The following is a 144,179-nucleotide window of genomic DNA, read 5'->3' as shown; positions in this document are numbered from 1 at the left end:
GTCAAAAGAATAAACAAACAACTGAAAGTTTGGAGAAAAATTCAATTTGATAGAAGCCAAGTGAAGAGATTTAGACTCTATAATCCCATTTCTTCTATTATGATATATCATACACATATGTATTTGTGTGTATATACACACATGTGACAAATAGGATAATGTAGTCACACTGAAGTAAGGGATTTATTCCCCCTAAACTTGGTTCTTTATCAGAGAATGACAGTTATATTATTGTTCTCATAGGTTTGCTGGGAAAAAAAATTCAAACTAATTTTAAATGCAGTATACAAATATTATTGTTGTTTTCTTTTTGCTGTGGAGAAAATATCTTTATATAAAAGTAAGACTTTAACCAAAACATTTTTGTTCATGGTGAAAGAGCCAAAAAGATTTTCTATTGATTAGATGACTGGGTGAGAGGCGGCAATTCACCACTTAAAAGCCACCTATAAACTAACTTCAGAGATTCAGGGAAGATGGTTTCACTTATATTACTTAAGATAATTGTCTTCATTTTCCTTTTTTGTCTGGGGTATTTGGTCTTCAACTTGAAATTGGACTACTTGTCCAACTTTTCAAAAGCCATTTGGTATTTCCTGCAAAGGATCAATGCTCATTGTGAGCTCCCAGGTCTGTATTTCAGGTATTCTGCCTGGGTAACTTGTCAATTTTGTAATCTCTCTGGGTCTCCTATGGGTTTCCTAGGTTTTAACAAGTTCAGTTTGTATAGTACTCTCCCACTGACATACTCTTTCCTATGTGGAAGGAGAGATGAACTACAATATGACTGAAAGTTCCAACTTTATTTTCGCTTTTATTTAAGCAGACAGTTTTCCCTGAAAGATGTTAATCTCAGGCTCTTGTCATTTCCAATAAGTTATGATCCTAGGGGTGAGGAGGGGACTTTTAAATCAATGACTATTTTTGTGAGAATGCCTGCATGTACATTCAATTGTTTGTAAGTCCTGTACTGTCTTCAATTTACAACCCAGGCTATAGAAAGCAATGTGAATTCCTCTTTCAGTGCTGTCACCCTTAATTATAATCTTTCCAGCCTTTAGAGATAATGGCTCCCATATCGTTGATGCTAAATTGTGGAGTACAAGAATGCCCTGCTTGCTTTCACAAGTCCGAACAAATAGAGGTTTTTAGGAGCTCCTGAAGGCTTTGTCATCATAGATGAAAATGTACTTAAAGGAGACACTAATCACTGATACCTCCATTGTTCCATGGACTTCAGATTGGTAGCTGAGGGAGAGGAAATCATGAGATGACATGTTGTCCTTTATCTACTCTTCTCTCCCTCCCTCCCTCCCTCTTTTCTCTTCTCTTCTCTTCTCTTCTCTTCTCTTCTCTTCTCTTCTCTTCTCTTCTCTTCTCTTCTCTTCTCTTCTCTTCTCTTCTTTCTCTCTCTCTCTCTCTCTCTCTCTCTCTCTCTCTCTCTCTCTCTCTCTCTCATGCATTCTTTTTTTCCACTTGTATTCTCAGTGTCATTCCTCCGTTGTGAATGTTAAGACAAAGGAAAGGGAGAATCAGTACCAAATGAGAAGTTAGAGAAAGGTACATTTTAGCTAATAATAAACATATACTTTTCAACCGTTGGCCTAAAATGGAAGAAACTACTTCTTAAGGTAGTGAATTCCTAATATGTTGAAAATGGATTTTTGCATCAGGTAGGATTTGATCTACTTAGCATAACTAGAGATTCTATAGTTCTAGGCTCAAACAAATCATAGTCATTCTTGAAGGAAACTTTTGAGAATTATTATCCATCCCCTTCCCCCCATCTCTCCAAATTTTTTTTCTGGGAATATTAATGAACATAGCTCAGGTCAACTATTAGGTAGAATTTGAGGCAATAAGGTAAATATTAGCTGTAAGAAAATCTTTATTTCTTCCTGCGACTCTTAGATTAGAACACCTACTGAACATCACACAGCTAAATGGAAATAGGCAGAATTCGAATTGCAAATGAGTTGATCAGGAGATTCTCACATAAAACCCCAAAACTCACAATAATAAATTAAAAATCAGTATCCTTTTGTTGTTGTTTCTAGAGTTATAAAATCTCAATGTCAGTGTCACATCTTGGTTAAGACTTCCTTCAGAAGAGAATTGAATGTTCTATACCAGAGAATCTAAAAAAGCTTAGAAACTTCATTAGCTAATTAGGAGACTAAGAGTTCAGAAACATCATTTTTTTTCTAAAACCCCCTGTTCAATTCTCTCCTTAACCTCAGTTGCCTTAGATCCAGGACTATCTCCAGTACTCCTGATTCTTATTTAGCCACTGGATCCATTTTTGTTTTGTTTGTTTGTTTGTTTTTGAATAAATAGTATTCTTTATCATGAATCAATCAGAGAAATTGTCAATATTTTCCCCATTTTTGCTATTATTAACTATATTTTGTTCCATCCTATTTCTCCCCACCCCATTTATTCTATTCTTTTCTTCTTTCTTCCTGTCTGTCCTCAAAAATGTCTTCAATCTGATTACTCTTTCCCATGATTTTCCCTCTCTTCTGTCACCTCATTTCCCCTGTTCCCTTTCTCCCATCCATTTCCTTTCCTATTTTCCTCTAGGGTAAGATAGATTTCTATACCCAATAATGGGGAGTGAATGTTATTTCCTCTCTGAAGCACTTCTGATAATAGTGAATGTTCACTCATTACCCCTCACTCTACCCCCTTCCACTCCATTAAAAAAGCTTTTTATTGCCTCTTTTGTATGAAATATCTTAACCCATTCTCCTAGTACATTCCTTTCTTGTCCATTAACTCCCTCTTTATAATATATTATATCTTTATATTCAGCTCCCTCCTATGCCTTCTCTCTCTCTCTCTCTCTCTCTCTCTCTCTCTCTCTCTCTCTCTCTCTCTTTCCATATATATATATATATATATATATATATATATATATATATATATACACTCTCCTTTTAACAGCCCTAATAAATGAGATACATATAAATTAATAGTATTGTCTTCCCATATAGGAATACAAGTAGTTAAACATCATTAAATCCCTCATAATTTGCCCTTTGCATTCATCCTCTCTATGCTTCATTTAAGACCTGTACTCGAAGATCAAATTTTCTGTTTAGCCCTGGGCATTCAACAGGAAAGTTTGAAAGTCCCCCATTTCATTGATTTTCCACCTTTTCCTCTGAAAGAAGATGTTCAGTTTTTCTAGGTAGTTGATTCTCAGTTGTAATCCAAATTCTTTTGCCTTCTGGAATATCATATTCTAAGAGACCTTAATAAAGAAGCTGTGTTCTCCTGTCTATAGGTCTACAATCTCTTAATTGTTTCTTTTTTTTACTGCTTATAATATTTTCTCTTTGACTTGGGAGTTCTAGAATTTGACTATAATATTCCTGGGAGTTCTAATTTTGTGATCTCTTTCAGGAGGTAATCTTTCAATTTTTTATTTTACCCTCTGTTTCTAGGATATCAGGGGAATTTTCCCGGATTATGTCTTGAAAAATGAAGTCTAGGCACTTTTCCTGGATATGACTTTCAGTTAGCCCAATAATTTTCAAATTATCTCTTCTGGATCTGTTTTCCAGGTCAGTTATTTTTTTCCAATTATATATTTCACATTTTCTTCTAGTTTTTCATTCTTTTGGATTTGTTTTATTATTTCTCAATTTCTCACAAAGTTATCAGCTTCCCTTATCTCCATTCTACATTTGAAGGAATTATTTTCTTCAGAGAATTTTTGTATCTCCTTTTCATCTGGTCATTTCTGTTTTTTTAAGGCAGTCTTTTCCTCGGCCTTTTATACTACTCTTTCCGTTTGAGCTAAATTGTTTTTTAAGATATTATTTTCTTCAGTAGTTTTATTGTAATTCCTTCACCATGCTACTGACTTGGTTTTCATGATCATCCTGCATCATTCTCATTTCTCTTTCCAATTTTTTCTCTATCTTCCTTACTTGATTTTCACAGTCTATTTGGACTTCTTCCATAGCCTGAGATCAATTCATATTTTTCTTTGGGGCCTTGGCTACAAAAGTTTTGACTTTGTTATCCTCTGAGTATGTATTTTGACCTTCCAGGTGATCAAAGTAATTGTCTATGGTCAGATTTTTTTCTGTTGTTTGCTCATTTCCCCAGGCTATGACTTGATTTTAATTTTTTGTTAAGGTGGAACTCTGCTTCCAAAGTGATGGATGCCCTGACCCAAACTTTTGAGGTATTTTGCAGTTGTTTTCAGGGATACCCCCCCCCCGGAATTTAAATTCCATTAAGATCTTATGAGATTCTCTGACTGCTTTCCTGGCCTGTACTCTGGTCTTCCAGTGACTACAAGCACTCCCCTCTGTCTTCCTCCTGAAACTGGGGTCTAGACTGTCACCTATATCTGAGTATGGACAAAACAATAGATTTCTGCCTCAGAGAGAGCAAAGAGATCGCTACATCTCCCCTGACCTCCTCATTATCAGCTGAGCACTCTGGAAGTAACTGCTTAGTGGCTTCCTGCTGGGTAACTGTCCAGATCTGCTCCTGGTTCCCTGGTCTGGGTCTGTGCTGAGGTCTGCACTAGACTGGGTTTTGCAGCACTGTTTTCCTGCTAACCTTCCAAGTTGTCCATGGCAATCTCTGGGCTTTGAAGTCTGGAAACCATGCCTGCCACTATGGACCCAGGTTCCCCAGGGACCCAGGTACCCAGCAGGCTGTTCCTTACTCTGGTGGCTGGTGCAGCCCATGCTGTGCTGTGGGCCCTTTCTAACACCAGTGTAACAGACCTTTCCCTCAGATCTTCCTAGCTGTCTTATGCTGGAAAAGTATTTCACTTCCTCTTTCTGAGGATTCTATCACTCTAGAATTTGGTTAGAGTTGTTATTTAGTGGTATTTGGAGTGGTCGAGGAAAGAGCTGCTGGGATTTTCTGTCTTCTCTCTGCCATCTTGGCTCCATCCCCTGGATCCACTTTTTACCACAGAAAGTGAGGCTGGTAGCTTAACACAGTAGCTCCTCACTCAGATCCAATTCATTTGCTTGTCATGGCATCACCTTCCTGATGTTGTAGTCTTCTTCCAGAAAGAATAACAAACATCATCCAAGATATTTGTGTATTGTAAGCTACATTTTCAAATCAGTCTCCTCTCCCTCCTCCCACATTGAGCCTCCATTGTAGTACTTAATCTGAAAACCAAATGCCAAGATTGTTTGCATCTACATTTGATATTAGATAGATTGCATGGTAGACATTGCTAGGACTGGATTCAAAGAGACTCATCTTCTTGAGTTCAAATCTTTCCTTAGATACTTAGCATCTGTGAGATCCTGGACAAATCATCTAACCTTTTTGCCTCAGTTTCCTCACCTGTAAAATAACCTGGAGAAGATAATAGTAAACTTTTACCAAAAAAACCTTCAGATATGCAGTAAAGAGTGGGACACAACTAAAATGACTCAAGAGTTTGGTATATTTATATAAATACTTTGTACACAAGTGCTTAAATGTTTACTAAATCATAGACATTCTGTTTCATGCTGTGACTATAGAATTGTAATAATCCCTTCTTGAAGAAGAAATTATCATCATTATCATCTTCATCATCCTTACCTTCATAATAACAATATTAATGAACAACCTACCTCTTGTCTTAGTTCTGTCTACAAAAATATTATTATATCATATATGTAATGTTTATTATAGGTGGATGAAAATATTGTTTATATTTAAATATATGGTTATATATATCTAAATGTATATATTATATGATAAATATTTAAAGAAACAAATGAAAACATGATATATGATAACTATATTGTATTATTATATTTGTATAATGAGCATTTATAATTATTATATGACAGTATGTCTTCTACTCTGTCCTCATATTAGATTCATAGAAAACATTTCAAGGGCAAACCTTCATATCACTGTGCTAATCCATTATTAGTGGTTTGTTTTCTTTTATGTTCCAGTTTACTCAGCAGGATAGAATATGATCTTTATAAAGTCAATACATAAACTCAAATCCCTTATGGTCCACTTCACTTAGTTGCACTTCTATTATTTAATCAAAGACTCAGGAATGGATGCTGTTGTTTCAATTGGGGGGGGGGGTTGCAAGACAATGGAACTATCCAAAGGCACATAACTAGCAAGTATTAAATATCTAAGGCCAAATTTGAACTCAGGTCCTCCTGACTCCAGGGTCAATGCTGTATACACTAGGCTTTTGTTCCTAAAATGATTATATCAACTCAAACTGATGGTGTGTGCTGAGAGAACTGATAACATGAATTATAATAATTTTTAAAATAAGAAATTAGACAATATGTATAGATTCCTCCTCTGAAAAAGCTTCAAAATATAAAGTTCTGTTAAAAATAACTACAAATTTAGTTAACATTTATATTGCTCCTCAAGGTTTGCAAAGTCATATTCACACATGTATACACATACATATGTGTTGTATGAATACTCCTCTAAAGAACCCTAGGTGGTAAATGATTTTAAGGTTTAAAAAGCTTTGTCCTGCCCTTAACAGTTCTGTAAAGTAAATAATTCAAGTACTATTACCTCTATTTTTAATATAAGAGAGTTATGGGTCAAAGATTTTGAATGATATACAACCATACACCAAATGTTGTCAGATGACCACCTGGTTGTGATTTATTTAGAAAACATCTCTGATCATATATAATGTTTACCTTGTGACTACTGAGATTCTCTCTAATGTTGAAAATTCAATTCAATCAATTCTCAGAGTTGTCATTAGGTAGAATCATCTGAAATTTTCATCCAAGTTGACACAACTTAGAAGATATTGATAATAGTTGTTCTCCATTCCTTCAGAACTGAATTCAGCACCTAAATGGGTGCTATTTTCAAAATATAGAGAATTACTTAAATTAGAAAATGACCTTCTTCCTCCTCTTCATTGCCATACCCCAGATGTGGTTCTATCACTTTAATTTTGTCTAACTCTCTGTTACCCCGATTTGGGTTCTCTTGGCAAAGATACTGTAATGGTTTGCCATTTTTTTCCAGTTTATTTGACTTTTTCATGCCTAAGATCATATAGCTAGTTAAGCATATTAGACCAGATTAGAACTCAGGAAGATGAATCTTCTAGGTTACCAGACGAGTGCTCTATACTGTAATTCCTAGCTACTCTAAAACATATAAGCTTCTCTTTTATCCAGTTCTATCCTATTTTCTTATTCAGAATACACTTCTTCTGAATCAGCTTCATAATGTTCTAAAATTCTCCTCACTCTACCTTGAACCTCAAGACTTCTTCTCATCCCTCTATTTGAATGACTTTTTGTCAGATATTGAAATGGTGTTAGTTCCTAGTATCTTTTATAGTTTTTGTTCCAGGTACCAGAGAAAATATTGATTATTCTATTATTTGGTGGTAGAAGCAAACCTAAAATCCAGATTATTCCACTTTCTCACTGAATTATACAACAGTCTTTGTTACTTTTTTACTTTGTTATAGGTTAGTCATGTTCCTTAACTTCGGGAAATTGACTCTACAAAATAGAAGGCAGGATAGTGATACTGAGTATAGTCCTTGATTCCACCTAAAGTCTTTGAATTCTACTTTTTAGAGTTAATAGGAAGCAAGGATAGATAGAATTATCTGGGAAACTAAAAGTCTCCTTATGGAAAATATGGGCTTGAGTTGGGACTTAAAAGAATTGCCAGGAAAAAAAAATTGCAAGGACTTGCTTGTACTTTTGGATAGTAGTCTATCATCAAAAAAGTATTTGTGGTGAGTATCCTATCATACTTATCAATGAATCTTGTGTTTGATTCATAAAATTTTAAATTCTGAAGGTGAAGATGTCTTTGGAATTAATAAAATATAAGTGCAAACTTGAATAAAGTCCCATCAGTCATTAGAGCCTGGTGCTGCCTCTTTAATACCGATCATATCATCCATTTTTGATTAGCTGAGTTGTTACCTGTCAACTTAGGCAAATGTCGCCTTAATGCAGTTATCAACTCACCAGGTGTTAAGTCAATGTCTTCTGGAGATTTGCATGTCTTCCTCATTTTTCCTCCAGGTTTGATTTTTTTTTTCCTCTTTAGAAATCTGTTCATCATTCTTGCTCTAAGACTATTTCAGAGACAGTGTATCTTTGAATCAGGTGGATAGAAATTGGTATTGTATTTTTGGAACAACCAAATTAATTTCATTTTAATATTTTTCTTTATTATTTTTCAAATAAATATTGTGATCATGGGAATGGGGTTAAAGAAAACCAAAAATAATCATGGAACAGGAATTTGAAAGATACTCTCTAAAAATGTGGAAACAGAAAAACATCTATAGGCCAAGGAGTTTTGTCTTTATCTTGACTCTCCAGTTTGCTTCCTATGTGCATCTTGGTTTCTTCATTTGTAAAATAGAATTGGATTAAATTATCACTAAATCAATGATATCAAACACAGCAAACTCCCACAGACTATACCTAATACTCTCAAGTGGGAATGGAATCAGCTTAAAATATAATTGGAAATATTAAGAAAATAAATAAAAATACAATAAAATATAAATGATGTAAATTTGTGGTTTTGTATGTCCAGAAGGGATCCAGTTTGAGTGTGATACCACAATTCTAAATTTTCTTTTAGTTCTAAAATTCCAAAATGTTTTGATGTATCTTAAGAAATATTTAATAAGCACATACCAGGTGGCAGTGACTGTATAAGTCGCTGGAATTATAAAGATGAAAAATTGATATCTGTCCTTAAGAATATGGAGAATAACAACACAGAGCAGCAAAAAATAAAACACAAAGTGATTTTACAGGAAGCACAAATAATTGGATGGATGTTGGGTAGAGGAGAAAGGAATTCAGTTAAGACATTGGATGAAAGTGGAATATGAGCTGAGTCCTTTTTATTACTTTATTTTAGGTTTTTTCTAATTTCATGCAAAGATAGTTTTCAATATTCATCCTTTTGCAAAATTTTAAGTTTCACATTTTCTACCACCCTCCCTTCTACCTCTCCCTCTCCATGACAGTGACCAATCTGATAAAAGTTGTACATGAACAGTCATGTTATCTTCATATTGTCATGTTGTAATAGAAGAATTAGAACTAAGAGGGAAAAAAAAACATGAGGAAGAAAGAAAAAAGCATAAAAGAAGTTTTAAAAGTGAATATGCTATTCTTTACTCTACATTCAGACTCCATGTTTTTTTCTCTGAATGTGGATGACATTGTACATAGCAGATCTCTCATGACTATCCTTGATCACTGACCTGCTGAGAGCAGCTGTGCCCCTTAGTTGATCAAGTCACAGTGTTGCTGTTATTGTATAATGTTTTCCTGGTTCTGCTTACTTCGCTTAGATGCAGTTCATGTAAGTCTTTCTACACTTTTTTAAAGTCTGACTCCTTATGATTTCTTATAGAACAATAGGACTCCATCACATTCATATATCATAACTTGTTCTTCCATTCCCTAATTGATGGGAATCCTCTCAATTTCCAATTCTTTGTTGCTGCAAATAAAACAACCTTGCTATAAATATTTTTGTGCATGTAGGTCTTTCTCCCTTTTTAAATTATCTCTTTAGGATAGAGATTTAGTAGTGATATTGCTAAATCAAAAGATCAGCACGCTTTTATAGATCATTGTTCTCTAAAATAGTTGGATCAGTCCACAACTTTACTAAGAGTGCACATTAGTGGGGTGGCTAGGTTGCACAATGGATAGAGCACCGGCCCTGGAGTCAGAAGGACCTGAGTTCAAATTTGACCTCAGACACTTGATAATTACCTAGCTATGTGGCCTTGGGCAAGCCACTTAACCCCATTCATTCCCTTGCAAAAAAAAAAAAAACTTTTAAAAAGTACATCAGTGTCACAGTTTTCCCACTTCCTCTCCAACATTGAACATTTTCCTTTTTAGTCATATTGAACAATCTGAGAGATGTGAGGTAGTACCTCAGAGTTGTTGTAATTTGTATTTCTCTAATCAATAATGATTTGGAACATTTTTCCACATGACTTCAGATGGCAGAATTTCTTCATCTGAAACTGCCTGCTCATATCCTTTTATTGTTTTTTTTAATATTTTATTTATTTTTCCAATTACATGCAATGGTAGTTTTTATCAATTTTTTGCAAGGTTTTGAATTTTGCATTTTTCTCCTTCCCTCCCTTCCCTAAACCCTCTCCCTGACAGAAAACAATCTGGTTCAAACTCTACATTTAAAACCGGCTAAGCATAGATCCACATTAAGCAATTTGTGAGAGAAGAATCAAATTCAAATGGAAGAAAGAAAGCATTAGAGAGAAAAAATGATAAATACATAAGATAAACCTTAGAAATTGAAGATAATAAGTTTTGGTCTTCATTTAAACTGCACAATTCCTTCTCTGGATATGGATGATATTCTCCATCACAAGTCTTTTAAAATTGTCTTTGATTATTGTACTGCTGAAATGAACAAGTTCATCATAGTTGATTATCATCCATATTGTTGTTAGTGAGTATAGTATTCATCTGGTTCTGCTCATTTCACTCCTTATCAATTCATGCAAATCTTTCTAGGCTTTTCTCAAATTCTGTCTCTCATGATTTCTTATGGAACAATAGTTTTCCACCACAAACATATACCATAATTTGTTCAGTCATTCCCCATTGATGAGTATCCCCTCAAGTTCTAGTTCTTTACACTACAAAAGGAACTACTATGAATGTTTTTTGTACATTTTTACCCTTCTTCATGATCTCTTCAGGATACAATTCCAGTAGTGGCATTGCTGTATCAAAGGATATGCACATTTTATTGCTCTTTGGGTATAATTCTAAATTGCTCTCCAGAATGGCTGGATCAATTCTCAACTCCACCAACAATGCATTATTGTCCCAATTTTCCTACTTCCCCTCCAATATCTATCATTTTTCCTTTTTTTAGTCACTTTGGCCAATCTGATAGGTGGGAGGTGGTATGTCACAGATGTTTTAATTTGTATTTCACTAATCAATAATGGTTTAAAGCAATTTTTCACATGATTATATATAACTTTGATTTCTTCATCTGAGAATTACCTTTCCATATCCTTTGACCATTTATCAATTTGGGAGTTATTTTTTTAGAAATACTAACTAGTTATAAACTAGTTATAAAAACAGTTGTAAAACTAGTTATAAACTATAATGAATATCTTATAAAAATTGTTTCCCTACTTACTACATCTTTTTAATCTTTGTTGCAGTGGTTTTGTTTGTGCAAAACCTTTTTATTTTAATGTACTCAAAATCACCCAGTTTGTTTTTTATAATGTTCTCTATATCGTCTTTGGTCATAAACTGCTCCCCTTTCCATAGATCTGACAGATAACTATTCCTTTTTCTTCTAATTGGCTTATAATATTACCTGCACCCATTTCAACCTTACCCTGGCATAAGTTGTGAGATGTTGGTCTAAGCCTTATTTCTGCCACACTATCTTCTAGTTTTTCCAGCAGTTTTTATTGGAATGAGTTTTTATTCCAGAAGTAGGAATATTTGGCTTTATCAGAGTACTAAAATCATTTACTGCTGTTTCTTTTGCATCATATCTATTACATTGATCCACCACTCTATTTCTTAGCCAGTACCAAATACTTTTGATACATTGATCCACCACTCTGTTTCTTAACCACTAACAAACATTTTTGATGACTGATGCTTTATAATAAAATTTTAGATGTAGTATGACTAGGTTGCCTTCTTTTGCATTTTTCATTAATTCTCTTGATATTCTTGACATTTGTTCCTCCGTATGAATTTAGATATTTTTTCTAGTTTAGTAAAGTAATATTTTGGAAGTTTGATTGGTATAGCATTGAATGAGTAATTTAATATAGGTAGAATCATCATTTTAATTATATTAGTTTAGCCCAACCATGAGGAATTGACATCAGTCTAGTTATTAAGATCTGATTTTATTTTTGTGAAAAGTTGTTTTCATATAGCTTCTGACTCCCAAGTATTTTATGTTTTTGAAGTTATTTTAAATGGGATTTCTGTTTCTATCTCTTGCTGCTGTAGTTTGTTAGTGTTTTATAGAAATGTTGAGGATTTATGTGTTTATTTTATTTCCTGTGACTGTTAAACTAGGGTTCTCTAAGTATCCATCATATCATTTGCAATGACTGAGAGTTTTGTTTCTTCATTACTGATTCTAATTATTTCAATTTATTTTTCTTCTCTTAATGCTAAAACTAACATTTCTTAACAATATTGAATAATAGTGATGGTAGCAGGCATCTTTGTTTGACCCCTGATGCTACTGGAAGTGCTTCTAGCATATCCCCATTACATATAATGCCTGTTGATGATTTTAGATAGATGCTGCTCATTGATTTAAGGAACATTTCATTTATTCTTATGTTCTATAGTCTTTTTATTGATATAAGTATTTATTTATTTTTTTAAGTTCATCTACCTTGTTTTTTTAAACATTTATCCATATGCATATGTATATTTTTAAAGTTACAAAATTTCCTTCTACCCTTCCTTCCCAACCCCCTCCTATCAGAGGTTAATAGTAAGGTTAACATTATATGTAAATATTTTTGATAAACATATCTACAGATTAATCATTTTTGGTATGAGGAATTGATATTAAGGGAAAGAGATCTATAAGAGATCATTTTTATAAAGTATTTTTCAGAATCTAAAAAGATTTTTTTTTGTTTTGTGTTGTTTTGTTTTTCTTCCTCTGGATGGTGATAACATTGCCCATAGATGTTCTAATATGGTTGCCATAGTTCTCTGAACTGCTGAGAGGAACTGCTTCCATCAAGTCATCTCACAATGTTGTTGTTAATGTGTACATTAACAGATCCTATAACTCATTCCAAGCTTCTCCAGAGTCTTACCATTTATGGTTTCTTATACAACAATAATATTCCATAATTTTCATACACCATAACTTGGTTACCCATTCCCCAATTGATGGACATTCTTTAATAACTTTTTAATAAAATGGGTGCTGTATTTTGTTAAATTTTTAATTTGTTAAATTTTTTAATAAACATGGATACCATATTTGTTAAAAGCTTTTTCAACATCTATTGAGATAAACATATGATTTCTGTTAAGTTTCATATTACTATGGTCAATTATGATGATAGTTTTCTTAATATTGAACCAACTCTGGTATAAATCCTGCTTGGTTGTAATGCATTATGCTAGTGATAACTTGCTGTAATCACTTTGCTAATATTTTATTTAAAATTTTTGTATCCATATTCATTAGGGAAATTTATCTATAATTGTCTTTCTTTTGACTAGGCATCAAGGATCATACTGATGTCATAGAAGGAATTTGACAAAATTCCTTCATCTATTTTTTCAAATAGTTTATATAGAACTGGAACTGGTTGGTTCATGTCCATTATTGAAAATAAAATTGGCATCACTATGTTTGAGGCAAATTACATGGCTGATCAGACTAATATGAGCTTAGAATGCTCTACCACAGATGGGGCACAAAAATAATCCTTGTGAACACCTGGGTGGGTACTCTAAACTTATGTCTGTCTCTTTTCCTTTGAGCTGCTTCAATTCTGCCCTTCTCATAGATTGCAGGCACCCTTACAGATGAGGGCATATTATGTTGGGTGTTATATCTCAGTATCCCTTTTTTCTGATTCCCTTGTGAGCACTTGTCCTGTGTGAGTTTTCCATAAAACAGTTTTTTTTTATTAAGCATACATCTTACATTCTAAAAACATTCACAGCCCATTATTATTGCACTCTATGCAGAAATGTTGAAATACTAGGCAGTTTAAGTTGAGAGAGGACCTCAGTGTCTGATGTCTTCTGTCAGGTGATCTTCACAATCTTCCTAAGGCAATGGGATTAAGTGACTTGCCCAAGGTTGCATAGCTAGGTAATTATTAACTGTCTGGCACTAGATTTGAACTCAGGTCTTCTTGATTCCTGGGTTGGTGCCATATCCATTACATCACCTTGCTGCCCCCTAGTCCTAAGATTCTTAAATTGTCTCTCTTGGATCTATTTCGCATGTCACTTATTTCACCAATGAATTATTTTACATTTTCTTCCATTTTTATCACTTTTTGAAAATTTTGTTTAACTGATTTTTGGTGTTTCACGAAGTCTTTAGTTTCCACAGATCCCATTCTATTTTTCAGAGAGGAATTTTATCCATTTAGCTTTTGTATATACTTTTCCATTTGTTTAGTTCTATTTTTAAAGGAGTTATCTTTATTCATTTCTCCAATTGTGTTTTTGAGGGAATTTTTTATTGCATTTTTCCAATTGTATTTCTAAAGGATTTGGGTTTTTTCCTGTCATTTTTTTGTTGCTATATGCTAATTTTCTCTTTCATGATCATAATGTTAATTTTCTCTTGCATTTCTTTTCCCAGTTTTTCCATTTGATTTTTAAACTCCTTTCTGATCTCTTCTAAGAAGTCATTCTGGGCTGGAGACCAATGCAAATTCTCCTCTGAAACATCACATATTGTGTCCCTTCTGTCCTCTTTTTCTGAGCTAGTGTCCTTATCTCCAGGGTTACATTCAATCGACTCTATTTTGCACTTTGAGATTTGCTGTCTTTCTCTAGTGATTTGTGTTGAAGGGAGGAACTTGCTCACAGACCTTTGGTGTTGAGAAACCTAGAGGCTTGCTTTCTAGTCTGGGGCTGTAGATGCTAGGAACTCCAGGGGGTTACTCAGTGGACTAACCAGTAAGAAATACCAGAAGCTCTATCTGGTTTATGTGTGTAGGGGATGAGACTTACCCACTCCTTATGACAGGGATGTCTTCATGGCAACCAAAGGTTCTCTCTACATATTCAGTTTGGGGAAAGTCCACAGTCAACACCCAGACTTTTAAGATAGATGGGAATGGGGCAGCTAGGTGGCTCAGTGGATATAGCACTGGCACTGGCCCTGGAGTAAGGAGTACCTGAGTTCAAATTTGGCCTCAGACACTTAATAATTACCTAGCTGTGTGGCCTTGGGCAAGCCACTTAACCCTACTGCCTAGAAAAACAAAAACAAAAAGATAGATGGGAATACCTGAGGGGTATTTCTAGGTTTGTATGTGGAGTGGCAGGCCTTTCTGCATGATAACTGGGGTCCTCTCAGAGAATGCCTGGTGCTTGTAGTTAAGCAGTCCAGAATGGTCTCTCTGGCTGAATGGATGTCCTAAGCAGCCAGGCTGAAGCTCTCCCAGTATCATCACACACACCACAGCAGCTTTCACTCCCTATGTACCCCCATGCTCCCCTGTGACAGACCTTGATGGAAAATGTTCCTATATATATTTTTTGTGAGTTATGTCACTTCAAAATCTGTTAAGATGCATGATTCATGTTGGTTCTGAGGGGAAGTTAGGAACGCTTTAAACAGTGCCTATTCTCTCTGCCATCTTGACAGAAAGTTCTCTATATCCTTTTGTTCTCATAAATTTGAGTCAGTTTTCTATATAATTTAGAAAAGAACTCTATATCAGAAAAATTATATGTGAAAATTTTTCCCCAATTTTCTGTATTCCTTCTAATATTGATTGAAATTGTCTTATTTGTGCAAACCATTTTCAATTTAATGTAGTCAAAAGTTTGAAATTTATAATATTTCTATGTCTTATTTGGTCATAAACTTTTTTCCCCTTCTCTAAAGATCAGATGGATGGCTTATTCTCCTAATTTCTTATAACACTTTATGTCTAAATCCTGTACCATAGGGGAAGAGGTGTTGGTCTGTGCCTAGTTATTGCAAATATATTTTCCAATTTTTCCAAATTTTTGTCAAATAGTGAGTCCTGTGGGGATTTTTTTCATTTTTTGCAAGGCAATGGGATTAAATGACTTGGTCAAGGTCACACAGCTAAGTAATTATTAAGTGTCTGAGACTGAATTTAAGCTTAGGTCCTCCTGACTCCAGGGCTAGTGATCTATTTACTACACCACCTAGTTGCCTCCAAATAGTGAGTTCTTAGAGCAGAAACTGGAGTTCTTGATTTTATCAAAATGTAGATTACTATAGTCATTTACTCCTTTTTTTGTACCTAATCTATTCTACTGATTCATTTCCCGAGTTTAACCAATAACAGATAGTTTTTAAATTGTCACTTTATAATATAGTTTTAGATCTCATACAGCTAGGTCACCTTCCTTTGCTTTTTTATTCATTTAATACCCTTGATATTTGTGACTGTTTTTTTTCCTCAGTTGAATTTTATTACTATTTTTCTAACTGTAAAATAATTTTTTAGTAGTTTGATTGGTATGGCACTGAATAAGCAACTTAATTTAGATGGAATTGTCATTTTTATTGTATTAGCCTGACCTATCTATGAGCACTTGATATTTGTCCAGTTGTTTAGATCTGACTTTATTTGTGTGAAAAGTGTGTCTATTTGTGTTCATACAATTTCTGGGTTTGTCTTTGCAGGTAGATTCTCAAAATAACATCTAGTTACTTTGAATGGAATTTCCCTTTCTATTTCAAAATGCTGGACTTTGTTGGTAATATGTAGAAATGCTGATGACTGATTGAGGATTTTATATCATGCCAAAGTTGTTAATTATTTCAAGAAACTTTTTTGTTGGTTTTCTAGGATTCTCTAAATATACCATCACATTATCTTCAAAGAGTGAGAGTTTTATTTTCTTATTGCCTGTTCTAATTCCTTCAGTTTCTTTTTCTACTCTTATTGTTAAAGCTAATTTTCTTATATTGAAAAATAGTGATATAATGGGCATCTTTGTTTCATCACTGATCATTTTGAGAATGCTTCTAGCTTGTACTCAATGCATATAATTCTTTCTGATGCTTTTAGTTTGATACAACTTAACATTTTAAGGAAAATCCATTTATTTATTTATTTATATGTATGCTTATTATTTTAATAGGAAAAAATATGCTGTATTTTGTCAGTCTATTTCTGCATCTAATGAAATAATCATGATTTTTGTTAATTTTTTTATTTAAACAGACAATTGTGCTGATTGTTTTTTCTAATATTGACCCATCTCTGCATACCTAGTTTAAATCCTACATAACCAGTGTTATTATTCTAGTGACAACTTGCTGAAATTTCTTTGCTAAAATTTCATCTAAAAGTTTTTCATCAATATCATTAGTGAGATTGATCTATAATTTTCTTTTTCTGTTTTGGCTGTTCCTGCTTAGATATCAATTCATAGTATCATAGTATCATAAAAGGACTTTGACAAAACTTATCCTATTTTTTCAAATAGTTTATAGAGAATATTTAATTGCTCTTTAAATGTTTGATAGAATTCACATGCAAAACAATCTGACCCTGGAGATTTTTTCTTGGGAAGTTTAGTGATGTCTTGTCTCATTTCTTTTTCTGAAATGGGGTTGTTTACATATTTCATTTCCTCTTCTCTTAATTTGAGCAGTTTACATTTTTGTAAATATCCATCCATTTCACTTATTTTGTCAGATTTATTGGCATACATTGGGGAAAAACAACTCCAAATTTTCACATTAATTTCCTCCTCTTGGTGGTGAGTTCACTTTTTTCATTTTTAATACTGGTTCATTAGCTTTCTTTCTTTTTTTAATCAGATTAACCTGAGGTTTATCTATTTCATTGGTTTTTTTTCATAAAGTCATTTTTTAATGTTTGTTTTACTCAGTAGTTCAATAATTTTCTTTCTTTCAATTTTCTTACTTTCTCCTATGATTTTTAGAATTTCTAATCTAGTATTTAGTTGGGATTTTTAAAATATGCTTCTTTAGTTTTCTTTTTTTAGTTCATTGCCCAATACATTGATCTCTTCTTTCTCCATTTTATTTTTCTAAGCACTTAGAAATATAAAAATTTACCCAAATACCTGCTTTGGCTGCTTCCCACAAATTTTGGATGATGTCTTATCTTTTTCACTTTTTTGGATGGAATTGTTGATTATTTCTGATATGTTGCATGATCACTTATTCTTTAAAATTAGGTTAATTTCTAATTATGTTTTAGTTTATCTTTCTGTTGTCTTTTATTATATTTAATTTTTATTGCATTATAATCTAAAAGGAGGTATCTAAAAATTCTGTTTTTCTGCATTCGATTGTGAGGTCTTTAAGACCAAATACGTGGTCAAATTTTGTGTAGGTGCCTTGTACTGAAGGAAAAAGTGTATATTCCTTTCTTTCCCCATTTGGTTTTCTCTTGGTTTAGCATGTCAAACATTTCTAAAATTCTATTCACCTTCTTTACTTCCTGTTTATTTTTGTTTGATTTATATAATTCTGGGAGAAAGAGGTTGAGGTCTCCCACTAAAATAGTTTTGTTTTCTATGTCTTCCTGTAACTCATTTAATTTCTCCCAAAGAATTTGGATGCTTTAACACTTGGTGTATATATGTTTGGTATTGATATAACTTCATTACCATGGTGTCTTTTAGAAATTTCCTTCCTTATCCTTTTTAATAAGATCTATTTTTCTTTTGCTTTGTCTGAGTTAAGGACTGCTACACCTGGTTTGTTTTGCTTTTTTTTTTTTCATTTTAACTGAAGCATAACATATTCTTTTCCGGCATTTTTACCTGTATGTATCTCTTTGCTTCAAATGTGTTTCTTGTAAACAACAAATTGAAGAATTATGGTTTTTAATCTACTTTATCATCCACTTCTATTTTATGGGAACGTTTCTGATTCACATTCAGAATTACGATTATTAACTCTTTATTTCGCTCTATCCTATCTTTCTTTATTTGTGATTTTCTTCCTTCCCCTTATCCCTCTTTACAAATTTTTTACTTCTGAGTGTTCCCTCGCTCAATCTATCCTCCCTTCTATCATCAAACTTCCCTTATCTTCTCTCTTTCCCCTTTTACTTATTTTACCTTTACTTTTATTTTCGATGAGCCTATCTTTCCTCGGGATAAATTTCTAAACTAAATTGGTAATATTATTCCCTCTATGATAAAAACATTTACTCAGTACGCACACCCTCTCTCCTTTCTCTCTACTATAATACATCCCTTGAGCCTTTTCATGTGGAGTTATTTATCCTCTAATGCCTCTGTCTTTTCATCACAGTATAATCCTTTTTTTGTCATATTTGCTTTACACTTGTCTTGTACCCACATCTTCTATCAAAATATACTCTTTGCAACTGCTCTGATAGAAATACAATTCTCAAGACTTATAAGAATTATTACATCATAATCATACCATGCCCATGCCCTACATCTAAGTATACTCCCACCAACTGCCTCAATAAAACTACAGCCCTCAGAGCTAAAGTATCATCACATCATTATCAACTTATATCCACACTCTCTAAGTATGCTCTTTTTAACTGTTCTAGGAAAATGTAATTCTTAAGAATTAGAAGTATTATCTTCCCATGTAGAGTCATAGACAATTTAGCCTTATTGATTACCATTTTGTTTCTTTCTATTTACCTTTTTCACATATCTTTGAGTCTTATATTTGAAGATCAAATTTTCTGTTTGGTTCTGGTCTTTTTATCATGTAAATTTGAAAATCCTCTATTTGGTATAAATTATATCTTTTCCCCTAAAGGAATATGCTGAATTTTTCAGGTTAGCTGATTCTCAGGTGTAATCCAGGTTCTTTTGTCCTTTATATTATCATATTCCAGGTCCTCCAATCCTTTAATGTTGATGTTGATAAGTACTGCATAATCTCTGACTGTGCCTCACTGATATTTTAGGTACTTAATTTTGTCCATTTGCAATTTTTTTCCTAATTCTGAAATTTGGCTACAGTTTCCATGGAATTTTTTTAAATTATTATTTTGAAGTCTCTTTCTGGGGGGTGTGATTGAAGGATTCTTTAATGTTTTCTTCTTATTCTAATATATTAGGGTAGTTTTCCTTGGCAATTTCCTAAAAGATACTATACAGACTCTTTTTTTCAAATAGACCAAGAATTCAAAAATTATCTCTCCTGGATCTAGTTCCCAGGTTGTTCCTTTTTTAAAGAGATACTTTACATTTTCTTCTAATTTTTTAAGCCTTTAGGTTTTGTTTGATTGAATTTTCTTGTCTCATGGAATCATTTGTTCAATTCTATTTTTTAGGGTTTTATTTTCTTCAGTTATCTTTTCTGTTTCCTTTTTCAGTTGACCAATTTTACTCTTAGAATTCTTTTCTTTTTCTATTCAGCCGACTTTGTATTTAAAGTATTATTTTTTTAATTCAATGTTTTATAATACTCCTACATGACTCTCATCTCTTTTCTCCATTTTTCTTCTTCCTCTCTTCTTTGGTTTTAAAATCCTTTTTGAGCTCTTCTAAGAAGTCTTTAAGAATTTAGATCAATTCATAAAGCCCTTTGAGACTTCACATGTAGGCATTTTATCACTTCTTTCCTCTCCTGAGATAGAATTTTTATCACTCCTATCAGAATAGTAGTTTTCCATAGTTAATGTTCTTTTTCTTCTTTTTTAATTATAATTTAATTTTTAATTTTGAGTTTTTCTCCTGGGAACATGAGGTATCATTCTAAACTTTTTGTGCTGGAGGTCAAGGGTTTTGTCCCTGACTTTCCATTCTAGCATCTCAGGTACTTGCAGGTCCCCCCGACCCTGCATTAGGGTAGTTCAACTCAGTCTACCTATTGCACCAGTATTCCTAGACTCAAACTTTGCCTTCTGAGTGGTAGTTGGGATCCTCACTGCTTCCCAGTTGTATCACTGGCCTACTGAGCCATGTCCAGAGCTTCACAGTGACAGTCAACCCCTGGTTTTCCAGCTCTCCCATCCAAGCACAGTTATACTCCTCTTTTATCCATGTGAGATAGACCTTTTCTGATGTTCCTCCAAGATATCTTGAATTGAAAAGTTGTTTCAAGCTGTGTTTTTGTGGGTTCTGTTGCTTTAGTGTCTGTTTAGAACTTTTGTTCCATGTTGTTTTAGGGAAAAGCTCTGGGACCTTCCTAGCTTAGTACCACCATCTTGGTTTTGCCCAAGGAATCTTTGGGTTGAGTCTTTTTTTTTTCTTGAGTTGAGTCTTAAAGGAAAAATGTAAGTGAAGATGAAAACCATTGTACCAATAGATAAATGCAATGAGATGATTGAATGTTAAGACCAAGAAACAATAAATAGGTCACTTTGGTTAGAATATAGAGTATAAAAGAGAGAATAATAATAATAATAATAATAATTCATTTTAGTATGATAGATGAAATAATATTATAAAGGGCTTTAACTGTGAAATAGGAAAAATTTATGGATTGAACATTTAAGTCATAGTGAGAAAGTACATTTTTAAAATGGCATGTGACTGTTTCCTCAGATACTTCAAAGAAGTAAGGAACTAAGAGAGAAAACTTTTAAAAACAATTGTTTAAAAACCCAGTTATTTCTTTACCATTTGTTTCATTATTTTCAATAAACTATGTTTTAACAGGATAGTTGGGAAGACCTATTAGTTATCTAATCTGATAAGGATTAGAAGCTATGTAGAGCCAGTTTGGAAAAGAGATTAATTATCTTTGAGTGATGAAACCATAAAAAATGGGGTTATATGGATGATATCTCCAGTCACAAATTAAATATCATGATTTAGCAATAAAAATTTTAATAAGAAAATTTCTGATTTAAAAAAATTAAATATTCTCTTCTTGAGACATATTATACATATCATTATCAACATTTTATCCAAGAAAAAAAAAGAAAGGAAGAAAGGAATAAAAGAAATAAGCAATTTTTGTCTACTGTGCCAAAAGGGTACTAAGAACTTTACAAATATAACTTCATTTGTTTCAATGAAGTGAGTGCTATCATAATCTCAATTTTATGGTGGACAAAAGTGAGGCAAACAAAGCTTAAGTGACTTATCCAGGATAACATATCTGTAAGTGTCTGAGACTAAATTTGATTCCTCTATCCACTGCATCTTACTTAACTGGTGTATATCTCCGTTTCCTCATCTATAGAATGGAGATGATAATTATATCTACTTCTTCAAATTGTGAGGACAAAAATAAGATGATATTTGTATTTTTCAAACCCCAAAGCACTATGTAAATACGAGGTATTATTATTAATCATCCTGCCCAGAATTATCATTGAAAAGTTTCATTTCTAGACTACAAACCAAGATTTCTTGAAGCCCAGTACTCTTTCTAAAACAACACATTTACTTGCAATGAGTCAGAGTGTGATAAGATTATAAGATGTTGGCCTTAAATTTAGCTTTAAAGTAGCACAAATTTAGGAAATTTAGAACTACTAGGTGAGAACAGAACATTTTATTAGTGCATATATACACCACCACCATTACTCCTGTTACATCTCCATCTGTGTGTTGTTAATTACCTCTACCTGGTCTCCCTATAATGTGATGATAAGGGTAGAGTACTGAGAAGAACTAGTTGTTAGCGTGAAATAATCCACCAAGTTGGAAACAGTTTTTATGAGGGACAGAATACTAGGAAGCTGTATGCTTCCTTAAGGCCTTTAAAATAGGAATGGAAAAAACTGGCTTATGAATCATATCAATGCAGAGGAAACTGAATTATCCTGGACCAGGAATGTGGTTTTATTTCTCTGAAAGCAATATAATTATGATTAGACCCCAAAAGTAAAGAGTTTCTTTTTTTTTTCATTCTCGTCATACTAAGTAGAATTTTCCCCCTCCTAATAAAAGAAGTGACCACAGCTCATTAAAGGTAAGAAGAGCAAGAAAAGAAATAGAGTAATTCATTTAATTTTGTAGTCATAGATTATAGGAAATAAATCAATGTGCAATGAGCAACTACAATAGGAAAAGCCCTTGGTTGTTGATTCAAAGAGTTAGGTGATCTCTCTTTCATCCCAAATTCATAGCACACTTTTTAAAATTTCCTTCTTCTCTACATTCTGACATACTGAAATTATTTGCATTTTACTTCTTCTAGTGAATTAGAAACTCCTTAAAGACAAAGGGGATGATTTACTTCATCTTTGTAACTCCATCACTGAGCTTGGGGGCCTTAACCAGAATAGTCACTTAATATTCATCAATTAAATGAATATCCATTTAAATGAATGAATGAAAAGAGATACAAACTTAGGTATTAACCTTAAGGGGAGATAGGATGAAGTTTTTAATGGGTAGAAAAATAGCTTAGAATTAATGGCAGTATTGAAAGCTTAATACAGAATGAGAAGTTAAGAGAAGAAATTTCCTAGAATACTTTTCTAATGTATTTTTCTAATGATTTTTCTTCTCAGATTTCACTTATTTGGTTAGTTCTATATTTCTCTACAGGCATTACTAAATAATATTTTGTAATTTAGTACTATTTTCTTTTTCTTATTTTTTGCAAGACAATGGAGCTAAGTGACTTGCCCAAGGTCAAACAGGTAGGTAATTATTAAATGCCTGAAGCCAGTTATTAAGTGTCTGAGGTTGATACTATTTTCTTTTGTTATATATCTCCACTCAATTGTAAGTTTCCTAAGTGAAGGAGTTATACTTAAATTTTTTTTCCCTCTCCCAGAGTCACCCAAAGTGGCTTGCACATGGTAGGTCTTTCTTAAGGTAATTTGAATGAAGAAATGCATGAATGAACAAGTTAGTAAGTGCTAGATTAGCTCTGAATTTTGAAGGGTCTTAAAGTTCAGCTATAATACATTTCAAAGAACAATCCACTATAAAATTCTTGAATATATCAAAAAACAAAAAAAAGTAAATAAAATAAATGAAGAGTAAAAGAGGAGTAAGTCAGTCAGAAGGGGCCAATGGGACAACGGATATACTTCCTGTCAGGGAAGGAATTAAGAGGATTTTTTAATGGCATGGAAGGAAAAAAGTCCTACAAAGAAGTCAGTAGTAAAGTCTAGAGAAGGATGGAAATATAGTTGGTCCTGTCCTTTTTTATTATTTTTATATTTCTCAATATTTTATTTTTTAATAATTACACATAAAACCCCTTTAATGTACTTTTTTTTTTAGATTTTTGAGTTTCAAATTATTTCTCTCCCTCCCCTCTCCCCCTTGGAGAAGACAAACCATTTGACATCAATTATACCTGTATAATCATGCAAAACACATTTTCATGTAAATAATACTGTGAAAGAAAACAGACAAAATATCAAGAAAAATAAAGAAAACAAAGAAAAAAGCATTTTCACTCTGCATTCAGGTTTCAGCAGTTCTTTCTCTGAAGATGGGCAAAACATTTCAATATAAGTTCTTCAGAATTTTCTTGGATCATTGCATAGCTAAACTATTTACAGCAAGGGCAGAATGGTGCAGTAGATAGAGCATTGACCTTGGATTCAAGAAGATGGCAGTTCAAATCCGACCTCAGACACTTAATTTTAATCATCTGTGTGACCTTGGGCAAGTCACTTAACCCTGATTGCCTCACATCCAGGGTACTCTCTAGCCATCCTGATTCATATCTGGCCACTGGACCCAGATGACTCTGGAGGAGAAAGTGAGACTGGTGACTTAGCACAGCACCTCCTTACTCATATCTAATTCATGTGCTTGTCATTGTATCACTTCCCTAGTGTCATAGTCTTCTTCAAAAATGACAGATAAATATAATTATTAGTATTATTTATAGCAATTTTATATATATAGCTATTATTTATATATAGTTTACATATTACATATATAGCTATTACTGTATACCATAGTCTTCTGGTCCTGTTTGTTTCATTTTGCATCAATGCAACTAAATACAAGTTTTTCTGAGAGCATCCTTTTCTGAGAACCTTTTTTATGCCACAATAGCATTCTATCATTTTAAACAACAGATAGAGAAAAAATTTTTTTCCTAGAGAAAAGAGCCATTGAAACTTCTTGATCAAAGTAAGGAAAATGCCAGGCTCATGCTTTATGATTAATTTCACCAGTTGTATGGTGAGATGAATTAGCCAGAGACCAATTAATTAGGTAATTACAATCATCCAGGTAAGAAGTGAAGAAAGGGTGATGACTCTGTGAGTGGAAAGAAGGGAAAATAATGTAGAAAGATTCTGTGGAAGTAAGACTTGAAAATTAATTGAATATCAGGGTTGGTGTGAATTTGACAATAAATGATAAAACCTAGGTTGACCAGGATGACAGAGGGATGATGTTGCCTCTGACAAATGTAAGGAAGCTTAGAAGTGTTTTTTGGTTGTTTGTTTTTTAGGGGGATGAATTCTATTTTGAATTATTGAGTTTGAGATGACTTGGGGATATACAAGTAGATATGATTAAGAGACTGTCAATCAGAATATATTAGAGCTCAAGTAAAAGATTTGGAATGGGTTTGTAGACTTGAGCCCCCCCCCCAACAAAAGATGCTAATTAATTCGCCATATTAGGATAAGAGGTGATTATTGCCTGAAGAAGTTACAAGTAAACTCAAATCCTAGTGTGTAGCCTTAGGTATTAACTTCAGGTTATGAAAATTTTAAACCAAAAGGATTTCAAATGTGTTATTGGAATTCCCCTTAAGAAGAGAAACGATGCCTAAAGCAGTACAATTATGAAACAAAATGAATAGAGAATGGTGAGATATAAAATAAATAAGCAAAACAAGACAAAAGCATTTTGCTCTCAGAGCTATAAGTATTTTATGCTGGGAATGAGACCAGGAGTAGAGCTGAAATGGCACTCACCACTTCACATATCCTTCCCTTTGGGGAAGTATTTTGAATTTGACCTTTATAGCTGATAGTAGAGGCTGTGTCTGCACATTGCCAACATATTGATTTTTTCAACTTATGTGATATATTGTTATAACCCCTCCTCACTTGAACCAGTATCTCAGAATTGAAATCAATCAATTAGCTAACATTTGTTAAGTACCCACTATATTTTTCTAGGTACTGAAAAAAATGTTGGAAATACAGGTCAAAAGTAAAGGCCTTCCTGTCATAAAAAAATAAAAATGAAAGTCCTTCAGAGAGTTTTCAGTATTATTACTACCTGACTAAAAATATCCAATTATCACATCACTAACCAGTGATGATTCAAACTTGTTAAAAAATTTTCTAGTGATGGGGAACTTACTTCTTTCTGATGTAACTAATTATTCTTTTGGACATTATTAATTTCTCTGATTCTCTCACTACTTGTCTTGGGTTCCAATTGATTTGCTATTATGTCTAACCATCATCTCACGATTTGCACCCAGGAGCAAATTTAATCCTCTTACCACATGATAGACCTTCAAACACGGGAATACATCTATCATGTCACATTTCTCACTATAGCCTAATACAAATCTCTGATCACATGCTATTTGGCTCATTACATTTCCATGCCTTATTTCTTGATTGGTGAATAAAGAATAGCTTTTTTAAATCTGATATTCAATATCTTTATAGTATTGGTCCTAAACTAAAATGATTACTAGTTCTGTTCCCTTCACTGTCCATCTATCTCCTCTATTTATAATTGACAAAGGAGTCTCAGACAAGATTCTAGTATCTTAATTGTCAGAGATTCAGTTTTCATCAGAGGCCACAGACCTGAAGTGACTCAACTAATACAGAATACTAAATGAGAATCTGATACTCTCTTGTCCTCAATAACTCAAAAAGAGTAACAAGAACTCACAAAATAGAGAGAGGCACCTCTAATCTATGAAGATCAAATATTCTAAGGATTTGCATTTAGCAAAACATTTCTATTCTGCATTCTCTTCAGGGACTCTCACCATGCTAAAGATTATGAAACTAATCACTAGTAATAATATCTGTTACTTACAGTGCACTTTGTCTTGTTATATGAACCTCAAACAAACCTAGCAACTAAAGGCTATTATTATTCCCATTTTCTATGTGAAGCTGAAGTTAATAGGGGTTATATTGACCATGATGATCATAAAGCCATTAGATTTTTGAGGTGAAATTTAAATCTAGGTTGGTTGAATAATGTTCAAATACCTTTTCTCACTATAATAAACTGCATATGAACAAGGATAGTTCTCCCTAGCTGTTTCCTACTTGTCTACAATACAGACAGGGTAATTAGAACTGCTGTCCTTCTTGGCAGTTCTCAATGTTAATAGTGGTGATGTCAGTGTGAGTGTTAAAATGCCATAAGGACCAAGCCTGGCCAACATTATGGCTAACCATGGACCAAGCCACTTGACTGCTGTCAACATCATGGTGAGTTTCTTGCTACAAGGCATGGCTATTATCAGCACTTCAAACAGCAGCATACATTGAGATTTGGCAGCCAATACTTATATTTTCGAACTATTTTAATTACTCAACTTTGTGTTTCTCAGGATGCCACCTGAGTCTGACTCCAATTCTACTCCTTAGTAATTAGACTTTGTATCATTGCTTATACTTCTGTCATTGCAGCTTAAAATCAAATTTTGCCTTGGGTAAATCATATAACCTCTGTGAGCCTCCATTTCCTTTTCAAAATTAATGGGTTAAACATATATATAATATATATGCATATATATGAATATAAAATAATGCTTTAATTCCAAAAAACCTCTCCAAAAATACTCATACAACATATTGGTCTTTGTTATAATAGCTTTGAAAGATAAATAAAACTAGAATTATTATGTCTGTTTAGTAGATACATAAACATAGGGTGAAATTGATGGAAGGAATTAATCAAAGACACACAGCTAGAAGGAATTTGGCCCATATTTTTGTTTGCAAATTGAATGCTCTGCCTATAAAACTGTGCTGCCTCTCATCATTCTTCACGATGTATGGAATTCTCTTTCATGGGTAATATTTAATGTGATTACAACAGCCATGTTTTTTTTTTCTGGTTGTAAAGGTGTTATTATATCCAGTTTAGAGAATAAAATAACTTGAAACTTTTGGAGGATCGAGGTTACATAGTTTATTTATCAATAAAATTCAGATTAGAACACATAATGTGCAAAGGTCAAACCAGAGCTATTTTTATTGTACCATATTAACTATCATCATTCATCCAAGTCGGTTAGAATAAATAATATATGCTTCTATAATATAAATATAAGGAGTATATGCCTCTATAGTTATCTACTGTTGTATGTGCTTTCCCCCTTGTCTTCTGTATTAAAGTTACAAGAACCAACTCTCCTACATGGGGTTCTTCATAACCTACCCTGAGACATTCACCTATCATGCCAGACCTTTTCACACATCCCCCAGACAAGGAGACAAACAAAAGTTCCATATCAAATGCCCGGCTTCATGCCAAGATGACACAGATGGCACTGGAGACATAGCAGCCTGGTTTTCTAAGTATTTGCCAGTTCTGACATATTGGTTGACAGCATAATGCATTTAGATATATCCTACCACAAACCTCTTGTAATTAAAATCTAGTCTATTTCACAGGAGGTCCCATTGCATTTGATTGGCTGTGGAAATAAAAAAAATCTGATTTTTAAAGACTACATCAGTCACAAAAACAAATGCTTATACACATACAATTTATTTTCCTTTCCTTTCCTTTTTCCTCTCCCCTCTTTCCTGCCCCACCCCATCCCCTTCCTCCCCTCCCTTCCCCTTCTCTTCTCTCTTTTCCTTTCCTTTTCCTTTCCTTTCCTTCTATTTTCAGCACTGGAAACACATAGCCTTTTATTGAGCAAATGTCCCTCTCATTAACCTTCTAATCCTGGAAGCAATCATATTCCAAATTGAAAATTTGGAAGTTCTGAAAGAAGAGTGATGAAAATATGCTTTTCAAATGTGATTCAGTTTCACTAAGGTAGAGTCTTAACAACTTTCAATGAACCCCCTCAGGAAAATCCCTTCTAATTCATTCTATGAGTCATTTGATATTTTTCCAAGAAAAGGAAAAAAAAAAGAAGTGATTCACTGGGCATCCAATGGCATTATTTAATATCTTGTGATGTCTTACATAGAGATTTCAAAGATTTTTATTAAGATTAATTTGGATTTCAAAGATCTTTGAAAAAAGTAATCAATTCATATTATCTCACTGGAATAAAAGATTCGGGAAACTTGCGTTTGAGTCCTAATTCTGATGAAAGATTGCAATATAATATTAAGAATTTCTAACATTTATAAAATTCTTCAAAATTTGTAAGGCACTTAATAACTTAATAAATAATATCTCATTTTATTCTCAAAACAACCCTGGAAAATAGATGTTATTGTTTTAAAGATGAAGAAACAGAGGCAGACAAAGATAAAGTAATTTGTTCAGGTCACAAAGCTAGTAAATGTCTGAGGCAGGATTTTTTTTTAATCAACTCTAGTGATCTACCCATTGTACTACTTCAGTGAGAGAAAGTTCTGTGTAGTAAAAATGTTGGACCTAGACTAAGTCAAAAAGTCTAATTTTTTTTGCAAGGCAATGGGGCTAAGTGACTTGCCCAAGTTCACAGAGCTAGACAATTATTAAGTGTTTGAGACCATATTTGAACTCAGATCTTCTTGACTCCAGGGCCAGTGCTGTAGTCATTGCACCCCAGCCACCCCAGACAACAAGTCTTTATTAAGTTCTTACCATGTTCCATTCATTGAACTATGGAGCTGGTTGAATGAGAACATTTTGAATCCTACTTCTAATTCTTAACAAGAGTAAGTGGCTTTAACTCTCTGGGAAGTTTCCTCATTTGTAAAATGGGCATAATAATATCTAAAATAGGTATTTCAATTTTCAAATTCTTTCTCTCCCTCAAGCTTCTCCCCTACTCATGGGAAGAAGAGAATTATGAAATGAAATATGTGAAGTCATGCAAAATATATTTCCATAGTAGCCATGTTACCAAAAAATCAAGAAAAATAAAGAAAGCAAAAAGTAGGCTTCAGTCTGTAGTTAGTTATCTCTCTCTAGAAGTCAATAGAATTTTAGATCATGGGTTCTTTGGAATTGTCTTTGGTCATTGTATAGATTAGAGTAACTTAGTTTATTTTTGAAATCATCCTGTTAATCATTTTTTTTTTAGGTTTTTGCAATTCAATGGGGTTAAGTAACTTGCCGAAAGCCCCACAACTAGGTAATTATTAAGTGTATGAGGCCAGGTTTGAACTCAAGTACTCCTGAGTCCAGGACCAGTATCTATCCACTGCGCCACCTAGCCACCCCTCTGTTAATCATTTTTAATAGGACAATAGTATTCCATCTAAACCATATACCATATTCCCCAATGGATAGATGGGCATCCCATTAATTTTCAATTCTTTCTTGTGACAAAAAGAGTTGGCATAAATATTTTTGTATATATAGGTTATTTTCCTTTTACTTTGATCTGTCTGTGATACAAAGCTGGTAGAGGTTATGCCTGGGGTCAGTACTTGTACTTATTTACTGAATGAAAGCTGAAACCTAAAGAGAGACTTTACCATGTTTGCCTTCAGGTGGGAATGTGGGCATCCAGCAACTCAAATTTTTCACTGTTCTTTGACATATCTGTAAATGATGACAAAAATGCTGAGTGGGACTATTGATTTGGGAGGTACAAATACATTTAAATGAGCAGGAGAATTTGAAATAATTTACAAACAAGGATTTACCATTCTTCCTGATCCCTCAGTGGTTCTGCCCAAGTATTATACACTTCTTGGAATTCCCAGCTCCTTTCAAGGATCACCTCAAGTGCCACCACTTTCATCAACAGGAATTTATTGATCCTCCATTTAATTTAATTTTAAAAATTCACAGATGAGTTTTTATAGCAATTTATTCCAAGTAATGATTGATCTTGAAAATATCTAATAGCATTTTGAAACTTGAAACAAACTGTACAGCAGAATTCCAAGCAGAAGTCTAAAAAAGAATATCTTCTAAGGGTTAACATCTTTCCAATTGGTCTGTACAGCATATTTTCCATAACAACAGCAATGACCTTGAAAATAATCAAACAGATGATCAATAATCCCCCATTATATTTAACAGATATCTTATTTGACTTTTAACATACACATACGTGTGTGTATGATATTTTAAAAGACTTAAAACTTTGAAGACATGAAAGGATATCTTTTTTTGTTAGGTTTTTGCAAGGCAAGGGGGTTAAGTGGCTTGCCCAAGGCTACACAGCTAGGTAGTTATTAAGTGTCTGAGGTCGGATTTGAACTCAGGTACTCCTGACTCCAGAGCTGGTGTTCTATCCACTGTGCCACCTAGCTTCCCGGAAAGAATATCTTAAGGCAGTGTTTCACTGTATTGAGAAAATACATTTCTCATATTTTTTAAGCATGAATAAAGAAATTGTGATGTTTATTACTTGTACTTTTCTGTCAATCATGAAATATGAAGATATGATCTCTAGTAGAAAACAGATTTTAAAAGTCTGACTCCTATGTCATTTTTTTAGATTTTTCTCCAGCAATATCCCCAATATGTATAGAATATATTTATTAAAATGTTATAGATATGGTGAAAAAAGAGAATTATTATTATGAATTACTAGTTAGCATTTTCCTTTTCCATCAACCTTTGGGATTGAAAGAGTGGAATAGAAATTTATTTAATACCTGTTACATTTTGGTCACTGAGTTTGATCCTATTTCTATGCTATTTTTATCTTCATTTCACAGTTGAAAAAAGTGTAGACAGAATTTAAGTGATTTGCTAGGGATGCACAATATCTGAATTCAACTCAGTTCCTTTTTTAGCACTGCTGCTCTGTCTACTACACCATCTAGCTGTCTCCAGTAGATCCTTTCAAAAAAAATTATTGGATATCTCCCTCTTTTAGATTTAGCTTGTAAAATGATCTTTAAATATTTTGGAATCTGCCACAGCAACCACAGACATCCTTATAAATACTTCTTGCCTTTGTTTTTATAAGTGAAAATATGCTAGTCTTACCTTTTTAATATTGTCATTGTATCAAGTGCTATCTATTAATTCATTTTTACAGGTTGATGATGAAAGTCAATATCTTTGCCTTTCTTCATTTCTCATTTTTTGACTTTACTCTCTTCTTTGAATAGATCAGGATAAAGATTATGAAATTTAAAATAATGACTTCTTTTCTTATCTAATTTGATGTCAATTTTTACTTTTGGCCTAATAGATCTAACACAACACCTCATCTTTAATGTATTGTTAATAATGGTTATAATCAATAAACTCCACAAATTTATTGTAGGAAAAGGTTTTAGTAAACTTTAAAATGTTAATGATTATGAACTATTATCTTCCTCATTATTTCAATACCTTGAAGGTCCATAGTATCAAAATGTGGATATTTCTTCCACCAGAGCAGATTGTATTCAGCCCAGTCATCTCATCTTTCATCATTCTTTTCTGTGTCCTTACATAAATCCTATTTAGAGCATCTAATCAGAAAATAGAAATATTTTGTGTATAAACCTTGAATCATCCCCTAACCATTTCTTTCTTTTTTTACATGATTGGTTCACAAATTTTCTAAGTATATATTCTGTTGACAGCATTACATCAATTTACATTCAGTTCATTGTTTGCAATATATTTTAGTCTTCCTGTATCACTATAGATTTTTCCATTCCCCCTTGCTATTTTTATCATTCTGCATCTCCATCTCTGACCTGAAACTCAAGCTTCCACTTTTCTCCTTTAGAATTCTGATGAATCCTTTTATTTTGCCATGTACCCAAACCAGTCATGCTAACTAGGAATGAGTATTTTAAATCAAATTAACCGCTCTTGTTCCTACAAATTCAGATAAATCAATCGTCTTTGACCTGAATCACCATCCCCTATCCCTTCCCTCTCTAGGGTATATGAGATGTTCAAGGAGGGTATGAAGCCCTTTTCTTGTTTCTTTTCTTTTTTTTAAAGATTTATTTATTTTGAGTTTTACAATTTTTCCGCTTATCTTACTTCCCCCCCACCCCCCACAGAAGGCAATTTGTCAGTCTTTACATTATTTCCATGGTATATGTTGTTCCAAATTGAGTGTGATGAGGGAGAAATCATAATCTTTAAGGAAGAAATATAAAGTATAAGAGATAGCAGGATCAGACAATAAGATAAAGGTTTTTTTCCCTAAATTTAAAGTAATAGTCCTTGGTCTTTGTTCAAACTCCATGGTTCTTTATCTGGATACAGATGGTATTCTCCATTGCAGACAGACCCAAACTGTCCATGATTGTTGCACTGATGGAATGAGCCAGTCCATCAAGTTTCATCATCACCCCTGTGTTGCTGTTTGGGTGTATAGTGTTTTTCTGGTTCTGCTCATTTCACTCAACATCAGTTCATGCAAATCCCTCTAGGCTGTATGAAAAGGTTTTCAAAGAAGCTCATCCAACTTTGTCATCCACCTTCACCTTCAGTTGTGGCTCCAAGAAACTGTAGAATGTGCAGCAATCACATCTTGATAAACTTTAGCAGTTTGGACTAACAGATTGATGTTAATCAGCTTCAAACCCATGGTGAATTAGAAGGATGTCTACCCTAGGCATATAAATATTCCCCACCTCCCAACTCACTGAGTGAGTAGATAAGATAAATTTGTTCCAACAACCAAAAAGGCCACTGAAGAGTCACTGTGGAGTGCTTTTAACTTGATCTAACATGGAAGATGCCAAGATCATCCACTGCATCCATGGGCTACTGTTAGTCATCCTGACTTTTGTCTTATCACTGGATTTCAATGACTCTGGAAGAGAAAGTGAGATTGACTAACCTTTAAATCCAATTCATATGCAAGTCACACTGTGATAACATTTAATTCTCTTCAAAAAAAAATAAAGGAAAAACAACAAACTTCCCTCTCTAAAACACTTGTTAATGTGTAATTTTTTTTTTCCTATTAAACTGGAAATTCCTTGAAGGCAGGATTACTTTCCCTTATAGATGATGTTTGTTCTTGAAGAAGACCACAACATCAGGGAGGTGATGTCATGCAATGCACATGAATTGGATTTGAGTGAGGAGTTGCTGTGCTACATCATCAGCCTCACTTTATCCTTGGAATGATCTGGGTCCAGTGCCCAGATATGAATCAGGACTATTAGAGATGGTCCGGGTAGGGTTAAGTGACTTGCCCAAGGTCACACCTTTAATAAGTATCCAATGTCTGAGGTTGGATATGAACTCAAGTCCTCCTGACTTCAGGACTAGTGCTTTATCCCCTGCTTAATGCAGTGTCTAACATATAACAAACACATTAATTTTTACTTAATTAAATTTTCATTATTACTATTTTCACTGAATGGCAACAAAGACAAGATTTGAGAATTGGTTCCAAGAAAACATTGCTTTCTTTCCTAAGAGATCTGAGAAGAACTCAGCATAAACAGAGTTAAAACATTTTTTTAAAGGCAAGACACTAGAAGGGCCCATCTGGACATCATGATGATAATCTGCCACAATAGCAAAAACAGGATGGCTTCAGTAGATCTATTGCCATATTTCCTGCAACCTGCTTTCAAAAAGGAAATCAAACAGTTGTTGTAATTAAGCCTTTCCTATTGTTTAAGAGAAAAAAGAGATTAAGAGTTTTGCTTAGTAACAGTTACCCAGTTCAATCCTTTGGTGAAATAACCATAATGCCTCCAGTTAAAAGACAGCAAGACAGAATATTTTTCCCTGGCTCCAGGCCCAATGTCACAGTGACATTTCCAATGCAGCTTTCCCTGGCTTCTACTTTCAACCACCCAACATCCATTTTTCCCTAAGAGGCGGCTTAGTATAACTCTTTGGATTAGGAGTTGGGAAACTTGGGAAATCTAAATTGACCAGATTTATCTGGGCTAATTTTATCAGTTTATATTCCCTTTCTGGACCTTAGTTTTTCTCATCTGTAATTTGAGGGGATTAGCCTGGATGATCTCTAAAATCCCTTTCAGCTCAAGGAGTCAAACCTTTATATTATAATATTCTCTATTTTAAAGTCCCTTCCAGATTGGAAATTGTAGGTTTTTTAAAAAAATGTTCACATTATGATTTAACATTCCTGCTAAATCAAATAATCTATGTTCTAAGGTCACTTTATAGAAATTTTATCATTTTAGGTTCTAAGATTTTTTTTAAGCCTAACATTCAATTTTAGGTGAATTTTAGTTTTTAAATATTCTTTTATTTTTTAATGGTCTCTATAGTATAATGTTGTATGATTGCAAACACTTTGCTAAAAATATGAAGGAATGAGGTAATAGAGACATTTGTTTGAAAACTAGTGGTAAGAAATAATGTAAAAAGAAGATGTAAAGCCAGTTTTGTCTATTTGTTCCTTTGTAAAAAAAAAAAGGCTATTTCTAATTTGATGTATTAGCTATCTTCTCCTTCTCTGCAAGGTTTTGAAAATATGTGAGGAAATCTGCATTATAGTTGGCTGCAATTTATCCATATGTATGTTTTTTATTTGGTGAATAATAAAATGGCAGGTTTCCATTCCAAGTGCAGGCTTTGTGGCTATTTTTATCTATCAGTAATATATATACCAGCTCCAGATACTCAGAAGATGTACCTCCCTCACAACAAAAACCCTACATTGGTTGTCATCAACTATGACTTTCCATTTGTTCATTGATTTCTGAAATCCTTTCAATAAGCAATAAAGCCCTTCTTAATAATTCAAAAAAAAGTAGGCAGAACCAAGAACCAAGGCAGAGTAAAGGCAGTGACTTTCCTGAGATCTCCCCCAAACTTCTGCAAATAGTGACTCTAAACAAATTCTAAAAATTACAGAACCCACTAAAATGATGGACAACTTGGAAGGTTGGTAGGAAAGCCTGTTGCACCAGAGGAGCACTGACCTGCACAGGTTGTGCCAGTACAGACCAAGACCCAGCAAACCAAGAGCAGGGTTCAGGAGTAACTAGTGGCAGCAACAGCAATTTCCAGACCTCTGAATCCCACAGATGCCAAATACAGCTTAAAAGGTCAGCACATGATGTTTTTTGTTTTTCTTTTTTTTGTGAGGCAATGGGGTTTAGTAATATGCCCAAGATCATGCAGCAAAGAAATTATTATGTCTGAGGTCAGAATTGAACCCAGGTCTTCCCAACTCCAGGGCTGGTATTCTATTCACTCAGCCACCTAGCTGGCCCTCATATCAGCACATTATGAAGAGGTGGAGGTAAAGGATCCAGACAGGACTAGAGTGATATAGCAAGATTGTCTGAAACTGATTCCTCACAAAAAGTTTATACTTACTAAAATGTGGCAGCCATACTCCCCATTAGAAAAAAGACAGAAAAAGTTACCCCTTGCCAGAAGTGCTTTAAGAAGTTCTCTATTGGCAAATGTCCCAAAAAAGTCTAAAATCTACATTGAAATGGAGCTGCAACTTCAAGAATTTGATCAATACTTTATGAAAAGTTCTTGGATGAAAACTTTGTGAAAAGTTCTTAGAATTTGCACTAGAAACTTATATATCATGAATCAAATTTGCTGACAAAGGAATTTGTGACAGACAAAAGAGCCTGGGCGATCTATGAGCTAGTTCTTGACCAGCCAAGCCTAGATATGCCTGAGGTGCTTTGGAAATCCTTATCTCGATTTTGAAAGTAAAAAAAAGAAAAATATGAAAAAACAAGAAGTCTCTCCCAGAGATTGTGGCAATGAATGCACATTAAGATATGGATTATCCTTGCCCAATTTGAACTGTGTGCTAGAAATGGAGAAAAGATAACTCAATGCAAACAAATTTATGGAGCAAAATAATGAGAAACAGTGAAAACATGGAAGAAAGGCTCAAATTATTAACATCCTGGAAAAACTTTGAAGATGAATTTGGAGCAGAAGCTCATAGAGAAAGTGAACAAACTCATGCCAGAGAAACTAAGAACAGAAAAAAGTAAAGACAGAATATAGACCTGTTTCTTGCAGGGAAGAGCATCACCAATACATCTATCCAACAAACCAGATCAACTTCAGACTTCTGATCATGGCCAAACTCGGGAAGAAACAACAAGAAAAGTATACCACAGAGCAAGACCTAAAGAAAGACAGACATGAGAAAGAATATTGACTTTTACTGTGTCATTGCATTTTGGATATTTTTATAAATTTTTACTCTGCAATCTTTGTGATTTAAGCAACTTTTGTGAAGTAGTTTTTAAATCAGTGGTAAACTTGTACCTTTGCTCTGCTATACCTTTAAAATCAATACTGTGGAGATTGCAACTAAAGGACATAACAGTTCATTACAGTACTGAAATATCCATTTTGGAGATATTATTTAAGAACATTTCAAAACATAGTTGTTTTTTTTTTTTGGTGTCAAAAAAAGAAAGTTTTTTAAAACAGAGAGATTCAAAAATGGAAGAGTTAGCTTTATAACCTAGCTGGAATGAGAACAATCAGCTCACAGTGATCAGGTTATGTTAAGAAAATAAGTACCACCTCAATTTGCTCAGATGTATTAGAGCCATGTGAAATAGCATGATTTTTTCTTTAAGGTCATTTGGAAATTCAACTGATTAAATTAATAACTTCTGATTAGTATTGAATTTTATTCCTGCTTCCCTAGCTCCTTTTGTTCCAAATAGTTACCACCAACCCCCAATGAAGCACACAATTCCATTTTTCCAGTTCTACAATTGCCTCCAATTCAGTATGTTCTTTCCCATTCTCCTTCAGGGTATTGGATACCACCAGTCAGTTGCCCTCCTCCAGCTGTGCCCCAGATTGACAATTCCCTGTGTCCCCAACCATCTTTATATTTGGTATGACTCCTGAGGGATGTTTCGAACATGCAGTTTGAATAAGATAACATAATGCTTCTTCTTCCCAATGTTCCTTTTTTGTAAAAATCAAAAGTCACTTTTTAATTTAAATGACAAAATAGGTGAGAAGCAGGTTACCTTATATAATGCTGTGGTACAAAAATAGAATGGAATGGTAAACAAACTCTACTGGACCTTCTACAGCTTCTTGTAAAGCCAATTAAAATCTAGTTTTATACATTTGAAAAATTTGAAGTCAGTTGTGATTGCGCTGGATGGCTTTCTATTGGTAACCATGTGAAATAGTTATATTGGCTCAAGAATTATCTGTAAGGAGTAAATTTCCTTTTAAAAATCAGCGCTTATTTTAGGTATTTTTTTAAAAAATTTTATTATTTATTTAAGGCAATGAAGTTGCCCAAGGTCACACAGCTAGGCAATTATTAAGTGTATGACACTGGATTTGAACTCAGGCACTCCTGACCCCAGGGCTGGTGCTCTATCCACTGTGCCACCTAGCTGCCCATCAGTGCCTATTTTAACTGAAAAACAAATTTTAAATAATCCAATAATATCTAAAATCAAAATTCCATTTTCCTTCAGTAATACTCTGTAGTGATACATGATGCTGTTATCAGACTTTCTTTTTTAAACTGGTTCTTAACTTTAAATGTTATTTTGAACAGGTTGGCCTTGCTGAATTTTCCACAGAGGAGACAGAAGTGATTTGAATAGGAAGGGATGAGATTAAAAAAAGTAAAATTAAGAGGCTAGAGAGGAAAATACTGAGAGAAAGGTAAAGGGAGAGGAAGAATGGGATAAATTATCTCATAAAAGGAGAAAGAAAAAGCTTTTACAGTGGAAGAAAAGAGGGAGAAGATGAGAGAGAGTGAATAAAACAATTTCAACAGAATTAACTCTCTTAGTTGCATACCCTACAGGAAAGAAAAAGGAAAAGAAGATAAGAGAAAGAGGTGATGATTAAAGGGAGGATAGATTGGGGAAGGGGGTAGTCAGAAGGAAAGCACTTTTGAAGATAGGGTGTGGGGAGGCTAGGTGGCCCAGTAGATAAAGCACCAGCCCTGGAGTCAAGAGTACCTGGGTTCAAATTCAGTCTCAGATACTTAATAATTACCTAGCTGTGTGACCTTGGGCAAGCCACTTAACCCCATTTGCCTTGCAAATACCTAAAAAAAAGACAGGGTGAAAAGAGAGAGAATATAATAAATGGGGGGGCAGATTGAATGGAGGGAAAAGGAGTTAACAATAGTAACTAAAAATATTTTGAAGTTTTTCTGATAAAGGCCTCATCTTTCAAACATATAGAGAAATTAGTCAAATTTGTGAAAATGAGAACCATTCCCCAATTGATAAATGCTCAAAAGAAAAGAATGATTTTCATATAAAGTAATAAAGCTATCTATAATCATATGAAACTAACTCATTTTCTTTTGATTTTTGCAAGCATTGGGATTAAGTGACTTGCCCAAGGTCACATAGTAAGGTAATTATTAAATGTCTGAGGTCAAATTTGAACTCAGGACTTCCTGACTCCAGGGTTGGCATTCTATCCATTGCATCAGCTAACTGCCCCTCTAACTTATTATTGATTGGAAAAATTAAAATTAAAACAATTCTGAGGTATGCCTACTTAATCTAATTGATACATTTCCTAATAGGATTGAAAAGGAAAAGGAAAATATTGGAGGGGATATGGGAAAAATGAGACATTAATGCAATACTGTTTGAACTGTGAACTAATCCAACCATTCATTCGTAGAGCAATTTGTAACTATGCCCAAAAGGCTATAAAAGCATTAATCTAGTAATTGCACTACTATATCTGATTCCCAGAAGAATTTAAAAAAAACAAACGAAAGGAAAAGGACCTATATATACAAAACTGTTCACAGAAGCTCTTTTTGTAATGACAAAGAATTGGAAAATGAGGAGATACCTATCAGGAGATACTGAAAATTTTGCTGCATGTGAACATGATTATGATGGAATACTATTCAACTATAAGAAATGGTGAGCAAGTTGCTCTCAGAAAAACCTGGAAAGACTTACATGAGCTTATGTAAAGTGAAACATGCTGTGTACAAAAGTAACATGATCAGCTGTGAATGATAGCCATTCTCATCAATACAAGGGTCCAAAACAACTCTGAAGAACTTATGATGAAAAATGTTATCTATTCTGAGAGGAAAACAAAAGACAAATTCGTGGTGATTAAATACAGATTAAAATATGCTGTTTTTTAAACTTTATTTTTCTTGGGTTTTTTTTTTGGGGGGGGGAGATTGTCTATGTTTTCTTTCACAACCCTACTATTATGGAAATGTTCTTCGAGACTATACATATATGACCCCAAATGCTTGCCTTTTTAATGAAGGGGATTGGAGAGAAGAGTAGACAGAATATGTAACTCAAAGTTTTAAAAACAAATGTTAAAAAATTGGTTTTACATGTTGGGGAAAAATGAATATACTAACAAAAAAATTTTCATAAAGAAAGACAATGCCATCCAGGAGAGAATTTGGTAACTTTCTATAATTATCATTTTCCCAGCCCATTAGGGCTCAGCTTCCAGGGTGGAGGACACATTATCCCAAGCTTCAGGGTTTTGTGCAGCTGTTTTCAGAGAAACTTCTAGTGATCTGCAAGTTTTCAATTCTTCCAAGGTAATATAATCTAAAAAGAGATGTGTTTACTATTCTCCTGGCCTGGGAGTGACCCTACACTTTTTTCTACCCTCTCTCTCTCTCTGTGAAAAAGGTTCCCTGCTCTCTTGAAGTTGCAAGTTCTGGTGTGCTAGAACTTCTGGTCCTGAGATTGTCCCCTAGGACTATGACCTAGATTTATTAAGGGAAAAGCAACAGAATCCTGTCTCAGTCCCAGCAAATAGATCCCTATAATCTCTTTCTGACTATATGTTCAACCCCTAGACTGAGAGTTCTGAAAGCAGTCAGTATTGCTGTTGATTCAGTGACTTGCTAGACATGTTCCTGGGATGGGGCCCTTTGTTGCCCTTGCCTAAGTAGAACTGGACTCCACTGTCACCCAGGTCCAACAGACCTTTCTTTTTCTTTATCTCTTATTTTTTATTGATGTTTTACTTTTCCAAATATGTTGTAAATGGTTTTTTTTGACATTCACCCATATGTCTATACATATTTGTAAGTTACAAAATTTCCCTCCACCTTTACTTCCCACTCCCCTCCCCTCAGTGGTGAACAGTCAGATTTATATTGTACTTATACATTTGAGTTAGGCATGTTTAAAGGTTAGCCATTTTTGGTATGAAGAATTAGGATTAAGGGAAAGAAATAATTAAGAGCTACTTTTGTAAAAAAAAAAATGAATGTAGTGTTCCTCATATTGTGAAAGATTTTTGTTTTGTTTTGTTTTCTTCTTCTAAATGGGGATAATATTGTCCATAGACAGTCTAATCCAGTTGTCCTCCCTCTCTGGATGCTGAGAGCACCTGCATCCAACAGGGTTGATCATCTCACAGTGTTTGTTAATGTGTACATTGTTATCTTGGTGCACCAGACCTTTCTAGCTGAAAAGTTGACATGAGCTGAAAACTTATTTCACTTTTTGTGAAATTCTTTTTATGAGATTGCTACTCTAGAATTTTAGTCATTACTTAAAGTTATTTGGATGAATTTGGGGGAAGAGCACAGGAGAGTCCCTGCCTTTACACTGCCATCTTGATTCTGCCTACCAGGAAAGAATTTAAACAATGAGTGAATGCAATAGGGGAGACTTGTTTCAATTTTTTATAAGGAAAAATGATCACCTTCTCCTGTTGGCAATAACCTCCATTAAAGGAACTATCCAGGCCATCTCCATCCACATTTCCTACCTGTTTCTCCTGAGTCTATGAACAAAGCTACCTTGTACCAAGACAGGTGTCACTATTCCCCATTCCATTTTTCAGGTCCTCTTTTACAAATCTTTCCCCATTATCAGTGCCGTACCAAACTACCAAACAATTGTTTTAACAAGCTAGGATAAATAGTAACAAAATTCATCTGGAGCAACAAAAGGGCAAGAATGGCAGGGGAACTGATGAAAAAAAATGTAAAGTGGCCTAGTTTTACCAGGTTTAAAACTATACTATAAAGTTGCAGTCATCAAAACTGCCTGGTACTGGTTAAGAAATAGAATAATGAATCAGTGGATTAGGATAAATTCTAAAGAAACAGTAGTAAATGACTATGGTAATCTACTGTTTGACAAATCCAAACACATTAGCTTTTGGGTTAACTATTTGACAAAAATTGTTGGGAAAACTGGAAAATAGTATGGCGAAAACTAGGCATAGACTCACATCTCACATCCTATACCAGAATAAGATCAAAATGAGTACAGAATTTAGACATAAAGAGTGACACCATGGATAAATTAATAGACCAGGAAAAGGGCAAATTTATTATCAATCAGGACATAGAGTCCATTATAAACAACAAAATGAATGATTTTGCTTATATTAAATTAGATCAATGCTGCCAAAATTACAAGGAAAGCAGAAAACTGGAAACAATCTTCAAAACTAGGAGTTCTGATAAAAGTTTCATTTCTATAAAGAACTGCATCAAATTTATAAGTTGTAAGTCATTTCCCAATTGATAAATGGTCAAAGGATATGAATAGACATTTTTCAAATAAAGAAATTAAAACTATATATAATCACATGAAAAATGCTCCAAATTATTATTGATTAGAGAAATGCAAATTAAAACTACTCTGAGGTATCACCTCATACCTATCAGATAGGCTAAGAAGTCAAAAAGGAAAAATGATCAATGTTGGACAGGTTGTGGGAGAATTGGGTCACTAATGCATTGCTGGTAAAGTTATAAACTGATCCAACCATTCTGGAGAGCAATAAGGCACTATGCCCAAAGAAATTATAAAAAATAGGAAAACTCCCATATGTTTCAAAATATTTCTAACAGCTCTTTTTTGTAGTGGCAAAGAATTGGAAATTGAGGGCATGCCTATCAATTGGGAAATGGTTAAGCAAGTTATGATACATGCATATTATGAAATGCTATTATTCCTATGAGAAATCATAAATGGTTGGACTCTAGACAAGCATGGAATGAATTATGAGATCTGATGCTGAGCAACAGGAGCAGAACCTAGAGAACAATGTACACATTAACAACAACTAGTGAGATGATCAACCCTAATGGATGCAGTTGCTCTCAACAGTTCAGAAAGCTAGGACAACCCTATTAGAGTGGTTATAGATAATGCCATCCTCATCCAGAGGAAGAAAAACAATACAAAACATAACAAAAAATCAGAATCTGATGAACATTACATTTACTTTTTAAAAAATATGTCTTATGTATTTCTTTCCTTTAATCCTAATTCCTTGTACTGAAAATAACCAATCTGCAAACATGTTTAACATAAATATGCATGTATAATATTAACTTGACTCTTCATTGCTGAAGGGAGGAGAGTAAGAAGGGAGGAAGGAAATATTTTGTAACTTGAAAATATCCATAGGCATATGGATGAATGTTGAAAAACTTTTATAACATGTATTTGGGAAAATAAAATATTAATAAAAAAATTTGGAATCATGTAAGAAAAGTTAAAAAAAGAGAAATCACTCATCATCAATGTATTGATTATCAGCAAACCTAATCAATAAATTATGAATTACCCAGATTAAAAAAAACTTCTCCCATTAGAATCTAAGTTTATTTAGGGTAGGACCTGTTTCCTTTTACTTATATTTCTATTCCCAACCCAACACCTAACAATGTTAAGATCCCTCCCTCCCTCTCTCTCTCTCCCTATCTCCCTGTTTCTCTGTCTCTCTCTTTTTCTCTGTCTTTCTGTCTATCTCTGTATTTGTCTGTTTCTCTATGTGTATGTGTTTTTATATGTGTGAATCTAACAAAGAAAAGGACTAATGATATAAAATGGATTTCTTGTCACTAGAGGAATTCAAGCAGAGATTGGAGAAGGTATAAAGGCTAAGGTTGCATTCTGTGAGAAGATGGAATAGATAACTTCTCATTACTCTTGCAGTTCAATTGAATTACTAATTATTGAACCCCTGCTAAATAAGACACTATGATAGTTATTTTGGATAAAATGAGAGATCCCATACAAAATCTTTTTCTTCATATCATCAAAAGTCATAGGGGAAAAACATATACAGCATAATTATAATATGGTATTGAGAGAAAAGTAAAAAGGAACAGTAGTAAAAATAGTTCTAGGAAATATTTTATAAGAAAGACATTAATTTTAATTCATAATTCTATGAAACAGGACTGTCACTGATAGGGTACAAACAGTGTTTTTCCATTTACTTAGTAGTAAAAAATGACTGATAGAATGTTATTTTGGAGTAGGCATAGAGAGACAGGATAGGAAAAGCTCCTTACAACCTCAGAGTTTGGATTAGTACTAAAAGTCTTTTTTTTTAAGAATAGATCTTACATTCTTTCTACCAGTCTTGGAAGCAAAGACTTAAAAAAAATTTGCAAAGAGGATAGGTGCAAAAATGATTTCATAAAAAATATGGTTGTTAATTGTTATTATGTATATGTGAAAAGTAAATGCATTTGGATTATCTTACTGGGTCTATCAAGAATTTGAAAATATGCATGTTTTGTTTTTTGATTAAGAAGTTTTCACCTTTAATATTTCTATGATAATGATGAAGGGAAGAGAGTTATGGACATAGGGAACATTGTTATTTGAAACATTGTAATCTTTTATACTGCTAAATTCTGTCTGAATAGGGAATATATATATATATATATATATATATATATATATATATAGAGAGAGAGAGAGAGAGAGAGAGAGAGAGAGAGAGAGAGAGAGAGAGAAGAAATATATCTGGTTAAGGACACATGTTATCTGTGCCTGTGATGTAAATTGACTTCTATTGTTCCATTGTAAAATGCAAATTCACAACCTCACCTTATTTCCATCCCGACCCCATCAACTTCCAGTCTCAGTCTTGTAGAGTGGGAAGGCTTTTCTGTTGCCCATATTCTCCAGAAAGTGGGCAAGACTATAAAGTATGGCCTGGACTAGTGATAAGCAGACTCACTCTACTCTCAGCCCAGTCAGTTCTCTAACTGTCTCTCTTAGTCTCTGTCTCAGTCTTTTGTTTTTGACTGTCACTATCCTTTATATTTTATTTAGTACTACCCCAATTTCATTATGGACTTAAATAATCCTTGAAAGTCTTTTTTTTTTTTCCATGCCTGCAATTGCTGTAGCTATAGATAGCTTTCCCATTTGAATTTATTTATTAATGGTTTCTACTTCCTCTCTTCTCATTAATTTCTCAGATCCTTATAATCTGCCTTCTGATCACATCACTCATTTCAGACAACACTCTCAAATTTACCAATGACTTTCTAAGTGCCAGATTTGGTACTTCCTTTTCACTTCTCTACCCTCTTGGACTTAAACTTCACTTGACATTACTACCTCTCTCCTGAATATTCTGTCCTTTATTTTTAATGATATTTCTTTCTTTTAATTTTTCCTCCTAAATACTCTCCTAAATTTTCCCTATACTCTCTGCAGAATCGTGATATAGGCATATGTCCTCTGTATGGATCCACCCCAAAATTCTACTCTTAACTATCTTTCTTTTTGTCTCCACATTATTTCTTTTTTATTCAATGTACAAAACTCAAAAAAATTGAGAGAAGTCATTATCTTTCCTTAAAATTCTTCCCCTCTTCCTAACATGTCATTTTCAATTGAGGGAACTGCCATTCTTCCAGTCTTCTTTCAACTTAGGGTCAATTTTAAATTTTCAGTGTCTTCCATGCCTTAATATTAATGGCCAAGAGTTATTAATTCTACCTCAAAAATATCACATATCCATTGATTTTCTTCTTATACCTCACCACACCAGTTCAGGTCCTTATTACATCATACCTGGCCTATTTTTGGTTCTGTACATATGATATTTTATCCCTGGTTTTCAAATCTTCAAATAGGCCAACTTCATGACTAGAATGCATTCCTTTTTCAACTTTACTTTATAGAATACCTAACTTGCTTCAAGGCTAAAATTTTCTATACAAGGCTCAGCCTAATTCTCATCATCCTTAGTGCCTTTACTCTATTGGTTATATTCAATTTATCATGTATGTAGCTTGCTTATACATAATTGTTTCAATGTTTTCATGCCTTTTAGACTGGGTTCTTTGAGACTAAGTATTGTCTTTTCTTTTGTTTGTAATTCTAGAGTTTTGCAGAGTGTCTGGCACATTGTGGAAAATTTAAAAAAACACTTACAGATTAAAATTTCAACTTTTTACTGTGGCAATTAAAACCTTGGCAAATCAAAACCTACTCCTCCTTTTTGACCTTATTTTGCCATTCTAATTGCTTCTATCATAGACAAATTGACTGATCTTGTCTCCAATTCTTGCCAAAGTATTTTGGTGCACACTGTATTTACCTGGATGTTGACTCTCATATTACTCCACCCCACCTCCATAGACATGCATGTTCATCCATTTAAGTCATTCCATTCCTTTAAGACATTTATTCACCTACCTTACATGATGAAGAGACCTTACTCCTTTCTAAGATTAACCCCCTCTACCCATACAAGGAATCCCAATCTTATCTATTTCCTCTAACAAATTGCCCTCCTGTCATCTTCACTATTTCACTTATTTAATCTCTTTATGTATATCTCTTGTACTCTTCTGTTGGAAATTTTCTATGACCTTATATTATTTGTTATATTACATTTATTTTAGTTCTGTCTTCATTTTATCCACCTAGCATTATGCCTAAATTATAAGGATTTTTGCTTGATTATTCGTTTTACTTTTTATTCTTTTCTTGTCCTTCTCCCAAAATATTACAGGAAATAATTTTCCTTCCTGTGTGGCTTTAACACAGCTCATATAAGTCATCAATCTTCAGGAAATTATTATGAGAGGTACTCTCTCTTGCTAAATACTGATTAAAAGCTCAAAATGTACTGCAGAATGAATGGTCTATGATCAAATAGGCCCTCTATTATAGGGACATGCATCAATGCAAAGGGAGGGGGGTAAAGAAAAGACTAATTCAAAAGAATAAGTGAAGATGTGATAGCAAAATGGAATGTTAGTGTCTTACCCATTAAAAGGAACTTAGTAAAACTGCTTTCTCAATCCATCTTCCTGAAAATCCCCAACAGGAAAAATGTAATTTTTGATATAATCACAAATGACAGGCTCACTCAGGGTGAATGGAGATGGCCAGAGGATGCTGATAGTTTGGGGGAAAAAAAAAACTAAATTGAGTGAGGTAAGGATGTCAGGGAAGAGATAAAAATTCTTCTCACTCTCAAGGAAAGCAAAGAGGGGGGTAGTGAGTTAGGTTAGACTTAAAAGAAGGTAAGGGAGTGATGTGCTCACTTAAAGCTGTCAAAAGTTAGACAAACTGGTAGTTGAAAATCCCAACCAAGAAAATTATGACAACAGACCTTCAGAATAGACCATTATACCAAGACACAATAGGTTTTTACAGTGCTTTCTATTACTGTCAGTGCGCTGTGCAAGGGAGAACATAAGCGTGGAATACATGGACCATACTTCATTATCAAAGACAGGAATAGAGGAAGAAATGGGGGGGGATGGTATTAAAGGGTTGTTTGCTTAGAAAAAAAAATTTTTTTAAGAGAAAAGGAAGAAAAGAAACTCTCCATGAATGACCTTGATTATATGTTTAAGATGAGGCATATCAACTGGAAATTGGTATATAGTTTTTTTAAAGTATTCAAAATATTTTATGTGCACAATTTCATTAAAGTTTTATAACATTCCTGTGAACCAAAAGTTCAGGTGTTATTTTCCCATTTTAAGGAAGAGGAAACTGAGACTCAGGTAATTCAAGTTATTTTCTTATTGTTGCACACTCATAAATGTCAGAGACAGGATGTAATCCTAAATTGTAGTGAATACAAGTTAAGCTATAGTAAACCATCTCTTTGAAAGGACTCATTGACCAGCAGGTTTTAATGTTTTTTTTTTAATTTGTACAAAAAAGGAAATAATTACAGGTAATTGAGGATAAAAAAAAAATCTCTGCCCTTCTAGACCTCACCCTTTCTTCACCCTCCATTTTAGAATCTTGCATCATATTTTACAAAAAAAGGGGTCATTTTCCACAAGATCCTTCTTTTCTCCTTTTCCCCCATTTTCTATTGCTCAGGTTGTCTTTTCTACTGCTCAGGTTGTCTTCTGCCACCATCTCTTCCTTCACTCCTGTCTTACATAATGAAGTGACCTTACTCTTTACCAAAGCTAAACCTCTACCTTTACAAGGCACTCCATTCTGTTCTATTCTATTTCCTTTGTCCATCCTTACTCTTTCAATTATTTTCAACCTCTCTCTGTTTGGTATCTCATCCTCTACTGACTTTAAATAAGCCCAACGTCACTCCTATCTTGGAAAAACCCTTACTTGATTCTTCCATCGCACTAAGCTTAAAGCTATATGTCTTCCTCAGAAGGTACCTTCATTTTCTCTCCTCTCACTCTCTTCTTAACCCCTTACAAACCAGGTTCCAATCTCATCACTACAACGAAATTGCTTTCTCCAAAGTTACCAAGGATCTCTTAGCTGCCAACTGCAATGAACATTTGTCAGTCTTTGTTCATCTTGATCTCTGCCACCTTTGACAATTATTGATCATTCTCTCCTCTGCGATATTATTTTTTTTAGAGTTTCAGGAAACAACTCTCTCTTACTTTTCATTTAACCTACCTAATTGATTCTTCTCTGTCTCCTTTGCTAGATCCTCATTTAAATCTGATGCTTTAAGCATAGTTGTCCTTTAGGGTTCTGACCTGGGTCTTCTTTTCTCTCTCTATACTACTTCACTCAGTGATCTCAGAAGCTCCCACAGATTTAATGATCAACTCTGCTGACTTCCAGTCTCACATATACAACTATTCCTCAGACAATTCAAAATGTTCAGTCAGCACTTTAAACATATCCAAAACAGAACTCATTATCTTTTTATCTAAATTCTCTCCCTCCCAGCTTCCCTATTATTAAACCAGAGTAACTATCCTACTAGTCTATCAGGGTCACAATGTAGAGTCATCCAAGACTTTTCCTGATCTCTCACTCCCTAGATCCAATCTTTTGTCAGTGTCATAGAATAAGATTCTATAATAACTCTTCTAATGACTCTTTCTCTTTTCTTACACTACCTATACTCTAATATAGGATTTTATCACTTTATGTTTGGATGACCTTCCTGCCTCAAATATCTCTCTATTCTAATCTGTTCTGCATTCAATCACCATAAAATTCTCCCTTGACTCTTTAGTACCTTCAAGATCAAATACAGAGTGCTCTGCTTAACATTCAGATGCCTACCTTATCTAGCCTTCCTAACATTTCCAGTTTTCTTGACCCTTACTTCCTGTCACATACATTTTTTGATCCGCTGATATTGCCCCCTCCCTATCCTCAGCTCTCAGATCCCATGGCTTATATTCTCTTCCTGCTCAACTTTGCTTCCTAATTTTCCCGGCTTCCTTTAAGCCACCACTAAAATCCCATCTTTTACCAAAGAAACTTTTTACAAGCCATTTTGATTCTAGTGCTTTCCGCTCTGATATTTACTTTTCTATTTATCCTATTCTATTTATTTAGCTTGGGCAAGTAGGACAAATCATCAGGTCTGGAATCAAGAAGGCTCATCTTCCTGAGTTTAAATCTGGTCTCAGACCCTTACTAGCTCTGTGACCCTGGGCAGGTCAGCTAACCCTGTTTACCTCAGTTTCCTCATCTGAAAAAATGAGCTGAAGAAGGAAAAGGCAAAGCACTCTAGTATCTTTGCTAAGAAAATTCCAAATGGAGTCTCAGAGTTGTACACTACTAAATCTACTGAACAACAAGAAAAGCATAATTTATTAGATAAATATTAGTTTGTACTCTGTCTCTTCTATTAGATTATGTTATCAAGTTTTATTCTTTGACTTTTTGTGTCCCTAGCATGTAAAACAATGTCTGAAGAATATAAGCACTTAAATAATTATTCAATGATTGGATAAAATTTCATAGTTATGTAACAAAAAACCTCAAATATTTTTGAGGTTAGTAATGGACACTGAAGCCATTTTACCTATTAGGAATCAGCAAACAATTCACCTCTGTTCAGGGAGAACAGGGAAATGATAATGGATGACAAATGAGAGAATGGCTCAACTTTTATTTTAATTGTATTTTTTCTATAAAGAAACTGAAACTGAAAAGTTCTATAAAGAACTGAAAAGGCTAAAGCAAAAAATGACCAATGGAGAACTGAAATCCAGCATAAATGAGGAAATGTTAAATGAGTACTTAATCGCCTTTCAATGACTTGGGGGTCACCAGATTTATAAACTACAATGTATGTTTCTAAAAATTCTGACAAGATTGGTGAGATCTAGCACTGTCTTTAAAAAAATTTTGGAGAGGGGTAACTAGGTTGCACAGTGAATAGAGCACCAACCCTGGAGTCAGGAATACCTGAGTTCAAATTGGACCTCAGACACTTAATAATTACCTAGCTGTGTGGCCTTGGGCAAGCCACTTAACTCCATTGCCTTGCAAAAACCTAAAAAAAAAATTTGGAGAATGGAGGAGGAGCTGGAGATCAGTATAGTAAATGAATTAATTTTTAAGAGAGAGAATATTGTACATTCTTTACACTCTGGGATCATGTGCTTAACTTTAAGTCTTGGTAAAATTCTAGTATAAAATAAGACACATTTAGAAATAATCAGTGGTTCCCAAATCTATATAGCTTTATGATCAAGTAATGCCAAATGAATATCACTTTTTCCTTCTTTCCTTCCTTCCTTTCTTCCTTTCCCTTTTTGTTTATTAGATTACTGCAGAGTAAATGGATGTGACACAGAATGACTAAAATTTTATCTAGGAAAAAAATTTGAAGGGCTTTATAACTGAATAAATGAAATGACTAATCATTACTCAAGAGGATCAATGACAGACATTGAACCCATATCTTGACATCAAAGAAATATACTAGAGGTGAAGTAGGAGACATTAATTTTTAGATATGACTAATAGATGTGATTTTGTTTTGTATGGCTATCTAATCTGTTACAAATGATGTTTAAAATTGATTTCCTTGAGATTTTGGACTTACTTCCTCCTTGCCTTCATACCCAACACTTCCTTTGTTCCCTGCTCTTAGCAAAGATTTTAGAATATATTGTTGTTATTGTTATTTAATCATTTCAGTTGTATCTGATTCTTTGTGAGATCATGTGTTTGTCTTGGCAAAGATACTGGAATGGTTTGCCATTTTCTTCTCTAGTTCATTTTGCAGATGAGAAACCTAAGACAAACAGGTTTAAGTGACTTGATCAGGATCACACAGCTAGTCATTTTCTGAGGCTGCATTTGAACTCAGGATTTTCTGACTCCAATTCTGGTTATTTATCCACTGTACCATTTACTACCCCAGTATATATTAGGTCCTTAACAAATGTTTTTTGATTTGTTTGTTTCTATGGGGGGGGATATTGAAATAAGCTTCCAAAAAAAGGTGATTGACATTTTTTAAATGCAGAAAAAAGCATAAAACACATTACAAAGCTAGACACAGTCAAGTCAATTAAAATTGAATACACTGATTTTATTATAGACTTTTTTAAAGGCTGCTTGTAGCAGAGATTTTCAAATCTATATTGATCCTTTTATTGTTTTGTTATTCTTTTTTTGTTATGTTTGGACATTTTATCAACATTCCCTAATAAATGTAATAACAGAAGCTGTAAAAATTTTGATTTGAATCAATCATTAATAAATTAGATGTGCATACATATTTAATCAGCTCAAAAAGATCATAAAGATTTTGTAACATGAGGAAATGTATGTTGATTGGTTGAAAAATGAGATGTAATTTGAGGCATATGTATGATATAGACAGCCAGGTGGCAGGCTAGTAGAGTAGTAGAGACAGTGCTGATCATATCCAATCTCTCCCTCCTCTCTCTCTCTCTCTCTCTCTCTCTCTCTCTGTGTGTGTGTGTGTCTCTCTCTCTCTCTCTCCCTCTCTGTCTCTTTCTCTCTCTCTCTCTCTCTCTCTCTCTCTCTCCTCTCATTTCCCTCCTATCACTGACCAGGAACCAATCATATTAACTCCACAAAGGTCAGAAGATCTGTCACTTTTAATGGCAATAGTAGAATTCTAGGTATGGAAGCATTGACCTTGGGATAATAATGGTTGACAGAAGGGGTCTGCACATCACATTTTGAGAGATACACCATGTACCTGACACAGAGAGGAAAGACATTTTCTTGACCTTACAAGATTAGCAATCCTTGAAATTTAGCATTGAGCTACATTTAAATAATACCATGAAGTAAAAAAACAAAGCAATAACAAAAAACTATTTCCAGTAAACAAATGTTTTTACTTTACCCATTGGCTCCATATGCTCTCTAAATTCCAGCCCACAGGAGTCTTTGTTATGCACTGGAAACTATACACCCAGTTTATGAGAATCTCTTTTGTAATCTCTCCTTCTTCATTAGTGATACCATTTTAAAAACAAGCATAGAAGATAATTAATAGGGATAACACTGATGAGAGTTCACTACCAGAAATTGCACTACCAGAAAACCCCAGTTATACTCCATTTTCTCCTCTTACCAAACTGAGAAATAGACAGTTGACCTCTGGAGGACAGATTTGCCAATGACACTAGGAGTTGGGGAAGAAGTCCTGGAGGTGGAACGATTCTTATTGATGGAAATATTCACATTTTTCAGGCATGGAAATAGGAAATATAAATTTTTTGAGGGAATTTGGATTAAGTGACTTGCTAAGGGTCACTTGATTAGCAAGTATCTGAAGTTCAATTTGAATGCAGATCCTATTAATACCAGAGCCAATGCTTTATACACTGTGTCACCTACCTGCTCTTATTAGCTTGTAAAACATGACAGTAAGAATAAAGGGCTAGACATGGAGTCATGAAAACCTAAGTCCAAATCTGGTCTGTGATATTCATTCATTATTTGAGCATAGGTAAGTCATCCACCTCTTTGAGATTATTGTAAATTTTTATAGAAGATTTATTATATGCATTCATCAACAAAAATGAGTTTCTATTGCTTAATTATCCACACCATTAAAATCACAGATCTATGTCAAATGGAAAATTTAAGTAAACTAGGAAATCTAGAAAATATCAGTCTCTTAGTATATCTAAATTTCAGCAAAGCATTTGTCTAAGTTTGAGGAAATGTGGGCTAGATGATTGAGAAATGTTTGTATGAATTGAGTGAAAATGTAGTGATTATTAAATAGGTGCACAGTAAGCTCTTCCTTACTGGGTCCTTTTATTCTTTCATTTAGTTATATAACTATTCCCTATTTCCCCTCTTCTTATCCCCCTTTCAATTATAGTAGATATACAAAATCCCCTCTTGTCATCTATTTCACCTTTTCATTTACTTTCCTTCACCTTTTTTTGATTGCCTTTTTGCATGCCTTTTTCTGAAGTTTTTGTATTGTTGCTGTTGTAGCTGTTGTTCATTCTTTTCTATTACTGGCCATCCTAAACTTTTAATTTTTGATTAAGGTCTAAATTTTTTATTCAAGACTTCTTTATTCTATGTCACTATTAGAATAAAAACTTCTAAAGAATTATGGTTGAGATCTCCCTCTTCTGATTAATTTCTATGTGATTGCCCTTGCAATAATATGGCCCTATCATTTTTTTTCTTTTGTGCCTAGTTTTTAGAGTTGTTTATTCACAAATGACAAAATAAAGATAGAACTACTATCTCCACTGTAGAAATCAATCTGTATTCCAAAATTTTAGTCAATTCCCATTCTTTCCCTCCCTGTGAATATTTTTCTTTTCCATATGACATGAAATATCCTCTCTGGGTCCATATTCTCCCAATTTTTATGTGTCCTGACTAGTGCCTGAAGCTTTAATTTCCCTCCTTTTTAGACACTTAATTGCCAGCGGAGACATGATATCAACTCAGGTTCAGACTAGAACTATTAAAAGAATTCCATGACAGGCATATAATTCTTACTCATTAGGAGATCCTCTTCAGCAGATTAAACTTTTCTGTTATTTTAATTCTTTTTATTCACATGTTTCAACTCTTGTTTTTGTCACCACTCTCTTTCACCCCTGCTTTGTTCAGTCATGGATGATGGTGATGATGATGTCCGTCCTTTTTGAAAGAAAATCATGATATCAGGGAGGTTATGCCACCACATGTAGGTGAATTGGATTTGAGTGAGGGGGTGCTTTGCAAAATCACCAGCCTCACTTTCTCTTTCAAAATCATCTGAATTCAGTGACCATGTATGAATCAGGAAAACTGGAAATAGCCCTAGCTGAAAGCACTTAGAGTTAAATGATTTCCCCAAGGTTACACAGCTAGTAAGTGTCTAAGAGCAAATTTGAACTCAGGTGCTCTTGACTTCAGGGTCAGAGCTCTAGCCACAATCTAACATTTTCAGTCATGGAGAGGATTAAGATGTCTCATATTCCCTTCTATTCCAACATCCCAAATTTCATTGATTCACCTTTTCTGGGTTTCTCACCTGGCTGAAATCTAGGCTCATTCATAAAGCCTCAGAAAACTTGTCACCCCAAAAGTTCTCTTTAGCATGGAATTCACACCTCCAAAGTATCCTCAGTCCCTTTGGTCCCTCCTTCTGATTAGATTTAAGGAGGATACCCTAGTCATGTCTACATTTCTCACTATATATATTCTCACTATTATACCTCTATTATTTCCCATGATGTCTTTGATGTTCCTTTCCTTCATTACCCTCTGCCTTTAGAATATAAGCTTCTTGGAGGCATGGCTGTCTTTTGTTCTTTCTTTATTTCTTTTTTAAAAATTATATTTACACTCCCAGCTCTCAGCACAGTGCCTGGAGCTTAAATACCTTTTGATCTCTTACTGTGGTATTTAGTTCATGATATTTCAGACCTGCTGCTCCACCATCATTTCTCCAAATTCTACTTTCAACCTTATCTTTGAGTATATTTTTATAAATAAGCATTTTAATAGTCCTTTTGAAATTGTTTCTATTATTTTTAACTTTCTCAGGAAATTCTCTTTATCTGGGGAGAGGCATTGTCATAGAATTGATTTCAATAAACTTTTAGACTCACTTGGAGTATACAACTAGTCAGCAATATTCTTTAGCCACTTGGATAGATAAGTAAAGCATTTCATAAGAGACAGAAGGTATATATAGAAGAAGACCACTCAAGAATTAAAAGAAATTATTTGAAATGCAAATGGAAAAATTTATTATTAGAATAAGTTTGCATTCAAAGGGAAAAGGTGGGGTAAGAGACCAAATAACTTCATATTATGAAAGTAGTCCTTTTATACAAAATGTCAAGGACTCTTATCTAAGGACAGAAAGGAATCATGATTACAGTGGCTGAAACTACTACTTTACTGTGACATACATAGGGTATGAACTTTCCTATAAGTCACAGGTGTTTAAGGGTTTCTATATTGTTAGTTCATTAAGATATCACAAAGTGTGCAGCTAGGTGGCACAATGGATAGAGAACTGGCCCTGGAGTCAGGAGGACTGGAGTTCAAATCTGGACTCAGACCTTGGACGTGTCTTTAACCCGATTGCCTTAAATAAATTTAAAAAAAATTTAAAAAGATATAGTGAAGTGATTGTGGTTATTATTGTTCCTCAGAACTGGATATGTAACTATATATGGCTACCTAGATTTCCTTTTAAAAATAATTTGTAGGAAGGAGCTAATATGTTTAAATACTTATTTTCCCCTTGATAATTTTGATAATTTAACTTGCTTGTTTTTCTGTTGTTTGGTATGCTTACAAGCAAAGTAACATATTTTCCAAAAAAAATGAATAATACTTCAAATATTTCTCCTGTATTGAACTTTCATTTTTTCCCTCATTCCTTAGCCTTAAGTTTGAAAGGATGAACCTCTGGTGGTATTTGAGCTACTTTGTCTTTTGGAATATTTCAATCCATTCTTCTATATAGTTTCAGAATATGCTTGTTTATATCAATCTCTTTCTCTGTCAAGATTCTTCTACTAACTACTTATAGATTTACTTTTTGTCACTGGAATAATTAAATTTCTTAACATTCTCAACATCCTGCTGTTTTTTTCTTTTGTTATCTGGAGGTAATCCGTAGAATCATTTAAATGATTCTTAATTTCTATATTTAGAAATTCTAAGATATTTTTAGTATTATGTTCTACATTATGGTTTTCTGGTATTTTAATTTGTCATATTCTTCCGGGAGATCCATGACAAGCAAGTTGTATGTGCTTATATCCTCTTAAGGATCAGTCAATTTTTAAAGCTATCATCTTACTTTTTTCTCCTTTTCTTCTTCCAGTTTGCCCTTGATTTCAATGTATTTATATTCCAGTTTGTTGTTCTCTCTTTTTTCTTTGTAAATGTGTATTCAAATGTGGAATGTGAATTCAAATATGTTTATATTAGTAAATAATTCTGATCTGTAGCCCAAAAATCTGATATTTGTTTCTTTCTAATAACTTCTATAAAGTTTTCATTCCTTTTTTTTTTTTTTTTTACCATTTTGAAATGAAGAAACTGAAATCCAGAGAGGTCAAATATTTTGCTTAGATTTACATATCTAGTGCATTTCTGAGGCAACATTCAACTCAGGTCTTCCTATCTCTAAGGACAGTATAGGTGGTACAATGAATAGACTAGCAGCCCTGGAGTCAGGAAGATCTAAGGTCAAATCCAGACTCTTAAAACTTACTACTAGCATAACCTTGAGCAAGTCACTTAATCCAGATTGCCTCACTTTCAGTCATCCTGATTCATATGTAGCCAGTGGCCCCAGATGACTTTTGAAGAGAAAGTGAGGCTTGTGACTTAGTACAGCCCCACTCACTGAAATCCAATTTACATGCATGCCATGGCATTATCTCCCTGATGTCATGGTGTTCTTTGAGAACAAAGGACAAACATCAACCTTCTATTGTAGAGATACTGCTAGAGCACCCTACCCTGTGTTTTTCCCTCTTTGTTGTAATAAGTTGCAGACATTGACTTTTTATTCATGTCTGTGTACACTAAAATGTAATTAGATTGTTTTTGCTTTTTTTCTTCTTCTGTTCTTCTAAATTAACATTCCATCTCCTACCCAAATGTATTTTTACTAATTGTTTCTCATACCTGGAATATTCTCCTTTCTCACATCTGCCTCATGGTTTTCTATCAAGTCAAGTTAAAATCCTACCATGTATAAGGAGAATTACTTTTCTAATCTCCTTTAAAGATGGCATTTTCCTTCAAAGATTATCTTGAGCTAGATGACAGAACAATAGAGTACAATATACTATATGTTATATAAATTGTAGAGTATATATACTATATCATCTGTCAATCTAACTTTTCTGTACATAGATGTCTACATATCAACTTCTCCTACACATCAACTCCTAAATTGTCAGCTTATTGAAACAGTGATGGTTTCTTTTCCATGTGAATGGTTGTTGCCTTAAAAAGATTAAGTTTACTTGGTGTTTTTAATACTCATCTTTTGTTCTCATTTTAAATCTTCCAATGATATATATGCTTATGCTCATGCTCGAGGTTTTGTTAAAAATTTTCTTTGCTTTGAAATCTATTATGGTGTTAGTCCTTTTTATTTATGATTTTCACAAGTCAAGATGACTCTGAATGCAGTGTATGTCCTTGGTATCTTTGATGTCTATCTAAGTGCTCCACTGGCCTACTTCAATTACCTTTATGACTATTGGAATGAAATGTTTCCATGTACCCATTCTACAAGTGAAAGACTTCACATGTTTTTCCTATCTCACCTTTGGTTTTGAGACTACCTCGGTTACCCTCAAACTGGTTTAGCCCATCTGTCAAAATGGTTTACTAGGATGTGACCACTGTGCATACTACAACTGCTTGGAGTCACAGGTAAAAGATGGGTGGATCAGGTAGACATCAAAGGTGGAAAGCAGCCCTGAGAAAGGCACTGCAACCTTTACATCAGAGGGACTAGTCTTCCTTGAGTATACCCTATACTCCTACATAGAAAACTATGTCTCATTCCACTTTTGTTAAAATTTTACTTGTCACAGGTAAAATAAAGTATTAAAAAACTGTAAAGGAAGGAGAGGCTAGGTTATTAAGGCCTTGAATGTCAGTCAGATGATTTTGTATTTTATACCAGAGGTGATAGGGAGCCACTGGAGTTTACTGAATAAGGGAATAACCTGGTCAGATCTTTGCTCTGAGAAGATCAATTTGACTGCAGAGTGAATAATGTGCTGGAGTGGGGAGAGACTTAGGGCAGGGAAACAAAAGGTGAATGAAAAGTATGAGAGATAATGTTTTGGGGTAATTAACAGGCAATTTATTAATTATGTTAGCAAATAATCAATAAATTGAGGTCAGTGGATTGTCTTGGTAACAAAAAATTGTTGAATAAAATGGAGCTTCAGCATTGCTTGTTTCAATACAATAGGCAGAAATAACTTTGAAAAAATGGTAAAAATGTAAAAATCAACTCTTATTGGTTAACAATTAATTAGAGAATAAGTATTGTAAAGAGTGATAGACATTTTCTTATAAGAGTCTGGGTGTCTTGACTTTGATCATGTCAGCACTCTCAGAGTATTCTGCCTCCAGCAATCTATGGGGAAAAAAAATATGCTCTACCCAATCCTACTTAAGGTGAATAATGGCAGTGTTACATAAAAATTATCAGAAATGTCCTTGAGAGTCTGGGTATTGAAAGAGAAAAATAAAAGCAGGATCTTTGGTTCACAAACATAAAACTGGTTGTTAATATACAAAAATTATTTTTTCACAATGGATAGATTACTGAAATTTTCTAGGAATAAGGGCTACCAAGATACTAACAGTGTCAGAAGAGAGAAGGGAGCATACTTATGGGAAAGGCAACAAAGTGAAACTGGCAGGTTTTTGCAATAGAATTTTATATGGAGGATAAAAGAGAGAAGTCCATAAAGAGACTAAGGTTTTGAGGATATGTGTGATTATAAAGATGGTGATACCCTCAACAATAAAAGAGCAGTTTGGAAGAGGAGGGGTTTTGGGAGGAAAGATAATGAATTCAGTGTATAACATTCAATTTAAGATGGTAGTGGCATATCCAGTTTGGGATAGCCAATATGTAGTTGTTGAAAATGAGACTGAAGGCTGACAGAGAAATGGGAGTGGGATAAGTAGATTTGAGAGACATCAACATAGAGATAATTAAATCCTCAAAAGAATGCCCTATACTTATTAGGGTCTTAATAAATATTTACTATGCAATAATGCTGAATCTCTTCAATAGGAATATTCTATCTTTCTTATCCCTAGTCCCTGGTCAGAAGAGCTGGCCAAACAACTATTTTTACCCCTGTGTAAGAAAAATGATTTATTATGAAATAAAATTATTATACAGTTTAAATCCAAACTCATGTGATGTCCACATCCAGAATATATGTAACACCAGGAATACTAGGAATTCTGGAATTGGCTCCAAGGTATTTTGGGTCTCCTCAGGTTGTGGATAAACCCAAAGCATTCTTGTTTTGAATTATTGCATACAGGATTTCTGATGGGTTCACCCAAGTTTGTATTTTGGTTAAACACAAATTATTTTGGATGTTTGCGGTTACATATATATATATACAAAGACTGTCACTTCATTATCTTTTATACAGCCTAAATAAACTTGTATATTAATAGCACCTTTCTCAAGATTTTTCACATGAACAAAAATTTTCAAACACATAGTCAAAAATAGTTCTTATGATTTGTTTGAGAAGATATCATATCTTCTTTTTCTAATAAGGCAGGATCTCTTCTTTCTGTCCTAAATGGAAACTGAGTAGTCTTTCAGAAAGAGGTAGCCTCCTTAAAGATTATCAAAATTGGTTTGGAACTTAATATAAAAAAAGAGAAGATTTATCTCTAGTCTTTAGCTGGTGTCAAGAAACAGGACAAAAAGAATGTAAAAAGAGCAAAAATGTGGTCTGAATGGAGTAGGAAGAGTGCAGGTACAGAACACTAAATGATATTTCCAATTAACTTCATTTAGATCCTCTCTTTTTTTCTTGGTGGACAACATTCATGGAAACAGTCTCTGTCTTCTTCTTCTTCTTCTTCTTCTTCTTCTTCTTCTTCCTCTTCCTCTTCCTCTTCCTCCCCCTCCTTCTTCTTTTTTAGGATTTTGCAAGGCAGTGGTGTTAAGTGGCTTGCCCAAGGCCACACAGCCAGGTGATTATTAAGTGTCTGAGGTTGAATTTGAACTCAGGTCCTCCTGACTCCAGGGCTGGTGCTCTATCCACTGTGCAACCTAGCCGTCCCTTTGTTTTTGGGGGCTTTTTTTGTAGGGAGATTTGGGTAGTGGGAGTCGAGTTGGTCAGGCTATATAACAAATCCATCCTGTTCTTCCAGTTCTAGGCCAGAGCAATTATTTCATGACAGCCAATTTTCTTTTTCTGTCCTATGTATTGAAAAAAGCACTGCTGAGGTCACACTTTAGTCAACAAAACTTCGAGTATTTTTCAAGAGTATAGCCAAGGTGGCATGAAGCTAACATGCTCCCAGAGCTTTTCCATAGCAAAGATAAATAAACCTCTACTCTGACATTCAGACTACAGATCCCACCAAGAAAAAGAGAAAATTCAAAGAAGTTTTCAATTATAGTCATCGTGGAGGAGCTTCAGTGAAGGTCTGTCTCTCTGGGGGAAAAGTGGAAGTACAGACCAATTGGTTGGAGAACGTGAAAGCCAGCAGAGGACTTTTAGTCACATTGCAACCCAAATCCCAATAGTTTAACAATAGCAGAGGTCCTGGCAGCTAGATGGCAAGCCAGCAGGGAGGACTACATCCCCAAAGAAAATCAGAACTCTGAATACACCAGGCTAAAAGACAGGACTAAGTCAGAAACTAGGTCAGAAACCACTGCTAAGTCAGAACCTAGACACAAAAGAGGGGGAAAAAAATACCTCTGCAAAGGCAAGGCCTGTATCGCATAAGTGACATCTTGGCCAACTGCAAGTCAGGGATCAGACCCCAGTTCCAGAAGAAAAAAATAGCTTCAATCTATACTCCCTGTACCCCAGGAATAGAGCCAAAACAGCAAAGATGAACAAAAAAGCTAAAAGAGTGCTCACTATGGAAAACTACTTAAACTACTTTACAGACAAAGATGATAGCAATGCCATGTATGAAGAAGAAAGAAGTGCAAAATCGCTCACAGGGGAAATATCAAAGCAGTCTATAAATTGAACACAAATGCAAAAGCTCATCAAAGAGCTTAAAAAATATTTAAAAACCAAAGAAGAGAGGAAGAAGAAAAGTAGAAAACAGAAATGAAAGATATGCAGGGAAAATTATGGAAAAAATTGACTAAAGAAATCAACTCTATTAAAAGTAAAAATAACTGGGCCAGCTAAGTGGTGCAGGGAATAGAGCACCAGCCCTGGAGTCAGGAGGACCTGACTTCAAATCTGGTCTCAGACCCTTAATAATTACCTAGCTGTGTGACTTTGGGCAAGTCTCTTAACCCCAATGCTTGGGGGGGAGGTGGGGGAAGTAAAAATAGCCAACAGGAAAAGAAAACACAGGAGCTAATTGAAGAAAATAAAACTCTAAAAATTAAAATTGAACAAATAGATACCAAAGAATCTACAAGACTACAAGTTTCCATCAAAAAAATTAAAAAGGATGAAAAAATTGAAGAAAATGTAAAGTAACTTTGAGGGGAAACGAATGACCTGGAAAATAGATTCAGTAGTGGCAATCTATGAATCATAGGACTCCTAGAAAGCCTAGATCAAGAAAAGAACCTGGGAAATATAATTCAGGAAATTATGAGGGGAAGCTGTCCAAATCTGCTGGAACAAGATAAAAATATAACAATTGAAAGAATCTACAGGGGCGGCTAGGTAGTACAGTGGATAGAGCACTGGCCCTGGAATCAAGAGGACCTCAGTTCAAATCCAGCCTCAGACACTTAATAATTACCTAGCTCTGTGGCCTTGGGCAAGCCACTTAACCCCATTGCCTTGCAAAAAAAAAAAAAAAAAAAGAACCTTAAAAAAGAAAAAGAATCTACAGAACCCCTCCAGAGGGAGATCCCAGGATAAAAACTTCAAGGGCTATACTAGCCAAATTCCAGAACTCTCAAATAAAGGAGAGAATAATGCAAGAAGCAAAAAGAAAACAATTCAAATATAAAGGAAACAGAATCAGACTCACACAGGACCTATCAGTCTCAACATTGATGTATCAGAAGATGTGGAACAGTATTTTTTTGCAACCCAGAATATACTAACCTGCAAAATTCAGCATATAACTGTGAGGGGAAAAGATACAGGTTCAACAAAATAGAAGACTTCCAGAATTTCCTGACACAAAGACCAGAGAATTCAGAATTGAACAGAGAATTCAGAGCCCAAATACACTACTTAATGGATGCATAAAAAAAAAAGGTAAATGAAAAGGGGAAGAACAAAACAAAACAAAACAAATTTTTGTCAAGCCTATCAAGTTGTATACAACCTTGAAAGGGAAGATATAACACTTCTAATTCTTTAGAACTTTAGTTCTGTTAGGATAATTAAAGGGTAGAATATAATTGAAGGAAATGAACCTAAACAATACAGGTATGATGGGGTCTTATCTCTCAACTGAAGAGGTACGAGGTGACATCATTATGTTTGAGACAGAAAGCCCTGAAGAAAAGCATGGGTGTTTACTTTAAATATAAGTGTCTCATTATCCTTTGACTCACTTTAATCACATGGAGCTTAGCACCTTGTCTAATGTGGGCATTATAAACTGCTAGGACTTGAGTCAGTGTCTCTTACAATAATTTGTAAAGTTCTCAGGTGAGACCTCCAGAACCTCCCAGTACTTAGAGATCTTTAAGATACTTACGGTTAATTAGATCAGGGTTTGACTTGATCAGTGTTTCACTTAACAAGGTGATTATGCACCCTAGGTGGGGAAGGGGCAAGGTAAGCTGGTAGAGAGAATAGGCCTTGCTTCACTTATCAAGGTATTAAGTATTTGGTGGGGTAAGTGGGGTAAAGTGAAAAAGAAAATAGGTCTGGGGGAAGGGGCACAAATAGTTCAAGAAATGATATGGTTTTGAATGGTATTTTGGCTTCTAAGGAGGATTCTGTGTACTTGAAAGATATTTGAAAAGGGGGTAAGGTAAAAAAAATATAATTATAATTTGATGCAAATTGAGTCAATGCTGCTTATCAACAATCAAGTAAACAATCTATGAGGATATCTTGATAACAATAGGAGCTTAACAAGCAATCAAATAATCAAACTGTGATTAATGATACCTGATTAATAATATTAGAGCAATAAATAACACCAAGGGAAAGAGGCACAATGTGAATGCTTAGTAATTTCTATTCAATAGATTTAGCCCAGTGAGGTAATAATAAACCTTCCCACTTGGGTTTAAAAATCTAACTTAATCTACAGGGAAGGGTGCTGGGATAGGAAAAGTAAAGATAAGGGAAGAAGGAGCTGATAAGGGGGAAGGGAAGGTATAAGTGAAAATAAATTGAAAGCTAAATTTTTAAAAGTCAAAGGGGAAAGGTAGTAAAATTTGATGAGGAGGAATAAGAGAAAAGGAAAGAGAAAAATATAAATGGCAAAAGAAAGTATGGAGGGAAATGCAGAATTAATAATTAGTAATCTTAACTGTAAATGTGAAGGGGAGTAACTGTCCCAGAAATGGAAACAGATTGCAGAATGGATTAAAAAACAGAATCCTACAATATGTAGTTTACAAGAAACACATTTGAAGCAGAGAGATACACACAGGGTAAATGTAAAATGTAAAAGGTTGGAGCAAAATATATTATGCCTCAGGAGAAGTAAAAAAAATCTGCTGTAGCAATCCTAATCTCAGAGAAAGTAAAAGCAAAAATCAATCTCATTAAAAGGGATAAGGAAGGAAACTACATCTTCTTAAAAGGCACCATTGGTAATGAAACTATATCATTACTTAACATGTATGCACCTAGTAGTATAGCATATAAATTCCTAGAGAAAAAGCTGAGTGAATTACAAGGAGACATAGACAGCAAAACTTTAATAATGGGAGACCTCAATCTCCCTCTCTCAGAACTAGATAAATAACAGCAAAATAAACAACAAGGAAGTTAAGAAAATGAATGAAATCTTAGAAAACTTAGCTATGATAGACTTCTATGGAGAAAAATCAATTGGGATGGAAAAGAATATATCTTTTTCTTGGCAGTACATGGCTCCTTCACCAAAACTGATCATGTATTGGGGCAAAAAATCTTTATAATCAAATGCAGAAAGGCAGAAATAAAAAATACACACTTATCAGATCATGATGCAATAAAAATCACATGTAATAAAGGGTCAGGGAAAGATAAACCGAGAACTCATTGGAAATTAAATAACTTCATCTTAAATAATGGATGGATCAAACTTTAGAAAATAATAGAAATAATGAATAATTATATCCAAGAAAATGCTAATAATGAGACATTAAATTAAAAATTTATGGGATGCAGTCAAGGCACTTTTGAGGGGAAACCTTATATTTCTAAATGTCTATATTAATAAAATAGAATAAGAAGAAATCAATGACTTGGATATGCAACTAAAAAAGCTAGAAAAGAGGAAATAGCAATAATAATTATAATTAATATTAATAATTTATGTCCACAATTAAATATCAAATTAGAAACTCTGAAAATCAAGGGAGACATTAATAAAATGGAAAGCAAGAAAGCCATTGATCTCATAAATAAAACTAAGAGGTGGTTTTATGAAAAAATCAATAAAGTAGAGAAACTTAGGTTAATCTGACTTAGAAAAAGAAAGGAGATAACCAAAATACCAGTATCAAAAATGAATAGGGTGAACTAAATACCAATAAGGATGAAATTACAGAGATAATTCAGAGCTACTTTGCTGAAGTATATGCCACTAAATTGGGCAACTTGAGTGAAATGGATGAATATTTACAAAAGTACAAACTGCCCAGATTAACAGAAGAGGAAATAAATTACATAAATAACCCCATTTCAGAAAAAGAAATTGAGAAAACCATAGATAAACTCCCTAAGTAAAAGTCTCCAGGTCCAGATGGATTTACAAGTGAATTCTACCAAACATTTAAGGAACAATTAATTCCTATTCTACATAAACTATTTTAAAAAAAAGATAGGAAGGAATTCTGCCAAACTCCTTTTATGACATCAATATGGCTCTGATACCTAAACCAGGAAGAGCCAAAACAGACAAGGAAAATTATAGACCAATCTCTCTAATGAACATTAATGCAAAAATCTTAAATAAAATTTTAGCAATGAGACTACAACAAGTTATTACTAGGATAATACACCATGATCAGGTTGGATTTATACCAGACAGGCAGGGATGGATCAATATTTGGAAAATACTCAACGTAACTGAACACATAAATAGCAAAACCAACAGAAATTATATGATTATCTCAATAGATGCTGAGAAAACCTTTGATAAAATACAGCATCCATTTCTTTTAAAAACAGTAGAAAGTTTATGAATAAATGGAGTTTTCCCTAAAATAATAAATAGGATCTATCTAAAACCATCAACAAATATATCTAATGGGAATAAACTCAGAGCATTTCCAATAAATTTAGGGGGTTAAACAAGGATGTACATTATCACTATTCTTATTCAATATATTAATAGAAATGTTAGCAGTAGCAATAAGAGAAGAAATAGAAATTGATGGAATCAGAATGGTGAAGAGGAAGCAAAACTTTCACTCTTTGCAGATGATATGATGGTATAACTAGAGAAACTGAGAAAACCATCTAACAAACTTCTTGAAACAATCAACAAATTAAACAAAGTAGCATAATAGAAAATAAACCCACATAAATCATCATCATTTCTATATATTAGCAACAAAGCACAAGGGAAAAAAGATGGAAAGAGAAATTCCATTTAAAACACTGTAGATAGCATTAAATACTTGGGAAGTTATGTACCAAGACAAACCCAGAAAATGTATGAACAAAATTATAACACCCTCCTCACCCAAATAAAGACAGATCTAAATAATTGGAAAAATGTCAGTTACTCATGGTTAGGTCGAGCTAATATAATAAAAATGAAAATTCCCCACAAATCAAATTATTTATTCAGTGCTACACCAATTAAGCTACCAAATAACTACTCTAGTGAGCTAGTAAAAAAGTAACAAAATTCATCTGGAGCGACAAAATGTCAAGAATAGCAAGAGAACTGATGGAAAAAAAAATGTAAAGGAAGGTGGCCTAGCTATACCAGATCTAAAGCTATAATATAAAGCAGCAGTCATCAAAACTGCCTGGTACTGGTTAAGAAATAGAGTAATGGATCAGTGGATTAGTGTAGGTTCAAAAGAAACCTCAGTAAATTACTATAGCAGTTTACTATCAGATAAACCCAAAGACATCAGCCTCTGGGATAAGAAATCATTATTTGACAAAAATAGTTTAGAAAACTGAAAAGTAGTATGGCAAAACTATGGATAGATCCACATTTCACAGTCTATACAAAAATAAAATCAATTGGGTACAGGATAAAGAGCAATACCATAGATAAAATAGACTAAAAAATATCTATCTGATTGACGTTTATGACCAAACAAGAATTAGAGCACATTATAAACTGCAAAATCAATGATTTTGACTATATTAAATTAAAAAAGTTTTGACACTAAAAAAATCAATGCTACCAAAATTTGAAGGAAAGCAGAAAGCTTTCCAAAACCAGGTGTTCTGATAAAGGTCTCATTTCTAAAATATATAGAGAATTGCATCAATTATCTTTTCAAAATTTTAAATTTATCTACTTGATAGAATTAACCATTACAGAATTTTCACATAAAAAATAAAACTTTGTCAACACATTCTTTTTTGCTGCAATCTTATTATATACACACAATTTGAAATAAGTTCACAAGAAATTATTAAAATGTCACATTTATTTTACTGGGTTTTTTTTTTTTTTTTGATTTAACTAACAAGCATTTATGTTCTCTCCCTTCTCCCATTCCACTATGGAGTTAGGGGAGTTGAATTGAGAGAAAAAAAAAAAACCTTATAACAAATATGCCTAATCATTGTCTCTCTTTCTCCCATCCATTGCACACACACACACACACACACACACACACACACACACACACACACGCAAGTCTATGCAATATGTATGTGTATATACATATATATATATATATGCACGTGTGCCAGTGCAAATGCAAATATATATATATACCCTGTATGTTTTTAAATGGACCAAAAAATTCTCTCCCTCCCATCCCATCAAACTACTAAGAGAAAAATGTAAAACAATTAGAATTTCATCAAATTTGTAAGATTACAAGTCATTCCCCAATGATAAATGGTCAAAGGATATGAACAGATAGGTTTCAAATGAAGAAATTAAAGCTATATATAATCCTGTGAAAAAATGCTTTAAATCATCATTGATTATAGAAATGAAGATTAGAATAACAATAATTCATCATCTCACACTTATTAGATTAGCCAAGATGAGAAAAAAAAGGAAGATGATCAATGCTGGAGAGGCTATGGGAGGATTGGGACACTGATGCATTGTTGGTGGAGTTGTGAAGTAATCCAACCTTTCTAGAGAGCAATATGGAACCAAAGAGGAATAAACTGTTCATACCCTTTGACCCAACAATTCCAATTCTACATCTATATCCAGATGAAATTTAAAAGAAATGGGAAAAATCCTCCATGTTCCAAAATGTTCATAGCAGCTTTTTTGTAGTGGCAAAATATTGGAAATTGAGGGGATGCCCATCAAATGGGGAATGGCTAAAGAAGTTATGGTACATGAATATTATAGAATATTATTATTCTATAAAAAACCCATAAATGGTCGAATTCTAAACAGGCATGGAATGACTTATGGGATCTAATGCTAATAAAGGGAGTAGAGCCAAGAGAACAATATACACATCAGCAAAAACATTATGAGATGAACAACCTTTTCGGAAGCAGTTCTTGGCAGTCCAGAGAACTAGGACAACTATATTTCACTGGTTATGGATTATATTATCCCCATCCAGAGGAAGAAAAACAAAACAAAACAAAATACACAGAAAAAAACCCTTCTAAATCTGATGAACACTTTATAAAAATTATCTCTTATGTATCTCTTTCCCTTAATCCTAATTCCTCATGTCAAAAATTACTAATTTGTAAACATGTTTCTCAAAATATGTATGTGAAATGCTAACCTGATTGTATCCTGCTGAGGGAAGGGGGATGGGAAAAGAGGGTGAGGGAAATTTTATAACTTGGAAATATCCATATGCATATGGATGATAATAATAATAATGAAATTTTAAAAAACCCAAACCCCAAAAGCTTCAAATAAAAATATCTTTGTCATTCTACCCCTTCACCATATTCCTCACCCCTATCAGATGGGCATTCTTAGGTCAAATCTGTGTAGTGCATTGGTTGACAAGTATCTTTCTCCAATTTGTTATCTAATTACCTCACTCAGTTTATTCATGTCTTTATCCTTTTTATTAATGATTAGATCCTTAACTTATAGAAGTCATTTTGAATAAATTTGATTCATACCAAACCAGAGGCACAATATGAATAGAGTTCTGTCTGGAGTCAGGAAGGCTCACTTTCCTGAGTTCAAATCTGACCTCAGACGCCTCTTGGGTAAGTCACTTAACCCTGATTGCCTCAGTTTCCTCATCTGTAAAAAAGAACTAGAGAAGAAAATGATAAAGCACTCCATTATCTGTGCCAAGAAAACCTCAAATCTTGTCATAGAGAGTCAGAGAAAACTGAAAAAATGACTTAATAACAACCAAAACAGAATTTTCTGGGAAAATCTCTGTGCTTACAAATCTAATATTACCTTCCATTTACCTGGCATTTATGTATGTATCCATATATTTATTTACATGTTAAGGACCGTCCTTAGAATGTAAAGTTCTTGAAAGTATGGTCTGTTTTTACCTTTCTTTCTAACTCCAGAATTAGTATTGTGTCTGAAAAACAGTAAGCTCTTAATAAATGTTTGTTGATTAACTGATTGATTAAAATACCTCCTTTCTCAAAAAAAAATCTCTATATCATATGCTTTTTGGCTGACCACAGCATTCTTTCACTTTCCTGTTTAAACCAACAAAAGAATTTCTGACTAGGAATGATGAATCACTTCCAATGCTCAAATTTCTTCCTAGATCCCTGTTGCTAATAATCAACACCCCATCACTTAATACTCTTCCAAGTTTTCATAACTTGACAAATCTAGACACTGGTATTGATAACATAAACAGCTGTTCAGGAAAAGATCATAAATTCATTGTTTATAGGAACTGAGAAGCAAAAACAGCAAAGCAGGACTATCCATGACTTTTGGGAACATGGATGAAGTAGGGATGTAAGGTTTGTGAATTTATTTGTGGTTAGAGTACATGAATGAATAGATGTACTCTCTTAATCACGTATTGAAAGTCTCTTATTTTTGCAATCATACTATTCAACCACTCCACTTGAGCACATCTGTACACTGGTGCTTTTAAACTTCTGAACTAGTTTGCATAAGTATTAGAATAAAGCTCTGAAATGGTTTTCTTTCATTCAACAAACTTTCAAAAATAATTACCTGCTTTAAGTGGACAGTCATATTTCTCCTGTTTTATAAGAGATATCTCTTAAGATTAAAGTGGTGCTCAGCTGATTTGGCTTCAGGACACTTTTATGAATATAATGGCAAGAATTGTTACGACCTAGTTACTCTGGGGATATTGTGGGGTCGGGAAAAAGTACACAAACTTTCAGAGGCACAGTTTAAGGCATGCTGTTTTCATTGGATCTAGAGAATTAATGATGAAAGTGACAAAAGCAGAAGCAACAACAGTACTACCAATAACAAATTCTGTTATTTAGGTAGTGTTTTCTGTAAATGATTTCATGTGTATACATTCATAGCATTATAGATCTAGAGTTGAAAAGGTTATATCAGGGTACAATGTCTTAAGTCCTTCGTACAAATGAGGAAATGGAGACCCAGGGAAGTCAAATAATTTGTTCAAAATCACATAGGTGGTTTAGTGGCACAGGGAGAGATGGATGTCAGAATCATTGTACTATAATTTGTCCTATAATCCTTAAAACAGTCTTCTGTGGCAGATTTTGCAAATATTATATCATTTCTATTTTCTACACATATAGAAACTGAGAATTAGGAGAAATTAAATGTATTGTCTAGGGTTACACGATTTAAAACAGCTAAGACTAACATAGTTCTTTTAATTAAAAGTTTTAGCTACAAAACTTAATATGGAGAGAAGATTTTTTTTTAATCTGGGAAGATTTCAACTGTAAGTATATAATCAAAAATAGAGAATTGGAATAAGAATTCAAGTCTTGACTAGATTTAAAATTACTACAAAGATCTTTGAAAAGTTTCATACATTACAACCTTGAAGGATGTAGAAAAAATTTTATTTCTTGTGAGATACCTAGTTGTCTATGGCCAAAACTAGGGAAAGAATATTTCCATCATGTAATTTTTGTTCTCAGAATATTCTAATCACATACTAAATCATTATATTCCATAGTCTTTGTATACTTTAATTTATCTCCCAAATTTGTATACCCTCCTTTATGTTGTCTAACATTCTCCTTTTGATATTTTGCTTCCTCAAAGAAATAACAAATTATATAGTCTTGCATCCTTTTCAGATGACTTTCTTCACACTATTAAGATCCCATGCTCACAACTGAAACTATAGCACCAAGTGATAAACAAGGGTCTATGGGTTGTTCAGGGAAGATAAATACCTCTTCTGGGAGGGTTGGTCAAACTGCCCATTCCCTTATGTTCTCTGGTCACCCAACTCTTATCTGTGATTTCAAGAAACTGTAGCTTGTACAGCAGTCACACTTCAGGAAAACTACCTGGACCACCAAGTCAAAGGTAACCAATAAGCCTCAAAAGCTTTGGCTATTTAGAAGGATGCCTGCATCAAGAAATATGAAGACTAGTTCCAGTATTATCAAGTGGATAAAAGCAATGGGTTCTCAGTGCTGATGAAGTTACACTGATCAATGGTAAGTAAGAGATCTTAGAGAGATGGGTGAACTTTTCTATACTGCTCTCAACACACCATCATCAACCATTGCAGAAGTCATTGATCATATACCTCAGGTTAAAGTCAATCTAATTTAATTTTCGAGTGCAGAAGAGGTTCTGAATACTAGTTGATTTCTTTCTTGTGGTAAAGTGCTGGCAATGATTCCATTGTGGCAAAGATCTACAAGACAGAAGTTCCCTTGCTCATACAGAAGCTGATTGAAATCTTTCAGGTTATCTATGAGAAAGTTCAGAATCAGAACCAAGATATACATGTCATTTGTTTATCTAGTCAATACCTTTGCCTGGAGAACTTCATTTACATTATACGCCAGTTCCATGAGGAGATGTTTCATAAGTTCTAGATAAAGAATGATGCTTTTATACTTACCTAGTAACCAATGGAATGAAGTGGGATTGTGTGCTTTTCATCACTATCTTTTTTATCATGTTGTCAGACACCTTCATGGAGGATCAAAACTACAGCATTACAGTAAATGATTTAACTTCAAAGGGCTACAAGTCAAGGCTAAAGTAGAAGGAGAGTCAGTGCTCAACTTTTTATTCACAGATGATTGTGTATTCAATGCAGCTTCTGAGATTGAGATATAAAGATATTGACAGAAAATATTCTGTCATTTTGACAGAAAATATTCTGTCATTTGTGCTCACTTTAGTCTGACAAGCAGTATCCAAAAAACAGGTTTTCCACCAGTCATTGGTTACAAGTGTTGAAATTTTGAGCATTGTAGAGAAGTTTACTTACCTTAGCAATATACTTTCAGGGATGTACACATGGATACACACATTGTCAGAACTAGCTCAGTGTTTGGGAGGTTCTGAAAGAAAATGTGAGAGAAAAGTATTAGACTGCCTACCAAAATAAGCATTGTGCTAACTTTATTTTGGTATGTCTTTGAAACCTGGACAGTATCTCAGGGTCACCTCATAACACTGAAATACTTCCATTTGAATTGTCTCAGTAATATTTTGAGGTTTATTTATCAAGATAAGATAATGAACATTGAGGGCCTCTTGATATATGGATGGGAGATTTGTGGTTGGAAGCTTACTTTTGTAATCCTTTATACTGTTAAATTTTCTAAAATGTTATCTGCTCCTGTGCCTATTGTTCCATTGTTAAATGTAAAATTTTTACTATCTCCTCATTCCTAAACCCCAGCTTCAGTTCCCTTTCTGGTTTCCAACTATCTGACCTTGGGTCAAGCTTACACAGACCTGACAGGAAATGGAATGTTGGACTTAAGAGTTCCTTAGGACAGGAAGAGTCAGTATGTAGCTTACCTTTTGGAGAATACCTGAGCCATTAGCTAGACCATTCCCCAAGTGTCATCCCTGTCCAACCCACTATAGAAGTGCTTTTAAGTTTGGAAGAGAACTCTCTCTCTCTCTCTCTCACACTTTCACTTAACCTATCCTCAAAGTGCTTGCTGTTTCTCTAGAAGGAGAAAAGTTTTTAATCTACCCACTTTGTAGCCTTCTATAGTAAATCCTGAGCATTTTTAAAATCCCAGGGCTTATATTAATTCATTCACTTTCACTAATCAACTTCTATTGGAGTCACTGAATTTGCCACAACACTCTCTTGAGTTGAATTGCCAACCATTCAAACTCTGCTGCAGAACATATAGCTCCAGTGGTTAGCCACATAGTCCAAATGCCAAATATACTTTTTCCTGAAAGGTTATTTTACAAAGAACTCACAAAAGACAAAGACTCATGGCTCCCTGAAGAAGAGAAGTGGGAGATACTGGTTTTATCACAGCTTTACAGCATTCCCTTTCACTGTGACCACTCCATCAGTCAGTTGGGCTTCATTTGCCAGCCTAGTTTCACTCAGGGATGCTATTTGGATACCATATAGCTCCTGAGTTCTCTAGCAATGACCTGTTCATCTTTCAGGTCTATTGGATCTTGTGTTATCTATGAATGTGTGCATGTTCCATCCACCAATGGTAAGTGGAATCTTCTTTGAAGAAGAAGATTTTGTAGGGTTTTTTTGTCTGCACTTTGGGATTTCCCACTGGCTGCAGTAATTAGGCTAGGGTTGGATAAGCAGACAATTTTTAGGTAAGCAGACACCTTTTCTAGTTCCTTTCTCACACCAGAAATGAGCAGTATGATCATTAAAAGGGATGCTCAGTCATCCATGGACTGCAGAATCCCACTGTGCTTTCTTTTTTCTTTTTTCTAGTTTAGTTTAGTTTTTTTTTACAAGGCAGTGAGGTTAAGTGTCTTGCCCAAGGTCACATAGCTAGGCACCCACTGTGCTTTCAATGGAGAAAAGATCCTATGACCTGGGGCACATGTGTACAGGGTTGTGACTATAGCTCCCAGTGTATTGGCACCTGCTGCTTCATCACTTGATTGTCCCCACAGGATATTGAGGAACAGTTATGAGTGATGACTTTTGTTGCATGCGTAAATTGGATTTATGAGCTGAACTAAATCAATCCACCTCACTCTCTCTTCCAAAGTCATCATGATTCAGCATAGCAAGACAGAGTCAAGACAATTGGTGATGGCTTTAGATGTAGTGGATGACCTTGGTGTCTTCGATGTCTAATGAAGCTCTAAGTGCTCCACGGAGCCTGCTTCAGCTGGCATTTTGGTCATTGGAATGAATTATTCTTCTCTTTCCAAAACACCAGTGGAAGACTTTACTTGCTTGGGGTAGATACCACCACACACACTCCTCACCAATGAGTCTGAGACTCTTTCAGTTACCCTCAACCTGGTTTAGCCTATCTGATGAAAATATTGACTGGAGTGTGGTCACTGGGCATGCTACAACTTCTTGGAACCACAGGTGAGAGTTAGAAGGCTCAGGTGGACGTCAAAGGTGGAAGGCAAGTAGCCCTGAAGAAGGTTCCAGCAGCCTTCACACCAAGGTACTAGTCTTCCTTGAACACATCCTACTAAATGGAGTGAATGACAAGATTCATGACAATGAGATTGCCACATGCAGGAAAATACCATGCCACCATCATCAATACCTATGCTCCCACCATGATGGACACTGATGAAGTTAAAGACAAATTTAATGAAGACCCAGAGACCCTTATTATCAACGTACCAAAAAAGACAAGCTCATAATACTGGGTTACTTTTATGCTAGAGTAGGCTCAGATTACCAGAGCAGCATGTCCTTGGAAGGAAATGGAATTGGAAAGAGCAATAGCAATGATTTGTGCATCTTATGACCTTCTCATCAGAGACACTGTCTTCCATTTACTTAAATGCAATAAAATTTCCTGGATGCACCCTCATATCAAACACTGGTATCTATTAGACTATGTAATTGTAAAAAGAAGAGAAAGACATGATGTGAGACTGACAAAGGCAATGTGTGGTACAGAGTACTAGACTGACAACAGACTCATCCTCTCTAAGCTAAATATTCATATTCAACCAAAGCAGTGGACCCCAGGTAAAATGAATACTAAAAGAATTAATGTCAAGTGATCTCTAAGTGTCTCTTTAGTTTGTTGCTACCTTGGAGGAAAACTGAGCACAGTTGGCAACAGTGGAGCAGCTTTCAGAGATCTGGTGTACAAGCACTGCTTTTGCTCATCTTGGACCAGAACACTTGCAAACACCAAGTCTGGTTTGATTAAAAGATGGGGAAATACAGAAGCTGCCAAATGAAAAATGAGAACTCCATAGGGTTTACCAGCAGGATAGTTCATTCATCTCTAAGAAGGAAGCATTTAATTCCACCAAAAGTAAAGTCCAAGTGAAGCTTAGAGAGATGCAGGAACCTTTGTTCAGTAAAAAGGCAGATGAAATTCAATTTTATGCAGACAGTAAAAAAATGCTTTTATGATGCCCTGAAGGCTATTTTTGGGCCAAAGACTTAGGGTGCAGCTCATCTGCTCAGGGTTGATGGATCCACATTAATTAATAATAGATTCCTCATCCTAGAGAGATGGGCTGGTAGTGATAGTGTTCTTAACAGACCATCATCAATCAATACGAAGCCATTGACCTTTTCCCTCAAGTTGAAGTCAATCAGTCCCTAGTTGAAATTCCAACTGAAGAAAAGACTTTGAATGTCATTAGGCTCCTTTCAAGTAGCAAAACACCTGGTCCTGATTCTATTCCAGCTGAGATGTACAAGGTGTGGAGTCCATTGCTCATTTAAAAAATGACTGAAATTTTCCAAGTTATGACATGAAATGGTAATTCCACAAGAATTCAAAGATGTTTCCATTGTCCATCTCTATAAAGGTGAAGGGAATAGATTGTCCTGTGACAATCACAGGGCTATTTCTCTTTGGCCATTGCTGGTAAGATTCTCATCAAAGTCCTACTCAATAGGCTGATCTTTCACCTGGAAGATAGTCACATCTCATCTTCAATGGGGCTTCAGAAAGGGTCAAGGAACACTAGATATAGTGTTTGCTGTCCAATAACTCCAGCAAAAATGCCAGAAACAGAACATAAGTCTGTATACAACATTTGTAGATCTGACCAAGGCCTTTGTTACCATCAGTCATGAGGGTTTATGGAAAATTTTGTCAAAATTTGATTGCCCAGAGTTCATCAATATTGGACATCTGTTTCATGACAAATCTGCATGACAGGGTTCTAGGTAGTGGATATGTTCTCGAGATTTCCCAGGCACCAATGGAGTGAAACAAGGATGTATCCTTGCTCCCAAACTTTTTAGCATGTTTTCAGCCATGTAATCAAATGTCTTAATTGAGGATGAACATGGTCTCAAGGTCAGCTACCACAGTGATGGTAAATTCTTTAACTTGAAAACATTGCAAGCCAAGACCAAAGTGAAGAGAGTACTGGTTTTAGATCTTCTGTTTGCAGATGATTGGGCCCTCAATATAACCTCTGCAGCTGAGATACAACAAAGAATGGATCAATTTTCTGCTGCTTGTGCTCATTTTGGTCTAACAATTAACATCAATAAATCACAGGTGCTCCATCATGCAGCATCACACCATTCATATGTGGAACCATCGATTATAGCAAATGGAGAAGTTTTGTGTACTGTGGATATGGCTTTGGGAAAATGGAAGACACATTGAAACCTTAAGGGAAGCTTCACTCAGGGAGAGTCCCACTCAGTGTTCAAAGTTTTTTATCAGGCTGCACAATCCTTAAAAACAACAACAACAAAAAATTAATTGTTCTTATCATTGAGCACACTTATTAAGGAAACAAAAGGACTCCAGTTAGCCTTAAGTTTTAATGCTGTGGTAGGTATTATCTATGCTTTTTTTTAAATTTAAAAGTCTCCATCCTGTTGTAATTAAGTACAATAATAACTATAGCAATAATACCAACTTGGAAGCAGCATTTCTTTTCAGACACCATTTTAAGGGAATTTGCCAATTCAACGTAGAGTCATCTATGTGGGTGGCCAAATTCTTGTCATAAATTCTTGTCATAATTATTATTATGATTATTATTTTACATAGTTTTTTCCTCAGACAATTCTGTGAGGTTCACAGTATATTAAATATTTGAAATGATTGTTTCTAGATCACATGTCAAATGTACATGAGTTTAAATTTATATTTCTATAAAAAGTGGCTGGAAATTTAGATAATCCTTAGAAGGGCAGCTAGATGGTACAAAGGATAGAATGTTAACCCTGGAATCAGGAGGACCTGAGTTCAAATTCAGCCTTAGGTATTTAATAATTATCTAACTGTGTGACCTTGGGCAAATCACTTAGTCCCATTGCTTAGCAAAAACCAAAAAATAAAATTAAATCTCCTTCTGATCAATTTAAGGAATAGAGAAGAATGGGTAAGGTCCAGTTAAGATACCAAAATACCTCCTGGTAATAAAGACAATTGGTATTTGAAAGAGATGTTTGAAGACTCTGCCTTTATAGTAAAACAAAACCTTCTAATTCCTTCAGAAGCCCTTCTAGGTATCTATTTGCCTAGAAGGTCTTCTAGATTTTCCTTGCATTGGAACTCATTCCCTGTCTCTTCCCCAATCTCTTCCTGTCTCTCTAGTAATCCTAAATTGGGGGCTGTGCCCTTCTTTGTTTGGACAAACCAAAGTGAAGTCTTGGATTAAGTCTCCTAAAGGAGAAGTCCATTGGTGAGGGGCTGGGGGGGGGGGTCTGGTCCTAGGAATGGACTCCCCTCACAGGCTAGTTAAAGGTCTCGACTTGGCATAATATCAATAAATGTGCTTTTAAGCTAATTCTGTTTTTCGCTTGCTTCAGTGCAATATATTCTGACTTTGGAGGATTTCCTCAATAGCTTCTTCACAAATCAAGTTATTTGTATGTGACGTTAAACTTTTCTGAATGTTTTCTTTATAGAAATCCTGTCAGATAGGTAACAACGGTTATTATTATTCTGATTTTTCAGATGAGGAACTTGAGATATCGAAGAGGAAAGTAACTGCCCTAAAGTGTTTTTTCCATCACATTCCTCTGTTGTTATTATTGTTCATTCATTTCAATACTATCCTGACTCTTCAGGAAACATTTTGTGGTTTTTCTGGGTAAAGATACTGGAATGGTATTTTTTTTACAACTCTTTTTACAACTAAGGAAACTGAGTCCAATAGGATTAAGGGTCTTTTTCAGGAGCAAACAGCCAGTAAGAATCTGAGACCAGATATGAATTGAGGAAAGTGAGTCTTTCTAATTCCAGGCCTGGAAATTTATCTCCTGGTTATCTGGTAGTCTTCATGATCTCTTTCAGGTCTTATATTCTAGATTCCTAGAATCCTTCAGGCAGAAGCTAGTTGGCAATTCTCTGAAAGATGAATACAGGATGATTTGTGTGCATCTGCTTTAAAATTCTTTTGGATGCCATTCGATGAAGTTATTTAAGGGGATAATTGAAGACTCATTTATTCCTTTGTTTAATTGGATTAGGGTTCAATTATCCAAAATTAGTCAAATTTGAAAATTTGCTTCCTCAATCTAAATAGTATTCTAGAATTGAAGAACTAGCTAGAGACTAAAAAAATCTCTTGTTTTGTGAGGGGAAGTGATTGAGAAGTAATTTATTCTTTCAAGGAAAATAAAGTACAATCCACATCCTAAGGAATCAGTTGTATAGAAGTACCCAGGAATAGCACAGAGATAGCAAGAGGAGAAGCCTCAAATAATATCAGCCAAATTTTCATAGGTCAATGTTTTTTTTTTTATTTTTTAATGGTCCTGGCTCTTACCAAACTCTTTGAGAATTTTTTTGAATATATATAATTTCTTTATTATTCTAGCTGCATACAAAGATAGTTTTCAACATACATTTTTTTCCCTAAGATTTTGTGTTCTGACTTCTGTGGTGGAGAAAAGATGGTGGCATGAAGCTAACCTACTTCCAGAGCCTTTCCCTACCAAAGATAAATGACTGACATACTCTGACATTCACATTACAGATCCCACCAAGACAAAGAGAAGATTCAAATAAGTTTTCAACTGTACACATTGTGGAGGATCTTCAGTGAAGGTCTCTCTCTTTTGCCGGGAAAAAGGGGAAGTAAAGTCCAAGAGAATAGGTAAAGCTTGCTGGAGGGTTTTAGGCACAGTGCAATCCAGATCCAAACAACTCGACAGCAAGGCAACAGGGAGTATCCCAACCTCAAACAAAGTCGGAACCCTGAGAGCACCAGGGTAAAAAAACAGGACTGGGTCCAGAGCAATCCTCTCTTAAGTCAGAATCCTCTGCAAAGACAAGACCTGGACTACATAGGCAAGATCTTGGCCACCAAGAAGCCTTCAGCCCCAGCAAAATAAAAGCTTGAATACTCCCTGCACCCTAGGAACAGAACTACAACAACAAAGATGAACAAAAAAGCTTAAAGAGCACTCACAATAAAAAAAAAAAAAAAACTACTACAAAGATAAAGATGATAGCAATACCATGTCTGAAGAAGAAACCAGGGAAAAAATCACCCAATATATAAATTGGACTCAATACAAAAGCTCATCTAAGAGCTTACAAAAAGAGTTTAAAAACCACAGAAGAGACAAAGAAGAAAAATGGAAAAAAAAAAGAAATGAAAGTCATGCAGGAATATTGTAACAAATAGACCAAAGAAATCAACTCCTTTAAAAGTAAAAATGGGGTAGCTAGGTGCCACAGTGGATAGAGCATGAGTTTTGGGGTCAGGAGGACCTGAGTTCAAATCTTGCATCAGACACTTAATTATTACCTATCTATGTGACCTTGGGCAAGTCACTTAACCCATTGCCTTGCAAAAAGCAAAAAACAAACAAAAAAAACCTATTACCTTGCAAAAACAACATCTTGTAGGATTCTGTTTTTTAATCCATTCTGCTATCTGCTTCCATTTTAGGGGAGAGTACTTCCCATTCACATTTACAGTTAAGGCTACTAATTCTGAATTTCCTCCATGCTATCTTTCTCTATATTTATCATTTTCCTTTTCTCTTATTCCTTCTCACAAAATTTTTTTACTACCTTTTGAAACCCTTTCTTTTCTTTTAGAAATTTAACTTTCGGGGTGGCTAGGTGGCACAGCGGAGAAAGCATGGCCTTAGAGTCAGGAGTACCTGGGTTCAAATATGGTCTCAGACACTTAATAATTACCTAGCTGTGTGGCCTTGGGCAAACCACTTAACCCCATCTGCCTTGCAAAAACCTAACAAAAAAAAAAAAAAGAAATTTAACTTTCAGTTTATTTTTACTTATACCTACCTTCACTTTTATCAGTCACTTCTTCCCTTATCTTTCCTGTTCACTAGCCCCCATCCCTTCCCTGTGGATTGTTAGATTTTTAATGCTAAGCAGGAATGTATCTTTTTTCCTCACTGGGCTAAATCTATTGAATAGAAATTACTCAGCATTCAAATTGTGCCTCTTCCCTAGTTGCTATTTATTGCTCTAATATTATTAATCAGGTATCACCAATCAGTTTGATTATTTGATTGCCTGATAAGCTCCTATTGTTATCAAGATATCATCACAGATGTTTACTGATTGTTTGATAAGCAGCATTGTGTCAAATTGCCTCAAATTACAATTATAATTGTTTTTTTACCTTATGCTGCTTTCAAGTGTTTTTCAAGTACACACAATCCTCCTCACAAGTCAAGGTATCATTCAGAGCCATATCATTTCTTGAACTATTTGTGCCCCTCGACCCAGGCCTATTTTCTTTCTTATCCCACCCACCCACCCACCCAATGTTACTTAACCCCCTGTAAAGTGAACCAAGGTCTATTGGTCTATTGTCTCTTTCCCTTTCCCTTCCTTTCCCAGGCAGGGTACTTAAGCCCTTGTTAAGTGAAGCACCAGGTGCTGATCTATTTAACTGTAAGAATCTTGAGGATTTGCATACTGGGAGGCTCTGGAAGTCTCACTGAGAATTTTACAAAGGTGAGTATAAAAAAGGTTGTCTCTGGTTGAAGTTGATGATGCCCTCATTAGACAAGGTACTTAGCACCTTGTGATTAAAGTGAGTCAAAGTAAAATGAGACACTTAAGTTAAAGTTAACACCCTTGCCCCCCAGTTCTTTTTTGTCTCAAATATAGGGATATGATCTTGGACCTATCCTTTGGGTTCATTCTCTTCACTTATATTCTAACCTCTAATTTTACTTACAGAAGTAAAAGTTCTAAGAGAAGTAAAGTTCTCAAGAATCAGAATTGTTATATCTTCACTTTTAAACATTTATTTAAAACAATTTTTTTTCAACCCCGTTTTTCATTTACCTTTTATTGTGTATTTGGGGACTGAATTCTCTGTTCACTTCTGGTCTTTGTGTCAGGAAATTCTGGAAGTCTTCTATTTTGTTGAATGTTTATCCCCCCCCCCCCCCACAGTATATGCTGAATTTTGCAGGTGAATACATTCTGGGTTGCAATTCCAGGTCCTTTACTTTCTGAAATATGCTATCCAGTTCTTTTGATCCTTCAGTGTTGAAGCTGATAGGTCATGTGTGAGTCTGATTCTGTTTCATTAGTATTTGAAGTTCCCTCTATTTTGACCTTTCCTGGATAAAATATCAGTTCCATATTGGTGCTATAGAAAGAATTTGGAAGAACTCTTTCTACCTATTTTTTCAAATAGCTTATGTAGAATTGGAATTTATTGTTCTTTAAATATTTGGTAGGATTCACTTATAAATCCATCTGTCTCAGAGATTTGGAGATGGATTCATTTTCTTTTTTCTATTAATCTTGGCATTTTATATTTTTGTAAATATTAATACATTCAACTTAGAATGTCAAATTATTGGCATACAATTGGACAAAATAGCCCCGAATTATTATTCTAATTTTCTTCTCAATGGTAGTAAATTCAACATTTTGATTTTTTGATACTGGTAATTTGGTTTTCTTCCTTTTTTTTAAGTCAAATTAACTAAAGGTGTTTCTATTTTGTTGCTTTTTTTCATAAAATAACTTAGTTTTATTTATTGGTTGAATAGCTTTCTTACTTTCAATTTTAATAATTTCTTCTTTAATTTTCAGATTTTCTAATTTGATATTTAATTGGGAGCTCCATGTGCACATGTATATTTTTAAGTTGCAGTATTTCCTTCCACCCTCCCTCCCCACTTCCCCAGCAGCAAACAATCAGGCTAGCATTGTACATACATATTTTTGATAAATATGTTTACAAATTAGTCATTTTTAGTATGAAGAATTAGAATTAAGGGAAAGAGGTACATAAGAGATAATTTTTATAAAGTGTTCTTCAGATTCTGAAGGGTTTTTTTTTTGTTTTGTTTTTCTTCCTCTGGATGGGGATAACAATGTCCATAGCTAGCCTAATACAGTAGCCCTTCCACTCTGAATTGCTGAGAGAAGCTGCTTCCATCAAGGTAGATCATCTCACAATGCTGTTGTTAATGTGTATACTCTTCTCTTGGTTTTGTGCCCTTTGCTCACCATCAGATCCTGTAAGTCATTCCATCCTTCTCTAAAGTCTGACCATTTATGGTTTCTTATAGAACAATAATATTCCATAATGTGCATGTAACATAACTTGTTTAGTCATTCCCCAATTGATAGGCATTCCCTCAATTTCCAGTTCTTTACCTCTATAAGAAGAATTGTTGTGAATATTTTGGTACATGTGGGACTTTTCCCATTTTTTTATGATTTTTTTCTGGAACTGGAATTGCTGGGTCAAAGGGAATGAATGCTTTTATTGCTCTTTGAGCATAGTTCCATATTGCTCTCCAGAATGGTTGGATCCATTCACAACTCCATTAACACTACATCAAAGTCTCAATCCTCCCACAACCACTCCAAAATTGATCATTTTCTCTTTTCTTCATCTTGGCCAATCTGATAGGTGTGAGGTGATACTTCATTGTTGTTTTAATGTGCATTTCTCTAATCAGTAATGATTTGGAGCATTTTTTTATATGATTATATATAACTTTAATGCCTTCATTTGAAAACTGTTTATTCATATCCTTTGACCATTTATCAATTGGGGAATGACTTGTAACCTCATAAATTCGATGCAATTCTGTATTAATATTAGAAATTAAATCTTTAACAGAACTCCTAGTTATGAAGACTGTTTACCAGCTTTCTGCTTTCCTTCTAATTTTGGCAGTGTTGATTTTATTGGTGTAAAATCTTTCTAATTTATTATAGCCAAAATCATTCATTTTGCAGTTTATAATGTACTTTAATTCTTGTTTGGCCATAGATTTAGCCCCTTTCCATAGATCTGATAGAGTATTACTTGGTCTATTAATCTGGGGATGCTAAATTTGTTCTTTTCTAATTTTTTTAGTTGCATGCCCAATTCATTGATCTCTTCTTTCTTGATTTTATTTATAAAGGTATTTAGAGATATAAAGTTTTCTCTCAAAAGTGCTTTGATTGAATCCAATAAATTTTGATATGATGTCTCATTATTATCATTTTCTTGGATATAATTATTAATTATTTCTATTATTTGCAGTTTAATCCACCCATTGTTTAAGATGAAATATTTAATTTCCAATTAGTTTTAGTTTATCTTTGGTAGGGAAAAGCTCCAGAAGCATTTTAGAATCAGACCACCATCTTGGCTCTGCCCTGGAAGTTTTAATTGGGGATTTTAAATTTGTTCCTTCTCTAGGTTTTTTGGCCATGTCCAATTCATTGATCTCCTCTTTCTCTATTTTATTAGTGTAGAGATATATTTCCCCTAATGATGGCTTTGACTTTATCCCACAAGTTTGGGTGTTTTGTCTCATTATTGTCATTGTCTTGGATAGATTATTTCTATGATTTGTTCTTTGACCCACTTATTCTTTACAATTAGATTATTAAGCTTCCAATTAATTTTAGAACTATCCATGGCCCTATATTGCATATTATTTTTATTGTATCATGATCTGAAAAGGGTGCACTTAATATTTCTGCCTTTCTACAATATTATGAGGTTTTTATGCCCTAATATATGGTCAATTTTTGTGTAAGTACCATGAATCACAGAAATATCAATTCTCATTCAACTTTATCCTGGGATCTATTATATCTATCTTTTCTAACATTACGTTCACCTCCTTAACTTCCTTCTTGTTTATTTTATGATTAGAATTATCTTCTTAGAGAGGGAATTTCAGACACCTTACTAGTATAGTTTTGCTGTCTATGTCTTCTGTATCTCATTTAGCTTCTCCTCTAAGAATTTGGATGCTATACTACTTGGTACATACCAATATTGAAATTTAATAGGTACTTTTGTAGTAATAATTAAATAGCTATGATAATGAGCATGCTTTACCCTCTCCCCTCCCCCCTGCTGAAATAATTGTTCATGGGTAGACAGAGGTAATATAATAAAAATGACAATTCAACCTATTTAATATTAAAATTACTTATTTGTCTATGGTACCTTTTAGAAGGATGTTGTTTTCTTCCTTATCACTTTAATGAGATCCATTTTTGCAATTGCTTTGCTGAGATATAGATTGCTACCTCTGCTTGTTTTTGTTTATATTTTCTGCTCCAGGATTTTGCCTTTATTCTGTGTGTATCTCTCTGCTTCAAATTTGTTTCTTGTAAGCATCATATTGTAGGCATCTGATTTTTGATCCATCTCCTATCCACTTCTGTTTTATGGGAGTATTCATCCCATTCAAATTCAGTTGTAATTACTAACTTTATTGCCACCATACTATCTCCCCTTCATTTGTACTTTTTTCCTCCTTTCACCTTCTCCATCCTTCCCAGTGTTTTGCTTCCAAATACCACTTCCCTCAATCTGCCTCTCCTTCTATCCATCACATTCCCTTTTTTCCTCTTTCTCTTTTCCTTCTTCTTCATTCTCTTCCATCTCTTGCTCCCTCCTTCCCTCCTTCACTTTCTCTTTCTAATTCTTGAAGGGTAAGATAAATTTCTAAACCCAACTGGGTCTATGTGTTATTGCCTCTGAACAAAATCTGATAAGAGTAAGATTCAAACAATTCTCCTTCCTTCCTTTTCCTCTACTGCACATCTTTGTATCCTGTAATTTACTCCATTTTGCCTCTTCCTTCCTCCCATCACATTACAATACTCCCTTCTTTTTTATTTGTCTTAATTTTTTAAAATAATTCCATCAAAATCAACATATCCACACCTTCAGCCTAAGCATACTCCCTCTAATAGAGTTACAATTCTTTTTTTTTTTTAGGTTTTTGCAAGGCAAACAGGGTTAAGTGGCTTGCCCAAGGCCACACAGCTAGGTAATTATTAAGTGTCTGAGACCGGATTTGAACCCAGGTACTCCTGACTCCAAGGCTGGTGCCTTATTCACTATGCCACCTAGCCACCCCGACTTACAATTCTTAATAGTTATGAGAATCTTTCTCTCAGGTAGGGCTGTAAACTGCTTAATGTTATTGCATTTCTGACTTTTTCTTTTTCCTTGATTATTGTTTTTCTATTTTTATTAATGTTTTTAAATTTCTGTACAAGTGATTTTTTTTATACATTACTAAAATATTCTTGCTTAAGAGTAAACATATGGGGTGACTAGGTGGAGCAGTGGATAGAGCACCGGCCCTGGAGTCAGGAGTACCTGAGTTGAAATCCGGCCTCAGACACTTAACCTAGTTGTGTGGCCTTGCCACTTAAACCCATTTGCCTTGCAAAAAAAAATAAATAAACATAATAACCCCCCCCCAAATATAGACCCTCATGCGAAATAAAGTAAAAGAAAGAGAAAAGAAAATGTGTTTCAGCCTGTGTTCTGATACCATCAGCTCTGTCTCAGGTGTATCACATTCTTTATGATAAGTCCATCACACAAAAGTTACTTCCATATTTTTCCACTGTCACTGTTGCTGATTGTAATTCCCTTCATCCATACCTCCCCACTCCCTTAATTTTCTCTCTCCTTTCCCTCTGTCTCTCTTCTAAAATGTTCTATACAGTAACTGAGTGGCCCCAAGGACTGATCACTGGCCCTGGGGCCAAGAGATCCTGAGCTCATATACTACCCCTGAGACCCAACAACCACCCAGCCCCGTGGTCTGGGACAGGCCACCCAATCCTAGTCCCTTGCAAGAAGTAAAAAAGAAAATGTGTTATATCTGACTATTCTGTCCTATGCTCTACCCTCTCCTCTATCACCCACATCCCTCCCTTTCCCCTTTCCCCCTATCCTTTTTCTTCTAGATTTCTATGCCCTATTGAGTGTGTGTGCTGTTTCCTCTCCGAGCCATTTCTGATGAGAGTGAAGGTTCCCTCATTCCTTCTCTCCTTCCCCCTTCTATATCATTGCAACAGTTCATTGCAAAAAAAAAAAATTTTAAAAGAAGTATCTTAGCCTAGTCCACCTCTCCTTTCTCTTACTTCCAGTACATTTTTGTAACTATTAATACATTCAACTTAGAATGTCAAGATGATCACACTTTCACTTGGAAATTTATCTGGTTTATATAACTCATTAAAAATCTGTGCAGTACAATTGAGGAATGACTTGGCAGGGATTTGTTCATGAAAAATTTTAAAAATTGTGACAAAAACCTTGTGAACTCAGTGCCAAATCATGTAAAAATGATTACAGCAAAATATCACATTCCTTTTAATTCTATTTTGAGAAAGTAAACTTGCTAAAATTACAATGTTAAGCATGCAGTAAATATAATTATTTTTGCTTTGTTGTGATTTATTTTGCACACTTCTTTATTCCATATCAATTTGAAAAAAAATTGTAATTCTGGACCTATACTTTCCAGTATATTAATGCAGTATACTTATCAAAGTCTATCATTCTCTCAATGAAGATAGGAATTTATCTCCTTGAAAGTAAAACAAAAAAGCAAAGCAGGACAAAAAAAATCTAAGACCTTTTTTTTGCAGAAGCAGGAGAGGAATGGTGTGAATCTTTTTTAAAAATGTTTCAAAAGGAAAAAAAAATGTTTTTCTCAGCAATCTTCAGTACTCCAACATTTGTATTGTGATATTCACAATCATTGGTTAGCAGTTATTGTTTTAAAAGTTGGTCTTCTGTTTTACAGTTTCAAATAACCTATATCATTAGAATTCTGCTATTTTGTAGCAAGTTAGTCAGTTATTGTTATGTTTTGTTTACTACCACACTTTACTTTGTGCTTCACTTTGACCACAGTTATTTCATTGTGGGGTCACTGATTTGAAATGATTTACTTCCTGTAATCAACAGCCAATGTAATATTTTTAACTGTATTTGAAGTATGCTCATTACAAGTTGGAACTTTTGCACTCATCTTTCAAATAATATTTTTTCTTCAAAAAAAAAACCTTCCAGGGCAGCTAGGTGGCACTGAGTTCAAATGCAACATCAGACACTTAATAATTGCCTAGCTGTGTGACCTTGGGCAAATCACTTAACCCCATTGCCTTGAATTAAAAATTTTTTTTTTAAAACCTTCTATATCATCACAAAAGTAATAATATGTAGCACTGAATGGACTGTGATTCAAATACAGGTTGAGAAATCAGATCAATCCAGTTCTAGTTAGTCAAAATTAAATATTCTGTCAGTCTAGTGTCAGTAAAAAACTACATGTATGATTTCTCTCACTAAATGACAGCACATCTACACTGATGGGATTATTCATTACTCTCTAAGACAATGTATTACACCATTGGTGAGCCCTAATCATACAATACTTAGGCATATTTATATATCCTCAATGGAATATTCACTCAACCCACTGAAGTTCATCCTCAAAGTTTTTGTTAGTAATATTTCTGAATAAAGTGTAATATTCAAGCTATCTACCCATTAGATCTTATGAGATTTCATTCTCACTATGTAAACTTATTTTCCATCCTTATATTTATTTTGTGAACAGTCCATTACTGGTCATAAGTTTCTTATATGATATTTTACATACTTTGTGCAAGTCATAATTGATGATTGTTACAGACCATAAAATAGTTATGTGGGAGTTGCCTTAGGGAACAATGAATAATTCTATCAGTGTAGATGTTCAGTTACAGACTGTATTACTACATTTTGCAGAAGTTGTAGGAAGGATTCTTATTCATATATAGGTTGGATTTTCATGCCCTCTGAAGTCTTTACCAAATGTAAAATCTTATAATTCTAAACAATGCCTATACTGCAATGTTGCCATAAAATAGGTTTTATTTTGAGTTATTAGTTCTGTTCATTGAAAGTCCATATTTTCCCCTGGAAGAGGATGTTCAGTTTTGCTGGGTAGTTGACTCTTGATTGCATTCCAAGCTCTTTTTGCCTTCTGGAATATTATATTCCAACTCCTATGAGCCCTTAATGTAGTTGCTGCTAAGTTCTGTGTGATCCTGACTGCATGATATTTGAATTGTGTCCTTCTGGCTGCTTATAATATTTTCTCTTTGACTTGAGAGTTCTGAAATTTGGTTATAATATTCCTGTTTTTTTTTAAATCTCTTTCTGGGGGCAATTGATGGGTTCTCTCAATTTCTATTTTGCCCTTTGCTTCTAGGATATCTGGGCAACTTTCCTGATCATGATTTTCAGGTATCCCAATAATTTTAAAATTATCTTTCTTGAATCTGTTTTCCAGATCAGTTGTTTTCTCAATGAGATGTTTCACATTTTCTTCTAATTTTTCATTCTTTTGGTGTTGAAGTACTGTGTCTTGAGTTCTTGCAATGTCATCAGCTTCTTTTAGCTCCATTTTACATCTGAGGGAATTTGTTTTCCTCAGAGATCTTTCTTATCTCCTTTTCCATCTGGCTAATTTTGCTCTTTAAAACATTCTTCTTCTCAATAACTTTTTGAACTATTTTATCCATTTGACCTAAGCTGTTTTTTAACGTATTATTTTCTTCAGCATTTTTTGAATTTCCTTGACTAAGCTGCTGACTTCATTTTCATGTTTTTCCTGCATCTCTTTCATTTCTTTTCCCTTTTTCTTCTATTTCCCTTACTTGATTTTCAAAATCTTTTTTGAGCTCTATCAGAGCCTGAGCCCAACTTCCGTTTTCCTTGTCTTTAGACGCAGGAGCTTGTACTTCCCCATCTTCAGATTGAGTATTTTGATCCTTCTTGGGATCATAGACAATGTATTTCTGAATGCTGTTCCCCCTTTTTTCTCTCTGTTTATTTCTCCAGCCTGTGCCTGGTTTTGGGGTGCTTCCTGAACTTTTGAGTATTATTGTGACAACACCCCACAGGGATCTCAGCGTGTAAAGCTCTGACTTCCCTCTTGGTCTGTGAATGACCACAAATGCACCCCTCTGCCATGGGACTGAGGTGGGGGGGGTGCTTTTTCATGGGGAGGCTAGACTTTAATCAGGATCTGAATGTGCTCAGTGCCCCAGAGTCTTGTTCCAGGTACAGAGGACAAATCTCAGAAGTCTCCCCTACCTTCAAAGGGCTTTAGTTGCCTGGAGGCTCCTGTTTGTCTGCTCCAGGCCTTTGTCTGTTTCCTCAATTTGGGCTGCCTTGGGACCACTGTCACTGCGCTGACCGTGCTGACTGCAGCCATCGCCTTGATGGCATGGGCTTCGTACACTTGCTCTGGCAGAGGTCCACCCCACTGAACCCCCCAAGTTGTGCCTGGTATTCCCCAGGTTGTGGGTCAGGAAACTGCCCCCACTGCCATGAGCTGCTGCTTCTAGGTGCCCTGGGGCTGCCTCCAGGAGGCTGAAGTTTTTTTCACTCTAGCAGGGCCACCCCTCTAACCCCTTGGAGCAAAACCTTTCCATTATTTTCCAGGTTACCTTGGTCTAGAGAATTGCCTCACTGGATCTTTCTGTGGATTCTGTCTCTTGAAAATTTAGATTCATGATTTTAAGATTTTTTGAAATATTATGGATAGAACACCTAGGTGAGGAGCTTTTCCTGTAGCCATCTTCCCTGATTACCTTTTTACCTGTCTCTTGAGTCTCCTATTTGAAGATAACATTTTCTGTCCATCTCTGGTCTTTACATCAGCAAATTTTGGAAGTCACCTATTTCTTTAAAAGTCCTTCTTTTCCCCTGAAATTTTATGTTTAATTTTTCTGGTTAATCAGTTCCGGATTGTAATCTGAGCTCCCTTGCCCTTGGGAATATCAAATCCAGACCCTTTTATCCTTTAATTGTGATGCAGCCAGGTCCTGTGTAATTCTGACTATGGCTCCTAGGTACTTGAATTGACTCTGGCCACTTGAAAAATATTCTTGATCTGATAATTCTGGAGTTTGGCTTCAATATTACGTGGAGTTTTTATTTTTGAATCCCCTTTCAGGATGTGGTTGGTAGATTCTTTCTATAACTACTTTGGCCTCTACTTCCAGGAAATCAGAGTAGTTATCCTTGACAATTTCCTGAACAATGCTAATTATGGTCTTTTTTTTTTTTAAATCATGGTCTTCAAGTAGTCCAATAATGCTTAAATTATTTCTGGAGGATCTATTTTCTAGGTCTTTTTTTATCATATTTTATATTTTATTCTTATTTTTTATTTTTTTTCATTTTGTTTGGTGTCTCATGAAGTCACTAGTTTCCACTAGTCCTAGCCTATTTTTCAAGTAGGCATCTCCTTCAGTTAACTTTTTGCATCTCCTTTTCCATTTTACCAATTCTATTTTTAAAGAAATTGGTGTTTTCCATTTGTTCAAATATAGTTCTGAAGGATTATTTTCTTTTTGCATTTGCCCAATTGCATTTTTAAAGGATTTGTTTTCTTCTGTCACTTTTTGATGTAAAATGTTAATGTTTTTCTTGTATTTTTTTTCTTATTTTTCCATTTGTTTCTTGAAAGTGGGCTTATTAGCCTACTAACCTCCCATCGTGATTTTGAGGACTGTGAATTTTGAAATTTAATTAGTAGTGAGCAGAGGCAATTCTCTGAGATATCCTTAATTAGCAGGAAAATGCAACCTAGTACAAAGATGTCTTATTGGTGTGCCCCCAAGAATGATATCTGGTCTGGGTTTTAAATCCCTAGATTTAAATCTTCCTTCTGATTGTCTCCACAACTCATCATTGAGATCTCCCATAGGTGGACATTTCACAATCCCCCTCCCTTTACCAGGAGGGAAAGATTAGTCTTTAGTTGGGCTATCTGTATAGCTTTAAAATGATTTTCAAATATGGCTTTCCCACAGCTCTCTGAAACTCAAGAAATGAATGTTAGCTGGTTTATGAAACCCAATTTCATCTAGGAATTTTTTACTAGAAAAACATAAACTGTAACAATCAAATTTTCATTTTCTTAGTCTCCATTTTCTAGACAAGGTCTTCTAAAATCTTGATGAGAGGAGTAACCAGAAAGTCCCTGTGGGATGATCTGGCTCTTTTTCATTTTTTCTACAATGAGTTTAGCTTGATTTAATTAAGTTAGTCTTTCTGCTTGCCTAGAGCTGGCACCAATGTCACTGAATAACCAAACTAAAGGAGACTACAGAACCAGAATGAATAACCTCAAGTTCTGTCTTAGGTTTCTAGATAGTGAGCTCCACTGACAGACAAGAGCTAGTCTTCACTAAGCTAGTCCTTTAGGTCAGAGTCCACTTGGAAATCAGAAAAGCTTCTATATTGGTTGGAATCATCTTTACATTATTAGAATGGTCAACAGCATTCCATAGGGATGGGCAAAACTTTGGGTCAGATTAAGTAAACAGATTGTTAGGAATTTTAAAAAATAGTACAATCTTAAATTTGCAAAGACCTTAATACTTTGCATGTGATTAAAAATAAAAAAAGATTTGGAAGAAATGACAGGAGGTTTTTTAGTTAATTGAAGTATCTAAAGATTGCAAAGTAAAATTTCCTGAGCCAGAGAGAAAGTCAAGGAAATTATTTTTAAAGCCTAATAGGTTGCCATTTAAAACTAAGGAGAACTAATTTCAATGGGTTCTCATAGTACTGATGGTGAGAGTTGTAGGAGTGCGAGCATAAGTGCACAGGAAAGTACTATCTACTATGTTTTCATCAGTTCCTTGTGTTCTGCCTAGCGGTGGTCCCCTTGGGACACTAACTGCCCATCAGCAAAATGAGTAGTAGTGGTTCTTCTTTCCTCAACTCTCCCTTAAGCAGGTACCAAATCCTATCCCCCATTTCAGCTCACTTTCTGGTATTGGCTCCCCAAATTTTAATTTTGTAAACTGAAGAGTGAGGGATGGCTTTCTTTTTTGCCTCTTTAGAATATTATGTTTCCCAAATACATGTAAAAAACTTTTTATACTCATTTTTAAAACTTTGATTTCAAATTCTTTCCTGTTTCCCTCTCCAACTCTTTGAGTAAGTAAGCAATTCAATACAGGTTATACATGTGTAGTCATGCCAAATATTTTCCCATGTTAGTCATTTGTGAGAGAAAACAGAGATTAAAAAAATCTCAAGGAAAATAAATTAGAAAAGATTTACTTCATTATGTAGTCAGATACCATTAGTTCTTGCTTTGTCAATGGATAGCATTTTTCATCACGAGTACTTCAGAGTTGTCTTGGATCACTATATTGCAGGACAATAGATATCATTAACAGCTGATCATCTTACAATATTACAATATTATATGTCATTTTGCATCAGTTTCTGTATGTCTTTTGAGGTTTTTCTGATCGTATCCTGATCATTAAAATAATGTATCACAATCACCAAAATATATTTAGCCATTCCTCAACTCAATTTCCATTTTTGGTCACAAGAAAAAGAGCTGCTATAAATATTTTTGTATATATAGGGTTTTTTAACTTTTTTTTAAAGATCTCTTTTGGGATATCTAATAGTGGTATTTCCAGGTCAAAAATTAGGCATGAGGGTAGCTAGGTAGAGGAGTGGGTAGAGCACTAGCCCTGCACTTAGGAGTACCTGAATTCAAATCCAGCCTCAGACACTTAATAATTGCCTAGCTGTGTGACCTTGGGTAAGTCACTTAGTCCCATTGCCTAAAATAAATAAATAAATAAATAAGCAAACAAATAAATAAATAAGAGTTGTGCATGGTTTTATAGCCTTTGAGGCATAGATTCAAATTGTTCTTCAACTCAAGCAAGAAAGCATTAATTTCCCATTTTTTCCCTCCATTTGTCATTTTTCTTTTTTATCCTATTAGCCAACCAAATAGATATGAAACAGTACCTTAGAATTATTTTGATTTGCATTTCTCTAATCAATAGTGAGTTTGAGCATTTTTTTTCATAAGGTTATAGATTGCTTTGACTACTTCATCTTAAAACTGTTTATATCTTTTAAATCATTATCAATTGGGGAATGACTCTTATTTTTAAATAAATTTGACTTTATTCTTTGAGAAATGAAACCTTTATTAGAGAAATTTGTCTTAAATTTTTTTTCAGTTACAATGGCTAAGCATATTTCCCTCCCTCCTAACCCCACCCCCGTTTATTCTATTCTCTCCTTTCATCCTGTCCTTCCTCAAATGTGCTTCTCTTCTCAATACCCCCTACATTGATTTGCCCTCTCTTCTATTACTCTACTTCTTTTATCCCCTTCCTTTCCTATATTCCTGTGAAGTAAGATGCATTTCTTTATCAAATTGAGTGTGTACTGAGGACCTCTGTGAGTTTGGTTTTAAAAAATAGATTAAATATGTGTTAGTCTTCAGAGTTTGTTCTAATAAGTGATACACTAACCTCCAGTGTTTGACCTCAAGAAAGAGCAAAACAGAATTACGTTAACATATAGATTTATTAATATTTCTCTAAATTAACTGATTACGCAGGTAGTCATGGAGGCTTTAGCTAGAGAACTAAACTCCCAAGCTGGAATCTTTTTTTAGCTCCTACTATCATAATGTAGGAGCTAAAAAACTACTTATCCATCAAGGAAGGTAGTGAAGTGTCCTTCAATTTAGGATGGGGTTGGATATCAGACAAACCTATTAGGAGGTATGGTTAGGAGGATATACTTGGAGGGATGGCTCCTTCTAAACACATGATGTTTGTGACTTATCAGGTATGTCAAGAACTCCACAAAAGTGAATCTTCTCCATCTAGGATATTGGTACACCCAGTGACATCTTCAAAAAACTCATGTTACTTTTCAAAATTTATAGAAAGATGTATCTTTCTTACTGAAGGGGAAAAAAGAGTACTTTTTCCCACTTTTCCAAAAGAACTCTTGATTATATTTAGATAATCTTTAGAAGCCCTTTATTGAGCCCTTTCCTTCCAATGGCAACCATTTCCAAACATTGTCCTGCATTAGTGAAGCAATGTCATAAAAAGAATTGCTGTTGCTCATATTTACCAATGTGGTTCTTTACGCAGATTGTTTAACAGGTGCCCATCTGAAAAGCCAATAATAATTCTTGTTTTGAGTTATTCAATGTAAAACTTCATTACACCAGTATTGACAGTTTCAATAATTCCAAAGTGTTTTATTGAGGTGGAAGTGGTCACAAGTTTCCTTAAATGAGCCATATACTGGCTGACTAGTGTATAGTGGGATTGGAGCCTAGACAGGGCCATTGATTTTTCACACATTATATCTTTTGGGAATAAAATGAATGCAAGAATCACTGGAAATGATGTTTCCCAATTCCAAGCCAGGTCCCTTTGCTTTATCTTATCTGTGCCTGCTATCAATCTGATTCACCAGAATCTCATTATAATACTTCAGACAACAGCAATATCCACAGGATATATCCCAGGTTGATGACTTTCAATTATGATAATAGACAATGATTTTTACTGAAAAAGTAGCAACCTAGGAATCAGGAGATCTTTGATCTGTCTTGATCTTTGCTACTAAGTAGCTATGAAATTTAGGAAAATTTATTTATCCTATTTGGACTTTAGTTTCTTCACCCCCTAAAATGAAAACTTTACTATTTATACTGCTTACCTAATTGGCTTGCTGTAAGGATTAAATTGGATAATGTGTGTGTTTTTTAAAGTATAAAGCACAATGAGCATGTTTTTTTTTAATTTTAAATTTGTAGTAGTAATATTTAAATACTTAAATGGCAGAGCCATGATTTTAATATGTTGTGTAGTCCCTCATTAAATATGGAGTTAAAATTTGTTTCCACTAAAACCTAGGCTTTATTCAGTGATTTTTTTTCCATTTGTTTAGTATTTAATATGTTCTAGTACTAAGCACTGAAGATACAAACAAAGTCAAAAATCAGGACCTGCTTTCAAGGACCCTATAGTGGAGACAACATGAAAAGAAATGTATGCAAACAAGAGAGGTACAAGATAAATTGGAGATAATCAACTGAGGAATGGTACTATCATTAAGGGGCTTTGGAAATGGGGTACAACCAGTAAAAATCCACAGACTCAAGGAGATGGATTATCTTGTGCCAGTATAAACAAGGAAGTTTTCACTTCGTAAGTTATATGGGGATATCAGCTATCTTTATTACAGAAATGTGGTATATGATTATATATATATATATATATATATATAAAACAAATTAATATTTATGTAGCTCTGAAATACTTAACAAAACACTTTTCCCATACAATAACCCATTAAGGGAGAAGTGTAAATATTTGTATCTCATTTCATAGGTATTTAAACTGAATTGCAAAAGAATAAAATTATCTCTGGTCTTCTACTCCCTTGCCCTACATAATTAATCAGGTGTCAAATACCATGACTACATGTCTTCTTTTCTCATGTCTCCCCTTCTCTTTTCTCACATGACCACTTCCCTGGATGAGTCCCTCAACATCTTTTCCGGGACTATTGTTATAACCATATAATCATTCTTCCTTTCTCAAACCACTTCTTTCTTTTTTTAAAATTTTATTTATGTAAGACAATGGGATGAAATGACGTGCCCAAGGTCACACAGCTAGGTAATTAATAAGTGTCTGAGGCTGGATTTGAACTCAAGTCCTCCTGACTCCAGGGTTTCTGTTCTATCCACTGTGCCACCTAGCTTCCTCCACTTCTTTCTTCAATCCATTATATACAAATCTATTAAAGATTTTCCTAACACAGTTAGGATCATGTAACTTCCCTATGAAAAAAAATCCAGTCTCCTTAATGACTCTTTGGGTTGAAAACAACCTCCATCAACTTTTAAATTCTTCAAACATAGTCCTCAATCCATCTTTCAAACAGTATTATATTACTCTCCTTCAGACCATCTACATTCCAGTCAAATTGCAATTCTTGCTATTCCTTACCACTTGGCACTCTAACTCTTACCTCTAAAACTTTGCTATTCCACATGCTTGGAGTTCATTTTCTCCTCATCTTTTTTTCATCTTTGAGTCTCTTGTTTCTTTCCACACTCTACTCAAGCTCCACCTTCTACATGAAGTTTTTCCTGATTTCTGACCCCTTCTAACTTCCTGTTGCCCTCCATACCCAATAACCCCCACCAAAATTACCTGCAGCATTTGCGTCACCTTCCTGATTCTTGAGACTGCTCTCTTGGTTCTTCTACTTGTCTGACCATTCTATAACACTCCCTTCCTGGTTTGCATTAGTGTTAAGATCTAACAGTTATATATTTCCCTTACAAAATCTTGTTCTGGGACTTCTTCTCTTTTTGCTCCATATTATCTGACTTGGTGATATCCTCACATCCCATGGGTAAATTTATTTTTATATCTTTTTTATTCTTTTAAAAAATTTATTCTTATTTTATACAAATAATGTTTTTTATACATTACTAAAATATTCCTGTTTAAGAGTAAATATAATACCCCCTCCCCCAAAAAATTATAGACGCACATGAGCAATAAAGTAAAGGGGAGAGAAAAAATTAAAATAATAATAATAATAATAATAATAATAATAATAATAATATAGGTATGGCTAGGTGAAGCAGTGGATGGAGCACTGGCCCTGAAGCCAGGAGTGCCTGAGCCCAATTCTGGCCCCAGACACTCAACGATCACTCAGCTGTGTGACCCCATGCAAGCCACCCCAATCCCATTGCCCTGCAAAAACCAAAACAAAAGACCCAAAATAAAATAAAACTGTAATAATAATAATAATAATAATAATAATAATAATAAGGGCAGCCGGGTGCAGACAGAGCACTGGCCCTTGAGCCAAGAACACCCAGGTCCAAACCTGGCATCAGACACCCAACAATCACCCAGCTATGCAGCCCCAGGCAGGCCACCCAGCCCCATTTGCCTGGTAACCCCCCCCCCCAAATAATAAAGATAAAAAAATGTGCTTCACTTTGTGTTCCAACACCACCAGCTCTGTCGTGGATGGATCACATTCTTTATGATAAGTCCATCACAAAAGTTACTTCCATATTTTTCCACCGTTGCCATTGCTGATCACAATTCCTTCCATTCATACTTCTCTACTACCTTGTACTATATTTTCTCTATCCTTTCACTCTGTCTCTGCTGTAGGGCAGCTGAGTGGCACAGCAGACAGATCCCTGGCCCTGGGGCCAAGAGGCCCCGAGCCCACATTCCACCCCTTAGGCCCAACATCCACCCAGCTCTATGGTCCTGGACAGGTCATCCAATCCCAGCCCCTTGCAAGAAGTAAAAAAGAAAATGTGTTATATCTGACCATTCTCCCCCATGGTCCATCCTCTCTACCATCACTCACATCCCTCTCCTTCCCCTGTCCCCGTTCTCTCCTTTTTATTCCAGATGTCTATACCCCATTGTATGCTGTTTCCTCTCCTAGCCACCTCTGATGAGAGTAAGATTCCCTCATTACCCCCTTGCCTTAGCTCATTGTAATAATGAAAAATCTTATTATATGAAATATCTTAGTCTATTCCTCCTCTCCTTTTTCTTTCTCCCATTACATTTCCCTTTTATCTATTGACTCCATTTTTATACCACATTACATCTTCAAATTCAGGTTTCTCCTGTGTTTCATCTATAAAACCTCCTTCTACCTGCTCTGTTAAATGAGAAGGTTCATATGATTATTATCAGTATCATTTTTCTATACAGGAATACATGTAGTTCATCATCATTAAGTCTTTCATATTTTCCCCTTCTCCTCCACTCTCTATGCTTCACCTGAGTCCTGTATTTGAAGATCAAACCTTCTGTTCAGCTCTGGCCATTCCAACAAGAACATTTGAAATCCCCTTGGTTCATTGAAAGTCCATCTTTTTCCCTGGAAGAGGACATTCAGTTTTGCTGGGTAGTTGATTCTCAGCTGCATTCTAAGCTCTTTTGCCTTCCAGAATATTATATTCTAATCCCTACAAACTTTTGATGTAGTTGCTGCTAAGTCCTGTGTGATCCTGACTGCAGCTCCATGATCTTTGAATTGTGTCCTTCTGGCGGCTTGTAACATTTTTTCCTTTGACTTGGGAGTTCTGGAACTTGGCTATAATATTCCTGGGTTTTTTTTTTTTTTGATCTCTTTCTTGGGTAGATTCAGTGGATTCTCTCCATTTCTATTTTGCCCTCTGCTTCTAGGATATCAGGGCAATTTTCCTGTAGTAATTCTTTTGAAAATGATGTTAAGGCTCTTTTCCTGATCATGACATTCAGGTATTCTAATAATTTTTAAATTATCTTTCCTAAATCTGTTTTTCCTATCTGTTGTTTTTTTCAATGAGATGTTTCACATTTTCTTCTAATTTTTCATTCTTTTGTTTTGAAGTATTGTGTCAGGATTTCTCGTAAAATCAGCAACCTCCCTCAGTTCCTTTCTTTGTCTGAAGGATTTATTTTCCTCAGAGAGCTTTCTTATCTCTTTTCCATCTGGCCACTTCTGCTTTTTAAAGCATTCTTTTCCTCAATAATATTTTGAACTGGTTTATCCATTTGGCCTATGCTGGTTTTTAACATGATATTTTCTTCAACATATTTTTGGATCTCCTTGACTAAACTGCTGACCTCTTTTTCATGTTTTTCCTGCATCTCTCATTTCTTTTCCCAATTTTCCTTCTATCTCCCTCACTTGATTTTCAAAATATTTTTTGAGCTCTGTCATAGCCTGAATCCAATTTCTGTTTTTTGGGAATCTTTAGATGCAGGAGCTTATACTTCCTCATCTTCAGATTGAGTGTTTTGATCCTTCTTGACATCATAGACAAAGTATTTCTCAATGGTGTTCCTCTTTTTTCCTCTGTTTACCCATTTCTCCAGCCTGTGCCTAGTTTTGGGGTGCTTCCTGAGCTTTTGAATATTAGTGGCACACCCCTACAATGATCTCAATGTGTGAGGCTCTGTCTTCCCTCCTAGTCTGTGAATGACCACAAGCACACCCCTCTGCCACAGGGCTGAGGTGGGGGGGGGGGCCTAGACTGCAATCAGAATCTGAATGTGGTCAGAACCTTAGAGTCCTGTTCCGGGGACAGAGGACAGAGCTCGGCAGTCTCTCTCTATTCTGCTCCCTAGGCTCAGCATTCATCGATTTTTTTAAAGTGAATATCTGAACACATTAGTGTCCTACTGAATAAAATTACAGTTGTTTCCTATGTACTGCAGAATCAAACACCAACTCCTATTTTTGCCATTCCTTGGGTTCTAAGATAAGAGTGTTACTCAAAACCCTTAGAGAAAGTAATTATCAGAGAAAAAAAATTTAAATTTTGTCCTTTCTTACAATGATTTGAGTTCTTTTTCTGCTATGGCACACTAATTTTTCAACAATCTACTTCCCCAAAAAGGAGGTTTTTGCTTTTTATGCCCTGGTTTTCATTAAAATACTGTTTCTACAAGGCTAAACTTTTCTGAATAATCTGAACCAATTACTTCAATAATTTATTTTATATATGGTGTCTCTTTTTGTGATGACAAAACATTGAAAATTGAGGGGATGCCTATCAATTGGGGAATGACTGAATAAGTTGTAGTATAAGAATTTTATGGAGTACTATTGTTCTATAAGAAATCATGAACAGGAGAATTTAAAAAAAACACTGTAAATATTTACATGAACTGATGTTGAGTGAAGTAAGCAGAATCAGGAGAATATATTAACAATAACATTGTGAGATGATCAAATATTATTTACTTGGGGCTTCTCAACAATATAGTGATCAAAGATAATTACAAAAGACTTGTGACAGAAAATGTCATCTGCATCCAGAGAGAGAACTAAAGAGTTTGAATGCAATTTGTAACATACTCTTTGTCCTTTTACAATTTTGTCCTTTTTTATCTTGTGATTTTCCCTTCTGTTCTGCTTTGTCTTTCAGAATATGACTCCTATGGAGATACATTAAGTATGATTTTATATGTATAACCTATATCAAGTTGATTGGGGAGGTTGAGGGAAGGGAGAGAGGAAGAAAATTTAGATTTTATAATCTGACAAAAAATAAATACAATTGAAAAAAATGCAAAAAAGTAACCAAAAATAAAAATAAACATTTTGCAAATACTTAAAATAACGTTCAGTGATATATAGTTAGAGATAGCTCTAGTATGCTTTTTCTCCTGAAAATTAGGCTATTGGTCTCTTTTTAGTCTCACATAATCTCTTATTTTTCAAGATCTGTAAACTTAGGTTCAAACATCAGAATATCAATATATTTATGTACATCATTTAGCTTAGAAAAAGTCATTTAATTATTCTATGTCTAGGTTTCTTAATTCAAAAAACGGATGACTTCCTATCTGAGGTAATTGAAAGATGTTATTAGTTATCATGGCCTCATTTAAAGTAACTAATAAGAACTCTGGGAAATAATAGTTTTATTAAATAATATATCAAATTTGACTCAATCAATTTAAAGTATGAGCAGGGTGAGAATAAATTCTATAATCATTCAACTGAAAGGTATTTTAACTAGGTACATAAGGAAGACTGTATAGATTGATTGTGGCACTTGATTGTACCCTATTATCTTCTATAAAATAGGAGAATAATTTTAAAAAATAGGTTTATGTCAAGTCATTAAAAATGCTTAGGAGGGATAAGAGTAAGTGCCTTGATCTAAATCTTTCTGTATCAAATCATCTTCTTCTCAAAAGATGAAGATTTATAAAATTTCAGAAGTTTATACAAACTTTTCGTTGTCATACTAGCAGCATCCCTGAAATAGCAGAATTGGCAGTTATATTTAAATTAGGAATTAAAACTCTCTTGGACAATATGAAGAAATGCAAAATCAACTATTCACAAGGATCCTATTAGAAAAATACATTCTATCAAAGGAGAATTTTTTTATATTTTAATTTTTCCAATTACATGTTTTGGAAGTTTTTCATCGTTCATCTATTGGCATATTTGTAAATTATGCATTTTTCTACCTCTATCCCTTACCATGTCCTTTCCTTTGACAGTGAATGGTCTGGAAAAAGTTGTACATGTGTTTAACATATTTACATATTAGTCATTTTCTATATGAGGAATTATGACTGAGGGAAAATAAAGAAAACCATGGGATAGGAAGGAAAAACACAAGAGGAGTTTTTAAAAAGTTAACATAGTACCCATTCAGATTTTGAGGTTTTTTGGGTTATTTTTGTTTGTTTGATTTTTCCTCATGTGTGGATGGAACTATCCATAACAAGTTCCCAGGGTTGTCCTAGATCTCTGATAAGCTAAGAGGAGCTGAATTCATCATAGTATATCAATTCATAATGTTGTTGTTAAGGTGTACAATGTTCTCTTGGTTCTTCCCCCTTCGTTCTACATCAGTCCCTGTAATTCCTTCTATGCTCCTCTAAAGTCCCACTGTTCATGGTTTCTTATAGATCAATAAAACTCCAGAGCATTCATATATCATGAATAGTTCAACCATTCTCCAGTTGATGAGCATCCTCTCAATTTCCAGTGGTCTGTTACTACAAAAAATAAGAGATGCTATAAAATAATCTTGAATATGTGAAAATTTTCCCATTTTTCAAGATTTCTTTTTTGATATAATACTAATGTTAGAATTTCTGGGTTGCAGGGTATGATTATTTTATTGCTTTTTGGATATAATTCCATATTGTTTTCCAGAAGGTTTAGATTAGGCCATAATTCCATCAACAATACATTAATGTGGGGCTTCTAGGTGGCATAGTAGATAAAGCACCAGCCTTGGAGTCAGGAGTACCTGGGTTCAAATCTGGTCTCAGACACTTAATAATTACCTAGCTGTGTGGCCTTGGGCAAGCCACTTAACCCCATTTGCCTTTCAAAAATCTTAAAAAAATACAAGATATTAATGTCCCATTCTTCCTCTAACCTCTCCAACATTGATCATTTTCCCTTTTAGTCATCTTAGCCAATCTGATAGGTGTGAAGTGGTACCTCACAGTTATTTTAATTTGAATTTCTCTAATCACTAATGATTTGGAGCATTTTTTCATATGACTATATATAGTTTTAATTTCTTCATTTGAAAACTGCCTATTTATATTCTTTGACAATTTAGCATTTGGAGAATGACTTGAAACCTTATAAATTTGATTCAATTCTCTTTACATTATAGAAACGAGACCTTTGCACAAACCACTAGCTGGGAAAATTGTTTCCCAGTTTTCTGTTTTCCTTCTAATTATAGCTTCATTGATTTTATTAGTGCAAAATTTTTGAAATTTAATATGGTGAAAAACATCAATTTTGCAAGTTATAAAGTACTCTATTTCTCCTCTTTCCTTAGATCTGATGGAGTATTTCTTGATTTGTTAATTAGTCTATGGTATTGCCATTTATTTTTAAATCCTTTATACATTTTGACCTTATTTTGTAGCATAGAGTGTGAGATGTGTCTATGCCTAGTTTTTGCTATACTATTTTCCAGTTTTCCCAGTCATTTTTGCTGATAGTGAGTTCTTATCCCAGAAGCTAATGTCTTTGAGTTTGTCAAACAGTAGATTGCTGTAATTATTTAACACTGTTTCTTTTGGACTTATCCTAATCCACTGGTCCATTACTCTGATAGAGTATACCACACAGTTTTGATTACTCCCACTTTATAGTAGAGTTTTAGATCTGGTACAGTTAGCCCAATTCTCTGCATTTTTTTTTCTATCAATTCCCTTGATAATTTTGACCATTTGTTTCTTCTGATGGATTTTATTACTATTTCTCCTAGTTCTGCAAAAGAGGTTATTGGTAATTTGATTGGGATGGCACTAATTAAATAATGTATTTTTGAAGAATTATCAGTTTTATTAAATTAACTTGGCCTAAACATGAAAAATTGACTTTTTCCTAGTTGTTTACATCTAGTATTTTGTAATAATGTTCATATGATTTCTGGGTTTATCTTGGGAGGTAGATTTCCAAGTATTTTATGTTGGCTACAGTTACTTTGAATGGAATTTCACTTGCCCTTGAACTTTGTTGTTCATATATAGAAATGCTGATGATTTGATTGGGTTTATTTTATATCCTGCTACTTTAATGAAGTTGTTAATTGTTTCAAATAGTGTTTTAAATAATTTTCTAGGATTCTCTATGTGTACCATCATGTAGTCTGCAAAGAGTAAGAGTTTTGCTTCCTCATTGCCAATTATAATTTCAATTTACTTTCTTCTCTTGTTGCTATAGTGAGCATTTCTAATACTATATTAAATTGTAATGGTGATAATAGGCATCCCTATTTCACCCCTATGTAGTTTGGAAAGCCTCCTGGTTTATCCCCATTACATATAATGTTTGCTGCTGGTTTTAGATAGTTACTGCTTATTATTTTAAGGAAAGCTCCATTCATTCCTATACTTTCTCGTGCTTTTAGTAGAAATGGGTGCTTTATTTTGTCAAAGATTTTTGTTCATCTATTGAGGTAATCATAGGATTTCTATTGGTTTTGTTATGTATGTATTCAATTATGTTGAGTTTTTACTAATATTAAACTATCCCTGCCTGCCTGGTATAAATTTGAAAATCATGGTGAAATCATTTGAAAATCTAGTAATGACTTGTTGCAATCTGTTGATCAACATTTTATTTAAGATATTTTCATCAGTGCTGATCAGGAAAATTGGTCTATAATTTTCTTTGTCTATTTTGGTTTTTTCCTAGTTTAAGTATAAGCACCATATTGGTGTTATAAAAAAGAATTTTACAGAATCCATCTTCTCCTATATTTTTAAATGCTTTATATAGAATTAGAATTAATTCTTCCTTAAATGTTTGGTAGAATTCATTTATAAATCCATCTGGGTCTGGAGATTTTTTTCTTGAGTTTATTTATGGTTTCTTCAAAAATTTTTTCTAAAATGAAGTTATTTAGGTATTTTATTTCCTCTTCTGTCAATCTGGTTAGTTTGTGTTTTTGTAAATATTCATTCATTTCACTCAAATTGTCAAATTTATTGGCATACAGTTAGGGGAAAATATCTCCAAATTATCTTTTTAATTTTCCTCCTCAGTGGTATTTACCCTTTTCATTTTTGATATTGATAATTTGGTGTCCTTTTTTGTTCACCAGATTAACTAAAAGTTTATCATTTTTATTGTTTTTTTCCAGAGAACCAGCTCTTAGTATTATTTATTAAATCAATGGTTTTGTTGCTTTAAATTTTATTAATTTTTCCTTTGATTTTAAGAATTTATAATTTGTATTTAAGTGAGGATTTTTAATTTGTTCTTTTTCTAGAATTTTAGTTGTATCCCAATCCCTATTATTCATATAAACATTTAGAAATATAAAATTTCCCTGACATCTCATAAATTTTGGTATGATGTCTCATTGATGTAATTTTCTTAGATGAAATGATTATTTCTTTGAATTGATATATGAACTAATAATTCTTTACAATTAAATTGTTAGTTTTCAATTGATTTTTGAATACTTTCTATGGCCCTTTACTAAATGTAGTTTTTTAAGGCTTTTATGCCCTAGTATATGATCAATTTTGGTACAGATGCAATATACTTCAGAGAAAATGGTATATTCTTTTCCGACCCATTTAGTTTTCTCCAGAGGTCTATAATATCTAAGTTTTCTAACTTTTTCTTCCCCTTCTTAACTTCCATCTTGTTTATTTTGTTATTAGATTTATCTCATTCTGAGACAGGGAGGTTGTGCCCCCCCCCCCATTATAGTTTTGCTATGTATGTCTTTTCGTAATTCATTCAGTTTCTCTTCTAAGAATTGGGATGCTCTACCACTTGGTGCATATATGTTCAATAAAAGTATAATTTCATTACTTATGGTGTTTTTTAAGAAGATATAGTTTCCTTCTTTATTCTTTTTTTCACATTTAACATAAAGATTTTATTTTGAGTTTTACATTTATCCCCTAATCTTACTCATCCCCCCTCACCGCAGAAGGCAATTTGCCAGTCTTTGCATTGTTTCCATGGCATACATTGATCCAAATTGAATGTGATGAGAGAGAAAAGTCATATCATTAAGGAAGAAACAGAAAGTATAAGAGATAGCAAGATCAGACAATAAGATATCAGTTTTTTGTTCTAAATTAAAGTTAATAGTCCTTGATCTTTGTTCAAACTCCACAGGTCTTTCCCTGTATACAGATGGTATTCTCCATTGTAGACAGCTTCAAATTGTCCCTGACTGTTGCACTGATAGAATGAGCAAGTCCATCAAGGTTGATCATCACCCCATGTTGCTATTAAGGTATACAGTGTTTTTCTGGTTCTACTCATCTCACTCAGCATCAGTTCATGCAAATCCCTCCAGGCTTCCATGAATTCCCATCCCTCCTGCTTTCTAATAGAACAATAGTGTTCCATGACATACATATACCACAGTCTGCTAAGCCATTCCCCAATTGAAGGACATTTACTTGATTTCAATTCTTTGCCACCACAAACAGGACTGCTATGAATATTTTTGTACAAGTGATGTTTTTACCCTTTTTCATCATCTCCTCAGGATATAGGCACAGTAGTGATATTGCTGGATCAAAGGGTATGCACATTTTTGTTACCTTTTGGGAATAGTTGCAAATTGCTCTCCAGAAAGGTTGAATGAGTTCACAGCTCCACCCACAATGTATTAGGGCCCCAGATTTCCCACAACCCTTCCAACAAAGATCATTATCCTTTCTGTTCATATCGACCATTCTGAGAGGTGTGAGGTGGTACCTCAGAGAAGCTTTAATTTGTATTTCTCTAATAAGTAATGATTTCGAGCAATTTTTCATATTATGGATTGCTTTTATTTCCTCATCTGTAAATTGCCTTTGCATATCCTTTGACCATTTGTCAATTGGGGAATGTTTTTTTTTTTAATTTGACTTAGTTCTCTATATATTTTAGAAATGAGTCCTTTGTCAGAATCATTAGTTGTAAAGATTGTTTCCCATGTTACTATACATTTCTTTTGATCTTGTTTGCAGTGGTTTTGTCTGTGCAAAAGCTTTTTAAGTTAATGTAATCAAAATCATCTCAATTGTTTTAGTGATGTTCTCCATCTCTTCCTTAGTCATAAACTGCTTCCCTTTGCATAGATTTGACAGATAAACTAGTCCTTAATCTTCTAGTTTGCCTATAGTATTGATTTCTGTTTAAATCCTATAAGCATTTGGATCTTATCTTTGTATAGGGTGTGAGTTGTTCTAATCTAAGTTTCTTTCATACTAACTTCCAATTTTCCTACCAGTTTTTATTGGAGAGAGTTTTTTATGCCAATAGCTGGACTCTTTGGGTTTATCAAACTGTAGATTACTATAATTGTTTCCTCTTATTGCACCTAGTCTCTTCCACTTGTCCACCACTCTATTTCTTAGCCAATACCAGACAGTTTTGATGACTGATGCTTTGTAATATAATTTCAGATCAGGTAGGGCTAAGCCACCCTCTTTTGAACTTTTTTACATTAAATCCCTGGAAATTCTTAACTTTTTATTTCTCCATATGAATTTACTTACAATAGTAATTTTTTGTAATTTTGATTGGTTAGGGCATGAAACAGGTAGTTTAGTTTGGGGTAGAATTGTCATTTTTATTATATTAGCTTGACCTATCCATGAGCAGTTGATGTTTGCCCAGGTATTTAAATCTGATTTAATTTGTGTGAGAAGTGTTTTGTAATTGTTTTCAAAAGTTTTCTGAGTCTGCCTTGGCAAATATACTCCAAGGTAGTTTATATTATCTGAGATTACTTTGCATGAGATTTCTCTTTCAAGCTCTTCCTGCTGTATCTTGCTAGTAATATATAGAAAAGTTGAGGATTTGTGACGGTTTATTTTATATCCTGCAACTTTGCTAAAATTTCTAATTGTTAAATGTGCATACCCTTTGATCCACCAATATCACTATTGGGTCTAAACCCTGAAGAGATGATGAAAAAAGGGTAAAAACATCACTTGTACAAACATTCATAGCAGCCCTTTTTGTGGTGGCAAAGAATTGGAAATCAAGTAAATGTTATTCAACTGGGGAATAGTTTAGCAAACTGTGGTATACATATGTCATGGAACACTATTGTTCTGTTAGAAACCAAGAGGAATGGAAATTCAGGGAAGCCTGGAGGTATTTGCATGAACTGATGTTGAGTGAGATGAGCAGAACCAGAAAAACACTATACACCCTAACAGCAACATGGGGTTGATGTTCAACCTTTAAGGACTTGCTCATTCTATCAGTGCAACAATCAGGCACAATTTGAAGCTGTCTGCAATGGAGAATATCATCTGTATACAGAGGAAGAACTGTGGAGTTTGAACAAAGACCAAGGACTATTACCTTTAATTTAGAAAAAAACTGATGTCTTATTGTCTGATTTGTTATCTCTTATATTTTATGTTTCTTCCTTAAGTATATTATTTCTTTCTCATCACATTCAATTTGGATCAATGTATACCATGTAAACAAAGTAGAGACCGTCAAATTGCATTCTGTGGGCGGGTGGGGGGAGGGATGTAAGATTAGGGGAAAATTTTAAAACTCAAAATAAATTATTTATAAGAAATAAAGTTGCTAATTGTTTCCAGTAGCTTTTTGGATGATTTCTTCGGATTCTCTAGGCACATCCTCATGTCATCTGCAAAAAGTGAGAATTTTGTCACTTCCTTCCCAATTCTAATTCCTACAATTACTTTTTTTTTCTCTAATTGCTGAAGCTAACATTTCTCATACAATATTGAATATTAGTGGTGATAATGGACATCTTTGCTTCACCCTTGATCTTATTGGGAATGCCTCTAGCCTCTCCCCATTGAATATAATGTTTGTTGATGGCTTCAGATTGAAACTGCTTATTATTCTAAAGAATAGTCCATTTATTCCTACACTCTCTAGTGTTTTTAGTAGGAATGTGTGCTGTATTTTGTAACATTTTCAGTATCTATTGACATAATCATATAGTTTGTGATAGGCTTGTTGTTGATATAATTAATTATACTAAGAGTTTTCCAAATATTGAACCAACCCTGCATTCCTGGGATGAATCCTCCTTGGTCAAACTGTACTACAGAGAAAAATGGTATATTTCTTTCTATCCCAATTAATTTTCCTCCATAAGTCTATCATGTTTATTTTATGATTTGATTTATCTAAATCTGAGAGCAGGAGGTTGAGGTATCCCACTAGTAAAGTTTTGCTGTCGATGTCTTCCAGTAGTTCTTTCAGCTTCTCTTCTAAGAATTTTGATTCTGTACCATTGGTTACATACATATTTAGTATTGAAATTACTTTATTGTCTATGGTACCTTTTAGGAGGATATAGTTTCCTTCCTTATCTCTTTTTGCAGCCTCTTTGTCTGAGATAAGGATAAGGACTGCTACCCCTGATTTTTTTCCCTTATCCCTCTTTTCTTTCCTTTCCTTCTGTTTGTTCCCCTTTTTCTCCCCCCTCTCTTTCTCTGTCCCCCCTCCCATTTACCCTTTTAATACTTGAAAGGTAAAATGTTTTTTAAGTTAACTGAGAGTGTGTGTGCAAGTTAACTTTAAGCCAAGTATTATGAGATAGAGATTCAGGTGTTTCTCATCTCCTCCCTTCTTCCCCTCTATTATCAAAGGTCTTTTGTACCTCTTAATGTAATGAGATTTACCCCATTTGATCCCCTACCCCCTCCTTCCTGTTCTCCTTTTTAAGGACAAAGTGTTTTTAAATCATTCTGAGTCATTGAAAATTCTGAGTATCCATCACTTCTAGGAAAGTATATTCTATCTAATAGAGTTACAATTCTTGAGAATTATTAGAGTCTTTCTCCCATGTAACGTTATAGCCAGTTTCACCCCAATGGATAGCAGGCTCAAGGAGAAGTCATGATTGTCTATCACTTCTGGCTAGGTATATTCTCTCTGTTAGAGGTACAATTCTAAAGAGTTATGAGAATTTTTTTCCCATGCTGGGATATAGTCAGTTTCATCTTATTGGATAGCAGTTTTATTTTCTTTAACCCTTTTCTTTAAACCTTTTTATGAACCTCTTGAACCTCCTGTTTGATGTCCAAATTTTCTATTTAACTCTGGTCTTTTCATCAGGAATTTTTGGAATTCTTCGATTTAGTTAAATTTCCATTTTTTTTCCTGAAAAGGAAGGCTCAGCTTTGCTGGACAGTGGATATTTGGCTCCATTCCAAGCTCCCTTGCTCTTTGGAATATCTCATTCCAGGCCCTTAGATTCCTTAATGATGATGCAGCCAGGTCCTGCGTAATCCTTATTGTGTCTCCTTGGTATTTAAATTGTTTATGTCTAGCTACTTGTAAGATTTTCTCTTTTATCTGATAGTTTTGGAATTTGGCCACAAGATTCCATGGTGTTTTCATTTTAGGATCTCTTTCCAGAGGGGATTGATGTATTCTTTCAATAAGTATTTTGCCCTCTGGTTCCATTATATCAGAGTAGTTTTCCGTCACTAGATCCTGTAATATTAAGTCTAGGCTTTTTTTTCTCTTCAATGTTTTCAGGAAGAACAATAATTCTCAGATTGTCCCTCCTTGATCTGTTCTTGAGGTCAGTGGTTTTGCTGATGAGGTACTTTACCTTTTCTTCTATTTTTCCTATTTTTTGGTTTTGTGTAACAGGCTCTTGCTGTCTCATGAATTCATTAGTTTCCATAGGCTCCATTCTGTTTTTTAGAGAGGAGTTTTCTTTATTTACCTTTTGCAACTCCTTTTTCTATTGGTCGATTCTATTTTTTTGAATGAGCTTTCCATTTGACCAATTGAGTTTTTGAGAGAATTATTTTCTTTTTGCATTTGCCCAATTTAGGATCTGAGAGAATTGTTCTCATTTTGTATTTGTCCAATTGTATTTGTCCAATAATTTGTTTTCTTGTTGCAAAGTGTTAATCTTCTCTTGGGTTTCTTTTCCCTAATTTTCCAATTGATTTTTAAACTCCTTCCTTATTTTTTCAAGCAAATTTTTCCTGTGCTGGAGAACAGATCATGTTCTCCTCAGAGGTTCTAGGTCTCTCTGAGTTAGGGTCTTTTCCTTCTAAGAATTTTTCTATGGATCCACCTTTCTGCTGACCTTTCTTCATTTTCTAAGACCCTGAGTTGGCAAGGGGCTGGTTCACAGAGGTTTAGTGTTGGGATCGCTATCTGGCCAGTAGGGGGTGCTAGAGGATTTGCTCACTGAGTGCAATTTTTCCAGCTGGCCAGTAGGGGGTGCTGGTTGCTTTCTCTGGAGTGTCTGTGAACTTGAGGTCTTCTCCCTTGGCCTACAGGGGGTGATTGAAGTTGTTAAATACTTTTGTCTTCCATGAATTCTGGGCTATACTTTGGGGTGAGGTCATCACTCTCCCTATTGTCAGCTAGGGTGGTAATTTGCTGCTCATACACCTGTGCCTGAGGCAGAAGGTCTGTAATTGTGGGAAGAGGCTTCAGCCAAAATGAAGGCCTGGACTCGGAGTTCTCCAGATTAAAGAAGTCCGGAGATGATGTCCTCAGCTCTCCTGCGCTGGAACTCTCCCCCAGCCCTGTCGGCAAGCTCCCAATGGTCAGCACCAACACCAAAGCCTCTGCTCCTTAATTGACTCAAGCCCCCACAGTTGACCAGGCTCTAGCACTGTCACTGTTAAACCAGGTCTGGTTCTTGGACCCTCAGCCTCTCGAGGCTCCAACCCTAACCCTGCCACTAGTCAGGCTGATCTGCAGCTGAACCACCCTCTTTGCCCGGACTCACAAGGACTGGGGAGAACACATCCTGAGGTAGATGTTCTTTCTCCTGACTTTTCTTTCTGGGTTTTGTTGATCAGATTTCTGTTAAGAGGTTTGTTTCATATTATATATTGGGAAAGATCAGGAGATTTTAGAATTGTGCTTGTCTTTTCTCTACTGTCTTGGTCAGAAGTCTTCCTTATTCTTTTTAATTATATCTATTTTTGCTTTTGTTTTGTCTGAAATCAGGATTGTTACCCCATATTTTTTACTTCCACTGAGACATAATATATTTTGCTCAAACGTTTTACTTTTTTAACTCTCTGCTTCAAATGTGTTTCTTGTAAACAACGTATTGCAGGATTCTGTTTTTTAATCCATTCTGCTATCTGCTTCCATTTCATGGGACAGTTCATCCCATTCACATTTATAGTAAAGGTTACTAATTCTATATTTCCCTCCCTGTTATCTTTCTCTATTTATATTTTTCTCTTTCCTTTTCTCTTATTCCTTCTCATCAAAATTTTACATTTCCCCTTTGACTTTTCTTTTAAAAATTTAACTTTCAGTTCATTTTTACCCATACCTTCCCTTTTATCAGTTCCTTCTCCCCTTTTCTTTCGCTTTCTCCCTTCTTCCCCATATGTTAGGATAGATTTTTAAACCCATTTGGAAATGTAAGTTAATCCTTCTTTCAACTAAATATTTTGATAGAAGGATGTTCCCACTCTCCTTTCTTTTCCTCCACTATTTATGTTTGTTCTTCTTCACCTGATTTTATTTATCTACTAATGCTAAGTTTCTCCTAGTATTGTTCTTTTCATTTCATGAATTTGTTTTTTAACCTTGTTTTTTACCTACATTCTGTGTCAGAATATACTCCTTTTATCTATCCTGATAGAAGAAACTTTTTTCAAGGCTGATTGCTTGGTTGATAAGCAGCATTGTCTTATCTCTCTCTCTCCTCCTCTGTCCCATTAGCAATACACATAAATCACATCAAACTATAATTGATGTATACTACTCCCTCTTTTCAAGTACCCTCCATGGACACCCAGTTCTCCTGAGCCAAAGCATCATGCCAAGCCAAATGATTTCATGACCCACTTGTACCTCCCCATTAAGTACTCTCCCTCCAATTATAGCCAAAGCAACAAGTAAAGCAGAATCATTTCATGATCTTCTCATATCTAGTCTCTCTAAGTATACTCTCCACCTCCATTACTGTAGAACTCCAACCATAGCCCCTACAACTCTCCCCAACCAAAGTATCAGGTAGATTCTCTACCTCTATCCCTAAAGCTTCCCAATCCCAATACTTCTACCATCCCCAATGAAAGCATTGTTTATTCCCTCTCCCTCTGAACCTTTAGCACTCCAACTAGAACACTGAAATTCTCCTTAACTAAAATACTGAGCACTCATCTTGCCTCTGTTGCTAGAGTACTCCAACTATAGCACTATAACTCTTGTTAATTAAAGTTGGGAATAATGCAAGATCACTTCCTGATCTACTTATGTCTAACCTTTCTAAGTACATCCCCACTCTCCCTATTGTACTATAAGCCTCCCTAACTAAAGTATCTAATAAAGTAAGATCATTTCATGATTTAATTATGTAGAGACCCTCTAAGTACACTCCCTCCTTCTATTTCAATAGGAAATACTTCTAATTTATACACATATCCTCTAAGTATAATCCCTTCATCTATATTTAAACCTTTAATTATCCTAAGAGAAATACCATTTTCAAGAGTTATGTGTTATATTCTCTTGTAGGGTTGAAAAGTTTGATGTTCTTGGATGTTCATCCCCCCCTTTGTTTAACTTTTTTCATCTCTTGAGTCTTATATCTGAAGATCAAATTTTCTGTTCAGTTCTCATCTTTTTATCATAAAATTTTAGAAGTCTCTATTTCATTGAAAATCAATCTTTTCCCTTGACTGAACATACTGAATTTACAAGTTAGTTAATTTTGGGTTGTAATCCAAAGTCCTTTGCCCTCCAGAATATCATATTCTAGGCCCTCTGATCCTTTAATGTTGAAGCTGGTAAGTCCTGTGTAATTCTGATTGTACTTCCTTTGTATTTAAATTGCCTCTTTTTGGCTATTTACATTATTTTTTCCTTGAGAATTCTGGAATTTATCAATAATGTCCTTAGGGTTTTATTCTGAGATCTCTTTGTGGAGGTATTCTGGGTATCCTTTCAAGGACTAAAGTCTTCTTGTTCTAGGATATTTGGGCAGTTTTCCATGACAACTTTCTAAAAAATATTTTCCAAGCTCTTTTTTTACTCTAGCTTTGCAAGTAGACCAATAATTCACAAATTATCTCTTGTGGATCAGTTTACCAGGTCATTTGTTTTTCCTAAGGAGAACATCTTGAGGACTTCAGGAAAAGGATGTCTCGGTGTTGTGCATTATTCCTTTGTAGTCTTTTTTATTTTCTAGGTTCAAATCCCACCTTTAAAATTTCCTACCAGGGTAACATAATTGGGCTCAATGTCTTCACCTATAATGAATGAAGAAATGTTTTTTTTAAATTTTAACATTTTGTTTATTTTCCAATTATATATAGTAGTAATATATACTCATTTTTTTGCAGGGCTCTGAATTCTACAATTCCCCCCTCCCCTTTCCTCCTCCCCCAGAAGGCTGTCTGACATTCTCTACATTTTTTCCATGCCATACATTGATGTAAATTGAATGTTATAAAAGTAAACATAAGAACAAACATAAACCCCCTCCCCCTGAAAGAAGATGGGAAACCTTGAGAATAGAGAGAGAGAAAAAAAAAATTGTACTTCAGTCTATGTTCAGATTTCAATGGCTATGTCTCTGGGGTGAATTGTTTTCTTTATCATAGGTTCACTAGAAAAGTTGCTTCAATATTTTTCCCTCAGTTGCTATTACTTGCTGTGCCTCCCCTCTATTTCTCCCCACTCTCATTTATTCTATTCTCTTTCCCCTTTCATCCTGGCCCTGTCCAAAAGTGTGTTGCATCTGAGTACCCTCTCCTTTGATCTTCCTTCCCTTCTAACACCTATTTGCCCTTCCCTGCCTCCATTTCCCCTCATCCCATTCCTTTTCTCCCATCCTTCTCCAGGGCAAGAAAGATTTCCTTGCCCTATTAAATGTGTATGTCATTTCCTCCCTGAAGCATTTCCCGGGCTCACTCATTCTCCCTTGGCATCCCCACTCCCCTCCACTCAAAAAGCCTTTTTCTTGACTCTCAGCTTCTTCTTCATCTCCTTTTCCTTCCTCCCAGTACTTTTCCCCATCACCCATTTACTCCATCCCTTTACCACATCATACCATTATATTCTACTCCTTCTTTGTCCTGTCTATATATGCTCCTTCTAACAGCTCTTATAAATGAGAAAGTTCATAAGAGTTATCAATATCTTCTTCCCATGCAGGAATACAAACAATTCAACATCATCAAGTTCCTCATGGTTAGTTCCTCTCTTCCACTCCCTCTATGGTTTACTAGTGTCCTATACTTGGAGATCAAACTTTTTGTTCCTCTCTGGTTGTCTTGATAGGAAAGTTTGAAAGTCCCCTGTTTCATTGAAAATCAATCCTTTTCCCTGAAAGAGGATGTTTAGTTTTGCTGGGTAGTTGATTCTCGGTTGTAAGCCAAGATCTTTTGCTTTCTGTAATATCATATTCCAGTCCCTACAAGCCCTTAATGTAGATGCTGTCAGATCCTGTGTAGTACTGACTGTGGAGCCTTGGTAGTTGAGTTGTCTGTTTCTGGAAGCTTTTAGAATTTTCTCTTTGATTTGGGAGTTTTGGAATTTGGCTATGATATTTCTGGAAGTTTTTCTTTTGGGATCCCTTTCAGGGGGTGACAGGTGAATTCTCTTGATTTCTATTTTACCCTCAGCTTCTAGGATCCCAGGGCAATTTTGCTGTATTATTTCTTGAAAAATGAAGTCTAGGCTCTTCTCCTGGTCATGGATATCAGATAGCCCAATAATTTTTAAATTATTTCTTCTGGATCTGTTTTCAAGGTCGGTTGTTTTTCCATTGAGATATTTCACATTTTCTTCTATTTTTTGGCTTTTTTGAAAGAGTTTTATTTCTTTCTGCTTTCTTGCAAATTCACCAGCTTCTATTAATTCCATTCTGCATTTGAAGGAGTTATTTTCTTCAGAGAGCTTTCTTATCTCCTTTCCCACAGGCCAATTCTACTTTTTACGGCATTCTCCTCATTTGCCTTTTGTTTTGCTTTTTCCATTAGGCCTACAATAGTTTTTAACATATTGTTTTCTTCACTATTTTTTTGTATCTCTTTCACCAAGCTTTTGATTTGATTTTCATGATTTTTCTGCATCACTCTCATTTCTCCTCCCAATTTTTCCTCCATATCCCTTAATTGTTTTTCAAAGTCTTTTTTTGAGTTCATCCATAGTCTGAGCCCATTTTCTATTTCCCTTAGAGGTTTTGGATATGGAAGCTTCAATTTTGTCATCATCTGAATATGTGTTTTGATCTTTCACGAGACTAAATTCTCTAGGGTCAGATTCTTCTTTTTCTGTTTTCTTTTTTCTCATTTCCTCAGGGCAAGGCTAATTTACAGTACTTCCAAGGCTTTGGAGTTGTTTTGGGGGACACCTTACTGAGACCTTTATTCCTCCAAGGTCTTATGCTCTCTAGCCCATGCTTTGATATGTAGATGACCCACAGTACTGCCTTCTGCCCCTGGACTATAAGGCGGGATCCAGCTATCTTAGTATGGAAGCCCAAACTGCAACCTTGGTCTGAATGTAGGCAAACAACAGAGTCCTATCCCAGGGAGAGCAGAGAAATCTCTGCAGACTTCCCTTGCCTTCTCTGGGGGTGCAGGCTGCTTGCTCCCGATTCTCCTTGCAGATTCTGCATCCAGTGCTCCTCACTCCACACCCACCCAGGTGCAACAGAGTTCTCTCACCGCCCCTTCAAACTGTTGCTGGTGATTTCTGGGCTGCACTGCACTGTGCTGAGCTGGGCTGTGCTGGCCTGGACTGGGCTGGGCTGCAACATGGCTTTTTTTCCCACCCCCGCTCCTAGTGAAGCACACCTCTCGCATGGAAGTTCTAAGTTGTCTTGAACTGGGAAAAATATATCACTCAGTCTTTCCATGGGTTCTTCCCTGCTAAATTTTGGCTAGATCCATCCTTTGTTTGTTTTTTGGGGGTTTGGGGGATTGGAATTCTCAGAGTTCGGGAATGCTGCCTTCCTGCCGCCATCTTGGCTCTGCCCCTTTTGTAGTCTTCTTTCTGAGCTTGAACCTACTTTCCTCAGGACTATATGTATGGAAGGGGAAGTTCAATACAATTATATGGAGGTATGCTTTGTAACAACTATAGCACTCTAATAAATACTCAATTTTAAAACTAATTCAATCTGATGATTGGCTAATTAATATGAATTCATAATGGAGAAACATTGGTGAGGGCTTGTAAGTTATAAGAAAGATAGCATCTCTATAATAACAGTAAACAGTCAAATCCTGAGGAGACATTCATGTATGCATGCATGCACATACGCACATACGTACTTACAAGCATATAAATTCTAATCTAAAGACCTTATACTTTTTTGTTTTTGAATGCTTCCACCACCGAAATTGAATGCCAAAATTCTCCCTTAGTAGACAGTTTTAACAGTTGTTGTATTCAAGTGAATTTATTCTTTTATTGTTAACACTATGTTAGTGAGTCCCTCTCTATTAGTAAGCCTGGCTCTCAAATAATAGTCATCTCTGTCTTGTCTACTCACCCTTTCTCAGTTTGGCAGGATGTGTCTGATCTTGTTCTCCTTTGACACAGTCTTCAAAAATCCAGAGTCTCTTCCTTGCATCACAAAAGACCATTAGAGTAGAGCTCTAGTACAATAATAGTATGGTTTACAGATGTAATTCTAGACGTACCCATGCACATACATACACACTTGTACATAGGCATAAGACATATATAAACATGTACACACATGCATTTTTAAATCCAGAGATCCACTGAACTTGTATTACTTACCTTACAGTATTACTGAAAAGGGAATGCTTTGTAAGCATTAATTCATGATGGAGATATATTACAGTAATGTTAATTTCTGTGAAGTTATATAAATTTTGTTGTATGTATTTAATAATAGGTCAAGTTGAATTAAAGAAATGATTGGTTCTGTCCTTCACTTCTCTCACTATATTCAGAGGTCATCCTCAATGAAGAATGAAACACTATTTAAATCCAACTTTTGATTGGTTATAAAATGCACATGTTTTACAATTTGGGAGAAGAAACCCATTTTCACCCCCTGTAGTAAACTAGAAAGACCCTAACAAAAGATAGCATTCTAACCTCTGGAGGGGATGCTTACTCAGTCTATTGACAACTTCTTTGCCCTTTGTGAAGACAATGTTTTCTCTCTTAAATTATTGACATTGAGCCAGTAAATGTGTCCCCTTTAGGAGCTATACACTGTAAATAGCTTCCTTTTAAAGAGAGAAGTTTATTGGATTTTGACACCTGACAGCAAGAGTCCTTGTTAAAACCACAGTGATGTTCAGATTTCCCTTGCTTTTAAAAGGCCAAATCAAGGTAACTCAGCAATGAAGGCCCTCAGTCTTAGAGGACTCAATTCTATTTTGACACAACAGATACTTAATAGAGAACAAAAGGTAGCATTAGTGCTCTGTTTCTAAAAGCCATCTTCAATGGGATTGACATATGGAGCCACAAAAGAAATGTTTGAATTAAAAAGACTTTTGTGCAGCACTCACTCATGTTCATTCTGAAGTTTCATTTAGCTTCATTGATTTCAAGGGCAAAGGATTGTTTCTTTTCCTTCCTTTCCCTTCCCCTCTATTCCCCTCATTTCCCCTTCCTTTCCCTTCCTTTCCCTTCCCTTCCTTCCCCTCCTTTTCCCTTCTTTTCCCTTCCCATGGGTGCCCTGGTTTTACAGTTGCTAGTTGATTTTGTCTCAATAGAGTCATAGCCTTTAGAGTCCTTTGAGGCAAATGAAGAGACAGGTCAATTTGTTATTAAATGTTAGGTATTCAGTACAATACCAGACTGAATTATTAACATAAAGGTGTTAATCTGGAATCCCAAGACCTCCTCAAACCCTGGAGTCTAATAAGTTAATTTTGGGGAGAAAAGAAAAAAAATTATATTATGGTACATTTGGGACCTTAAAGAGCTAGTTTGAACTTTGATGGAAAGAAGGCAAAGTCATTTGTCAAACTATTACTGTAGGCCAGATGGTTATTTGTACATCTAGTAATAAAAGTCTGAGAGAAAAAGGTAAAAATAGATAAAGAAGGTACAATTCTCCATACCCTTTCTCCCCCCAAAAATAACATAAGCATAGCAACAGCTATTCAGAGATAAGAAAATAGCATTTTCATGAAATAGCAAAGATTTAGTGCAATGAGGGGATGTGAAGGTCTGGAGACTGACATTCAGAGAGTGTAGGATATGATAAGGGACTTCAAGAGGGGTAGAGAGAGATGGAAATAAAGATTTGAGGAAGACAAATAATAACAATAATAAGACTTAAAGGCAAAGAGGAAAAAGGAACAATGGAGGCTCAAAAACTTCCAAATTGTCTTGGGAAGGAGGAGGTATCCTGGTAACCTTTAAGAAATATCTTTCATTCCCATTGCTTGGAAATGAGGTAGAGTCAAATTTGACAATTCACAAACACAAACAGGTGGGGATGGGAGGGGGCATGGAGAAAGAACTGAAAAGAATGACAAGGTAATGACTAATCATTCAAGGGGGATTTATATGATTTGCAAAGAAAATTTCCTGATCAAAATAAATAAATGAAAATTAAAAATTAAAATAAATAAAATGTTTTCTATCTCCTTTCTTTATGAGATCAGAATTCTATTAAAGCTTCAAGTCAAATCAATGAACATTTAAGGATTTTTTTTTTTTAGTTTTTGCAAGGCAATGGAGTTAAGTGTTTTGCCCAAGACCACACAGTTAAGTAATTATTAAGTGTCTGAGGCTGGATTTGAACTCAGGTACTCCTGACTCCAGGGCCAGTGCTCTATCCACTGCCCCACCTAGCCACCCCCAACAGTACTTAATTTCAAGGCATTCTCAGTCCAGAAAAAAAGAATAGGTAAAAATAAAATTAGGTACAATCAAGTTATATACTGGATAAATTGGAAAACAATTTCAGTGGTAAGGAACTTGCATTAAGGGGAATCTAGAGTCTTCTTATAGAAGACTGGCTTTTGGAGATGTGAGGAAAAATAATTTCCCATAAAGAAAACAGCCTAGAGAAAATGACTGACAGAAGGAGAGAGACTGTCATATCTAAGAAACAGTGAGGTGAATGCTACTGAATCATAGAGTACTTGACAAAAGTAAGAGAGTGCGGTATAAGAAGTTTTTGAGACAGAACTGGGCAAGGTTATGAAGTGTTTCGAGAGAGAATTTTATATTGAATCCTGAGAGTAACAGGGAGTCACTGAAGTTTATTAAATGTAGTGACCTGTTCAGTCCTGTGATTTAGAAAGATCACTGAAAACTGAGCAGAGAATATACTTGAATAAGAATAGTTTTGAGGCAGAAAGAACATTCTACAAGTAAATTCTCCATAATAAAGAGATGTTTCAATGTTGAGAATGCTCTAGTAACTTAGTAAAGTTCTAGGCAGAAGGTAACTGAATCATGGCCCAAAAAGAGTCAGAGAAAGTCTAGAGAATGTAAGAAATAGGGTTTCATCTTACTATCACACAAGTGTTTGACTTCAGTGAACATGAAGTCTGGAATCCTTTGATCTAATTATCATTTAGTCATTTAGCCATTTCCTTTATCCTCAAGGTGATCTTCAATTCCTCCACTTCTCAGTTTTGTTTTTTCCAGGCTATAACCCATGCAATGATTAAAATTTTCTTTCCTTAACTCAACCTCTTGATGAGTCAATTCAATTTTGAATTCTTCAGGATACTCAAATTTCTTGTCTCCTGGTTCTCTTGCCAATCATGCCTTGCCAAAAATTCTTGGATTATTCCCACATCTGCTTCTTGGATTTCTACTCAAGTACTGTTCAGATTACCTAGAAAACATATGACAAATATGATGACTTGGTGCATTCAAATTGAGGTTACAGAAGTTCACTTCACCAAGGCAATACTTTTATATTTCTTTAACCTATTTTCTATCTAACACCACTGAGGCATTTCATGCATCTTTTCCCCCATTTCTCAAATTTCCCATGAGAACACATTCTTCCTACTCTCTCAGTTTAGTATTTAAACTCATATTTCACCTAAAAATGAAGCCATTCGTCTGGATCACCCCCTACCCCCTTCCTCCTTATTTCATTTGACTAGGACACTTTACTATCTCCTCTTCCATTTCCATCTTATATGGAAGATCTTTCTTAAATCCTCTTCTTTTTCTCCTTCTCTACCATCTCACTTGGTGATTTCATCAACTCCCATAAGTTTAAGTATCATTTTTAAGTAAATGTATATGCATATGTTTATATCTATATATATCTATATATATGTTTGCATATATACGTATATGTGTATTATATTTATATGTGTATGTATTTGTATATAGCAATATCCAGATCTACTCTTCATTTTGAGCTCCAATCTAGCATTTTTGATATCTTGATTTGGATGAACATAGTTATTTCAAATTCAACATTACCTAAATAGAACAAATCATCTTTTCCTCAACTGGCAGCTCTTACGAATTTTCCTAATACTCTTAGGAGTACCTCTGTACTTCAGTCATATAGTCTTGCAACCTAGATGTCATCCTTAATTCTTGACACTTCCCAAAATGGACCTGTTGCCAAGTATTATTGATTCTTCCTTTCCAATCTTATCTATCCTTTTTTCTGTATACTCAGGTTCCTATTGAGTCCTTGGCTTCAAGTCTGTCCTCATGCCAATCTGCATTCTACTGTTAAAGTGTTTTGTTTTTTCTTCTTAAAGTAAAATCTGACTCTTTTCACCCTTGCTGCCATTTAACAAACTCTGGTAGATAATTAAAGGTAATTTAAAAAATGTTCTTCTGATCTTTAAAAATCTTTAAAAATTCATGTCTTGATAGCTATATTTAAAAATAATTAATTTACTTTGCAATTCTAAGACTTTTTAAAATGCATTTTAATATAAAGTATTTAGAGGTCTTTCTACCTTTCTAGTCTTCTTATGCTTTAACTTTCCTCTATGGCATGGAGTCTGGACTTAGGAGGAAATGGAAAAATTCATTATATAATTATAAAGCCCAGGGTAAGTGATCTGAGTTTTGTAAACTTTTGGAAAAAATATAATTTGTTGTTGTTGACAATTTTATTTCAATATACTTGTTTAGATCAGTTATTTCTCAGTTATACTCTTTGTAACCCTATTTGTGTTTTTCTTTGCAAAGATACTTGAATGGTTTATTTTTTCTTCTCTAGTTCACTTTACAGATAAAGGAATTGAGATAAAATTGACTTACCAAGGGTGACACAGCAAACAGATGTCTGAAGCCAGATTTAAATCCAGGAAGATAAGTCTTTCTAACTCCAGACCTGGAATTCCATCCATTGTGCCATTTAATTGTTCTTCAATAAATTTGGTCTAATTTATAAATCAAACCAATTTATTCCCTTTAAATGTTTCTATGAACTTAAAGCATATCTTGCCTAATGAATCTAGTACAATAAAAAAATTCCATAACCTATTGTTCTACATATTGTTGATAATACAATTATAAAAGCACTTGAGAACTTGTGGTGGAAAATGCCATCAACATAAAAATATATGGAGTCTAAATGCAGACAAAAAGATACCATTTTCACTTTCTTAAAACTTGTTTTATGTTTTTTTTCTTTCTCATATTTTTCTCTTTAGTTCTGATTCTTCTTTCACAGCATTAATAGTAGGGAAGTATATTAAAAATGATTGTACATGTATAACCTATATGATGCCATTGTCAGGAGGGGAGAGAAGGGAGGTAGGTGGAAAAATATGGAACTCAAAACACTACAAAAATATGAATGTTGAAACCTATTTTTTTGCATGCAACTGGAAAAAAAAAACAAAAAAACCAAAACAAAGCTCTTGAGAATTATGCAACAAGCACTCTCTGTTCATATTCTCATATGTAAACCAATGGACAAACTAATGGACAACATTGTTCAGGTTACTGCTGCTTGATTTCATTATTTTATTTTTTGGTTGATAGTTTACTTTATTTTTCCAATTGCATATTATGAAAGTTTTTCCAATTCATCCACTTGCACATTTATGTTACACATTTTTCTAACATCCTCCCTTCCCATTTCCCTTCCCTCAGTATCAGTCTGTTAAAACTTTTACATATACCTTTGTGTTTAGCATGTTTACATATTAGTCATTTTGTGCATGAAGAATTGGGACTAAGAATAAAAGAAAACCTTGGGATAGGAAGTTTTTAAAAAGTGAATATAGTATATATTCAGATTTTGTGGGTTGTGTTTTTGTTTTGTTTTTGTTTTGTTTTGTTTTGTTTTCTCTGGATGTGGAGTGTTGTCCATAACATGTCTCCCAGGGTTGTCTAACTCTCTGAACTACTGATAGGAACTGCATCTATCATAGTTGGTCAACTCACAATGTTGTTGTTAATATGTTCAATGTTTTCTTGGTTCTCCTTTTGCTCATTATCAGTTCCTGTAATTTTTTCTATGTTTCTCTAAAGTCCAACCATTCATGGTTTCTTATAGAATAAGAGTATTCCATAACATTCACCAATTGATGGGCATACTCATAATTTTCAATTCTTTATCATTATAGAAAGAGCTGCTATAATTGTTTTTGAACATGTGGAACTTTTCCTATTTTTTTATGATTTATTTAGGATATAGACTTATATTGGCATTGCTGAGTCAAAGGGTATGATCAGTTTTATTGCCCTTTGGCCCAAGTTCCAATGGTGTTCTGATTTCCACAGCTCCACCAACAATGCATTAATATTCCAATCTTCCCACAACCTCTCCAATATTGATCATTTCCCTTTTAACCATCTTATCTAATTGGATAAGTGTCAGGTGGTAACTCATACTTGTTTCTCTAATCACTAATGATTTGGAGAAATTTTTTCATATGATTAGATATAGTTTTAATTTCATTTGAAAACTGCCTGTTTATATTCTTTGACCATTTTTCAATTGAGGAATGACTTGTGATGTTATAAATTTGATTCAGTTCTCTATATATTTTAGAAATGAGATCTTTATCAGAACCCCTAGCTATGAAAATTGTTTCTCAGCTTTCTGATTGCCTTCTAATAGTGGCTATATTAGTTTTATTAGGCAAACCCATTTTAATTTAATACAATCTAAAGCATCCACTTTGCAATTTTTAATGTACTCTATTTCTTGTTTGGTCATAAATTTCTCTTCTTTTCATAGATCAATTTCCGTAGATTATTTCTTGATCTGTTAATTGGTCTATGGTACAGCCCTTTATATCTTAATCCTGTACCCAACTTAACCTTATTTTGATATAGGGTGTGAGATGTGGGTCTATGCCTTGCTTTTGCAATACTCTTTTCCAGTTTTCTCAGCATTTTTTGTTGAATAGTGAGTTCTTATCTCAGAAACTAATATATGGATTTTGTCAAGAATAGATCACTATAATCGTTTACTGTGGGGTCTTTTGTACCTATTCTAAATGACTGACCCTTTACTCTATTTCTGAACCAGTACCAAGCAGTTTTGAATTGTCCTTCATTCTTTTTTGTTTGTTTGCTGTTTTTGCAAGGCAATGGAGTTAAATGACTTGCCCAAAATCATACAGCTAGATAATTATTAAATGTTAGAAGTCAAATTTGAACTCAGGTCTTCCTGACTCGAGGGCCAGTGCTCTATCCACTACACCTCTTAGCCACACTGATGTGTCCTTCATTCTTGAAGAAGTTCATGACATGAAGGAGGAATTGCCATAACATACAAGAAAATTGGATTTAAATGAAGGGGGGGCGGTGCTGTGCAAAGTCAGCAGTCTCACTTCCTCCCTCCCCCCCAAGTCATTTGGGTACAGTGGACAGATATGGATCAGGATGACTAAAGATGGTCCTGTATGTAAGGGGAGACCTTGACCTTTTTTAACCTAATGTCTTTAATGGATCCCAGGCAAAGCCCATTTAATAATTAAGACTAGGTAAGAAAGACATGAGGCAAAGAATGGAAGGGGAACACTGGAACCAATTCTTATTGATCTGCAGAGAATCCATTTAAAAATTTTCAATGTGAACATTTATACCTCAGTAATCACAAAGCTCTCCATCATGTTCATTTATTTGTTTTGTTGTTTGTATAGAATCAAGAAAGTGTTAATAATACAGATTAAATGTAAATTTTTATGGGCATATATTTTTCATTTTTTTCTGACAATTATAAAGGCTAACCATTTGCCAGTATACTTCTATATTGCTCCATAAAGTCTCCTTACATAGTACAGTAAAAGGCACAGAGAATGAAATAAACTTGCTGTATATAATAATAAAAATAGGCATTTACATAGTGTTTTTTACATTAATTATCTCCTTGTAGTTTTACATTTTTTTCTGCATTACATCATTTCCAAATATCCCTCACTCTCCATGTCATGGCTGCAGTCTTCCAGCTATAGGTACTCATTGATCATCTTGATCCTTCTACAGGGAGCATTTATTTGAGATCTCTCTCTACTTCAAGGAGGTTCAATGACTGAACACAGGAACTTAAGAGTTTTTGAACTCGGAAACTCTCAAACTCAAATACACACGGAATAATGATTAAGGCTAAATAAGTGTCAACTCAAACTTTTGTCTTTGCCCTATGCTCAGGAAAGGAAACCAAAAAGACAGAAGAAAGTCTGTAGGAATTAGATGTCCAGAAACTCTCCTTTTAGACTTGGTACAGGTTTCTTCTTCAAATGACCATTATACTTCTTAGGAAAAGGGAGTTCTCTTCTAACTCTCTCTTTCTACATTCTGTTTAGATGTCCAAGAAGAGAGTCTGAGTATAGTAGAGAGGGTATTGTGGAAGAGAGGGAAGAATCCTTAATGCATTCTCAAGTTGCTATTTATATCATTGAGAAGAGGGTATCTTTTCTATACTTTCTGATTTAGTCAGATAGTCACCCATGTTGAGCCCCAAATTCTAAAATCCACTCAGAAGGATCTTACCTGAAATGTCTGAGATACTTGATCAAGTGCCTTGCAAAGCAAGGCACAGAAATCAATGAAAAAAAATGAACCGGTCTAGTATCATGATTTGTACCACTAGAGAATACCTGAACCGCTGAGATAATGAATGCATCAAAGCTCCTTTAAGACTATAATGCACATATTTTTGTCCCAGTTGTTGCTGTTGTTGAATAGCTGTTAGCAAAATAACTGAACCCCATTCTGACTTGAGTCTATAAGGGAAATGAGATGGGAACTGGGGACGACAAATTCCACGTCTGTGTCCATAGCTATGTATAGCTGGGGAAACATCTATACTTGGGTTACAACATAATTGCCATCTGAATCAGAAATCTAATATTAGAGCCTAACACATTTTACAGAGGAGGAAACTGAGGCAAAGAGGAGGTCACATAGCTAATAAATTTATTTTTCCCAGGGTCACATAGCTAATAAATATGAGTCCAGATCTGAATTCATGTTCCTTACTCCAGACTCATCAATTCAACAACTAGACCATGGTGTTTGTCTCTTATGGGACATGTCATTCCTGAGTAAAAATATGGAAAGAGGAAAATGGGAATAAAATGATATTTATAACTACTTAGAATTGGTAACTGATCTTCAGACTCAGTCACAAACACCAGGGTGTACAACATGACCCAAGGGAGGGAAATCTAGGGAGAAAGATCCATTTTCAGTGACCTCTCAAAGTCACAAAATAAATAGAGAAGATAGCAGGTTCCAAATGAAATTTAACAACTTGGCTCCAATTATGTTTCTCTTCTAGTTTAATATAGCAAACATTATTCAGAATCTAATGTACGAACAATATTATTAGGGTGACATAAAGGACTTGGTCCTCAAAAAGTTCACTGATTAGTTAAAGAATATGAGGCTTAACTAATAGAACTAAAAGATGAGTGCATAGAGGAGTATAAATAGAGTGATATATCAGATACTGGGAAGGAAGACTATTATAGACAGGGTTATGATAACTTCATAGAGGAAGATGCATTTGAATTATATTTAATGATGGGTAAGAATGAAGAAAGGAGAGAAAATCAAGAGTACACGTTCATGGCATTGAAGAAAACATGAACAGAGTTCAGATGGGAGAATATGTACAATGAATATCAAATAATTAAAAACTGCTAGAGTGTAAGATGCATGGCAGGAAATAATGAAAGATAAGCTTGAAAATATAGATTTATGCCAAAGTGTAGGAAATCTTGAATGGTTAAGTAAGTTGACTCTTTCTTCTGTATTAGAGAGCTAGTTGGTTTGGGTGATCTCTAAGGAATATGTTAATATTATTACTCTCATTTTAAAGTTAAGGAAACTGAATTCCAGAGCTAATTGTTGAGGACTACATAAGAGAGTAGGTCACCTATTAACCTCTTGATGCTGTGTAACAAATGTCTAAATCTCCTTCCGATCTCTACCTTCCAATTGCTATCTTTAAATCCTAAGCAGTTATCCTATGGAGAGAATCCAATATCCTTTGTTAATTGCTTTGGTAAACTCTGCCAGCATGTTTGTGCATTTGAATAGTGATGAACAATTGCCCTTGGCTGCATTTTCAGGCTAAGTCTGTAATTAGTATTTTAAACATGGAAAGGTGTGCAAATTGAGTGGTTTTTCAGAAGTGTTTCTGGTTTACCTAGAGTTGCTAATAATCAGTTTTTATGCTAAATTGTGCACAGTGACTTTAAGTCCTTGTTTCTTATTTTACACTAAGCATTGGTTAAAATCAGTGTCTACTTTGCCAGGGTTACCAAACTCAAATAGGATTCTATGTTTGTTGCTTAATATTCACTTATGTCTCCTTGAATTCCATAGCATTCAAGTTCTCCATAGAAGAAAGGAAGGCTGGGGGTAATAACAACAATAACTCGTGAGAAGTCAGCACAGTAGAATATGAAGGAAATTGTATTTGAAGTCAAATTCCAAATGTGATACTTGACTATATCATATATTTTGTCCCTTTGAACAAATCAAGTGACCTTTATAGGTTTCAGTTTCCTCATTTATAAATTCTGATGTTTGGACTAGAGCAAAACTTCAAATGCAGAGTAACATGCAATAAATAATCCCAGGGTGACCTGAAGCAGAAAAAAAATTAACTGGGTAATATTTAGCAACATAAGTAAAACTATAAATAAAACAGAGATAAAAATTCCATATTAAAAGCAACCAAAGCTGGTCTCTAGTGATGCTTCAATATGCTTTTTTGTGACCCCTGCTTCTTTTTTGAATTTGATACCACTGGATTTCCAATTTTAGGATTGGCTCTTACTTTTTGGGGAGGGGCATCATGAAATCTTTTGAGAGTTTTTTGAAGTTTATGGATGACTTCTCAAAATATTTTATATAATTAAAGGAAATGTTTATTTTCTGTTAAAGTTTAATGATAATAAAGATCAAGTTTTGTTTTCTCATCTAGGTTCATAGATCCCATGAAATCTATTGATGAAGTCATTAAACATCTGTAGACTTGAGATAAAAATTAAAGTCAAGATTACATGACTTTCTAAAGGTTATTTCTGATCTTAATTTGTAATTCTTGGCTATTAACCTCAAGTTTTTCAATTTTTTCATTTGTAGAAGAAACCTATTCTAGTAGAAATAACAATGGACTTACTTTTGAAAGATACGTTTGAATTTTAATCTTTGCTGATTTATAGTTAATGTCTAATCATTTCTTTAGAACTTAATGATATGATCAGGTCTGCATTTAAAGAAAATCTCTTTAACAGTTGTGTGGACAATGGAATGGATAGATTTGTAGCATGGAGACCAACTGGAAGATTATTACAGGGGAAGACATAAAGAAGTGACATGGCAGACTCTTTAGCAAAGTAGATATAATCTAAAAATCTTAAAACCCATGGATTTAAAGGACTTTGCAAACAAAGAATTATGCTCTTATAAACTTACTGATAGACATCTTTATAGATCATTGAGTTCAATTCATTTTTGAGTCATGAATTCTACCCCCTGCCATTTTTGAAAGGGATTATTAAGACTCTGATTCTCCATTGATAAATTCTATTTCTATATTGTTCTGCATAAGTATCAAAGAAGAAGTATACAAGAAGAGTCAGGAGTTCTCTCACTGTCACTGCCCCAAAACTTAGACTTTTGCATTTATCAAAGACTAAAATCTACGGTCATTTACTAGAGTGCATTATGTACCTAATCTATTCCTCTGATCAAATACTCTAGTTCTTGATGATGAGGATGTTTAGCCTTCATTCTCAAAGAAAATCATGATATAAGGGAGTTGATACCATAACAAGCATGTGAATTGGATTTGAGTGAGGGGATACTGTGCTAAGCCTCATTTTCTCCTCTAAAGCCATCTGGATCCAGTGGCCAGATATGAATCAGTTTGAATGGAAATGACCCGGGATGTGAGACAATCAGCATTAAGTGACTTGCCAAAGGTCACACAGCATGTAAATGACAAGTGTCTGAAGCTGGATTCAAACCTCCTGTCCTCCTGACTCCAAGGCCATTGCTCTATCCACTGCACCACCCAGCTGTCCAACCAAAAGAAGAATCATCAGCATCATTATCATTAACTTCATCCTCATCATCAACATCATCTTCGTTTTTGCAAAACAATTTGAGATTTGATAATGCTAAACTATCTTCACATTTCATTGATTTTCAAGTTATTCTCAATGTTTTGTTTTTTCAGATGAATTTTATTATTGTTTGATCTAGTATAGTACTAGATAAGCAAATTAATTTAGACAGAAATATCTTTTATGTATTTGCTCAGTTTATGCATGAACAATTAACATTTTTTAATTGTTCAGATGCTACTTTATTAATGTGAAAAGTATTTTGTAATTGAATTCACATAGTTCCTGGATTTCTCTTGTCAGGAGGGCTCTCCAGTATTTTACATTGTTTAGTGAAATTTCCTTATTCTATCTCTTCTTGAGAGACTTTGTTAGTTATACAAAAAGATAACTATTTATGTGGGTCTATTTTATATCCTGTAACTTTACTGAAGTTGCTTATTAGTTCAATGAGTTTCTTAGCTGATTCTCTAGCAATCTCTTCATGTTATTTGGAAGGAGAAACAGTTTTATTTCTTTTGTTTGCTAATTCCTTCAATTTTTTGTTCTCTTATTGCAATAGCTAGAATTTCTAATACGACACTGAATTATTGTGGGGATAAGGGGATCTTTAGTTTATCTCTGATCTTATTGGAAAGGCTTCTAGCTAATCCCCATTACAAATAATTGATGCTGATGGATTTAGATAGATACTACTTGTCATTTCAAGGAAAGCTCCATTTATTATTTTTTCCTAAGCCTCTTTTAATAGAAATAAATGTGGTACTTGGTCAAAAGTTTTTTTTTCTGTATCTATCTATAGAAATAGTGATATGAATTTTGTTATTTTTCATTATTGATATATAATTATGCAGGTAATTTTCCTAATATTGAACCAGTCTTGCATTCCTGGTATAGATCCCACCAGGTATTGTGTATGAGCTTGTGATATATTATTATTATTATTTTATTTAAAATTATACATTTCTATTAAGGAAATTGATCTATACTTTTGATTTTGTTTTAGCTCTTACTGGGTTAGGTATAAACAGTGTATCTGTTATAAAAATGATTAAGTGGAACTTCTTTCCCCTTATTTTTACCAAAGAGTTCATAAAGTTTTGGAATAAATTGTTCTTTAAATATTGGTAGAATTCAGTTATAAATCCATCTCTTCTTGGAGACTTTTTCTCAGGAAGCATGTTTATGACCTTTTCAATTGCTATTTCTGAGTAGAATTATTTAAGCATTGTATTTCTTCTGTTAGCTTGGGCAATTCATATTTTTGCAAAAATTATCCATCTCTCTTAGATTGCCGGGTACATTGGCATGTAATTGGGCAAAATAGGATCTCATAATTTCTTTAATTTCATCTTCATTGAAGTTATAGTCATTATTTCCATTTTTGATACTTGTAATTTGTGTTTAGTACTAGTAATTTGTTTACATGGACTATTTGTGCCCTGCCTGTTATAAAGCATTCCAAGCTCATATTAGTCACAGTAGAATACAATGTAATTTGACTCAAACATAGTGATGTCTCTTTGGTCTTCTTCCATAATGAAGGGTAAGAACCAACCAACCAACCACCTAGTAATTAAGAATTCTTCTTTTTTGAAAAAAATCAGATTAACCAATAATTTTCTATTCCATGGGTTTGTTCATAAAAAAGCTTGAAATTTTATTTATTATTTAAATGTTTCTTCATTTTCAGTTTTATTAATCTCTTGTTTGAGTTTTGGGATTTCCAGTTTGGTGTTTAATTTGGAATTTCTATTTTTTTCTAAGGTGTTTTTTTTTTGGCTTTCATGTTAAATTCATTCATCAGCCCTTTCTCCCTTTTACTGATGTAAGCATTTAGATAGATAACCTTTCGCCTAAGAATTGCTTTGACTGCATACCAAAAATTTTAGTATGATGTCTCATTGTTGTCATTATCATTAGTTAAATAATTCATTCTATGATTTTCTTTTGCTTGCTCTCAGGTATGTACACACACACATATTTCAAACTATATGCAAAGATAATTTGCAACAATCATTTTTTGGTAAGATTTCGAGTTCCACATTATTTCTTCCTTCTTTCCCTCCCTCTCTCTTTGACAGCAAGTAATTTGATATAGTATTCACTCATTCTTCAGTACTAGATTATTTAGTATATAATTTATTTTTAATCTGTCCATGATTTTTTACTGAATGTAATTTTTAATGCATGATGATTTGAAAAAGATGCATTTAATATTACTGCTTTTCTGCATTTGGTTGTGAGGCTTTTATACTCTGATATATGATCAATTTTTGTGTGCAATACAACACTGAGAAAGATGTATATTGCTTTCAATTACTATTAAATTTTCTAGAGAGGTCTATTATATCTAACTTGTAAAATTGTCTTTATTCACTAAAATTCTTTTGTTAATTTTTAATTTATCTATTTCTGAGTGAGCCAAGTTGAAGTTCTCTCATTATTATTGTTTTTTAAATCTATTTGTTCTCATATTTCATGAAACATTTCCTTAAAGAAATTCAATGCTATGCCATTTGGTGCATATGTATATATATATATATATATATATATATATATATTTAACATTGATATGAGTTCATCATTCATGATAGCTTTGAGTAAAATTTAGTTTCCATGAATTTCTTATAATTAAATCTGTTTTTGATTTTGCTTTCTCTTTCTTGATTCTTAACCTTGCTTTTACTTTTACTTCAATGGAAGTCTTATATATTCTGCTCCAGTCTCTTACTTTTGCTCTATACGTATCTATTTCAAATGTGAATCTTGCAAACAATATGTTGTTGGATTTCATTATTATTTTCACTCCAATCTGCTATCCATTTCCATTTTATGGTTGAGTTCATCCTATTGACAGTCATAGTTTCCCTCCCTTTCCATTTTCCTGTGTTGACACTTCTTTAGGTCTTTTATGTTGTCCTTGTTTCATTTTACTGCCTCTTCCAATCAGACCTCCTTTCTATCATTTTCCCTTTCTGTTATCCTCCTCCCCTCCTATTTCCCTAGAAGGCAAGATATATTTCCATGTCCAATTAAATGCATATGCTATTCCCTCTTAGTCAATTTAAATGAGTGCAAGGTACAAGGTACAAGGTACAAAGTACCACCCTTCCTATCCTCCCTTCCTAGATTATACAAGATCTTCTTTTCATACCTCTTTAATATGATAAAATTTGTCACATTCCGTCTCTCCCTTCCACTTTTTCCCACTACATCTTTCTTTTTCAACTCTTAATTTTATCTTTTTAAATGCTTCTGCATATTCAAGTTATACTCATGCCCTCTGTCATTTTAAATGCTTTATGATTTTAACTTCACATTTCCCTTTTTTTTGTTTCTTAAGTTTTCTTTTAGAAAGTCAAATTTCTATTCAATTTAGATCTTTTCTTTTTTAATGTTATTTTATTTTTTAATTATATGCAAAGATACTTTTCAATATTCATCTTTTTGTAAGCTTTTGAGCAGCTCATTTTTCTACTTCCCTCCCCTTTCCCTTTCCCATGACAGCAAATAATCTTATATAGCTTATACATGTCCAATCATGTTTAACATTTTTTCATATTAGTCATGTGAAAAAAGAATCAGAGCTAAAAGGGAAAAAACAATGAGAAAAATAAAAATAAAACAAAAAAGTTTTGATTTGGGGTTTTTTTTTTGATTTTGGGATTTTTCTTTTTTAGGGTTATTGCAAGGCAAATGAGGTTAAGTGGCTTGCCCAAGGCCACACAGCTATGTAATTATTAAGTGTCTGAGACTGGATTTGAACCCAGGTACTTCCTGACTCCAAGGCCTGTGCTTTATCCATTATGCCACCTAGCCACCCCAAGACTAATACGCTTTGATCAGCATTCAGACTTCATAGTTTTTACTTTGGTTGTGATGGCATTTTCCATCACAAATTTTTTAAAGTTGTCCTTGGTCACTGAATTTCTGAGAAGAGCTAAGTCTATCATAGTTAATCATCACACATGTTCAATGTTGTTCTGCTCAATTCACCAAACATCAGTTTTTGCAAGTATCCCCAAGTTTTTCTACAGTTTACTCACTCGTGATTTTTAGAAAACAGTAGTACTCTATCACAGTCATGTATCAAAATTTGTTCAACCATTCCCCATTTAATAGACATTTCCTTATTTTCTAATTCTTTGATACTAAAGAAAGCTGCTATAAATATGTTTGTACATGTAGATACTTTTTCCCTTTTTATGATCCCTTTGGGATACAGACCTATTAGTGGTATTGCTGGACAAAAGGGTATGCACAGTTTTATCAGTTTGGATATTTTCATCAGGAATTCTTGAAAGTTCACTAGTTCATTGAATAACCTTTTTTATTGAAGGATCATACTCAGTTTTTCAGGATAGACTGTTCTTGTTTGTAATACTACTTCCTTTGCATTCTAGAATATCACATTCCAAGCCTTCTGAGCCCTTAACAAAGAAGCTACTAAATCTTGTATTATCCTGACTGTGGCTGGCTCTGTGATATCTGAATTGTTTCTGACTCCTTGTAATATTTTCTTCTTGACTTTGGGGATTGAGAATCTGGCTATAATATTCCTAGGAATTTTCATTTTAAGATTCCCTTCTTCACACCTAGAACTATTTAGTTGTAGGATAGCAGAAAAATTGTCCTTAATAATTTCTTAAAATATAATGTTTTGTTTTCAGTATTCAATTATTTCAGTCATGTCTGATTCTTCAAGATCTAATTTGAAGGGGGATTTTCCAGCAAAGATAGAGGGGTGGTTTGACATTTCATTCTCTAGCTTGTTTTATAGTTGAAAAAGTGAGATAAACAAGACTAAGTGACTTTCTCAGGGTCATATAGCCAGTAAGTGTCTAAAAACAGATTTGAATGCAGAAGATGAGTCTGCCTGTTTCAGGCTGGCACTATATCAAGTGTGCCTCCTAATTACCAATATTAATGTCCAAGATTTTTTTTTAATTATTGCTTTCAGGTAGTCTAATAATTCTTAAAATATTTCTCCATGATCTATTTTCTAGGTCAATTGTTTTTTTCTAGTGACATTCTATATTTTCTTCTATTTTTTTTCCTTTTCTGATTTTGTTTAATTATTTCTTAATGTCTCATGTGGTCATTAGTTTGCACTTACCCTATCCTAAATTTTAAAGGATTATTTTCTTCAGTGAGTTTTTGTATCTCTTTTTCTATTTCACTTATTCTACTTTTAAAGGAGATTTTTTTTTTCTTCCTCAATGAATTTCTGTACTTCTTTTCCCATTTGGCCACTTCTGCTTTTTTAAAAAAAAGTTCTTATAAAAGGATTGTTGTGCCTCTTTTACCAAGCTATTGTCTCTTTTTTTCATGATTTTCTTGCATTCCTATCATTTCCTTTCCTAATTTTTCCTTTAAATAGCTAATTTGATTTTTAAAATCATTTTAACTCTTCCAGAAATTATTTTGAGCCTGAGATCAATTGTCATTTTTATTTTAGTTTTTGAATGAAGTTGCTTTGATTTTTAAGTTTTCTTGATTAATGTCTTGATATTCCCTTGTTAGCACAGTAACTTTCTTTAGTCAAATTTTTTAAAATCATTTCCACAATCTATTTCTTGACCTTTAACACTGTTAAACTTGGGCTTTGCTCCTGAGATGGAAAGGGGACTGTCCCAATCTTCAGGTTTTTCATGATGCTTCATGATGATGTTTTCAGAGTTGGCTTTGGAAATCTCCATATTTTTAGTTTTTTAAGGTGGTATAATCTAAAGAGGTATATAGTCACTGCTCTCTTGACCTGTACTCTGCTCTGTGAGGGACCACAGGCACTGTGATCACAGTTTCTGTTCCTCTGGGGTCATAGACAGTCCCTCATTCTGGGACTATGACCTTGAAATGCTATGGGCAATGTTACACAGTACTTCAATCAGTCCCAGCAAAGAGTCCCCTGTAGCTGATGGATTCCTTTACTCAATTTTTAGGCTAAGAACTTTGGAGAATACCATCACAGATTCAGAAGTTCCCAGGGCCTACTACTGTCTTGCCCTATATAATTTGTGCTGCACTGCACTACAGTCATCCCAATGAGACAAATATTTTTAGTCTTCTTATTTTTCTTGGTCTATAAAATTGTTTCACTCTCGTCTTTTGTTGCTTTAATGCTCTAGAATTCTTTTTGGAGTTGTTTGTAGAATTTGAGACAACTGAGGCAAATCTCTGTCTGTAATCTTGGCCCCAACCCACATGATATAATTTTAAAGAAATCCTTAGAGAACATGTAGTCCAATAGTCTCATTTTGAAATTATGGACCAAATCTAATAAAATATTTATTAGGGAAAAAAATGCAGGTATTGCACTTGACTTAAGGTCAAAATGGAGGTGGCAAGGATTAATGACAAGTTTCTTTGAAACTCAAAATCTGAAAGATTTAATGGATGAGAAATTCAATAGAGATCAACAATACAGAACAAAAATAAAACAAAAAATCCTGAACATTATTGAGTGCTCATTTTATGGAAGATATTTTTCTCATCAAAGAATGCAAAAACAATGTGCAAAATCACAGAACTTGAGAATTGTCAGAGACCTCATCACCATCTATTGCAACCTATACATGAAAGAAATTTGCACCATGACTTACTCACCAAAAGCTGATCTTTCAGTCTTCATTTGGAAAAATCCAAAGATAAGGAACCCACTACCATCTCTTTTTATTTTGAATTTTATTTAAGACCATGGAATTGACTTGCCCAAGGTCACACAGCTAGGAAATTATTAAGTGTCTGAGGCCAGATTTGAATTCAGTACTCCTGACTCCAGGGCTAGTGCTTTATCCCCTGTGCCACCTAGCTTCCCCCACTATCATCTCTTAAGGCATCCCATTCTACTTATTGAAATCTCTAATTTCTAGGAAGTATTTTTTTAGACAATCTAATTATTAAGAAGCTCAAATTTGTCTTTTTGTCAATTTTATGCATTGCTGCTACTCAGGAACAAAGCAAAACAAGTTCAGTCTCTTTTCTCTATTTCCTACATTAAAATAATCTAAGACAGCTATCATGTCCCCCATGATTTTTCTCTACTTTAAGCTAAACATACCAAGCTTCTTTTATCTTTATTCATATTACAAGGACTAAATGCTTTTCACCATCCTTGTTTTTTTGTTTGTTTTTTTTAATATTCCCTAGCTGTCAACATCTGTCATTAATGGTTGTTTCCACAACTGAATGATGAATTCTGAAAAGGACAAGCTAGGGTGGAATTATTACCTTCTTAAGCCACAAAGCCAAGACCCTTTTAATGACACCTAAAATCACAGTAATTTTTTGGTGTGGTACAAGATGTTATAGACTCTTCTTGTGTTTGCAGTCCACTAAAATTAATACACACAATCAATTATATGACAACTATTCTGTTTATGTGTGATTATATTCAGAATAGTTGTCTTACAGTGGTTAAGGGCACTATCTCCAATCTTAGACTTAAGTAACATTTTGCACCCAGTTACAAATTTTCTATTTATCTCTACTAAGTTTTATTTTAGTAGATTCATCTCAATATCTCTCCTATCTCCTATCAAGATCTTTCCTATCAAGAGCTTTTTGCAATCTTATTCTATCAACAACTTTGGTTTTTCCTCTACAATTTGTTTCATTTTTAAAATTTGTGAACATGCCATCCATACCTAAGGCAGACATTGGTAAAATGTTAAACAGAACAAGAGCCAACATATATCACTAATGTTCTTTCCTGAAGACCTCTTGTATTCTGACCTGGAACCATTAACAACTAATGTTCTAGGATCAAGACATCCTAAACATTCAAAACCTATATTAATGAATGTCTCTAACATATTTTCCACCATAATAGAATCTGATTTTTTGTATAGCTTGACTCTATATTCATGTCATTCTTTTAATCTACCAGTTTAATAATCCTTTCAAAAAGTGAAACTGATCTAGTCTGGTAAGATTTTTTTCTTGACAAAGATTTGTTTTTCTAGATGTTTATCAAACATCTCAAAATGCTTCTCTAAATGCAGACTTAGGATGTGCACTATCCAGCAGAAGCATAGTGTCCAAAACATCAAAAGTAATAGTCCTATTGAGTTCTGTTTGTTCAGGCAGAATCTATATATTTATAGAGGACAGCTAGGTGGTGCAGTAGATAGAGCACAAATCTTTGAATCCAGAGGATGGGAATTTGAATCCAGCTTCAGACACTTGCCGCTTACTAATTGTATGACCTTGGACAAGTCACTTAACCCTGATTGCCTCACATCCAGGGCCATCTCCAGTCATCCTGATTCATACCTGGTCACTGGTCCCCACTCTGGAAGAGAAAGAGAGAATAGATTAGCAAAACATCCCCCTTACTCAAATCCAGGTCATATTCTTGTCATGGCATTGCCTCCTTGATGTCAGGGACTTCTTCAAGAATGAAGGACACACACATCAATATCTAAGGTCTAAGAAATCTGGACTAAAGTTATATCTAGAAGAAAGGTAAATATTTATTGGATCAGGTTTCATCTGAATTATGGTGTTTAGTTTTATAGTTTACAGTTTTGGCATAAGCCCTAATAATGTGTGTATATATATATATATATATATATATATATATATATATATATGTATATATATATATATAAAATCTATCTATCTATAGATATATCTATATCTATCTATCATCTATCTATCTATACATATTTATGTAATGATTTTTTTTTCCTTCAGGTGAATTTGGGTAGGACCTTTTTGTGTCTCATTTTCTTCATCTAAAAAATCAGTCTAAGAATGCCTGACCTGCTTATTTTATTCTTGTAATGATCAATTGAAATTATAAATGTAAAAGACTTTGTAGACCATTGTGTTTGACAGAGATATAGATGATTAATTTTGCACCTAATAGAATTCTTACCTTATTGACATATATTTATCAAGAGTATCTATCTTATTTGTGTTTTCATAGTTGTTAATTGTTCAGAATGTTTCTTTGGTTTTTTACTTTCTGGACCTGTGGAGGGAGACCTCTTGCCAGAACTTGATGGTGAACCCTTCATGTTTAAAATGATGAAGGAGAAAACATGAAGTACCTAAAAATAAGCACAAAGAAGTTATCAAAGACTCTAAATTAGCTGTCATCTAAAGCCACATACCCTCAAAATCCTTGCATTTCTATCTCACCAGTAGCAGTATCAAACGTATATACCATTCCCAGGACCTGGGAATACTGACTGGCTACTTAGTTTTAGACAAAATGTCTAACCCAGCTCCATCTATATTCATATTACAAACTCATGCACTAGATGAATTAGAAGAAATCTTAAGAGCTATTTGTGAAAAGAACAGCATTTTCCTCTTACTGCTCCTTTTTCCAACATACAACATAAGGCAGCTTTCCCTAAAAGAAGAAAAAGCTGTTTCCACAACCTACTTAGCTTATGTGATTTGTCCTAGCTTTCCTGAAATAGTTTCCTACTCTTCTAAGGACATGAAAAACTCCATCAACATGGAATCCTAGGCTGACACTTTTGGTGGATTCTTAAATCCATTGGATTAACCCCACCCTCATTAATGATCAAAAAAGTTTTCCAATAGAACTGCCGGAGCTACAGAGGTAGTGAAACTAAGGACTACTGTATATTGGTTGTACAGTCTTTCTGGAGTAGGTCAATATAGCATGAATGAAATATGACATATAAATAGCATAAATTGTTGTGTTTTATCTATAAAGAAATGGAGGCATCGTGAGAGAACAATAAATTTAGAATCAGAAGAGGGAGTGTGAATTCTTGCTAGATGGATCATCCCACTGCATTCAACTCACTTTTCTAGGCCTTAGTACCTACATATGTAAAATGGAGATAACATTTATACCTCCTGCCTGATAAAGTTATGCTAGGAAAAGTTCTTTGAAAATCTTAAAAAGACTTCCAGCCAAGATTACAGAGAGAAGACAGGCACTGTGTTAAGTACTCCTTTTCCCCCCTCAAAAGTAACATGACAGGAAACCTCTTAACAGAAATTCATTGACAAAACCCAGAAAGAGAAGCTAGGAGAAGAACACCTACCAAGGTCTGTCTCAGGAGACCATGGGTGAACCTGGAGACAAGAGCAGAGGATCAGTTCAGGGATGGCAGCTGGGGGAAGCCAGAGGGTGACCCTCAACTATAGAGAGTTTGGTGAGTGGCAGGTGTGAGATCCAACTTTAGCTGCACCATCTTTGGTGGGGGGGTGGGGGGGTGATTTCACTCAACAGAAAGAGATTAACTCCCTCCCCCAGGGCTCAGCACATTATTCAAGGTCAATTTAGATCCTGCAGCTGAGGGCCCCAAACACTCTAGAGAAAGCAACCAGTGCTCCCTACTGGTGGGTCCTTGAAATTACTAAGCCAAAGAACAAACCTCTATGATTTTCAAAAAGCAAACCTCTAAGAGTCAGCCCCCCAACACAAGGTCCTAGAAATATGAAGAAAGGATAGCAAAAAGGGGGGCCCATGGAGAAATACTTAGAAGAAATAGATTCTGACCCAGAGAGATCTAGCACTTTTAAAAAGAATGTGAATTGGTCTCCAGGCCAGAAAGATTTCCTTGAAGAATTCAGGAAGGAGATTAAAAATCAATAGGAAAAATTGGGAAAAGAAACTCAAACACCTTGCAAAAAGAAAAAAAATAATCCTTGGAAAATATAACTGGACAAATACAAAATGAGAATAACTCTCTCAGATATTCTATTGGGTAAATGCTAAAAGAAAATGATTCAAAACTACACTTAGGCAAATGGAAAATTTCAAAAATTGGATTGATCAACTGGAAAAAGGAGTTGCAAAAGGTAAATGAAAATTCTTCTCTAAAAAAAATCATGGAATCGGTGGAAACTGACTTTATGAGACAATAAGATTCTATTAAACAAAATCAAAAAATCAAAAAAAATAGAAGAAAATGTAAAATACCTAATCAGCAAAACCACTGACCTTGAGAACAGATCAAGAAAGGAGAACCTGAGAATTATAGGCTTTCCTGAAAACTTTGAAGAGAAAAAAAGCCTGGACTTAATATTACAAAGATTTAGTGATGGAAAATTGCCCTGATATCATAGAACCAGAGGGCAAAATAGTTATTGAAAGAATACATTGATCCTGTCTGGAAAGAGATCCTAAAATGAAAACACCATAGAATGTTTGGGCCAAATTCCAAAACTATCAAAGGAAAGAAAAAATCCTGCAAACAGCCAGAAAGAAAAATTAAATACCAAGGTGCCACAGTAAGGATTATGCAGGACCTGGCCACAGCAACATTAAGGGATCCAAGGGCCAGGAATGAGATATTCCAAAGATCAAGGGAGCTTGGAATGTAGCCAAGAATCCACTATCTGGCAAAGCTGAGACTTCTATTCCAGGGGAAAAGATGAACATTTAAAGAAGTAAGAGACTTCCAATATTTCCTGATGAAAAGACCAGAGCTAAATAAAAAAAATTTGGACATCAAACAGGAGGCTCAAGTGACACAGGAAAGGTAAAAAAAAAAAGGGAAAAGAAAAGAATGCTATCCAGTAAGATGAAACTGACTATATACCCACTTAGGAGAAAAGAGTCTTAGAACTCTTGAATTGTAAGTCTATTAGAATATACTTAACCAGAAGTGATAGACCCTCATAACTTTTCTGTGACTAATGATTTAAAATCAATACCTCCTTAAATGGGGGGACAATAAGGAGATGGGAGGATGGAGGAGATTGAATGGTTTAAATTTCATTACATCAAGAGGTACAAAAGACCTATTGTAATGGAAGGGAAGAAGTGAGGAGGTGAGAACCACCTGAATCTTCCTCTCATCAGACTTGGCTTAAAGTTAATTTACACACATATTCAATTAAATTAAGAAATTTATCTTATCTTTCTAGTATTAAAAGGGGAAAAGTGAGGGGGGAATGGGGAGGGGGAGAAAAATGGGGAATTTACAGAAGGAAGGGAAAAAGGGGAAAAGGCAAAGGGGAAAGAAAAGGGAAGGGGGTTGATATAGGAGGTCAAACACACTGAAGGTGGTGGTATTCAGAAAGAAAATACGGGGAATATGGATAAAGGGAAAAATACAAACAGCGGGAAGATAGCATGGAGGGCAATAAAGAGTTAGTAATTGTAACTATGAATGTGAATGGGATGAACTCTCCCAAAAATGTAAGTAGTGTTAATAACCAGAATCTTACAACTTGCACCTTACTAGAAACTCGTTTGAAGCAGAGAGATACATACAGAGTAAAAGCAAAAGGCTGGAGAAAAATATATTTTGCTTCAGCTGAAGTGAAAAAAGCAGGGGTAGCAATCCTTATCTCAGACAAAGTAGCTGCAAAACTAGATAGTGAAAAAAGAGATAAGGAAGGAAACTATATCCTCCTAAAAGGTACCATAGACAATAAAGTAATTTCAATACTAAATATGTATGTACCCAATGGGATAGCATCTTCTTAGTGGAGAAGTTGAAAGAGTTACAGGAAGACATATACAGTAAAACTGTACTAGTGGGAGCCCTCAATCTCCCATTCTCAGAGTTAGATAAATCTAATAAAATAAACAAGAAGGAAGGTAAGGAGGTAAATAGATTGTTATAAAACCTAGATATGATAGACCTATGGAGGAAATTGAATGGGAATAGAAAGGAATATACTTTTTTTTTTCCTGCAGTACATGGCACTTACACAAAAATTGATCATATACTAGAACATGAAAACCTAATGATCAATTGCAGAAAGGCAGACTAGTGATATATCTTTCTCAGATCATAATGAAAAAAAAAATGCAATATTGGGCCAGGAAGATAGAGACCCAGAACTAATTGGAAATTAAATAACCACATTTTAGGAATGAGTGGATCAAGCAACAAATTATAGAAATAATTATTTCATCCTAGATAATGACAGTAATGAAATACCATACCAAAACCTATGGGATACACTCAAGGCAGCTGTAAGGGGATATATTATATCTTTAAATGCTGACATGAATAAATTATAGAAAGAAGAAATCAATGCAACTAAAAATAATAGAGAAAGAACAAATTAAAACTCCCCAATTAAAGACCAAATTAGAAATTCTAAACAATTAAAGGAGAAATTAATAAAATTGAAAGCAAGAAAACTATTGAACTAAGACATAAAACCAAGTGCTGGTTTTATGAAAAAAACAATAAAATTGATAAAGTTCTGGTCAATTTGATTTTAAAAAAAAGAAAGAAGAAAACCAAATTGCTAGTATCATAAATGAAAAAGGTGAACTTACCAGCAATGGGGAGGAAATTAAAGTAATAATTCAGAATTATTTTGCCCAACTCTATGCCAATAAACTTGATAATCTAAGTGAAATGGATGAATATTTACAAAAATATAAGTTGCCCAGATTAAATGAAGAGGAAATTACAAACCTAAATAACCCTATCTCAGAAAAAGAAATTCAACAAGCCATTATTGAACTTCCTAAGACAAAACCTCCAGGGCCAGATAGATTCACAAATGAATTCTATCAAACATTTAAGGAACAATTGGTTCCAATTCTATATAAACTCTTTGGAAAAATAGGTGAAGACGGAACTTTGCCTAATTCTTTTTATGACACCAATATGGTGCTGATATCTAAACTAGGCAGAGTCAAAACAGAGAAAGAAAATTATAGCCCTATCTACCTGATGAATATAGATGCAAAAATTTTAAATAAAATCTTAGCAAAACAATTACAACAAGTTATCACAAAGATAATACATTGTGATTAAGTAGGATTTATCCCAAGAATGCAGGGTTGCTTCAGTATTAGGAAAACTGTTAGTATAATCAATTATATCAGTAACAAAATTATCAGAAATCATTATCATATCAAGAGATTCTGAAAAAGCTTTTGACAAAATACGGCACACATTCCTATTAAAAACACTAGAGAGTGTAGGATTAATTGGATTGTTCCTCAGAATAATAAGCAGTATCTATCTGAAACCATCAACAAGCATATGGGGATAAGTTTGAGGCATTCCCAATAAGATCAGGGGTGAAACAAGGATGCCCATTATCTCCACTACTGTTCAATATTTAATTAGAAATGTTAGCTTCAACAATAAGAGAAGAAAAAGAAATTGAAGGAATTAGAATTGGGAAGGAAGAGACAAAACTCTCACTCTTTGCAGATGACATGATTGTATATCCAGAGAATCCCAAAACATCCATCTAAAAAACTACTAGAAATAATAAGCAACTTTAGCAAAGTAGCAGGATATAAAATAAATCCTCAACATTTCTACATATGACTAGCAAGATACAGCAGGAAGAGCTAGAAAGAGAAATCCCATTCAAAGTAACCTCAGACAATTTAAAACACCTGGGAGTCTACCTGCCAAGGCAGACTCAAAAACTTTTTGGAAACAATTACAACATTCTTCTCACACAAATAAAATCAGATTTAAATACCTGGGCAAACATATAGTGTTCATGCATAGGTTGAGCTAATATAATAAAAATGGCAATTCTACCAAAACTAAAATACTTGTTTAGTCCTTACCAATCACAGTTCCAAAAAAAATTACTTTAATGAGTTAGAAAAAGTTATAAGTAAATTTCTATGGTGAAATAAAAAGTCAAGAATTTCCCAGGGATACAGTTAAAAAAATGCAAATGAAGTTGGCTTAGTCTTACCAGTTCTAAAATTATATTATAAAGATCAGTCACCAAAACTGTCTGCTATTGGGGCAGCTAGGTGGTGCAGTGCTTAGAGAGCTGGCCCTGGAGTCAGGAGGATAGGAGTTAATCCCTCTTCAGACACTTAGCAATTGACTAGCTATGTGGCCTTGGACAAGCCACTTAACCCCATTTGCCTTGCAAAATACTAAAAAAAAAAAAAAAAAAAACCCCTGTCTGCTATTGGCTAAGAAATAGAGTTGTGGATCTGGATCAGTGGAATAGACTAGATTTAATAGTAGGGAATGATTAACCAATGTTTGATAAACCTGAAGTCCAGCCATTGAGATAAAAACTGTTGGGAAAATCGTATTGAAGAAACTTAGATTAGAACAACACTTCACACGCTATATACCAAGATAACATCAAAATGGATATGGATACAGGATCTAGATATAAAAAAAAATATAAGCAAAGTAGAAGATCAAGAAGTAGTTTACCTGTCAGATCTATGGAACGGGAAACAGTTTATAACCAGGGAAGAGATGGATAACATCATTAAAAACAAACTAGATAATTTTGATTACATTAAATTAAAAAGCTTTTGCACAAAACCACTGTAACCAAGATTAAAAGAAATGTAGTAAAGTGGGAAAAAATTTTTACAGCTAGCATTTCTGACAAAGGACTCATTTCTAAAATATACAAATAACTGAGTCAAATTTGAAAAAAAAAAACAAGCCATTCCCTAATTGACAAATGGTCAAAGGATATGCAAAGCTAATTTACAGATGAGGAGATGAAAGCAATCCATAGTCATATGACAAATTGTTCCAAACCATTACTTATTAGAGAAATGCAAATTAAAGCATCTCTAAGTTACCACCTCACACCTCTCAGACTGGCCAATATGACCAGAAAGGACAATGATCAATTTTGGAAGGGATGTGGGAAATCTGGGACACTAATATATTGTTGGTGTAGCTGTGAACTCATCCAACCTTTCTGGAGAGCAATCTGGAATTTTGCCCAAAGGGCAACAAAAATGTACATACCCTCTGATCCAGCAATGCCACTACTGAGTACCTTGAAGAGATTTTGAAAAAGGACAAAACATCACTTCTACAAAAATATTCAAAGCAGCCCTGTTTGCAAAGAATTCGAAATTAAGTGATTGTCCTTCAATTGGGGGATGGCTTAACAAACTTTGGTATATGTTTGTAATGAAACACTATTGTTCTGTTAGAAACCAGAAGGGATGGGAATTCAGGGATGCCTGGAAGGATCTGCATGAGCTGGTGCTAAGCAAGATGAGCAGAACCAGAAAAATATTGTACATCCTAACAGCAACATGGGGATGATGATCAACTTTGATGGACTTGCTCATTCCATCAGTGTAAAAAAGAGGGACAATTCTGGACTATCTGCAATGGAGAATGCTATCTGTATCCAGAGAAAGAATTGTGGAGTTTGCACAATGACCAAAGACTATTACCTTCAATTTAGGGGGAAAAAGTAATCTTATTATGTAATTTTGCTGTATGTTATACTTTATTTTTCTTTCTTAAGGATATGATTTCTCTCTCATTACATTCAACTGAGATCAGTGTATACCATGGAAGCAATGTAAAGACTAACAGAATGCCTTCTGTGGAGGGGGGGTGAGGGAGGGAAGCAAGAATGGGGGAAAACTGTAAAACTCAAAATAAATAAAATCTTTCTAAAATAAAGAAAATCTTAAAAGTCCTATTGCAATGTGAATTATTATTATTAAGATTCAAAAAGTGTAAGAGATTATCTAAGCTCACAAAGAAACATTTTTAGCTCTAATAGCTGGGTTTCCTGACTCCTGATCT

This window comes from Macrotis lagotis, chromosome X, assembly GCF_037893015.1.
Source record: "Macrotis lagotis isolate mMagLag1 chromosome X, bilby.v1.9.chrom.fasta, whole genome shotgun sequence".
NCBI classification, from domain to species: domain Eukaryota; kingdom Metazoa; phylum Chordata; class Mammalia; order Peramelemorphia; family Peramelidae; genus Macrotis; species Macrotis lagotis.
Note: the sequence above shows the minus strand (reverse complement) of the source record.